The 144179-nt window shown below is 35.3% G+C and overlaps 4 protein-coding genes across 7 annotated transcripts; 3 read left to right on the forward strand and 1 right to left on the reverse strand.

Moving 5' to 3' along the window:
• Nucleotides 1–27847: 27847 nt before the first annotated feature.
• LOC149575029 (RNA polymerase II C-terminal domain phosphatase-like 1) lies at nt 27848–91185 on the reverse strand. 4 transcript variants are annotated; one of them, XR_016360120.1, is made up of 18 exons: nt 89641–91156; nt 88371–88847; nt 87619–87829; nt 87228–87385; nt 40939–41009; nt 40718–40823; nt 40520–40600; nt 39478–40080; nt 39301–39364; nt 38505–38626; nt 38355–38408; nt 38065–38161; nt 31416–31663; nt 31189–31266; nt 30832–30897; nt 30471–30544; nt 28131–28294; nt 27848–27936 (listed from the first exon to the last, which is right to left on the reverse strand). XR_016360120.1 is itself a non-coding variant. In XM_089814890.1 (17 exons), the coding sequence occupies exons 1-17, from the start codon at nt 89923–89925 to the stop codon at nt 28183–28185; spliced, it is 2907 nt and encodes a 968-aa protein (XP_089671016.1). In that variant the 5' UTR covers nt 89926–91185; the 3' UTR covers nt 27848–28182. The 4 variants fall into 4 exon arrangements, 2 of the variants coding, with proteins under 2 accessions (XP_089671016.1, XP_089671015.1); XR_016360119.1 differs by having other exon boundaries at nt 39301–39367; XM_089814890.1 differs by having other exon boundaries at nt 27848–28294; nt 89641–91185.
• LOC149575030 (uncharacterized) lies at nt 71238–71883 on the forward strand. The gene is made up of 2 exons (XM_089814892.1): nt 71238–71370; nt 71493–71883. The coding sequence occupies exons 1-2, from the start codon at nt 71282–71284 to the stop codon at nt 71731–71733; spliced, it is 330 nt and encodes a 109-aa protein (XP_089671018.1). The 5' UTR covers nt 71238–71281; the 3' UTR covers nt 71734–71883.
• LOC149575031 (uncharacterized) lies at nt 72164–72798 on the forward strand. Its single transcript, XM_089814891.1, has 2 exons — nt 72164–72476; nt 72581–72798. The coding sequence occupies exons 1-2, from the start codon at nt 72246–72248 to the stop codon at nt 72752–72754; spliced, it is 405 nt and encodes a 134-aa protein (XP_089671017.1). The 5' UTR covers nt 72164–72245; the 3' UTR covers nt 72755–72798.
• LOC149575032 (uncharacterized) lies at nt 79170–80077 on the forward strand. The gene is made up of 2 exons (XM_089814893.1): nt 79170–79271; nt 79659–80077. The coding sequence occupies exon 2, from the start codon at nt 79668–79670 to the stop codon at nt 79971–79973; it is 306 nt and encodes a 101-aa protein (XP_089671019.1). The 5' UTR covers nt 79170–79271; nt 79659–79667; the 3' UTR covers nt 79974–80077.
• Nucleotides 91186–144179: the final 52994 nt, after the last annotated feature.

The following is a 144179-nucleotide window of genomic DNA, read 5'->3' on the forward strand; positions in this document are numbered from 1 at the left end:
GGTACAATTACAAAACCCATTGATGCTACAGTACTAGTTGATTGGAAAATTAAAGACAATCAAGCTTTAGGAATCATACAAAGTTGTGTTCATAAAGATCTCTTCTTCCACATTTCTAGCTTTAAGGAAGCCAAGCCTTCTTGGGACAAACTTGAAGGGTTGTATGGTAAGGTGGATGAGGAAAAGGGATACCAAATTGAGGATGATCTACTTCTCTTGGATCCAAATAATTTTGACACAATTCAAGATTATATCAACAAAGCCAATGAATTGAGAGCACTACTTAAAGATTGTGGTAATCCCATGAAGGATGATTGATTGATTCATCACATTTTGAAGAGGCTACCTTCAGAGTATGCATCTTTTGTGTCAAGTTACAACACTCATAGGTTGACCATGGGAAGCGCTTTCAATAAGCCTACATTTGATGCATTTGCAGAGATGTTGATTTTGGAACAATCCAAGTTGATAGATATGGGAATTCTCAAGTCATCAAAGATCATGGCATTGGTGGCTACTAATGAGAACCAATCAAATCAAAGTGGAAAAAGTTCTACCAACAGCAAGAAGAAGTAGTGGAAGCAAAAATCACAATCTGAGACACAGCAATCTTCCTCCTCACAGCAAGGCAATTCAACAATGACAAGAAGGAAAAATTGTTTTGTGCATATTGCAAGAAATCAAATCATGATGAGCATCATTTCAAGACCAAGAGAATCGATGAGTTAGAAAACCTACTCAAGAAGAACAAGATCAGTGTGCCAAATGCTTCTAAGGATTCAAATCCATCGACTTCAAAGGGAAAAGGGAAAGCACTTATGGTAGGTTCAAGTTCTTTAGGGGAATAGATTCTTGACTCAGGTGCCTCATATCACATGGGTTCTTCAAAAGGAGACTTTTCTTCATTGAAGCAGTCTCAAGTACCGCACATCTTTGTAGATGATTAAAAAATGGAAGTTGAAGGGAAAGGACAAGTTGAAAATGAAAATGGGGAGTTTAAAGAAGTTCTCTATGTTCCCAACCTTAGATTGAATATCCTCTCAATCTACCAAATTACTCACTATGGAGATGGCAATAAAGTTGAGTTCCTTCTTGATTTAGTAAAGGTGCACAATCTTAAAGATGATTCATTGGTTGCAGTGGGTAAAATCAATCATCACAAAAGGCTTTATTATTTTTCCCACTTTGTGCCTAATTCTCCTTTACATGTCTCATTGACTCAATCTCATTCACAAAGCAAATTATGGCATGAGTGGTACGGACATCTTGCCTTCCGCTATCTTCATCAACTTTTCTCAAACAATATAGTCAAAGGTCTACCTACAATCAACTTTTCTAAGGGTGAATGTTCAACATGTTCAGTAGATATGCATCTAGAGGAGAAGTTTGATAAAGGAAAGTCTTCAAGAGCATTAGTTGTTCTTGAGTTGGTTCATATAGTTCTAGCAGATCCTTTTGCAATAACATTAGTTAGCAAGGGTCACTAAATTCTCACTTTCATTGATGACTTTTCATGCTACACATGGGTCTACTTTCTTGATCACAAGAATGAAGTGTTTGATAAGTTTCTAGCCTTCAAGAGTCATGTTGAAAAGCAATCAAGGAAAGCCATCAAGGTTCTACGTATGGACAATAAAAGCAGATATGTGAACTCAAGACTTAAAGACTTTTGTAAACTTGAGGATATTGATCTTCAGAATCCAGTAGAATTCAGTCTGCAAAAGACAAGTGTTGCAGAAATGAGGACTAGAACTCTTATGTCTATGGAAAGTTGCATGATTTAACCTAAGTCTCTTGATCCATCACTTGAAGTCGAAGCTATCAGCAGTTCCAATTACATACTTAATAGATCTCCTCATAATGTCTTAGATGGAAAGACTCCTTTTGAGGCATGGTGTGAAAGAGAACTAGTTGTGAAACACTTCAGAGTCTTTGGTTGTCTAGAATTGGAAAACATATCTTCAAAGGAATGCAAGGCACCACCACCAAGGCCTTGTACTTTCATCAGATATGAAGATAGTGTTAAGGCATATAGACTTATGGATCCTGAGACTCATGAGATCTTTATAGAGAGGAATGTTCACTTTGAGGAAAGTTCACCCATCTTATCCTCTAATCCTCTCCGCACTTCATACATAGTGGAAATTGATAGTGATAGCAGTGATAGTGATTCAACAAATTCATATATGTGGGATCCTATTGATAATTACAGCACGAGGTCACAACATCAGTACATTCCACATGCATACATTTCTATAGTGGTAGGTCCATCAGTACATTCCACATGCATACATTGCTATAGTGGTAGGTCCATGCAATTCAATACAGTTGGGTACACCTTGTCTTCCAGCTCCAGCATCAGGGGATGACTACATAGTAGATATTTCAAATTTTTTTGTGGAGTCATGCATAGTAGATTTGGGAGACATCATTGATGATATACATCTTCTCTTTGATGAAGAAGATCCTTCTTCGATTTTTGCGAGGGCTCACTCTAACCCTCCTGTCCATTCTCTACATGATCAATCTTCACAGGTTGATATGATTGTGGATCCTTATGTACAGTAGTTGTAGGAGGTCTCTTTATCATTTAAGGAGACACATGGTTCTTTGGAATATGTTCTACATACATCCTTTTTAGATCTGACATTGTTCTTTTCAGCAGTATTGGAAGGGGCGACAGTCAATATTGACATAGGGATAGTTAAGCAGGTTTCAAAGATACCATTCATCTTTAGGATTCTTTCTACACATTATGGAAGCATCTCATTTGTATCTATGATATTGTTTCTTCGAAAGGGGGGGAACATTATTCAGCGGTCATGGATCAAGTTCTACATTGGAGCAGCTATCACTGATCAGCATTCTACATTTGGGGGGGCGGGGGAGGGGGGGAGGAGACTACCTTGTCTCCTTTCTTCTTCTTCTCTCTTTTGGGGGGGACTTTTCCTCTTTTTGTATTGTGTTCTTCACATACTTCTCTTTTGTATATGCTTGATGTATGTCGTAATGGGGGGGGTCTTGATTACTCCATCCATCCATGCATCTTGATTTTTCATCTCTCTTTTTGGGGGAGGGTTTTTCCCATGGGTTTTGCCTCTTTCTCCACTTTATGAGAGATTGCATTGCATTTTGTACATGGGTACCTAACATGACCTAGTAGTCGGGACCCATCCATCTTGCATTTTTCATCCTAGCTTTTGTAAGATTAAGTGCATTCCCCTAAGTTGCACTTAAGGGGGGGTGTTGGTGTAAATATGTATTTACTTATTACACTTTACTTAAGTTTACTTAGGTCAATGCATTATTTTATTATTTATTAGTTTGACACCTTGGAGTTTGTGTACTCTTATGAGTTGTCTTGTTGACAATACTAGAGTAAGCAACTCTAATTCAGCACATCGTGTCTACAACACTAGAGTTTGCATAATTAACTGAGTTTTCATGTTGACAAAATAGTTATACACACTCTTAATTTAGCACATGGTGTCTACAACATAATTTTATGTGCTACACCTTTTTAGACTTATCCTCTCATCATCGCACTTACTCTTATGTTTAATGGAGGATAATCCACTCCTGGTAGACATGTGCTTGGTTGTAAGACTAATCAATGTGTTCACTCCTAGATATTCTAGAAGCATTCTAGAGGCATTTATATATAGGCAGTCCTAGTGTACTTGTACATGAAATATCATCAATTCATTTTGATATTGTTATTCTGATCATACTTCTAATCATACTCTTTTGGTCGATTCTTGTGCTTGTGCTTGAGTTCCTTGATCTTGGGTGATTTTTCCCTAAGGAAAATTCTTACAGTTTGAAGTGAATGGGTTTTCATACAACCTTTGTAGGGTTTGCATCAAATCTTCTGTCATCTTCACTTTTGTAATATTAAATGCCACTGATTATGCTAGGCATAAATGAATACTTCCAAGTGTCTTTCTATACAAAGTATTCTAGTCCTTGTCTATCATAGAAGTCAGTTTCAAGGTTTTTCCTTCTAATGGTTGCCATAAATCCTTCTGATAAAGATAGTCCTCCAGGATCCATTTGCATTTTTCATAACTAAATTTTTTTCCCATTAAACTTCTCAAACTTCAGCATACCCTCATCTATCATCACTCTTACTCAACTGTGAGACTCTCACTCAACCATGAGACTTTCTTGCGAAGAATAACTGAAACAACTAGGCTCTGTTACCACTTGTTAGGATTAGCAAGATAGAAATAACAATTACATGCAAATATAACAAATATCAAAAAACCATAATGCACACAGAAGAGAACACAAGACACAAAGATTTAACATGGTTAACTCAATCCCTGGGTTAAGCCCACCAATAATGAGTCCAATAGTTTATTATCCAGTGATTACAACCTTATTACAATCTGTAATCCCTTATAGCTCAATACCACCACAAGAAGAAACTATCGCATCACACTATGAAAACCCCTAACCCTACGGCATTTTATACAAGTATTTTTGTCGTTTGAGGATTAAAATTAGTCACCACAAACTAATAGTTTGAGAAGATCATGATAGATTATATCTTGCATGATGGATTGATTTCCTTAAATGTAATATGAATATAATATTCATATGGTAAGTACTATTGAGAATGCGTGTGTACATACCTTATGGTTATTTTGAGTATTTGGTGAATGTCATGCAACTTGATGTTCAAGAGGCCACTACTCTTGGCACTTGGTGAATATCATGATACTTGATATTCAAGAGGCCATTACTTAGAGTATTTGATGAATATCATGCATGTTAATGTTCAAGAGGCCATTACTCATAATAGTTGGTTAATATCATGTGAATTTGCATCTAGGAAACAATTACTCTTGATATTATGAGATGATATCTAAATGATGGATATCTTCGGATCAAAGATATCCTTAAAACTTGTCATTCTTGATTTTACATTGAGATAATATTATATCGTGTGTTTATCCTCCCTAGCTAAGAGGGAGCGTTAATGTTTTGTAGCTTCAGTCAGATAAATTCTATATTGAAGATATATATATTATATTTAATATGTGAGATATATATATATATATATATATATATATATATATATATATATATATATATATATATATATATAATGAGGAATTCATTTGATGTTATTAATGTTGAGACCCAACTAGATATTGTGCATGGAGAGACACCTTGTCATGAGACATACCCATGAACAGACATGTCTGCTCATGGATATGTCTATTCATATTCCTTATAATGCATATTTGATCGCAAGGAAAGACAAAAATCAATATATTTTTTGCATTTGGATTTAAATGACTACAAATATTAGATTCAGAAATACAAATTAATATTCAATATTTATCAATATTGAAATGAGATTTCAAACATTTATATCAATCCTACTTTGTCAACAATCTCAACTACTCCACATTTCACGTCAGGTTCACCAAAATGTATGGGGGAAACTCAATCTGCTACCCTATGCAAAGATGAAGGGTGAAAATAAAAATTCACCTCCTAATGTAGGCCCAATTAACACAACATAAAGTGTCAATTCAAAACCTATGCAAAAGGGTGATTTTCTTAGATAGACTTCTCTCCCATCTCCATAAAGAGAAGGTTCTATGTGAATAGTTTTACAATGTGAAATCTAAATTTAAAGGAGTGGAAATATGTATTGAAATAGAAAAGAGGAGAAAACTCGCCTTGAGGTTACAAACCTTTAAATGCACTATCAAATGGTGTCTGAAACCGTTGAAATGCAAATTCTAGACATGAAACTATGAGATCTACAAACTAGGTCCAAGTCAACCTACAAGGGCAGTGTCAATCCAAGACAAGTCAATCTACAAGATCAGAGATGTAGTGCATCCTTGACCTTCTATGTCTGATCATAAAATTGATTTTGGATTTACAATTTTTTGTGAAAAGGGTATTTGAATATGTGCTTTAATATGCTTTTCAAGATCTATAACCTACAAGAAAAATGGTTTTGTTTTGTTGATGGGGGTTTGCGTTGGTCAAACCACAATTTAGGAATTAGCGTTGAAATTGAAATTGAAGTAGAGAATGCTAAAAAATAGTAGAAGTAGATCTAACATGAAGCAATTATTTGCAACATAAAAATGTAGTGCATTCCACTCTCGAAAAACTATATAAAAAATAAATAGAATTTTACAAACAATGTATAATTACTTAACTACTGTGGCATACAACCTTAATTTATAGTTGATGTGTATTGAAGAATAAAATTTAATCAAGTACTATATATATATATATATATATATATATATATATATATATATATATATATATATATATATATATATATATATATATATATATGATCTAATTAATATCCATGAACATCTTATAATTACCTCATTTTCCTCTATCTATCTCTCCATATCATGTACTCAGCTTTGAAATTACTAATGCATTGAGATCCCTAATGTGATCTACATATATTTTTGTTGCAAACTTAGAAAAATATTCAATAATGTACATTATAATCTAGTATACCATACATCCCTCCACCATAGAACCTTTATAAATATATATCAAACCAAAGCCTTCAAAATTTTCAAGTGGCTCACAACCATCCATATTGATCTTATGTGTACAAGTCCACAAAATTCAATCTCCTCAACTTGGTGAATGAGGCAATTATCTTGTGCATTGAAAAATGTCAAAAGTAGACACTTTTGCATTTCACATGTTAGACAAGAAATGTTTCTCCTTCTATAATTTATATCTTCTTTACGGATTTCTTTAGATGACAATTATCTACAAGTGATTCAAGATGCGGATATATCAATGATATTTAATAAAATAATATACATTATACTACATAACAAGTAAAAAAAATGAAAAATATAATATTTATACAAAAAAATTGAACAAATGTTGCTACTTACCTCATGTATTTTCCAAGATCATATATAACTTATTTGACATTGTTGTCAAAGTGGTCTGGAAGAGATAAAGATCCTAAATGTACTACAATAATTATAAAATGATATTTTCATTATTTTTTTAAAACTAGAAAAATATAATACAATAAAAAGTGCATACAATATACAAATATATAGTAAATATACAAGAGCGTGAATTACCTTAATAAAGGTATGTCAATTATGTATTTTCATCCCTGGCCCAAATTTAAATTTTTTTTTTGATATTGTTTATGCTCTCAGCAAATCTTGTGGCAAATCAAATTTTTTATATGACTTCTTCTATAGCATTGCTTTGTTTCTTCCTTAATAACCAAGGTGCTTATATTAATTTGGTATTCATTTCTATTAATTGAATGACATTTTTCATTACATGATTGGATTCCTAAATGTCACTATATACTTTGGTCGGTACATATTTTGGCAATGTTTCATGTCATGTCTTTCATACAATATTTTTCACAATGCCTATATTATATTCTTACGATATGCATAGTATAAAACTAATGCACTAATTGTAGTTTCTCATAGTAGGGAAACCTACTAAATTATCTAGATAAATTTTTAGTCCCTTTGGAAGATTGTCAGTAATGCTTTGACAATCTTCATGAAGCATATAAGCTTTAGAAATTAATGATAATAATTGTCAATTACAACATGAGTAAAAAAACACAATATATGTGTTGTGTTTCTCTACGTTTTGAAATCTTGTGCTCCTGCTCGACGTGTTTGTTCCATCCAGTGCTCTATGCTCAGTCCATGGCCCCTCTCGGCAGCTCCTCAAGGGTTTCACTTTGGTTGGCTTCTAGAGTTTGTCCTGCTAGGGGAAAATCCTCTATAGATGTGGTTGTGTTCGAAGCTGTCATCCATGGTTTAGGGGTTCCTGCTTTGGAGCATCCAATCTTGTCCTTGGTGGTGAATCTTGTCGTGGTCAGCTATCCGATTCGATTAGTTCTAGATGATTAAATTGCCGATGAAATCTCTCTCATAGCTATGGACTTCTCTCGGCGAGCCGCTATCTTCAGATTCTGGGGATTTTGGCCTTCACTTCTGGCTCTTCATGCTTGGATTTCCAAGCACTAGGAACCTTTGATTTCAAAATTTCTTCATATTTTCCCTACAGCCATGGGTTTCTTCATTGTTAAATTTGATGATGTTGAGGACAAGAGGACTATTTTATGCAGCCACTTCAATTGAGAGGATTGTTACCCTTTGTTGGCCAAACCCTAGTACAAGGGTTTCGATCCTGCAACAAAATTTTTTGCTCATATGCCTCTTTGGGTTAGACTTCCTAATCTCCTCCTTCACCTATGGCTAGATTCAATTCTTGAAGATATGGCAGATGCCATTGGTGACTTCCAAATGGTGGACTCCAAATCTTCTGATATACTGCATTCTACTTATGCTTGCATCCTTGTGGTGACGAATACATCGTAGGGATTACCTGAGAAGATCAAACTTGAGGTCCCTAATGGTTCTTGGATTCAAACTCTAGACTATGAAGGAATTCCTTTCATTGTAGGGTCTACTCTGGGACTATTCATGTTGCTATGTGCTACCTTGCTGAAGTTAGGAAATCAAAGAAAGAACCCTCTAGGTGGTCTCAGGCTTTGGTTCAACATTACTCAGTCCTTAAAGATGTTTCCCTTAAGGATGTCCCCCAGTTTGTGGGTGCTAAGGGCGATAGTTGGCCAACTTCAGTTGGTCAAGATCTTGATTAATTGGAGGATTTGGAGGCAGCAGGTGACAGCTACCCTACTTCGGCTGATGTAGATCTTGATTCATTTATGGCAGTAGCAAGCTCCCCTTCCTCCATAGTTTGGGTTTAGTTTGTCAATAGTTCAGATGAGATCTTACCTAATTCTTTGGTAGGGTTAGTTGGTGAGGCTTTGGTTTGGGAGAAGGAGGCTTCTCGAGTGGAGGAAGGTTGAACAAAGGTTAAAGGCAAAAAATACAAACATTCTCAACTTTTTTCAGACCGTCTTCTTAGATCCCACTCTTTTGGGGGTAGGGGGTCTTAATTGTGATGAGTTGTTATTGGTAGCAGAAATGCACTATGTTATCTGTAGGGCTTCCTTGGTCCCCCTTTGTTGGTTGGGGACCTGTTTCTTCTTTTGTTGTAGTCTCTTTGTTAGGGCTCCATTGAAAATCTTTTGTGTAAAGGGTTTTAGGCACCCTTCAAAACCTGTTTTCCTTAATCAAAAACAAAACACAATATAAAAATAGAAATTTTAAACATATCATATCTAATAGATAAACAACTTGATTGAATGAAACTACCTTGACAATTTATTATATTATATTTCAACTTTCATAAATGAGGTGCCATTCTTTGTGGTTTTGATGTAGTCTCTTCTTACCTATTAAAAAGTTATTTTTTAGTAATTTGATACCTATGATTTATGTGGAGGACGTTCTTATACTCATCAAACACTTATTTTCCTAAACTTGTTGAATGATGAGATTTCATATTTGGATGACAACCTTAAAATGCAAATTTTTCCTTTATTTGAAGATCTGCAAGATTATGTATAATTAGATTACATATATATATATATATATATATATATATATAAGGGCACAACCCAAGACAAAATGAACACAATAGGAAAAGGGGAATATTATTATCAGAAGTGATATGCTATTACATTCATTAGAATGAAAATAGACTCAGTGATGTGCCCTGGGGGCTCACAATGTAGTTTGATTCTGGAGAAAAACACTCCTCATAGTAACTTCTCCCAAACTCCACCAAAATTGTGTTTACAATGCCAAAAATGACCTTAAGTAACCCCAATTAGATTTAGGGTTAAGAATACATTTTAGAATATGCCATTTTGCATCCACCGCCAAAAAAAAAGGTCCTAGAAAACACATTAGAAGTTAGTGCAAAATTAGAAGAATCCAGAAATGGTAGTCCAACTTCCAAGAGGCATAACTTTTGATCTGGGACTCCAATTGACAAACTGTTTACATTTTCAGAAAGCTCTCCAAGTGCTCTATGGCCCTATAGACAAATTTTCTTTTCCTCCATTTTTCAGGCCCATACGAGGCCATTTAGTGCCTCAAATTTGACTTTGAAGTGCTCTTAGGGGGCCTCCAAGCAACTTAAAACTGCAATAACTTTCAAACCGTAAAGCCTTTTGACCTAATTCTTTTTATAGAGTACTTTAAATTGCAAGTATAATCATCCCTCCAACTTAAACCCTCTAACTCATCATAATTATGGCTCAATTACAAAATAACCTATTTTCTACATTGGCACATCTGCCAAGGTGCTAAAAAACACCAACCTAGAAAACCAATAGTGGAACTATGAGAATTGGAATCTCTATTTGACCCAAATGGGTATCTAGAAATGAGAACACATTAAACAGAAACTAAAACTAAGCATATTTTTGGGTGATACATAATTTCCCTTACACCACTAGGTGCTCTTGCATTGGACACCCAGGGTAAATTAAAAAGTGACCCTATCACATTATTGGCAATAGAGGAAAACCCAAATGGGCAACCTCTGCCATGGATATCCAAGTTGAATCTTCTGCTGGTCGTCCTTTCCATTTCACCAGGTATTCTTCTAACTGCATATTTCTAGTACTCCGGCCAACACAACTATCCAGAATTTCTTCAATCTCTTCCTCCTCAAAAGTAGGAATTGGACATGGCTCTGACATCAACTCCTCCTCTGCACCATCATCATGATATTTTGTTAAGTTTGCAATATTGAAAATAGGAGAAATGTGAATCCCATCTAGCAACTCCACCTCATATGCATTTCTCGAATCATGTTTCTTCAAAATTTTGCAGGGACCAAATTTCTTCAGCTTCAACTTGTTGTAGGTACCCACTAGAAATCGTTCCTTCCTCAAGTATACCATAACCAAATCCCCAACTTGGAACTCCTTATGTCTCCTCTTTTGATCTACTCTATCCTTATACTACATGGTCATCTTGACAATATCTGCATGTACCTCCTCATGTAGATTCTTGACATGTTTAGCAAAGTCTTCTACCTCAACACTTGTCCTCTATCCTTGTTCCATCTTCCTCAACTCTAGTGTAGTCCTTGGACTACTCCCATACACAATTTGGAATGGTGATCTACCAGTACTCTTATTCACAAAATTGTTGAAAGCAAATTTTTCTTGTGGTAGAATCAAATCCCATCCCTTGGGCTTATCTCCTACTAAACACCTCAGCAAATTGCCTAGACTTATATTCACTACTTTTGTTTGTCCATTAGTCTATGGATGATGTGCATAACTGAATTTCAATTCTATCTTCAGCTTATTCCACAAAGTGCTCCAAAAATACCCAACAAATTTAGTATCTCTGTCAAAAAAAATACTTTTTGGGAGACCATGTAACCTCACCACCTCTCTGAAAAAAAATTTTGCAATATGCACTGTATCATGAGTCTTGTGGCATGGACTGAAATGTGTCATCTTGGAGAACCTATCAACCATCACAAATACAGTCATTAACCCTTTGTGTCCTTGGAAATCCAAGAAAAAAATCCATACTTATGTCCTCCCAAGGCTTCGATGGAATAGGCAATGGTTGATAAAGTCCAGTATTTTGACTAAATCCTTTTGTTGTTTGGCATACTCGAAAACTTTGCACAAACTTCTTCACATCCTGTGACAATTGAGGCCAAATATAATGTTTACTAATAATGGCAATGGTCTTATCTTGACCAAAGTGTCATGCCATCCCTCTACTATGTTTCTCCTTGATCAAGTTCTCCCTCATGGAACTCCTTGGAATACACAATTGACTGCCCTTGAACAACATACCATCCTGAATCAAGTAATCTAGCCACCTGGTACTATCTAGAGTAACAGGTTCTTTACAAGCCTTTTAAGCCTCTACAAAGTCAGGCTCCTCAGGCTACGAATTCTTGAGTTCATCAAACGCAACCACTTCAACCTGCATTATTGTCAACAACAATTATCTCCTAGTTAATGCATCTACAAATGTATTAGATCTTCTGCTTCTATGTTTCAATACAAATGTATAGAATTGCATGAACTCTAACCATTTCAAATGTCTCTGATTCAATTTACCTTGGCTATTTAGATACTACAATGCCTTATGATCAGTATACAAGACAAATTCTTTTGGCAACAAATAATGCATCCATTTCTTTAAGGCCTGAACTATTGCATGGAACTCCTAATCATAAACAAAATACTTCTTCTTTGTATTATTTAATTTTTCACTAAAATAGGCAATAGGCTTACCTTCTTGGCTCAATGCAGCCCCAATAGCACTACCACTAGCATCGCAATCCACTTGGAACATTTTGTTGAAATTAGGAAGTGCCAACATAGGTTGCTATGTCGCCTTCTTCTTTAGCAATTCAAAACTCCTTGCAGCTCTTGTAGTCCACTTGAACTCTTTTCTATCCTCCCTCATTGTTTCAGTTAGGGGTGCACATACACTACTGAAATTCCTAACGAACTTCCTGTAAAAACTAGCTAGACCATGGAATGATCTCACCTTAGTGGCAAACCTTGGAGTGGGCCATTCCAAGATGACCTTCACCTTCTTTGGGTCTATTTTGAGACCTTTAGCTGATACAACAAACTCCAAATAGACTAACTCCCTTTTGACAAAGCTACACTTCTTCAAATTAATCAACAATTTCTCTTCCCTCAACCTTTCAAGGACACTATGACTATGTAATAAATGTTCAACCAAAGACTTACTCAAAATCAAAATATCATCCAAATAGACAATAACAATTTTTTCCAAAAAAATCCTTAGTACCTCATTCATAAGTTGCATGAAGGTGCTTGGTGCATTGGTTAGTCTAAAGGGTATGACTAACCACTCATATAGACCCTCCTTGGTCTTGAATGTAGTCTTCCACTCATCTCGCTCTCATATCCATATCTGGTGATAGCCACTCTTGAGATCTATCTTTGTGAGGTATTGAGCTCCACTCAAGAAATCCATAAGATCATCCATCCTTGGCAAAGAAAACCCATACTTGATGGTTATTTTATCTATAGCCCGAGAGTTTGTACCCGTTCTCCACTCTCCATCCTTCTTTGGTGCTAGCATTGCAAGTACTACACATGGACTCAGGGTCTCTCAAATTAAACTTTTCCTCAATAGCTCCTGAACTTGTTAGTTTAGCTCCTCAATCTCAGTAGGAGTCATCCTATGAGTAGCCTCGTTAGGAAAACTAGCTCCAGGGACTAAATCTATTTGATGACTAATTTGCCTTATTAGCGGCAACCCTTCTGGAACATTATCAAAGATGACATCTCCATATTCACTTAATAGACCTCAAACTTCAAGTGGAACTTCACTACCACCTCCCTTATTCTTTCTAGGAATTAAAGTATAACATGTGCTAATGTTTCATGCCATCCAAAAATTTTATTCCATCAACAAGACATACCCTAGCACTACTGCATACCTTTTCACTCTCCTTTATCAAGGGCTTCAAAGTGAACTCCATCCTTTGTCAGAGAGTATGTATTTGCATGACCATCATGTATAGCATACCTATCAAACTACCATGGTCTTCCCAACAATAAATGGCAGACATCCATTGAGATGATGTCATAGAGAGCCTCATCATGGTAACTCCCAATCTTGAACTTTACCAAACATTGCTCGCTAACTAGGACCTTATGATCATCCAAAACCAAAACAATCTGATAGGGATGGGAGTGTTTCTTCCTCTTGAGCTTTAGCTTTGAGACCATCTCCTTTGACACCAAATTGTTAGTGCTCTCACCATCAACAATCACATCACAAAATTTACCCTCACACTTGCACCTAGTACGAAACAAACTCCCGCTTTGTCCAAGTTCAGTCTCACCGCTCAGCAAGACCATTTCATTAACCAGAACCTCTCCTCTTTTTGCATCCTTTGAATGCGATGATTGTGCATCATCATCCACATGAGCAACCCTTACTTAACCATCAACTCTCCTATCTATCCTTCCTTGGCATTAAGGGCATGTGTAGGCATGATGACCTTCTTCATTGCAATGAAAACAGGTACTGCAGAAGCCTCCTCTTCCTGAACCTTGTCCACATCCTCTACCTCTTCCTCTCTAATCTTCAAAGTTTTGATAACAGGAGTGGTTGAAACCCTCGTTCCTCTAGTTTTGACTAGTACCCACATCTTCATTTTTCTTATGGTTCTCATTTTGGCCTCCAAATGACCTGCCACCGCCCCTTCCTCCTTGATTGTGCCCTTTTTGCCTTCCATCAAACTTTTTGTTTAACTTCTCCTCAACTTGCAAGGCAAATTGTTATGCTTCTTCAATGCTAGTCATTCTAACCAAACTTAACTCCTAAATGCTAGGTCTTAACCCATTAAGGCAATGGGAAACCTTCTCATTGTTTGCTTCTGAATGCCCTACCCTAATAAGGACTCGATAAAACTCCTTTGTGTATTCCTGGACAGATTTTTCCACTTGCTTTAACCCTTGCATCTTCTTGAACAAATCAAGCTCGTAGTCAATAGGAATGAATTGTTTCTTTAGTTTCTCCACCATGCGATCCCATCTTGTGATTTTCTCCTTTCCTCTTCTATTTCTTTCCAACTGAATCTCTTGCCATCAAATTTTGGCATGGCCTTTCATTTTGGCCTTCCCAAACTTAACCCTATCAGGGTCCCCGATATCCTCATACTCCAAATATTCCTCTAGGGCCCGTTTGGTTGCTGGAATATAAATTAAGCATTGGCATTCAAAATGCTAGCTTTGGGATTTTGGAATTTGGAATCCAGATTATGATTAGGGAATCCAATTTGGGACTGTTTGGTTGACCAAGAATTCATTGTGAGAATACAAATTTTCTTCGTTTGGTTGCACATTGTGAAATTGGAATACTAACCAAAATAACATGTAAAATATTATCATCTAGCCGTAACATTATCATCATGCACAAAAATTTAGTACTTATTTGGTTTGTTGAAGTCCAAACATTTATAACAAGTATAAAAAGATTAAGTCATGTTGAAAGTAACCATTATCATAACAGATGAGGATGAGATTGTACTAATGGATACTAAAACTTTTATGACTCTTGTTCTATAAAAAAAATACCATTGATTATAATTCACATAATTACTGATATGAAATATGTATATTGTTCAAGCCTAATTGAATGAATCCGAATCACAAGAATTGATGAAATAAGAGTTAGAAACATCCCATTAAAAATATATATATTTGTAGAGATCCAATAAAAAAATTGATCATCACAACATTCAAACTCACAGGTCCAAAGTCTAAATGTTTATATTAAAATTTTACAAAATCTTACCTGGAAACACTTTTACGCCAGAAAAAATTCAATAGAGTAGATTTTTTTTTGTCCTGCATACGATTCATTTAACTGAGAAACAATGTATGTGAAAAAGTTATTTCACCAAACTTTTTTGCAATAACTACCGAGACGGATCAAGTGGAAAAACCCTGATAAATTACTCAACAGTGGCAAATATATGAGCAATTAATAGCAAAAAATTTTCCCCCAATTTAAAAAATTTTAATTTCAAAAATTAGTGGAAAAAAATGTGTCCCCAAATGGGCATCCAGATGTCAAACCCAATTAAATTTTACTTTAGTTGAAATCTTCATTTTCAAAAAATGGGATTTAAAATGAGAATTAAAACAGGAATTCCAAATAACAAGTATTTTGAAAGAATTTGGAATCCTTGTTTTGGAGGTCAAATGGGGATACCGGATTCCACTTTTTCCCAATTCCAATTCCAATTGTGCTGACCCAAACAATGGATTAGAATTTTTTTAGAATTCCAAATGCCAATTCCATTTTAATTCTAGCTACTAAACGGGCCCCTAGCTCATTGATCCAATCGATCAACTCAACCAGGTTTAGATTTCCCGAAAACATGTCCACATCAATTTTAGGTCTTTTCCCAGCTTGGCAATGGCCCTAAAAAGCTTCTCCTCCACCTGGTTTAGGACTTCTTCATTTCCTTCCCCTTCCTACACAATATCTCCTTCTTCATTTTACTTTTCACTTTCATCGCTTATGGCGATATTCATTCCTCTATGGATCTCCTCTTACAATGCCTGAACTTGTATCTAGAGGGCTCTAACCTCATGGGGAACAACTTTGGCCCGCCGACCATGCTCCCTTCATGGAGGCATCTTCTCACTATATCAAAACCCACAACCACACAATCCTAATGCAAACTGGCTCACAATCGGTGCTCTGTCTACACACTCAAGCAAGCCTGCTCCGATACTACTTGATGAGGACACAACCCAAGATAAAATGAACACAATAGGAAAAGAGGAATATTACTATCAGAAGTGATATGCTATTACATTCAGTACAATGAAAACAGACTCAATGACATGCCTTAGGGGCTTACAATGTAGTCTAATTCTAGAGAAAAACACTCCTCACAGTACTTTCTCCCAAACTCCACCAAAATTGTGTTTACAATGTCAGAAATGACCTTAAGTAACCCCAATTAGGTTTAGGGTTAGGAATACATTTTAGAAAATAGCATTTGGCATCCACTGCCAAAACAAAAGGTCCTAGAAAACACATCAGAAGTCGGTGCAAAATTAGAAGAATCCAAAAATGGTAGTCCAACTTCTGGGAGGCATAACTTTTGATCTAGGACTCTGATTGATGAACTATTTACATTTTCGGAAAGCTCTCCAAGTGCCCTTTAGCCTTATGGACCAGATTTACTCGTCCCCCATTTTTTGGGCCCATACAAGGCCGTTTAGTGCTTCAAATTTATGATTTTGAAGCGCTCTGAGGGAGCCTCCAAGCAACTTAAAACTACAATAACTTTCAAACCGTAAAGCCTTTTGACCTGATTCTTTTTCTGAAGTGTCTTAAATTACAAGTATAATCATCCCTCTAACTCATCATAATTATGGCTCAATTACAAAATGACCTATTTTCTGCATTGGCACGTATCCCAAGGTGCTCAAAAACACTAACTCAAAAAACCAATAGTGGAACTATGAGAGTTGGAATCTCTATTTGACCCAAATGGATATCCATAAATGAAAACACATTAAACAAAAACAAACACTAAGCATTTTTTGGGTGATACAGGATTGCCCTTACACCACTGGATGTTCCTGCATCGAAACAAAGAACGGCAAAAGTGCTACCACCTAGGAAATGCATGTAGCCTTTAGGACCTACTTCAATCTCAACTCCCAACCAGTAGGGAAAGTGTCATGAATCATAACCTTGAGGTTTCTGATCACTGCCCATTTACCCTCCTATCTGGCAGCCACAACAAGAGCCCGAGCCTTCTTAAGTTCTGCCACTTGTGATCTTTTGAGATCCTCATCAAGATAAATCTTGATGGGGAGAGAGAAGAGTTTCCTTTTTTCCCTAAGAGACCAAAGGTAGTCAACAAGAGAAACGAGCCTAATAAACAGGGTATTGTCATGCCCAAACCAGGCACAATCAAGTGAGATGTCAATGATATCCAGCTGGTCTTTAAGGAAGGAGTAGCCTGCTACAAGAGGTTTGGGGCAAGGAAGAGGGAGACCGCGGACTCTAAGTTTAGCTCACGGGCACGCCTAACCCTTTCATCTGCTATCTTACTTTGGACTAGCTTCTCTACGCGGGAGAGAGTAGCAGAAGGAGGAGGGGAGGAAGAAATGTGGTTGTTGCAAATAGATGCCCATGACTTCAGTTGTTGTTCTATTTTAGTCTGTAGGGAACATTATTTTTTATTTTGTTTCTCTTACTTCATCTTCAAATTATGGATATCCATCATTTGTGTTGTGCACCGAATGTTATCTTGAATTTTATCTAGGTTAGTGACCTGGTTCTATTATAGGTAGCAGTCAATTTTCTCCTCCAAATTCATTAGTATACCTGTGAGAGAGTTGTCAATGTGTTGTTTCAAATTGTTAACTATCTCGCATAGGGACTGCACAGTATCACGAAGAGTTTGATTCTCAGATTCAACCTCTTTCAACTGATTATAAAGCTTAAGGGAGAGCGAGGATGCCGCAACAACAATGTCTTTCAGGGCTGCATTGTCAGTCTTAACTTTTGTCATGAGGTCAAGTAGCTGTTGGAATGTGATTGAGTCGAGTTGAGGGTTCATAGTGTACGAACAATGTTCTGAGATTCTGTCAAACGGTTTGTAGGCAACCTGTAGACATAAAAGCAAAGCCTGGTTGGATGATGTTCAGAATGGCTTTCAAATGCGAGGTAATCCCCCTCTGGATATAAGCCACTGCCAAAATGCCAACCACCAGTCACCACAAAAACTAAGAAGGAAGATCTCGACCTGAGAAATCCATGGCACAATATTTTGGCCACTACATGATTATTAAATGAAAAGATACTTGAAGCAATCATTGTCAACATTGTGTGCTCCTTTATTGACATTCACGGAGGAATGTTACTATTGATAACAAAAATAAGTCACACCAAGCAAATAGATCTCAACTCTCCAAATGGATTGAGGTTGTATGTTGCCAAGGGAAGTCTGAGATTATGAGGTTTTTCTTTAAAGTGTAGCTATTGTTCGTTTGTCCCTAAATACATATTCATTTGTAGGCATTCGACGAATGTCATCTTGAGTTCTACTATTTGCAAGGTAGTTCATAAATTGCACTAAGCTTTCGCACCTAATTAATCATCACATACATGGAATAATGAGAATATAACGAAGACACTTGCAAGACACTCTTTTTTGTTGGTCCATATATTTGATATCTCTTGATATGTCATTCTGAATATTCTATTGCAAATTCATATTGTTTATGATATATAATATGATCATTAAGAAATACATCTTTTACTTGATACTCCATTTAGTATATTTCATAATGGCATTCTCTATATGAGGAGGTAGAATATTTGACAGTAACAAAATTCACCTATAACTCTACAATAGCAAAAATTATTTGCTAATATGAAGAATATTAATTGTACATATTTCACCCTTTATTTATTAGTGATAAAATAACAACAAAAAATAGATAATGAAAAATGATGACATATATGACATACCTTTACATACATGAGATTTTTATGTTGGATAAACCATTCATAACCTTCAAGTTGACCAGCAAAAATACAACAAAGAGAAGAGTTGTTTAGGAGTCTTCATAAAGGGGTGTGTATGCCTTCTCAAGTATAGGTAAATCGTTACCATCATCAAAGTCATTTTGATCATTATGATCAACTATGCCAATACTAAATGTGGTATGGATCAATGCATTTGTACCATCATCAATTGTGTTTCCTGACACATAATCATCTTCTTCCATAGGCCCATTATCTTCATCTTTAGTCATATTCCTCTACTTGACAAACCACATTCTCGAGGTTGTGGTAGTCCATATCATGTGCCCTAGGTTACCCCACCTAAATAATAATAATCAACACAAATAAACCATGATAAGATAAGATAAGATAAAATAAGATAAGATAAATTTATCAATGTCCAACAAGACAGCACAAGGGTCTATGAAACTAAAAAGTGTACAAGATACAAGATCCCTAGCTACAAGAGCACAAAACGGTGCCAAGGAAAGAAAGCAAATAGGAAAAATAAGAGAAATAAGAAGAAACAAGGAGCACAAGAATGAGGCAAGGACTAAGGGTCCTTCCTCGGTAAAAAGAAGTCAAGCACCGAAGGGTACGGACTAGGGTGAGCAGGTGCCCTAAATCACTACCGAGAAAAGTTGGGAGGGTGTTGCTGACAAGTATAACTACTATGAGGTCTCACAAATCTAGAGTGGCTGACAATGGTGGCACTAGAAGGCCGCTTTGTCCCACGTGTTAGAGACAATGGAGAGAAGAAAGCAGTGATAAGCTGAACTGCGGTCACTCTCTGGGGGAATAAGAGCTGTAAGGTGTGGTCACGGAGTTGCATAGTCTCTCTAAGGTACAGTGCAAGGCATCTCTGGTCCCTATAGCTGAAGAAGGTTGCGAGGGAGCTGCACTCCCTAAATAGGCAATAGAATCTCCCACAAATCTTAGAATCTTCCACAAATCTTGTAGTAGGCGGAACAATGAAAAATGAAATGGATCTCCGTCTCGATCGTGCCCAAGGTACACAAGTGACAAGTTTGGTCATCTCTGTCCATGTGGTGATTTGTCTAAATTTGGAGACGATGGAAGCCAACCCTAAAGGAGCCCAAAGAGGTGCATAAGGCATGACACCAACATCGAGACAAGAAGCTAGGGGGCACAATAACATTGTCTCTGATAACCATAAAGTGATCATAATCTCATTATCATGTGATTTTTTGTGCATATAAAATGTTAAAACGGTATAAGATAAAATAAGATAAGATAAATTTATTAATGTCCAACAAAAGACCACAACATGGGTCTATGGGACTGGAAACTTATAGCAAGAAGAAAGCAGACAAACGGAGCACCAAACGGTGTCTTAAAAAAAGAACAAGTACAACAGAAGAAGAAGAAAGCAGAAGACATCACAAAAAAGAATAGGTATCTGTCCTCACAGAGAAAAGGTCCAACAATGACTTATCTGTGCAGCTACCAAAGTCCCTATGATGAAGCTTAGTGCTACGAGAGGAGTGTCGCTAGTGAGGAGATCCCCTGCAAGGTCACACAGTTTCAGTAGCCTTTTAGGACCTACTTCGATCTCAACTCCCAACTAGCAGAGAAAGTGTCACGAATCACAGCCTTGAGGTTTTTGATCACTGCCCATTTACCCTCTTGTCTAGCAGCCACAATGAGAGCCCGAACCTCCTTAAGTTCTGCCACCTACGATCTTGTGAGATCCTCATCAAGATAAATCTTGATGGGGAGAGAGAAGAGTTTCCTCTTTGTCCTAAGTGCCCGAAGGCGGTCAGCAAGTGAAAGGAACCTGATAAACAGGGTATTGTCATGTCCAACCCAAGCACAATCCAGTGAGATGTCAATGATATCCAGTTGGTCTTTAAGGAAGTCGTAGCCTGTTGCAAGAGGCTCAGGGCAAGGAATAGGGAGACCGCGGACCCTCAAGTTTAGCTCATGGGCACACCTGACCCTTTCATCTGTTATCTTAGTCTAGACTAGCTTCTCAATGCCAGAGAGAGTAGCAGAAGGAGGGGAGGAAGAAATGGGGTTGCTGCAAATAGATGCCCATGATTTTAGCTGTTGTTCTATTTCGGTTTGTAGAGAGCATTGTTTTTTATCGAGTTCCTCTTGTTTCATCTTCAAATCATGAATAGCCATCATTTGCGTTGTGCGCTCGAGTGTATCTTGAATTTTATCGAGGTCAGTGACAGGGTTCTGTTGTAGTCAATAGTCAATTTGGTCTTTCAAATCCGTCTGTATACCTGTGAGAGAGTTGTCTACATGTTTAAATCATTAACTGTCTCACATAGGGACTACACGATATCATGAAGAGTTTGATTCTCAGATTCAGCCTCTTTCAACTAATTACAAAGCTTAAGAGAGAGCGGGGATGCCGCAACAGCAATGTCTTTCGGGGCTGCACTGTCAGTCTCAACTTTTGTCATGCGGTCAAATAGTTGCTGGAATGTGATTGGATCCAAACAAAGCTCTGATATTCTGTCAAATGGTTTGCAGGCAATCTCGTAGACACAAAAGCAAGTAAACCCTGGTTGGATGATGTTCAGAATCTACTAGGGCATCACCACGATGGCATCACAACATCAGGGTATCACGGCATTTGGTATGGAGATAGTCATGGAATCTGCTAGAAGAAGTCAAAAATGGCGCTGAAAATGAGTGCTTTCGCACTTTTCTTTATACACGACGAAGGTAAGCACGGTCGCAGACTGCGGGAGCACACAACGACGGACAGAGAAAATGGAAGAAACCCTAGGTGGAGCCAAACATGATCAGGACGATGGCTAGGGAATCGCGGCAGACGGCTCACGGCTCAAAACCCATCAAATCAAGGTCACAGGTCACAGCATTGCAGCAGACGGCAAACCAATATATAAATTGAATAGACAATACTCACAGAATACAACCAACATAAATGCATATAATGATAACTTACTAATAGACAATGCTCATGTTCCTTAACCTATGATTTTTCTCAGCTATCGTGATTAGAAGTCTTCTCGTCATTAAGCCCTTGCAATTATTGTAGTTTGAATAACATGTTTCATCACCTTTTCTTTTCAACCCAGACCACAATCTAGCAATTGTCACCTTATTTAGTTTTTAGCTAATATTATTTCACATGATTTTTCTTCGTAGGCTAATAATTTGGTTTATAACCTTCACAAACCTAGCAAATATTGTCGCAAGTCCATAAAACTTGTCTGTGCAAGTACAATAGACGTCATGTGCCAAGCTGAGCAGAAACAAAGATTATACATCGGCTAGAGTGTATAGACCCCAACTGAATGGAACACAAGAAAAATGCACCATCCCACGAGAGAAAATAAACCAAACATGCATTTAAGTGGAACAAAAGAAAAAAATCATTGCCTTGCAAGAATGGGAGAAATACCATCAAAAAATAAAGGGCCACTAAGCTTCCGGCTTCCTTAGCAAGCACTACACCTCAAGCCCTCCCACACAACCAGCCCCAAGCAGTCCAAATGCTTGCCTCGGAGCCAATAAACATAGATTCCATCCTCCATAAAAGATGCATAGGTAAAACAGGAATTATGGAGCAAAACTCCTCTTGGCAGTTTGCTCAACAAATCTGTTGCACTGCCATTGAGCTAAAACTTGGCCGGCACAAAAGCGAGAGGAAACTTACATAGTAACTCATCATGCTCTCTTGTGTAAATGCTTCCAAATGGACCTTGGTAAGTGCAAACTTCAAAATGTGTCAAATCATATTCAATCTTTCTTAAAGATATCAAGGCTTCCTCGGGCTCTAACCATGACTGGAAGGTTGATATAGTTGTCCATGTGCATTGTCCATTGCTCTAGTTAGTTAGTAAACCCCATCTCTATCATTGATACATGGCCTTCCAATTAGAATGTCATATAATTCCAATGTGGCAACATCACAAGTGCATACATCATGCACATGCCTTTAACTAAAAAATTCCAAGTACTTCATATAATAACTCTTTCACAAGTATGGCAGTGTTTTTGCGGAGACACTCTTAGGCTCTTAAATATATCCTACAAAATGATGCTCAATGTAATCACTTACGAAGTGGGCAAGTTGAATAGGCAATTCAACTTGATATGTTGGGGTTTCAAGGGTTTATTTAGTTTTACCTAGAAATACAAGGAACAATAATGTAACTAAACAAACCCCCAAAACCCAATAATATTAAGGAATTGTCGCTCTCAAATGCAAATGCAAATTCAAATCACCCACTTCATGTTTATCTTCATATTGATGGTGTGCTCATATATATTTTGTACGAGGCATGAGACAACAAATATAGCAAAATGATACAATTATAAGAACTAGTTCCAACAATTTACAAGGGATTTAATTTAGTACTGTTGATTTCCTTGCTTCATACTATATCATTGGTTTCCTCTATTTGGTGTAACTATTTTGGGCTGTTGGCTTCGGATGAACACAATAATTTATTTCCTATCTCTACGTAAGGTTTCTCGATAACTTGGAATACAGCTCTCAGACTAACATGACCTTTCATATGTGCATGTGAAATCCTTGGAATTGCCTATAAAGATGTTATAATAAAATTCTACTTTGAAACATTGATTTAACTTATTTCTTGGGTAATGAATGCATATTGATGTATGATGTAGCAAAACATAAATTTATGGTAAGGTCCAGATAACCTAAAGAAATATGCATCACTCATGACTTCCAAATTTAGACAAACGATGAGGGGTTTTGTAAGAAAAATTTCAGGCACGCTCCAACAAAGTGTCAGAGACCATTTTTACCCACTCAACCAGGCCTAAATACTCTACTCTAGCTTCTTGAATCATGTTGCTGTTAACAAAGTGTATGATTTTGATGCACAATAACAAGCAACTGAAATTTGATACAAACGAGAAACTTTTACAAGGTCACCCATGCGGAAGCTCTAGCACTATAGAATCCCAAAAAGGAGGTAAAACAATGTTTATTTCTCAAGCTCCCTCATGGTGTTGGATGAAAATCCTTTGTAGATGAAATTTCATAAGGATTAAATAATGAGTGGTACAAGAGGTGTTTTTGATTTAAAGCCTGCCAAACATCATAATAGTGCCTTACATTCTTGCACTTGTAGCCCTCATGTATAAGATTTCGTGTCCAGACTAATTGTCCCTCTTCTCCATTTTAGTTGAAAAACTTGTTCATTTTTGAAGAGGAGAGAAATTCATCAAAGTCACATAACAACTGAATGTGAGCATGTTTCTTTGCTATGGAAACCATCTCTGACTCAAACAATTAACCCCTGAGGTTTTAAAAGGGCCCCAAAAACTTGTGCATACAAAAAGCAACTACATAAATAAAGACCCACAAAGAAACTTTCCTTGAGACAAACTAAAAGTCCAGCAAATTAACACAAGAGAACCAACAAAAACAATGGCATAACAAATAGACAACCAATACAATGGAGTAGATTTGAAATCAACACCATACAAAGAGCTTTGAAGCAAAGTCTAACCCAATTGGATCATCTTATAATTCTGTTAAGAACCAATCTCAGACAGATGCAAAGCATTTGATTTACTTTATCTTTAATGGGGGATCACCTCAAGTACCCAACAGAATTCACAGCTTGCAGATCCAAGTCCTTTTGAAATTTTAAAAAGGACACAAGAACCAACGGGTTTGCTTGTTCATATGGGAAGACCCCTTAGTTTTCCCTATGAAGCTTGCAACTATAAAGCCCAAATCATTTCCTTCAAAACTAGCCTCCAAGATCCTATGATCAAAAAGGAGGAAAGATCCTTTTTAGTTGAACATGCAACTTGCCCTTATATCTTTACATGAAATGTGATTTGCACTACTCTACGGCAAGGAAAGCAAACCATTGAATACATCGCACAATAGATTTCTCTCTCTCCCAAACATCCAACATGGAGTGTAATGTAATAGTTCAGTAACAGTCTATTGGTATCAAAACAAAAACACAAGTTTGTGTTTTGTTGCCTTCATGACCTTGCCAATAGCTGAAAAAGAATCCAAATCATTAGCTATACCTCTTAGTATCTCTTCGTCCCAATATTCCAGAAACAAAGTCCTAGAAGACTCACCCAAAAAGAGACCCAGTCAGAATGGTCCTTGGGAGCGTCACACAAATGGTGTGCATGTTGAATTCCTCCCCTTAGGACCAATTTTAATAGCATGTAATGCGTTATTGATGTGAATAATTGCTCACATTTGAATGATCATTACTGGTGCATTTTTGGAATCAAATATTATTTTTGCAATTGAGATCTAGCTAGCTAATTTGTGAAAGCTAACTCAAAGATAAAAGATCATTCCAAACAGTTTGCTAAACAGAGAAACTAATTATAAATGGGCAACTGGTAGATATTTAATTTGATTACATCTGGAACAGCATACCAGTTTTGATGTCGGAAAGAACTCTACATAAAATCAAAAGCTTTGCACTCCAAACATCTCAAACAAGAATTGCCTGGATGCAGTAGCATTGTTTCTATAAAATTTGAAATAGCTTGCTATGGGTAGTACCTTAATTATAAAAGAAGTGGATGCTCATATTTTAGTTCAACGCTTCCGAGACATCATACTGGTTAATGCCAACTAGAAAATAACTATACATAAAATCAAAATGTCTGCAAAACAAACATCTCGTATTGGATTCATTTGAGTGGTTTTCCATGAACTATCATACCAGTATGACTGACTTGATCTGCAATCTAAAAATGCATGAATTTTCATCATCCTACCAAAGTGACCAACCTGATTTCATTTTGTTGACTGGTTGCCTTAACATCTCTATCAAAACCCCACAATGTGCAATCTCCAATATAACATCAAGCAGTAGTCACATAACCATTGCAGTTGCAGACAGTCCATTATGATTTCAAACAATCGCACAAAGAAACAATTGTTATATAAATACATTAATTCAGACATACCAAGATTATCGAAACATTTAAGATTACAAATAATTGTGACTTAGTTTCTTTAATTGCTTACAATATACCATGGACACTGTTGAATCCGTCACCCTCAAAAAACTTTTGCAAGGCAGAACAAATGAAAAATAATATTGTATCTGAATCTATATGATAGAGAATCCGAAAAACAATAGACTAATTCAAAACTTAAATATCGCAATTACAATTGTTTAACATACAAAACTCACAATCGTAAACTCTCTGTACAAGGCAATGAATTCCTCCTGTATATATTGTGCACTGTTTTTTGCTGTTAACTTTTTACCGCTGTAGATGGTCTTAGCTTTTAGCTAATGAGAATATTTTCTAGCATAACACAAGCCCATTTATTGAAATATTCAAAACTTAAATTAACTAGTATTTTGTCACCAGATCTATCAACATGTTGGATCAAATGTTGGTAATTACTATCAATCCATAAAATTTAAAAGCAATCCTATAACCCATAGAATTTAAAGATATTATCCTTAAATTCTGGTTCTTGACAAAGCCACAGGTTCCATCCACTGCACGCATGAAAGATAATTTATAATACGGTGCAAAATGTTGTCTTAAGCATTAATATTAAATGTCAAACTGCTGTAATCTTCAAGCATCCCTACTTTTCCAAGTGGTACACAAACCATGACACTTCTCGAAAGATATTACCTGGGGATATCAACATAATCTTTGTGTCTCCTTCCATGTTCATTTTAATCTATTTGGCTGAGGATGTAATCCTTCTGTCTCCTTCACGTTTATTGTACTCTATTTGATTTTGGATGTAATGGAAACTGGGAACAGAACTAGTATAGCAAAAGAGAGCTAACAGTGTTGGCATTATTTCTTCCAAATTTGATACAACTTGCTGAACACAAGCTAAACAATGAGTGATGGAAAACAGCAACAACTCAAACCAGAATTTTCTAAATAGTTAAGAAATAAATACCCTTCAACATCTCACTGATATGCCAGCAGACACACTATTCACTGCCTAAAAATTCCTGTTATAATTCTCATTTCACATGGCTGACTTCAAGCAAGCTCAAAAGAATCTGTTGTAATCAAGTTCCCTGAACTTGTTCAATCCAGTCTCAAGGCCACCCAGTTAATTTATTTAAGCAGTTGGCAGGTGACAGCTTTATGCGATGCAAGATACAGAAGATACCATGCATACTTTGAAGGCTGAAATCACACGGCTCAATTCACAAACCATGCTTAAATAGTTGGAGCATTAATGAGTGCTTCCTTTTGCCTGGTGCATGTGGGCTGCTCTTCCCATGACCCTCTAGTGTAAGTCATAAGTTGCATCAGTTAGACCCTTTTCAGTCCATTGATAAGTATCTCTAGAAGCAAGCACAAAAATCACCGCTCAATATGCACCAACTTACAATTGATGTGGCTGAATATCAAGACCTACCTAAAGGCTAAAACTAGCTATTGCTAGAAGTTTTCCTTTTTAGGTTTGGAAAGATTAAAATCTAAACTTAAGATGCATATGAAGTGTTCAACCTCACATGCTAATACACATGGACAATGCGTAAAAGTCGATCAAGATTCCCTCACACAACAAAATTTAGTGTAGTAAATATAAATATCTGTAACTGCATTATTTGGCTATAGATAACCGTGGATCTTAATCAGATGAACAAAATTTCACAGTATCAAATTTTATTCTGCAGACCACTAAGATAACACAGTTTAGAATAAAAGTGGGCTTCTATCCTATCAATGCACCACGTACATAATCAGGCACTTTGTAGGTACAATCCAAAAACCCCACCGCCTGAAATATCAACATAAAGAAAAAGGTAATGCAACAATCTAATATTAACATTGTTACCAATAAACTTTTACATTACAATAATGAGAAGGGGTTAGCAAGTATATCATCAGTCTCTACCTTCCAGAACAAAATCTCCATTCATAAAACTGGCAAGTATACAAAACGATTTATCTCGTCATTTAGTGAGCCCCTCCTTTGACTCTATCCCTTCATAAATCAAAGTAATGGATCAGCTCCATTTGAGCCAACAGACTTTACAACTTTCTTTAAAATATGCACAAAGGAAGGTGCTTCACTGAAAGAATAACAACAAAATCATGAAAGGAAGTGTCCATTGACATTTTAACATCAAAATTGCCTTGGAAGAAGCTCCTTTGGCACTACTATACAGGAAAATTTACCAGAAAGATTTCATCTTCCTTGGCTTCTTATCAAGGAATAGGCAGTCCATCTTTAGGGAGGCGGTCCATTCTTTGGGTATCTTCGAGGAGAAGGTGGAATACGTGATGCATTCCGTGACATGTCTGTAGATTTAATTCTTTTGTTGGGTTGAACCGGCAGTGACCTGTAGAAATGGAAATTCAGTTAAACTATGACTAGAAAAAAAAATTATATTCCGGCAAAACATATTAAGATTATTCTTCTAATTGATTTTCTAGCAAACATACAGTAGTAGTTTGACCACCACAAAATGTCATGTCCCCATTTTGGAGGCAATTTGATTTAATTAATTTAATTAATTAGGTTGTCCAAAATAATGAATATTTTATGAGGATGACTAATTAATTATTTTAATTAAATAAATAAGTGGTATTAAGTTAATTATTTATAAAGTTATCAAATAAATAAATATTAAAAGGTAACTTTATATTTAATTAATTTAATAAAGTGACTTGAATTATAAAATATTTTATAAAGTCACTTAATAGATAAAATAAAATAATGTTCTAGAAGCTTCTGGAGAAAGTGGAGGAAAAAGAATAAATAGGCACCCCGGGCTTCATTCTAATCATCCAGATTTGTTGTTGTTGATGTTGATGTTTGTTGATGTGCATTGTGGAGCCTAGGGTTTCTACAATAGTCACAACTGGCCATTGAGAACGAAAACTCTCAATTGGTACGCAATTTTGAGGGTGTGAAATATCACTTGAATTATTGCAGCTGGGAGGAAGATACTTCAGTCTTCTATTTGTGCTACATTGAGAAAAAATATTTGAGTACAAAAAGCAGGCCGAAAAAGCAGTTCGAAAAAAGCAAGCCGAAAAAGCAGGCCGAAAAAAGCAAGCCGAAAAAGCAGGCCGAAAAAAGCAAGCTGAAAAAGCAGGCCGAAAAAGCAGTTCGAAAAAAGCATGCCGAAAAAGCAGTCCGAAAAAAACATGCCGAAAAAGCAGAACCGAAAAAGCAGGCCGAAAAAACAGGTCCGGAAAAGCAATCCGAAAAAGCAAATTCAAAAAAGCAAAGAAAATTATTACAGCCATCTACAATCAGGGGCGGCAGCTAGAGAGGCACGACTTGGGTATTTGAGGAGGTTATTTTCTGTTCAGTGGTATTGCAATACATCTATTCTCTAAGGCGACTTCATATGCCAGGTCTGATGTGTATTTTCATAGTTGCCTTTCACTATAGAGTGCTGTTGTAATTGTCATTTCGTATCAGATCTATCATTCATTAATAGATACATCATTCATTTTTACATTCCTCACAATGGTATCAGCAATCCATGGCTTTAGTTGTATTTAATCATGCATGTGATTAGCGTACTGCTGTAGGGGAGTATTGAAGTTAGATATTTAGTGTTGCATTAGTTTTCATTGGCAGCTGTAGGTGCATATTACTTTACCAGCAATCATCATATTTTGATATCATTGTAAATGCCAAGAATTTTAGCTAACTTAGTATGAATATTGTATTGGATACTCATTCTCAATCAAGGAGACACAATTGCTGGTCATTAATAGTTGTCTTTGAGCATTAATATATCATTTTTTATCAGTCAGTTAGCTTGCATACCAACTGTTTGTTAAAATACCAGTTGGCTGTAGGTGATCATTTTCATGATTAGAACTCATATATGCATTCACTATTGTCAAAATTAGTTGCATATTTATGTTAGGTCATTGTTTAGACAATTTGGAATCTTTTGTAAGCATTCTCTTTGAGGCAAATCCAAACAAGAATCATTGCAGCAATCTGAAAAGTTATATCAGTCAGATGACCCTTGCTTGCAAAGTGTTTGACGAAATGTCAAACAACTAAAGTATAAAGATTTTTTTGGTGTTTGAAGAAGTTATAACCTATTGGGGTTATTACAAAAAACCAAGTGGAATGTTCGTGTAGTAACAATCAAATGCCATTTCTAAAAAGGCTATCTGTTTCTGGCATTTTAGTAAAAGAGAAATGCTCTGGTACAATTCTGAATTTAGATAATGTTCCCAAATGGGATACAATTTCAGTAGCACTTCCAAAAAGTCATACCTATGGTTCAAAACTGAAATGCATATACAAAAGCAGCGCACCATAAATTTCAGGGCACCAACTCATCTGACATGTTTTATTGATAGAGAAAATCATATTACAAATATAATAATATTATATTATTACCTATAATATGTAGAAACCATATTATAGATTATGACCTTGGAGAAAATATGTGAGCCAATAAAATTAGCATAATTACAAAATATATAATCCAAGAAGCAAATATTTCATAAGGTTACATCTAAATAGAAAGAGTTTTTTACCTAGGAGAGTTTAAACGCTTTTGTGTAGGTTGAGAAAATGCAGATTTAAAATTACGAAGGGCCTCCTCTGTAGCCTGCAATTTAATTGATATTAGATTGAAACTAATTTCATATAATACTAACTTTTCACAGAGAAATAAATAAGAAACAAACAACTTGTCATAAAATGCATGAAAAAATAATTTCAAGCACAAGCATGTGATGGGCACAAGCAAAATGATATTGTAACAAAAGCCCGCGCTATATATAGTTGAAACCTCTGAATGTACCTAAGCCGTATAAATTCCAAAAGAGAACAGAATTGACAATAGAAACTTATCTAAATTGCCTTAAAACCCATGAAAAGTGACAAGAAAAATACCTGCAACTTAGCCACCTCCCAAGTTGGACCACTACCTTTCCCTAGGATCCGTCCACCCACTTCAACCTAGCACAATAAATAATGTAAAAATTAAATAATTTGTCCATCTTAATGCATAAAAGGTATTAAACTATCCACAACTTAATGCACCAACGGTATTGAATTATGCATGTCTTAATGCACAAAGGTATTAGAATATGAACTCCAATCACATTGCTACATTAGTTGTATCATCTCCATACACAACAAGACATGTTACAAGTTTCCAAATCAAAAGACTATTAGCTAAATCTAAGTAATGTAAGTGCAGAATTTGGCAATAAACAAAAGAAAGTTTTGCAGTCACTAAAGACATACTTGTGCGCATGCCTCCCTCCTATTTAAAACCAAAGCTGTTGGATCTTTAAAATTAAGGGTACGACCTTCCATGGTGCACTACAAACATGAAAAAAATGAGATCATAGAAATTTGAAGAAGACAGATTGTAGTACCAGAAATGCAAAATTTCATTCTAAAATAAATTTCAAAAGATGAGAAAACAAAAAGACTGATTAAAGGATAGCAAACTAGATGAGAATTTTTACCATATCTTTTAGGGCGTCAATAGCATTATATGATTTTTTCAAGTCTTCAGTGCCTCTCTGATCCCCACATTTTGACTGCCCTGATGTACTTGCAACAGCAACATCATCTTCTTTAGGCATAACAACAAACCCTATAGAGCTGCAAGATTCTCTTAAGCCCTCATCCTCACCCCATTGGTGAAAACCAGAATCGGCCTGCCCACGTCCAACTCCAGTTCCAACCACTACAGGTTGTGTCATATATTGATCTAAACAAAGAAATAAAATCTAATCAGAAAATCCCATAGTGCATCATAAAAATATTTGAACCACCAAGAGAAAATGAATAAGCAATTTGCCATAGGAATAAGAGGTACTAAAATCACCATTTATTCTTTAGAGGAAATAAAAAAATGTCATAATTGCCAGGCGACTTGGATGATACTTGGCTACCATTAGATCCTTTGCTTAGCTCTCTATGACTAATTTTTCAAGTACCATATGTATTTGCACCATTCTCCTAATGCTCCCAAGTATCATCTTGCTGTCAAGACTCAGGGACACACAGAAATCCAAAGTCCATGGAACACGCAGAATTTTATTATTTTAATCCAAAACCCATCTTGCTGTCGAGACTCGGGGACACGCAGAAATCCCTACAATGATGGGGATGAAGGGAACACGCTACGGGATGAACAGTTCCAGGGATGAGGACTCTTCCTAGACGGATTATCAGGCCTCCCCTCACTACATTTTGACATGTTGTGCTTGTTTTGATATCACATTATCATGCTACTCATTGTAATCATCTTTATGATACAAATATTTCTGATGCAAGAGAAATCTTCTATTCACTGTTTTGACAATTTTATAATTTTAGTATTCTAATTTCTAATTTCTAGTTTGATATGCAATGTTCAATTGTTCATTGTTCAAGAGTGTAGTATTTGGCATTTGCAAATTCGCTATTTTACTTCTTATATTTTATAATTTTAAATCAGAATCTTCAATCTTATATTTCATGATAATTTGAATGTTTAAATTTGTTATTTTTAATAGTAATTCGTAATTTGATATTCAATGTTCAAACTGAAAACTTCAATTTTCAATGTTTAAGTATATTGTATTTTGTAGTGGGCATGTTGCAATTTTGCTATATTCAAGTATTTGGTACCATAATTTATTAATTCGTAAACTATTATTACCTAATTTCATAACTAGCATTTCAAGTACTATATGTATAGTATATTACAGCAGGCAAAGCAGTATACTTGATTGTTTTATACAATTCTCATAGTTCGAGTACTTCAAGAAACTCAGCAGGCAAAGCATTAGTATACTTGCTTGTTTTATACAATTCTCATAGTTCAAGTACCTCAAGAAACAGTGCATCCCTTTACGTTTGGAGCCTTTAGATCTATTGATTTCCAAACTGATGGCTTCGATGCTGGAAATCTTGTTGTCGTAGTCTCTTCCTGTTCCCTAACGGTACCTTCATTTCTTACAATCCCTGCTCATTAATTTGTACTGGTGAGCATCATTTCCTCATTCTACCTAGTTGTACCAACAACACTTCTAGTTCTTATTTTTGTGGCAGCTTTGCAATCTTTTCAGTTTGCACAGCTAGTGCATGATGTTCTAGTACATTGCACTCAACCTATCTTGTATTGTTGAGCACCATGGCAAGAGAGAACAGACGCATGTAGGTTGTCTGTACTTGTATAGATATCTTAAATAAAGCTGTCTAAATAGCAAAGATATATTAGTCTCAGGTTATTTATTTATTAAGAGCTATTCTACTTTATTCATTTCATACATACATGGAAACATAATTTTTAGTTTGAGTTATTCTATTTTGTTTACTTTAATTTTTGGTCCTTGTATTTAAAGATAAATGCCACATCTAAATTGCTTTTCTTCCACAATTACACCATAAGATGCTTCTGCCACTGTAAATAACAACTCCCAGCACAATTATATGCCACCTCCAAATTTCAAAATATTGTTTATGTTCATCGTCTACCTAGTACCTGGACTCATCTATCTTGACAACCAAAAATTTGACCACTTTCATAGGAAGGTGTACCCTGAGCATGTTTTGAATCACAGTGCAGCATTGTTCTTTCAGACCCAACCAAACAAGTCCTTGCTTTGCCAAAAGGATTGATATTTTGGCAATAATAAAGTCTGTCCAATCTATGGGAAATCAAATACTTTATTAATAGAATAGAACATGGCAAGAGTGAAGAGGGATCAGGTTCACTGTGCACTGCTTATGTTATGTTTCCAGTACATTGCACTTGGCTTATTCTATTGTATCTACATTGCTTACTTTATTTTGAGGTCTTTACATTTAAAAATAAATATTGGCTCTAAATAGTTATTTTTCTTCTTTTTCTAGGTCATGACATCAGATGCTTCTCCCCCTGTTGCCGCTGCAAGTTACACCTCTCGACATAATTATATGTTGTCTCCAAATATTGTCAGTGTTCATCATCTACCTGCAAAGTTATCGGTTATCTGCTCAGAGACTCCAAGTCTCCGTCCAGTTTAAACCCTTTTAGGGGTATGGGTAAGGTCCGCTGTGCGTCCCAATAGGGCCCCACCCACAGACTATGGGTCTGGCTTGGACACACCTGAGTGAACCTGGAGAGAATTTTTTTTCCAAAGATCATGCCGAGGCTTAATCTAAATATGAAGAGCCCATGATACCCTCCACATTTTCTCCGATTTGCAACTAGCTCGGCTCTACTTAGAAATCTTTAAAAAATAGCAATAACTTTTCTTTGACAAATATCACAAGCTCAAACCTATTTGGTAAGGAACTTGCATATTTTTGCTACAGCATGGAGAAAATGTTTTATAATTGTATCTTCTTTCTCAGCTTGGTATACAAAGTTGTCGTTGCACAGCAACTTCAGCTGTATAAGCCACTACACATACATATTGAAGAAGATGTTGTCAAATAGAATTCCACATTTCAATCTAGTTTGCACCATAGTTGGAAAACTCGCCAAAGTCAAAGAAAAATAAATTTAGGAAAAACTCAACCAGTTTCCAACAAAAACTCCGCAACTTCAAAAATTGCTTAAATTTAATTAGAAATGCATTTTTTTTGCAAAATTCAATGAGAAGATACATCCAGTTAGTATAATAAGTGAGATCACAAAACAAACAAGCTTAGTCTAGATATTTTTAAATACAAAGAGGGTACAAAATCGCATTCTCCTGAGGAAAACTCTTGGCTAGAAGCAAAATAGTAAATAATTTATGTAAAACTAAAAGTAAATACATCATTCCATTACATCTTCCTCTTCTCAGTTCTAATAAAAAATAAGGGAGAGGTAGACCTAGAGTGTCTAATCTTAGAAGTCTACACTAACCATGATTGCCTTCTTGCACAGTATGTCCAACTCAGTTTGTGGCTTGCCCTCAATCCTAGATATAGCTCTACCTCTAGCTTCTCCTGGCACCAGCAGTGACTACTCATTCAACTCAATGTCATCCAGCATGAAACCAAATCCACGCCTTCCTCCATAGCTTGCCTCTTCAAATCATTGATGTCATCCTCTTCAAAAACTCCACTCCAAACCCGCTGCAAATGTGCTTCAAACCCGCCTCAAGTCCACTTCAAATCGATTGAAATCAGTTTGCAAGTGTTTGGAAGATTTTTCCCCTCTCAGCAAAATACAAGTGAAGAAATAAGAAATGAAACTAATTTGGGCCATATTTTGCCTTTAACTGCTGTTATAAAAACTACGAGCCAAGTTTTTGGCACCAGTAAAAGTCATAAAAACTCACCAAGCTAGAAAACTCGGCCAGTTTTTGCAGCTCGAAGAGTACTCTAACATTAGTCCATCTATGGTTTGTACCAATGTGTTTTTGATACCCATACCAACATATTAGAGTAAAGTCCACTAAGATCTTCACAAAGGCTCATTGGCAACTGCCAAATCAAACTAATCAGGATTTACGCAACATTTTCAATCTACATCTACTGATTCCTAATAGATCATGAAAGTTAATTCTGTTCAGCTAACTAAGCTGCTCTCACTTCACTAGCTCAATTGTTAAAAATGCAACTGCAAGGCTACCATGAGCTCTTTGAGTTCAAGCTGCAAATGTCTGTGTGTGTGTATGTATTTGCAGCCTGCTTCCTACCAAAGTGGTCAAAGAGCTGGCAGTCAAGATAGGTGAGTCCAAGAACCCCCGCCCCCGCCCCCCCCCCCCCCCAACACCTGCATGCATGCGCACGCATACAGATATACTCACCTATCTCGACTGCCAGCTCTTTGACCACTTTGGTAGATCTGTGTGTGCACGTGTGCATGCGAGGTGGGGAGGTGTTCACATGGTGCTTGGACTCACTTATCTTGACTGCCACAGCTCTTTGACCACTTTGGTAGGAAGCAGGGCTGCCAAGAACAGTTTTTGAATCACTGTGTCATTGTTCCTTCAGAGCCAACCAAGCAAGTCATTGATTTGACAAAAGGATGGGTATTTTGGCCAATTTATGCACATGCATCATATGGAAATTCCCATACATGATTGATAGATACAACGTTTTGCGCACTCGCCAAGAGGGGAGGAGAATAAAATTTTACCACATCAGGCGGATGAGGAGTGAATGACAACAAGCCCTCAATCAACAACAGGATCCTTGAAATTTGTCCACTCACTGCCCCTTTGCCATATGATAATGCTATTTTAAAAATCTAAACAGCTAGAAGGCAAGATTTCCAAATTAAACAAAACGAAGACACTGCAAATGCTTTAACATATAGTTGGCAAGGCAGTTGTTTTCAAAAATAATTTTAGACCAATTTGTTCAAGAAACATCAAATCTTGAAACAGGTTCACTACCATAGCAAGTGCCGACCTAAATCCTTTGCTTGATGCCACTATACATTGATACTTCAGCTCATAATGTAGGGGCAGTTTTAGTAACATTGTTTGCATTAACTACTTGGGAACAATCATGAACCATGATTAATGGTCAACAGAAGACTCATCAAGTATGATTGATCAAACCTTGCCCTTCAACAAGCAAGCCTAAACTTCCTTGTAAGCTTGAACTGATTGTACACTATTTATTCTTGACAAACTCAGTAAAAGGCGACTTAATACGCTTATGACAAAACTTAAGCTGTGAGCACTCTCAAAAGAATGAGCAAGACAAAATTTGACAAACGAAACAGAACTGCAATTGTAAGTGAACAAAGCAAAAATGAGGTTTAGTACGAATTTTACTCAAGATCCACCTATAAACCGCTATAAAAACAATTGAGGCTTTGAAATCAAAAGCAAAAACTAAAATTACATCAAATAAAAATATTAATAAAGTTGCTGATGGTACAGTGTGGTTCTATCAAAATATATGAAACACAGAGAGACGACATGGTAAAAAGAAAGAACCACAGAATAAAAAAGTGTATGTCTTGTCACAAGTCATACAAAAGAATTTTCACTTTTACGAGGAAAACTTCATTTATTATGGTTTTTCCTTGTACTATTGTCCTCTGACCAGTTAGTCAAAACAATAGAATTCTAAGGTTGCTTCAAGTCTGTAAGAGAATTCGACATATTTTTTTAGTTGATTTAAATCCATGTCAAAAGCTTCACCACACAGATATTGACCAGAAAGAGAGAACAGAACATTTTGCTGGAAAGATCATAGCACTGTCTCAAACAATAGAATTCTAAGGTTGCTTCAAGTCTGTAAGAGAATTCAACATATTTTTTAAGTTGATTTAAATCCATGTCAAAAGCTCACCACACAAATATTGACCAGAAAGAGAGAACAGAACATTTTACTTGAAAGACACTGATCGAACCTGATAAATACAACTATATCACTTTGTGAAAGGGCTTCAAGCACCAATACCAGGAAACTGACCACCAAAGAATAATATACAACTAAATTTAAATTTAATTCTATGTAGCCAAGTTGAGAGCCTTGAGTAACCTCCTGCACAAAAAAAATGAAAACTGACCCATGATCAAAATATAAATTGCTTCTCTAGACAAGAATACTATTTTATCCTTATTTATTTAACAAATCTAGAATGAGATAATAAGGCTATTCCTTTTCCTGGAAAAGCTTCAACTAGATGTGAAAACTGAAACATGATCAAGATATGGATTGCATTTCAGATAAGAATACTATTTTAAATTTTAAAAGTTATAAGGTATGAATTTTTTAACCAAAAAATAGAATATGTTAAGGCCTGCAGCTTGACAATTGCAACAGATCCTTGTTTATTTACCAAATCTAAAATGAAATATGTGGCTATTCCTTATTATTAGGAAAGGTTGCACTCGATCTGAAAACTGATCCTTGATCAGGATATAGATTACTTGTAGATAACAGTACTATTTTTTTTGAAATATTATTACATAAGGTATATAAATTTAGCAACATCATAGGAGACAATCACCTTGCAATTTTGACAGCTGCTTGCTAAATTACCAAATCTAAAATAAAATAATGTGGCTATCCCTTATTCTTCAGAAGCTTGGACTTAGTTTACAAGAACCATTCAGCACATGCTATGACTATTGTAAATATATAGAGAAAAGATTTCCAGAATTTCCAAACTACATTGACTTGCATCTCCAGATGTTCAGTGTGTGCTTCTTTCTTCAGATGCTTTGAAACTTTGCTACTTACTTGCCATATATCTAAGAGCCTCCTCAGATGCTCGGTGTTGTGCTTCCTTCTTTGTTCTACCTATACCTGCTCCTACTTTTTCTCCACTAAACAAGACCTGAACTCGATAAGAATTGTTGTAACAAATATAAATAATGTCAGCACTAATTTAATCAATTTGCAGTATTGAACACATTATCTTTAAATTAAACTTAATATAACTTCCATGGGGATGTAATTAGAACCAATTCATTTATTATGCAGTATGCACTATTTTCCTTCTATAAAGGCCAGCAACCTAGCAAACTAACCTCCACAGTAAATTGGAGCTCCATTGTCTTATCCAAAAGAGAATTAAATTCCACCTGAGAAACAGATAATCAGAAATCTAGCAGCTGACAAGATACAAAGACAATCATGATACAAAGCAAATGATAGTGTGACAAATCCCAGCTGAATACCTTTGTTCCACATTTCATTGCAATTTCTTGTAAAACTCCCACAGCATTCGAAGCATTGAGTATGTTACCTCCTCCTGGATTGCTATTAGTTGGCACTTTGTTCATGGAAGATTCTTCATCTTCTGATTAGCTCAATCAAAATAAGACCTTTAGTTTAAAAAATCCACCAGCATTTCCATATACAAGTCAGAAATAGAATTTGCATTATAATTGCATATACATTAACTTAAGCTTGTCAAATCTCTCTCTGAAAATAACAGATAAATTTTGCAAAACTCGCAATTCCACTGAATTTTCGCTTCACATTTCATCTGACATTTTTTCTATTTCTGACACCTAATTTATGTCAAGCTTGGCACCAATTGATTTTCTGTACGTGAAACACCAATTTGGGGGAGAGACCCCCTCTGCAGGAGTCCACAAGGGGATATTTCATTTATCTATTGTTCACCATGTTGTACAACCTTAACCCAATCCAGACTCAAACCAGAGATCTCTAGTAAAGAGGGCGTGCATATTCCTGCACTGTTTGATCAACATAGATATTTTTCTTCTTAAGAGCAGTTATGTTACCAAGCTCTCAAAAATATTAATTTAAAGGTTGAGCCAAGTTATTAGAGGATATCAAAATTAGCCACATGCTTCACATCCAATATACATGCATGGATACATGGGAATAAAAATATAAATGTAAAGAATAAAGTTACTAAATAATAGCAATCAAAATGATAGTTATTAGAAGAAGAATTTTTCTATATTTGGGCAAATATTAAAATCTTTCCTAACAAATAAATACCTGAATGGGAAAACGAATCTGGAACCATATGATTACTTTTTACTCTCTCATCTCCAAAAATTCCCTGCTGGAAAGGAAATTTTAATAAGCAAGTCCCTTACAAACAAATTCACTTTCAGATAAATTGCAAATACATACTAGTCAATACATGAATGTAGCAACAATTAAAATGCCCACCTCCTCAGAAAGTCGCCTTTTAGCCTCGCCTAGACACCTATCAATTGCAGGAGAATTCTCCACACCATGATTGAAAGAAGGCTGTTGAACTTGTTTTTCTAAAGAAAGAGAATCAGACTGAACAATTAGTCCTTGAGTTGGCCTTGTAAGTTGCCTGGGACTCATCTCTTCTTCTGCTCCAAGCCATCCACCAGGCACTTGATTTGGAGGTACTGAAATTTGCAATGGTCTAATAGGTATAGGAGGATCAGCTGAATTATGTTTCCCAGTATCCTGGCCATGTTGCAGTATCAAAAGTCGCCTTCTTGTATCGGGATCCAGTTCTGATTCAGGAACTTCACCTTCTTCTCGAATTGGGGAACCTTGAATATTAGATTCTATGCTATTAAGGGTTTGAGGTACAAACTGTTTAACTGCTGGAATCCCATGGGAATATTCTTGAAAATGTTCGATTGGGGTATCTGTACGAGATGGTCGCACGGGAATAACAAATGGAGGTGCAATAGCAGGTTGTGTTTGATCAGGAAGGTGAGCCATCATTTTAAAACCTTGATGGTCTGCCCCGTTAGAGGTAATCTCTGATTGCAAAGGAGAATTAGATTCCTGCAAATACAATAGCAGTAGTCAATGTAGTATAAGTCTTTCCATTTTTTCTGTGATTTAACAGACACCATCACAAGATTATATAATAACAATAACTTATCCCTGACAGTCACAATGTAGGGTTTAGAGAATTGGATAAGAAAAATCATTTTAATATTTAAATATAAGCACATCATAGTACTTCAGTTCTACTTAACTTTGTTACATCTTGACTATCAAACCAGAAAACAGGCACATGGGACAAGAATGGACAGGTTACTACACAAAATATTATGCAAGGTTTTAATAAATCTATCATCATAAATATAATCAACAATGCAAATCATTATTGGGTACCTTCTTTTCACACTCAGAAATATTAGTTTAACAGACAATTAAGATTTCATTAGAATACAAAGTAAAATGTACAAGAAGAATGTTAAAGTGTACAGATATATACTTGTGGATTAAGTCGCCTTTCTACCTCAGAATCAGCCATGCCCTCTGGCAATGGTAGATCCCTATTCAAATTTGGATCATCCTGATGCATATCACCACAATATCTTATTTGATGTTTAATAAGTGATTACAACAAAACAATATTATCAAAGAACTTTGTAATTCAGTAAAAGTTAAGCCAGGTTATAAGATTATTTACATCTGACATCAAATAATTGCTGACATCAGGTGCAGCAGGAAGATTCTTTGTATCAGCTTCATAAAAAACTTCATTAATTTTTTGCAGAAGGCCATCATCAAAGTCTCTGCCATATATGAGCTTTAAGGTTAAATGATATCAAGTAATTACTTGCAAAACATACAAACAAACAAATAATTGTTAAGAAACTGTAATGCAAGCAACAAGTCCGCGCAACTCACTTGAAAAATCCCCCCCGTACATTACAAGCAACATTTCTTGCAACACATAATACTGGTACAGCTGAACTAGTCTGCAAAGCCAAAAAGATAAATTAGTAAAATTATTAAAAATAGTGCTCAAAAATGAGGTATGTGTGTGCCTTTTTTTTCTCTTAACAAAATCTTACCAAATTGACAACTTTCTTTACATTTCCCCTATCATTTATAAGCTAGACATATCATTTCAGTGGTATTCTGATAACGAGTTTTAGCTCATCTCAGAAATAAAGACAGTAGTATAATTATGAACCTCTGCATATTCCTCCCAAGACTTATTCTAAAAACCTTTCAGTGGCCAAATATTAAGATTTAGTCTTTAGTTTTTAATTTCACTTATAACCCCTCAGATTGGCATTGAATTCTTACTCAAAGTCACAACATAGCAAGCTAATTGAACATTTTGGTCGTTTTAATTATAAATGCAGAACTGTTCAGATCTTCAGCTATGCAATACAAAACTATTTATTTTTTCTACAGGTATTTCTCCTTTCAGTACAGAGCTATTTCATAGGTATCTATCTTTGGATCTTACTCTCTGCAAATCAATGCATGTGTGTTTAACACATTCCACATTCTATGATATATTTCAGCAACACAAATGCTGAATTCCGGCAAAGAAATAAATCCTCTCATACCTTTTCAATATATCAATGCTTCATTTACATGCCTATATCATTTATGAATTAAAGTATAACATTCCTTTATCCAATGGAGAAGAGTGACTGAGATTTTTCTTCGAATTTTTATTAGTTTATTCTCGTCCAGTATACCACTTCAGGTCAGCAAAGATTGAAAACATCTCAAAGCTACAAGTTGCAACATGGATAACTATGAAAATAATTTACTTCATTATTTAAAATACTACTGCCAGAAATTTAAACATGCAGTATCCAATATGATTCAAATGTATTTGTGTGTTTGCATCCAAGCTACTTGCTTGATTATCGCAACCACGACAACAAAGGAATCTTTGATTATCCCCTGTAGAACTGAACCCTTCTTCAATGTCAATATAAGGAAACTAGTGACCATTCCCCTTCTTGAAGACCAACAAAATTATTATTGCTTGGCCATATAAAATTATCAGAAATCTTAATCTCAATTATTGTAGAGATCTGAAATCATCTCCCCTTGCTCTAGCAACCGACCCTCTTAATGCAAGGAAAAATAAAATATTTTTGTAGGAAGAACTGTGTTTGTGAGATAAAGAAAATATATACTATGACAAAATCCTAATAACATGGAAGCCATCTCCTTTTTTCTTCTTTATTTCAAATGAACAATTAGACAAAAATTCCAGAAACATATTTTATTACTTTAGTTTTTGAAGATTTTTAGATGACAAGAGGGGGGGTGAATCAGCAATCACAAAAACTTAATTGTTCTTATCTTTAATCCTTCAAATCATATCCAAACCAATTAAGTTGAAATCAGTTGAGTTGGCCAAAGACCAACACAGACAACAATCTCACACTCAAAACAGCATATCTTCACTTGCAGAGTAAACCAACATAAGATATCTTAACTGGAACACTGCACAGACATTAGAAATATGTCCATGAAAACGCACAATCTGAAATGTTAATTCAAGGCATTCTCCCAACCTGTCCTAATTGTTCCTTACCATCAACAAATAACAAAACAAAACTTATTCTTCTGAACTTTTATGGACCACAAAATATGATAGTACGACATATGCAGACCATACATTACAACACTAAAACTGCAAGCCATCCAAATTTTATGTAGCGAGATGCAAAACACCTTCTTCCATAAGGACTTCAAATACTCTTTCCTACATATTCTACTCCCATCTTTCAAATACATTGCATACTGACATCGGTTTGGTCTGATCAACATATTGGGTTGGATTGATCCAGCATTGGTTGATCAGCATATTGAGGCCCCAATTCAGAGGGGATAGAAGACCCTCATGAAGCAGCCCGACACAGCATTATGCCATTTGCACACTGGCCAAGCAGATTAAACAGAGAGGCGCACAAATCAGGAATGTGGTGGCATGGGCAAACTTGAAGCAGGCTCTGCAAGCAGAGTATGAACAAATTCTCTGAAGGCTGAATGAGAATGCTCAAAGGTAGGAGCCAAGGCATGGACGCATACAAAAGGCCAGACACAAACACGGAAGGAGGAACATGTCACTCCGTGCAAGGTAACCTGGTGGAAAATTGAAGAAAATTCTGTGCCCCTTTGAGTTCTGTCTTCGGTAAAATTTGAAGAACCCTTGCTCAGGGTATATGAAAGTTGTAAATGGGTGGGTATAGGTTATGTCTTTATATTTTATATGGTGAAAAATAAATTGCCGCTCAATGTATTGTGGTGGGATGTTTATGTAAAGGAAAATCTGTAACGGCAAGCCGGTGATAGCACTATGTAAGGATGATTTTTGGGTTTGGTTTGCGCTCCAAAAGTGATTTATCGTGTTGTATGATGATCTCTAAAATTACTATTTAAAAATGGTGTACTTACTTTTTAAATATTAATAAAAATACTTAAAATTACCAATCAAAATTATTTATTATTTTATAAATATCATTGTCATAATATTATTTTAAGATTATTCCTACCAATGTTGTTCTTATGTACTCCATAATATTCTTATTATTATATTGTATCTATTTATTCAAGATAAATAGAGCTGGCCAGTGCCAGCTCCCATTATATTCCCCTTTTAAATGAAGTTCTCTTCTCCCTTTTTATAAATGCCTTTTGACCCTTCTTTAACTTACTAAATTTGATTATGTTATAATTGTTATGGAGAAATTGGGTAGCTAGGAAGTTTGGTGTAACCGAGGGAAGTTATACAGGTGTGATGGTTCACCTTGCACCCCCTCAAGTACTCTATGTATGAATCCTCTTCATCTGAAAGGGCATGTTGTGCATTGCAAATGTAACCTTGTGTCAATGAGTAGTGAATATAAAGTTATACAGGTGTGACGGTTCACCTTGAACCCCTCAGGTACTCTACGTATGAATCCTCTTCATCTGAAAGGGCATGTTGTGCATTGCGAATGTAACCTTGTGTCAATGAGTAATAAATATATAAGTTGCTTCTAAGTTCTCCACATTTCTTGTATTCTAAATTTATGCATTAGTTCTTGTTACTCTGGGAGGGTAAACATTTGGTGTCGTTGCCAAGGAACAAACCCAAGTCTCTCGCGTGATAGGCGGGAATACTCACCACTATACTACAACGGCTACCTGTTACCCCCGAAGGGTAAACAATAATTTTATTTATTATTTTAAATTTTAAATTTTAATTATTATTTTTCTTTTATATTTCGAATTTTTATTATTATTAATTATTAAAATCTATTTCAAAAAAGGGACATCACATTATTAGTCTTAGTAATGTAATATTACTAGTAATTATATTACTTTATCAATATCATGGAAATTTTAATATTTTTATCGATAAATGGCTAAGGCCTCGATTAATTATTATTATGTGTTGAAATTAATTATTAAGTTCGAGTAGACTAGAGCCCAAGACCTTCCACATGAGAGGCTCACAAGTTAATGTTGTCTTGTAGGCTCTTGCCTTGTCAATATCATTCTTATTATAATATTATTTTAAAATTATTCCCATCAATGTTGTTATTATTGTACTCATATATTCTTAGTGTTGTATTATTTCTTCACAAGATAAATAGCTGGCTAGGGCCAGCTCCCATTATATATTACTGTTGTATTAGTATTAATTAAATTTATACTCAAATTGTAATGCTTCCAAATGTTGATATAGCTGACTGCGAAGCTGATATCAGACCTAGCAATAGAGAGGTAGATGAGGTTGCCTACTAGTTGTGTAATGACCCTTACTATAAAGGCCACTGAAACCCTCAAACTGGACTTAGGAATTTTGTCAAACAGTTGGCATGTAACCGAATAAGGCTGCAATATTACTAATTGTTGTACAACGAAACCTCAATATATGATGCCAATAATGTATGAACAACAATTCCAGATTATAACACTACCAATCTAAGAGATAGATGACAATATGAAACTCAAATATGAAGTCCAATGCAATTCTGATTTTATGACAGCAAATAGAACTGATTACAATGACAGACTGCACTTCTAATACATCAAGCTCTTGACAATGCAATGTTATGACATGAACAATAACCCAGTTCAGATTTGGAATGCAAATGACGAAACTTTTACAAATCACTGGAAATAACTATTTATGCAATGACAGTGCTGACTGTTCTAATCCATAACATGCAATATTTTGGCAATCAAAACTTCAGTTTGTGCAACTGGAATAGCTCCAATTTTGCCGGATATGAATGCTGAATTAATGCCACACGAAGACCTCACAATCTGCCCCAAACCGACTCACAAATTGCTGCTGCTGCCCAACTGACAGGGCCGTACAGGTACGGCCTGGTACGGCTGCTAGATAAAAATATTGCAGCATTTTTTTGTCACTCCAAAAGCAATAAATCTGGGCGCCTAGGGTTGCTGAATAACCCCCTAAAATATGAAATTCATCCGTCAAGCCAATTAGGAGTTATGAGCAAAAACGTGGGTCCAAACCTTGGACTGGCAGTCTGAAAATAATGCACAACTGTGTCTTCAAACCCTGTTAATCAATCCACAAATGCTAGGGCACAACTGAAACCCTTATTCCAACCAAAGTAAACCCTTATAACTGAATCTCAATGAAGTCCAAATGAGATGGCTGAATTACCAACTCCTCAATTGCAACAATTCAAGTGATATTTCACACCCTCAAAGTCGCCAATCCAAGGGAGTGATTCGTTCCCAAAGATCAAATAATAATTTGCAGACCCAAGAGACTACAAATTTGCTCCACAATGGAAGAAGTAGAAGAAATCTCAAATCCAAGCATGTCCAAAATGAGAGGCCCAGCCCTCTATTTATTCACTTTTCTAAGAAGTTGCTAGAACTTCTAGAAACATCCTTTATAAAATCTCATTATAATGCACTTTTTCTAGAACTTCTAGAAACATCCTTTATAAAATCTCATTATAATGCACTTTTTATAATAAAGTAATTTTATAAAATAAAAAGTGCAACTCAACTTAAAATTATAACATGTAGGCCCCAATAACACATAATAATAAAATATAACCTCTTAACACTTCTTCAAGAGCAAGATATGACCATCTGATCCGCAGAATTGACTCTCTCTCCACATCATTTGCCTACGAGAGTCTGGAATAGGCAAAATCCATGATCAATGTCATGTCGAACTAAAGAGGGGACATTACAAGTTGCTTGTATGTAGCATCATCAATGGAAGGAGAATCAGACTTTGCTGATAACTTGAGACCTTTCTCCATAGGTGTAGATGCAAGTTTGCAATCCTGCATATGGAATTTGTCTAACAGGGCCCTGGCACATTTGGACTGAGAGATGAATATACCAGAAGATTGTTGCCAAACTTCAACACCTAGGCAATAATGCATGAGCCCAAGGTCACTCATATCAAAAGACTGGCATAAATTAGGTTTGATTCCCTAAATCAAAGATGCCAAACTGCCAATGATGATCAGATCATCCACATAAATACCCAGAAGGATGATGTCACTGTCAGTAGTCTTGATGCACAAATTTGAATCTAAAGAACTGCTCTTAAAGCCTTGATCACTGAGGTAATTATTAATTTTTATGTACCATGCCCGAGGGGCCTGCTTCAAGCCATAGAGAGCTTTTACCAATCTGAGAACCTAATGGTCTTTACTAGCAACCTTGAAACCAGGAGGCTACGTCATGTAGACCTCTTCATGGAGATCACCATTCAAAAAAGCACTCTTGACGTCCATCTGATGGACCTTCAAGCCAAATTGAGCTGCCATGGCTAGGACTAATCTGATGGTGCTCATCTTTGCAATAGGAGCAAAGGTCTGCTCATAATCAATGCTCTAACGCTAAGAAAAGCCCTTCACCACTAAACAAGCTTTTTACTTATCCAAAGTACCATCCGATTTGTATTTGATTTTGTAGACCCATTAGCAGCCAATGGGTTTCTTCCCTGGTGGAAGATCAGAAAGGACTCAAGTATTGTTCTTCAACAGTCTCTAGTGTTCAGATGTCATGGCATGTTCCCACTCTAGAATTCCTTTAGCCTCAGAATATGTTTGAGGTTCAAACACACTGTGAATGTTGGCCATGAGAGCAAAGTTAACAGAATCTATAGTTTTGCTCTTTTTTTCCGAGCAAATTTCCCATCAATGAGCTCATCATTACGAAGATTAGCACCACTTAGGCCGAACAAGAGAATGACCAACATTAGTACCAGGAGATGCTTGATCAGTAGAATCTATATCAGAAGAATCTAGATCAAACTCAAGTGAAGCATCTACAAAACGAGGTGATCCTACAAGAGAAGCCGAAGGTGTCTGTATAGGTATCACTGGTATAACTGGAGCTACAGGAGTTACTGGAGCCCTCCCATTAGGTGGACCGCAAATCATGAGCCTGCATAGGCTAGTTTGTTGGATTAGGAATAGGAGAAACAGGCATGAAAGGTCCTCGCTGCTCATCAAAGACTACATCACGATTGTAGATGAGACGAGATGTCTAAACATCGACCAAGTGGTAGGCTTTGTGAAGAATGCTATATCCGGCAAGCATGAGTTTCTGACTCCTGGCATCGAACTTGGTGGATGAAGCATCAGGGATCCAAACAAAAGCAAGGGAGCCAAAAACCTTCAGGTGACTGATTATGGGCTTGCAACCTTACCAGGCCTCTTCCGGAGTTTTACCTTTGACCGCCACTTTGGGTGACTGGTTCAACAGATAAATTGCAATGTTAACCGCTTCGAAACATGTCTATGTTCGAGCATGGATCGAGCCATCTCGGTGATTGTCTTGTTGCTACATTCAACTACATTGTTCTATTGTGGCATGTGGGGTGTGGTTAATTGGCATTTGATGCCATGTGTATCCAAGAAGCTAGAGAAATCATTAGAACAAAACTCCCCCCATTGTCTGATCTAAGAGCAATAATAGATTTCCCAAACTCTTTTTCAACTTAAGGTTTAAACTTCTGAAATACAGAAAATGCATCTGATTTCTTTTTAAGGAAATACACCCACATTTTTCTACTGAAATCATCAACAAACAACAAAAAATACCTGGACCCAATAATAAGAGTGGCCATAGAGCCGCAAATATCAACATGAACAAGCTAAAGTGCCTGAGAAGCTCTCCATGAATTGCCACTGGTGAAAGGTGTGCGATGTTGCTTCCCAGCCTGGCATGTGTCACAAACTCCAAGCTATTGAGTCTGAATCTCTGGCAATCCAAGAACAAGCCCATCCCAAGCAAGCTGTGAGAGATAATGCACATTTAAGTGCCCATATTGTTGATGCCAAAGTGTGCTAACAGACGACCGTCGAGCAGCCATAGCTAAGTCATGATAATCACCAGAATCAGTAAGTCTAAAAAGACCATGATCCTCAAGACCCACTGCAATAGTAGACTTAGTTGCCCGATCAATGATGGTGCACTAATGTGAACTAAAGGTGACTGGCAAGTGTAGAGAATGTCACAGCAACTAACTGACTAAGAGTAGATTTAGTTCCATCCCTAGAACGTAGTACACATCAAGAAATATGAGATTACTCCCAACAAACGAAATCTGAATAGTCTTTACCAACAACCGTGTACTCTTCTCCGCCACCAAAAATAATAGTTTGAATAAGGTTGGTAGTTAGTAAACCAATCTCTGCGGTGAGTGAAATGACGAGAGCCACCTGAATCAATGTACCAGGCAGATGACTTCACATGATCTGCAAGTCTTTTAAACATGAAGGCATAAAAGGCAAATTCCGCCTGCTCAATGTGCTTTGCATTGTTCGCTTTGGGTTGCGAACCTAATTGCTTAGACTGTGCAGCTAAGCATTTCCGACATTCAACCTTCATGTGTCTAAACTTGTGGCAGTAGTTGCATTGAATGTTCTTCTTTCGAGAACTATTTGATGCTGGAGCAAAAGACTTCTGCTGAGATGGCTGCTAAAACTTGTTTTTATCCTTTTGAAAGGATTTTGCAGCAAAGGCTTACTCTGGGGAGGTGGAACTGGAGCTGCTATCGAACTGTTGTTTCCACCGATCTTGCTGAAGCAGCAGTGTGCAGAGATTAGTGAAATTCAAATCAACACCAGAAGATGTGATGTTGAGAGTCTCGATAAAATGCTCATAAGATTTTGGTAAACTACGAAGAGTGATAACCACAATATCCTCTTCCTCCATCTTGCGATCGATGGCAAGTAACTGATCACGAAATTCCTGAATCCGATTCAAGTGTGCCTGGAGCAAGGTGCGTTCATCCATGACAATAGAAAATAGAGTGTGAATGCTCTACTTTTGTCAGAAGTCTCATAAAGACCTTTGAGATGTGTCCAGATCTTGGTAGCTATCTTGTCGGATGGAATCTGAGAAAGTTGATCATCAGCCACGGATAATTTGAGAAGCATCACTGCCTCTCGATTATTCAGATCCCATGTATCTTGATTAGGACCCAGAGAAGTCGGACGCTTCGTAACACCCAGAACAAGTTAATCAGTGTTTCGATATTCAAAAATTGCGATGATCCATTGCTTCCAGGTGCCATAATTTCAAACATTGAATTTGGAGTTATGCTCAAGTAGAATGTTTGTTAGAGATGCCATGGCACATTTTCCAATGAAAACTGTGAAAATCTATGAAGGCACATTCTTCGAAGCAAAAAAAGGGAAGACCCAAAAAAATAGAGGGACCCAGAAGAGAGCTCCAAAAACCCAGAAAGAATATGCTTTCGTTTTTTGGATCTGCTGGCTCGAAAATCGAGGCACCCATAAAAACGGACAACCCAATTGGGCTCTCGAAAAACCCACCAAGAATCTGAAATCAAAATATTTTTTCAAGCTCAAAAATTAGGGTGTCGAGCTAAAAAACAGGTCGGTAGCCATGGAGGTTAAAAATAGCAGAGAAACGGTGGTTGCAAGCAGAAGAACTATCTGATTTTGTTCAGAATAGAGGTGTTTTTGTCTGAGATAGCATAGGTAATGAAATTTTGGCAAAGCAAACTATGATTTCACCCTCAAAAATGCTTTGTTTGGCAAACCTGTGACCTCAGGAAAAACACGAGTTGTAGGGCAAAAACGCGAGCTTTTCCAAGGTTTGAATGTCGCGATTCACAGAGAAGTGTGATGTGCAAAGAAATGCCCAAGGAAAAAACGATCTAAACTTGTATGAGTTGCAAGAGAACAATCCAAAAAAACTGCAATTTTGGAGACTGACGTGAATGTTGCGATTTGAGAGAAATGTATGGAGAAAAATCGAGAATTTTAGACCTAGCCAAGATTGGAGTGTGCATAGATGATTTCCTCAAAAAAAAACCCCTAAACGGGATTCAAAAATAATTTCTCAAGGTAGAAACCCTAGGCAGGTTGTAGAGAAAAATATTCGGAAATAATTTTTAAATTTTAGAGTAGATAATTTCGAAAGAAATTATAAAATTTTCGAAAAGATTTGAAGTATTGGCTCTGATACCATATTACAAGGAATTGGTAAATATTTTCTTGTTATTAACAAAGATTGAAAGGTCTATATATACAAAAGAATAAAACGATGTTTCCTTAGGAAACGATCGTAAAGAATAGAAACATTATATTCTAGAAAGCAAAAAACGAAAGCAAACTAAAGCTAACCAGATATTTACAATAGATAGCCATTAACTAATAATAGAGGACTTATCTATTATTGTAATAGTAATTATAATATTATTAATTATAATATTATTGTACTCAGAGAGCCCATTTGCAGTTTAGTGGTGAACTTGGGTGACCTCTATACAGGTCTTAAGTTCCACTCTCACCTACTAATATATGTGGCTTGGCCCACTAATATTAATATATATATTATTATACAATGTGTTGTTATATGACTGAAATGTTAGATTTAGTTGTAAAGCCACCCAAGATCAACGCAATTAGAGGAAAATGAGACAAGAATCAATACATAAACAAAATTCAGCACTCCCTTAGCACTCAACTGGCACTCATGAACAGATGGACTACTGAAGTTAGCAAAGGAGAGATAAGGGTTGTTTATATAGAAAAATAGAGGCAAGTAAATCCAATAGGAATTAAAACTCCCAACAGCCCAAAATAGGACAAAGCTTTACCTATTTGGTAAATGTCAAATACATAGTTATGCCAACTCGAGTGAAGACAAGAAAATGATTATGAGAAGTGGCAAATAAGTCCAAAAGAGGGTGAGACCATAATTATAGGAATTTGTGAGTCCTAAGCCAACTCTAGGCTCCAAAGCTTTTTTTTTTTCTCTAGACTCGAACTTGACCAAGTCCTGCTAGGACTCGCTTGACTCTACAAGACCCACAGGCAGGACTCTCTTGAGGCCAACAAATATATGAAGTTAAAAATAAACATTGTTTTTTGCTTTTACTCACCTTTTGGTTTATTTCCCTTGTCTAATGCCTAAAAAAGCCATTCCATTACTTGCAAACACAAAGAAGAGAGAAAAGGGCTTGAGAGAAAAATATTGGTGCTTTACAAAATAGATTAGCAAATCGATTAGCTTTCATATATTGATTGATGATTGTTTGTGCAAGTTGGTAGCTTGCGTTCACACACTGAGAGGAGCTAAAAGAAGCTTTGGAGGAGGCCACTACAAATTTGAGTTGTATTTCAATTTTTTGAGTAATTTAATTTCAGTTGTATCTCTATTTTTTGAGTAATTTAATTTGAGTTGTATTTCCAATTTTCGAGTAATTTAATTTGAGTTGTATTTTCATTTTTTTAACAATTGTAAAGAGGTAAGTTGAGTTTTTTTTTGTTGCTGTCCGGAATTTTTTTATTCATGATCATATTTCAGTTCTCATTTTGTTTAAATTTGTTTTTGTCTTTAGATTTGTTCCATTTTATGTTGATGAAAAACTTCAAAAGTAAGAAGCCCTAGTGTTTGATTTTCTTTAATGTAGATTTTTTTTTTGTTTTATTTATGATATATTGCAGCAGCAGAATAATGTCTATTTGACGGTAGGTCAATTAGGCATCCATTTAACCCAGATGCAGACCCTATTAGCATAGCAAGGGTTAATTAAGGCTTGGTGTTGATTTTAAAAGGATCACTGCAAATGCATTGGCGTTGCCTGTGTGGTATGGGTTTTTCAAATGCAACAATCTATCTTGCATTTATATTGAGAATGAGGTAAGGAGAGAGACATGCCCCTTCATGGGACATGTCAATTCATTATTGTGAGACAAATATAATAATAATTGACTATCTATATAAATATATATATATATCGTCAATAGTCTCATAGGATTATCCGACAAAAGCTACACAACATCAATAGTTTCTCTTAGCTAGGGAGGATTAAAAACAAGATTACCTTAATGTAAAAATCAAGAATGGCAAGTTTTAAGGATATCTTTGATCAAAAGATATCCACCATTTTAGATATAATCTCTTGATACAAGAATAGTGGCCTCTTGAATGTCAAGTTACATGACATTCACCAAGTACTTTGAGTAATGAGTAATGGCCTCCTGAATGTCAACTTGCAAGATATTCACCAAGTACTTTAAGTGATGCAATGCAAGGTAGGAGAATCCCCAAAGGAGATGTCCTAGCCCCCAGCAAATAACCACACAGTGGAAACACAACAACGACGTAAGATCTAATACCAAATCACAACTCTTTATTCATAAAACGATTGTTTACATGCAGTATGCCTCACTGTAAGGCCTTCCAGGTTACGGCCAAAATACATCAACAATTACAATAAAAGTTCAGCAAGATCTCGCAAGATCCAAACCACTAGCTAGCCCAGATTTGCAACCTAACAGAGTAACTCCAAGAAGAGTTTAAACTTGTGCTCGCAAGCCACCAAGCAGCCGTCTTGTTTCCCAAGCCACACTTAGCTTCTAGCTCCGTTCAAACTTCACTCCTCTTCTACTCATCTTCTCCTTGCTGGATGATATCTCCCAAATCTTGATGCCTACAACACTACCCAACCCTTCATTAAATATTTACTCTCGAGCCACCAGTCGGCTTGCAACAAACATTAAATGCCACGAGACGGCTTGCACAAACATTAAATGCATGACAAAATTAAATACTTACGATAGGCCCCCAAGTTCACAAAGCATAACTAACTCATAAGACCACATAAGAATAAGCGCACTTATACTTAGGATAGGCCAAACTAACACATTAGACCACATAAGAATACACGCACTTAGACATAGGTCCACTTGCTATCGCTCTATCCAAATCCAAGAGCGCACACACCAACTCCCTTGGATCGAAGCTCACGAATACAAACTCCAAGGTCTGCCAGTAAATAGGAACACATTACCAGCAACCACAAAAATGGTTCTAACTCCAAGACAATGACCCCAATCATCATGAGCACTTAAGGAAAGGTTCCCCAACATGCCTCAACCAGATCCCCAACTGCACAAATCATAACTCCACAAACTCGAGCACAAAGCCCTTGCATACAAGATTGTTGACTTCCCTAGGATGCTCCTACATCAAACACCCAAGGTGACAAGAAAAGATGTTCTTAATAGCTGGAAGAACATCTTTTAGGGTTCAATACATAAACTTTGAACTAGTTCTTCACATACATGTCCTCCACCGCATCAACTTGTACACTCTTGCCTTTGTTCTCCTTCTGCAACTATCATCTTCGCATTTGTCTTCAGTGTATAATAGGTTTTCTTTCCACGCTGATCTCCAACCTTCTCAAAATCCTTCAACTCAACTCGGCTCCCAATACTCAAGTTCTTCCTACCAAGTTCTTCATTCTGCAAAGGAATCAAGGAATGCTTCCTATCACCTTTCTCAATAGTAATCACATTCTTGACACAATCATGCACAACCCTCCAATCATACTGCTAAGGTCTACTGAGTAATATGTGACAACCACTCATGTCCACAATATGACACAACACTTGATCCTTATACTGCCCAATTTGGAAATCAACAAGACATTGCTCCCTCACCTCCAAAGCATGTTCGTCTTGTAACCAGCCAATCCTATAAGGACATGGATGTCTTACCCTCTACAAACCAAGTTTCGAAATCTTCAACAACTAGGTTATCAGTACTACCGCCATCCACAATCGCATTACAAATTTTACCTCTAGATCTACAATGATTCTTGAACAAATTCCTTCTCTGACAAGGTTCCAATGTCCTCTTTCCAAGCAACACTCTTCGAATCAGCAAGTTATCCCCATCCTGCTCAGGTTCATTCACCAAGTTTCCGACCTCTTGCACCACAATGGTTCTTTTGTCACCAGCCTTAGAACATTCAAAAGATCTGTGACCTTCTTCACCACATCTATAGCAAGTACCCTTAAATGCACCTTTGTCTGTCCTCTTCCTCTGTTCAACAAGTTTTGGTTCATCTTCAACAATTTGTATGTTCTTCACCAAGTGATCCTACTTCTCCTTCCCTTGAGGATTACCTTGATGTCTCCTCTTTAGCTTCTCTTCTGCTCTCAAAGCATATTGATGAGCATCCTCAACCGAAGCAATATTCAGCATACCAATCTCATCCTGAATATTGAATCTCAAACCATTAATATATCTAGCCACCTTCTCCTTAGACAATTCTCTATGTCTAGACCGAATAGTCAGCTTGTAGAACTCCTAGTATAATCCTTTACAAACATATCCTTCTACTTTAGATTCTGCAACCTCTTAAACAACTCAAGGCCATAATCAACAAGAATAAACTTAGCCTTCAATTTAGTCACCATCAATCTCCATCTAGTGATCTTCATTTCACCTTCCTCTTCTCTATCTCGTTGCAATTCCTTCCACCATAAAGCAGCATGTCCTTTCAACTTAGTATGTGCCAACCTCACTCTGAGTGGATATTCAATATCCTCTAACTCAAAGTAGTCATCGAATTCGCCAATCCAATCAATCAAGTCTTCAAGATTCAAAGTACCTAAAAAATTAGAAACCTTCATCTTATGCTTCAGCTTCAACTGAGATCCAGATCTATCAAACCGACCAGCCCTATTTCCCATAGGTCTCTCAACTCGACCAGTTCTATCTTCACCACTTGATCTAGCAACCTCAAAGTCTTCAGCAACTTCCTCATAACCATCTTTGGTACCCATATGCCGAGGTACACCACCTATAGCACTTATGATCTCCACGATCATATCACTCTTCATCAACATCATCTTAGATATGAATTTTGCTTTAATCTTCTCTGAGATCCTTGCTTCCACAGCATCAAAGAGATCTTCAATCGCCCTAGGGTACAATTGTCACAGAGGCATCTTCCAAGATCTTCGCAAACCCTCTGCAACAAATCTGCAAATCAACCAGATCCAACCTCTGCTCTGATACACTTGACGCAGTGCAAGGTAGGAGAATCCCCAAAGGAGATGTCCTAGCCCCCAACAAATAACCACACAACAGAAACACAACAAAAAGTAAGATCTGATACCAAATCACAACTCTTTACTCATAAAACAATTGTTTATGCAATGTGCCCGACTGTAAGGCCTTCCGAGTTACGGCCAAAATACATCAACAATTACAATAAAAGTTCAACAAGATCTCGCAAGATCCAAAACCACCAGCTAGCCCAGATCCGCAACCTGGTAAAGAACTCCAAGAAGAGTCTAAACTCATGCTCGTAAGCCACCAAGAAACCTTCTCGTTTCTCAAGCCACACTTAGCTTCTAGCTCTACTCAAACTTCACTCCTCTTCTACTCATCTTCTCCTTGCTAGATGATCTCCCAAATCCTGATGCCTACAACACTACCCAAGCCCTCCTTAAATACTTGCACGGCCATAGGGCGACATGTTGCAATTACATTAATTAAATACAACTTCATTAAATATTAACCCTCGTGACACCAGTCGGCTTACAACAAACATTAAATGCATGACAAAAAATCAAATACTTAGGATTGGCCCCATGTTTACAAAGCATAACTAACTCATAAGAACACAATGCGTGCACTTAGACATAAGTCCATGTGTCATCCCACTATCCAAATCCAAGAATGCGCACACCAACTCCCTTGGATCGAAGCTCGCGAATACAAACTCCAAGGTCTGCTAGTAAATAGCAACACATTACCAACAACCACAAAAATGGTTCTTACTCCAAAACGATGACTCCAATCATCATGCACACTTAAGGAAAGGTTACCCAACATGCCTCAACTAGATCCCCAACTGCACGAATCATATCTCCACAAACTTGACCACAGAGTCCCTACATACAGGATTGTTGATTTCCCTAGGATGCTCTTGCATCATTAAGTAATGGAAACTTAAACATCAAGTCACATGATATTCACCAAGTACTCTAAGTAATGGCCTCTTGAACATCAAGTTGCATAACATTCACCTAGAACTCAAAAATGTTCATAAAGTATGTGCACATATATCCTCAATGATACCTACCATAGGAACATTCATGGTCTGTTTAAGGAACTTAATCCGCCATGTAAGGTATAATCTATTATGATCTATTTCAGACATCATAAAATGTCTATCACAATAGAAGGTTGTGCTCTACTTAAGTTACTTAATCCACCATGCAAGTTATAAACTATTATGATCTTTTTTAGACAGCAATAAATGTCTATCACAATACAAGATTTAGTTATTGAAAGATCACCTTTCAATAACTTCTACAAATACAAGTAATAATCATTTGGAAGTTGTCACTTCCTCATGATGTACACAGGAGGTAGGTCCATCAAAATCATGCAATCACACGCATGAATTTTTAAACTTCCTTTGAATATCAATCTTCTGACCTCCTCATCCAATGTTGCCTTTGACCAAAAATCAGACTCCCTCTAAATCTGATGGTAGTCTTCGTTTTCCTACAAGAACATCCTTGAGACTACAATAAGAAGATAAATGAAATATTTAAGAATAATAAATGTCCAGTGATAAAATGGACGCAGGTTGACCTGGGTCGACCTAGTCCAGACCATGTCGACCTGGGTCGACCTAGTCCCAAAGGACAAGTCAAACAGGCCACAAAAGGTGCTAGGAGAGGGTAGGAAGATAACAAATTGTTGTGGTCAAAAGGGTAGTAAAATAACACCTAGAAGACCATGTTGGAAGGAGAGAGATGACAAAGAAGAGTGAAATGGAAGAGGGGAAGAGAAAAAGAGACATTGAGCACAAGCCCATCCATGGTGCAAGAGAGAAATTATGGAAAAGGGTGCAAAAAGGTCTTAAAATGCAAATGTGTCCATTTTAAGACGGTATAATAAATACTTATCAGTACAAGTTGCTCCAATGAAAGTATTCCACTTAAATACTTTACCTAATGTATTCATTCATTGTTATCTCTAATATGTGTTCAACATCTGACGAGGATTGTGCATTTAACAATTATCACCAATAATGAAGAAGTTGGACACGCGGTCATCTATTAAATTGCTCTCTTTGATCTGGCATAGATGTCTTATATCTCTTCAAGGATTCTTTTGAAGTGACTCTTATTTTCTAATATAAGTGATCTTATGTAAAGATATTTGCTTTGTTAATTAAGCAAATATTTGTCATTTATTTGTTTAAACTTGTTAAGGTATTATGACCAGGGCCCGATATGTACGGGGCTTATATTTGGTAAGATTATATTGTATGCTAGTCAGGTGTCCTGATATGTACAAGAAATGACTCTCCCTTCTAGTTGATTGAGAACTAATCCATGTCACAATAATCTTTCTCAAGTTTTGGCGATCAGTCCTGCGTGGAATGGCCCCACAATCAAGGTAAGCAAGTTTGTTTATTTATTTTCACCTTCGACCCACGTGATACAGTACTTTGCCTTATGCCTGTTTAGAGGCTTCATCGATAATTTGATCACTTAGTTACCTAATGAAGATTAAAAACATTCAGACCGCTGGTCGAAAACTATGAAAGGAGAGGCTCTTAACCTAAGGAAGAAAGCATGGATGAAGCAAAACATTAAATGGTTAGCTAAATGGAACATCAAGTTACAGGAGTGCCCGAACACAAATGCGGACATAAGAAAGTTTGTTAGAGGGAAGTTCCACAGTGCCATGTGGAATAATGAAATGGGTAGAAAAAACGCTTATTATATTAAAGAATTTAACCCAACCGAGGAACTTGGCAAAAAAGCATACCTTGGTGATGTTATTATAAAGGAAAGGCAAGGTTATTAGTGGTACAGTTGAGGATGGGATCTCATCACCTCAGGTGCAAGATGGGAAGATGGAAGAGACCTAAAGAGGCTTGGGAGGAGAGAACTTGCATATTTTGTAGGTGAGGAGCGGTTGAAGCGGAATGGCATTTTCTCTCAAAATGCACAGCATACGGCAACATCTAATCTCTCTATGATGTCATATTGGAGAAGGCCAACATGCATAGCTTATTTGAAGTGGACAACATGCATATTTTGTAGGTCAAGAGCGGTTGAATGCATATTTTGTAGGTCAGGAGCGGTTGAAGCGGAATGGCATTTTCTCTCAGAATGCACGGCATACGACAACATCTGATCTCTCTATGATGTCATCTTGGAGTCGGACAACATGCATAGCTTATTTGAAGTGGACAAGATAAAGCATAGTACTAGTTTTTTAGTTAAGATCCATATCAAAAAATTAGAAATCGAAAGGAATTTGGAAATTCTTTAGCGTGGTTGTTCGCTAGTCCCTTAGACTACTTTGGTCTCGTAGACATCATTAAAAGTGTTCACTTCATTTCATTTTCTCCCATTTTTCTATTTGTCCAAGAGATGGTCAATCCACGATCAAGGCAAGACTTTCTTTATTTTCATACAAGGCATGTGATTATTTTGTCAGACTTTGTTTTCATGTTACTCATCCACCGTGTCATCCTTTTAAATGCTTTGAATGAGAGTCTTCCACTTTTTGTACGAAGTTCTTATTAGACCAACGACGTAGCAGACTTCAATCTTATGGGTGGGGGATTTATTTTGGCTTAGTCTTTCAATCCATATTTACAATCTACAATGAGACTTGTTGTCCTTCCTCGTAGTCGCTACACTAAGTATTAGCAAGCTTAATCACCTGCACTTTGTACTTTGCCTTTAGTGCTTTGACCTTTCAAGCTTTTGTGCACTAGTGTAAATGGTTATTAATCACGCAATGAGAAAATTAGGTTTCAATAATGAATCAAACAAATCAATATTTGAGCCTTTCCATAGTCAGGCAAAACATATTCTGTATATGTTTCCTTATCATGTTGTTCACTCCTCAATAATTTGATCCTTGATCACTCTGAGCTGATTGGCTATTAATTATTGTGTTGATGCAAGTAGCACTAGAATCCATATGGAATCTCTTAGAATTGGCCAATATCGCATCTCTATACTATAGCTTCTTGGTAGTTCAAACTTAGTCACATCTGTCGCATCATAGAGATAATATGGACTGGCAACATAGTCTCTAAGTGACTACCATCATAGTCGACTAGACCTAGTCCACTTAAAATTCATCAACTAAATTGTCTTTCATTTCTTTCGTTGCCAAGATTGCTGTCATCTTTCCTTTTGTCTGCATTTGCAGCCTTGCTCTAATACCATGCTGATTTTATAAAGACACTACCTATGTGGTATGTGTTTTTCAAATGCAGCAACCTATCTTGCATTTATTTTGAGAATGAGATAAGGAGAGAGGGTCATGGGAGATGTCTGCTCATTATTGTGAGATTAATATAACAACAATTGATTATGTAAACTATATATATTCTCTTAATAGAATTTAGATATATATCTATATATATACTATATCTCACATAGGATATATACCTTCAATAGTCTCATAGCATTTATCCGACAGAAGCTACCAAACATCAACACTTGGAAACATGGCACCTCTGGCCCAAAAACGTAGTAATATGTTGGCATTGTAGTGTTAAATATAGTGGGGCAGATATTAACAGCTTGAAATATCACCTTGCACATATATCAAGGTATGATGCTAAAACATGCAAAGCTTGAATATCACCTTACACATATATCAAGGCATGATGCTAAAACATGCAAAGCAGCTCCCCAGGATGTTATACGTGAAATGCAAGCTCATTTAGAGGAATATGAAGAGAAAACATAAATTAAAAAGAAGCAACATGAAGAAATAGCAAACTTAGGTGGAAAGACCTCTTCAAGTCTCCGTTCTCCATTATTACCTCAATTCAATACTACTATTGCAAGTGTGATCATTAGACACCGGATTTGTAAGAAAAAATCCACATTAGATTCCATTTTTGTTCCACACACGACTCCAAGTGCCCAACCATCACTTGACAGCATGAGTTGGAATAAGGAAAAGCATGATGTTGTGAAAATCACACTTGGAGATTTTTGGTTCTACAATATTTCATTTAATGCAGCATTGTACTTTTATTATTTTAGTTTTTGTCTTTTTTTTTTTGCTTTCAAGACTAAGAGTATGCCACATTGATTAGATTAATTTTTAAGTTAAAAGTAAAACTTAATTGTATACTTATTTTGTTTAATTTAATTTGTTTTAGATCTCCTTATTGGCAAATTGCACTAAATGTTGTTACTATTTGTGATGCGGGATTTAAAGCCCCTAACAATGAGGACCTAAAAAGGCCATATTTTGACCCAAAAGATGGCTGAACTAAAAGTTGCAATTGATGAGCACCATGAGGTATGGAAGAGGAAGGATTGCATCATCATAACTGATGGTTGGACCGACAAAAGACATAGAACACTACTGAATTTTCTGTCTCCACATCAGGTAATTGTAGAACTTGTACTAACAAGTAGTAAACTATTAATTTAGTGATTAAGCTTTTAAGCTAAGATTGTACTAAATCATTTTTTTCCTCAGGTGCCATAGCGTTTTGAAATCAATTGACACTTTCAGGAAAAACAAAAAAAGGGTGAGTATCTTTGTGAGGTATGGGAGGAAGTGTTGAAGGAGGTGGGTGAGGAGAATGTGGTACACATACTCACAAATAATGGAACAAATTATGTTGTTGCAGGTAAACTGTTTATGGTGAGGCACTGCCTCTTCTTTTGGACCCCTTGTGTTGTTACAATTTGTAGTTACGATAGAGATCTTTATCTCTCGAAATCTGGACGTTATTACCGTTATTGTCATCTTCAGCTGAAAAGGACACTTAAGTTTAATTTGTAATAATAAATGTAAATGACATGTGTTATTCACATGCATTGAGGCATGAATATTGGAAGTCATAATTAATTACAGGAGTTATGAGAAACTCAAGAGACCTTCGATTATTATATGAAAAGTCTTTCCTATTGTTATATATTTGCATCAAGCGATAGCTTGTACACTTGAACTTTTATCATCAATGAAATGATCTTTTGTTGTAAGGCTGGGTTTTTCCCTTCATTTTAGAAGGGTTTTCCCCGGATATTTCTGGTGTTCCTTGTTTCAGTTTTGTCTTCTTTTATTGCTAGTTATCTTTATGGATTTTTGGACTGTAGATTTAACATAGTATCAGAGCCTAGTTTAGATGGTAGCGATAAAGAAGTTTGTTTTGCCCTATATCTTGTGTATCCTTTTGATTGGCAATATGAAGTGTTAAAATATTTGAAGTTTGTCTGCTGGTGGGAATCCATGCTCTTTCATCTTCTCAATTTCGTCCATGGTGAAGAATGTAATGATCCCATCTTTTAGCTCTCACGCTCTCCAAAATCTAAGTGGAGGATAAGAAAAATTAAAGTCATTCACTTAAAAATTAAAAGGTGACTTTGTATTAAAAGCTTCTAGGGTATGAATTAATTATTGGAAGGACGGAAGCCTCTTGTGATTTAATTAATTATTGCCAAGGAGGAATTTCTAGGGTACACATTAATTATTGGAAGAAGGAAGCTTCTAGCTCTTGCAATTAATTAATGTTTTAGTTCCTTTCAGAAGGATGAAGAAAAGGATAAATAGGGCTGAAAATCTCATTGCTGATCATCGGATTATTGTATCGGATGATTATAACTTGCATTTGATAAGAGCTTGGATGTGTGAATCACACTCTTTTTTGGCAATAGGGGACGTTCATTCTCTGTTGTAACATTCTAGACGTCATTCCCTTAGGGTTTGGCCTTTGGAATACATCTCTTTGTACTTGATTGCAGCATTTTTAGAATTAATATAATTTCAATAGTTGGTTCAGCTTTTGAGCATTCCTGGGTGTCCATTACAGTGGTATCAGAGCTTGTTTGCAAAGTGTTTCACGAAGTTATAACCAGTAGGTGCCCATTACAGTGGTATCAGAGATATTTCTAGGGTAGCCATTACAGTGGTATCAGAGCTATAAGTCCTGCCATCCTGTGGAGATCATATTGATAGCTGGAGAAAGATGTATATTAGTCCAGATCAAGATGTGATGTTCAGACAGTTATTGGTACATTAGAGAAGGGGCAACATATGCAACAGGAGCATAATAGGATGCAACAGGAGCAAAATAGGCGAATGGATATGATGTTGCAGCTTATGGCTAGACAGATGGGCATCAACATTGACAATTTGTATGTTGCTCCAGAGCAGAAGGTAGTCGATTTCTCAGGTGGGATCGAGACACGTATAGAGCCAGCCAGCTATGATGTTGGTGATGTGGGCATTTCGGCAAAGTCAATAGAGACATGCGTGCAAAGTCAGGAGACCACATATGAAGCCTTGTCAGGGGATGATGACGTAGCAATAGTGGAATTAGGAGAATGCAAGGGAACTGTCATATCAACAACCACTTCTATGTCAGTTGAACCATCCAACGAGGAGTTTGGCAATAAGCATGCGGTTGTAGATGTGTGCTCTGATGATAGTACACTTGTTATTGCTAATGAGGTGAGCAATATAGTGACAGAGTCATATTATACTATCGATCAACAAAGTGTTAATGTTCACTCTTGGGATAGTACTATGTTCAACATGGATGCAACATTGTCTTATGACAATCTGATGTTTGAGGCTGATGTTGATCATTCACCTGAGTGGAGTTGGGCTCAGTTTTCACCATCTACAAAGATTCAGTTTTATGTTTCAGCAGTTGGGAGGAAGAGGTTTCATAGATCTTCTATGCAGCCGCCTTCTGGTGACATCCAGACTTATACTTCATTAGCACAAGTTTTGGGAGCTAACTTGCAAGACATGTGGTTGGTCTTAATGATGTTCGTTTGCAGTTTGTTTAATGTCTATATGGATATCACATATTACTTCAATTGGGATCCAGGTGGAGGTTGGAGTTCATTATGTTACTAAATTGCTTGAGGACAAGCAATTTCAAGGAGGGCGGATTTGTAATGATCCCATCTTTTAGCTCTCACACTCTCCAAAATCTAAGTGGAGGATAAGAAAAATTAAAGTCATTCAATTAAAAATTAAAAGGTGACTTTGTATTAAAAGCTTCTAGGGTATGAATTAATTATTGGAAGGACGGAAGCCTCTCGTGATTTAATTAATTATTGCCAAGGAGAAATTTCTAGGGTACGCATTAATTATTGGAAGGAGGAAGCTTCTAGCTCTTGCAATTAATTAATTTTTTAGTTCCTTCCAGAAGGATGAAGAAAAGGATAAATAGGGTTGAAAGTCTCATTGCTGATCATCGGATTATTGTATCGGATGATTATAACTTGCATTTGATAAGAGCTTGGATGTGTGAATCACACTCTTTTTTGGCAATAAGGGACGTTCATTCTCTGTTGTAACATTCTAGACGTCATTCCCTTAGGGTTTGGCCTTTGGAATACATCTCTTTGTACTTGATTGCAGCATTTTTAGAATTAATATAATTTCAATAGTTGGTTCAGCTTTTGGGCATTCCTGGGTGTCCATTACAAAGAATTAATCGGATGTTATGTTGTTCTGATAAGAGGATCTTCTCCTCATCAGTGGATTACAATTCAATGCTTTGAATGTCATAGATGATGTAGAGCTATGATGCTGCTATCACCACCACCTCTTCCTTTATTGTCGGGCGTTGAGCTAGTGGGATGTAGTTTTATTATTATTTTTGCGTGCCTTCATAATAGATTTTTATTATAATCATTAACATATGATTGTTTTGTGTAGAATCTGGTGAAGCATATTCATATCGAGATCAAAGTAATACAAGTCGATGACAATAATCTGTAGCATCACTAGTTCATGCCACTAGCTCGTAAATTATTGTAGATTAGCAGTAACTGAATTTATACGGGATCAAAGGAAGGAGAAGAAATTGGTGCACAATGCCTATGATTCATTTCAAGTAGTGAAGGGATGTCCTGCCAAAATTGAAAGCGTTGGGGTATGGGGGTGTCGAGTATTGGTTGGATGTATTGACAGTTCCCTCAGAATATATGCTCCCAAATCATTATCGATCAGCAGCAATAGTAGAAGAGAGATCCCCTCTGATGGCGGCAGCAACATCATGGAAGCGGAACCATACGTGCTGGCAAAGAATCGTGGTTTCTTTTGCTTCCGTTACCTCTTTATGAAAATTTGTATCTCTTCGTAACGATCTTTCGTGGTTGTAAGGCATCTTGATTATGTTCACGCATTTTAATTAAAATCTTTCACAATTTTCTGCAAGTGGATTTTACTCCTTCGTCATAATCATTATTTTTTGGTTCACATTTTAAAGTATCTTTATGACCATCGGTTCATTTGATATTACCTTGTGTTTTGCATTTGTCTTGTACTGTATGAAGGAGTAGCGAAAGGAGTTTAAAATCTAGTCGCACAGTGTGATTATAACGTTAAAAACTTTAGTATGCAATCTGGATTCTTGAAGAGCATTCCCAGTTCGTTATTTTTAGTGGACCGATGAATATTACAAAGAAATTATGTCGTGGAGTGTCAGGTTGTTGGATTACATGTATTCTATTTTGATCGTTTTCTTCTCCATAGTCAAGTTTCTTTGCATATGGACAAGGATCATCAAATATTTCTTTGAAGTGTATGTTGAGCCTCAATCATAGGTGACAGAATTTCAAGAAGTCTAAAATATATGTTGTGTAGAGGATATCACGAAATTCGACCAAAACACGGTTTTATTCCATTTGGGACTCAGGTCATTAGCATGGATCAATTCTGTTGGAAATGGGTCATGCACGATGAGACCAACTTTGCTACAGAGGGAGCTTATGATTCTTTTTTAGGGAAGTTTCTTTAGCTATCTTCTTATGATACTCAAAAGTTTTTTTTTTTTTTTTGGATTGAATGAATTTTATTAATAAGGTTCTTTATTTGTGATAAGTTATTGGTATTGTAGAATTTGAGATTCTTACTGGAAAAGAACTTTAGTTGTGATTGCATTCTTCAGCTACAAAGTGGGACTTTGTTGTGAAATAGTATTGCATGAGGTTGCGGAGATAAGTATTGCATGGAATTAAAGAGATAAGTATTATTGTTATGTTGATATTATATTCTTCTAATTATATTAATGCTATGAGATTTACAGGCATTATTCTGAATCTCTTTGTTTGTGTGCTTATTGAGATTAGACCACAAAAAGATGAGTATTTATGTTTATATAGCTTGAAAGAGATTATTTTTAGCATTGATGGTTGATTTTAGCTTCAGAGGGAGGCTTCATAATTAAGAGGGAGTGTTTAAGAAATCCCCTTCGTTCTCATTTATGATTGTGATGCTTGTGGTATCTAATTTGAGACTTAAATGGAACCAAGTCTTGCTTTTATTATGTCTATTCTTGTGTGAATAAATAAGATTGTAAGATCAGCTATGATAACTCTTTCACTATGTGATAGTGAACATCATGTTGAGAGTGTCCATAATGTCATCACGTTGAGAGATTTCGTGATGGGAGTTGGATGTCATATTGAGAGATTCCATGACAATTCACGTTGAGAGAGTCCATGAATAAAGGCTTAGCTATGAGTCTTGCAAATCTTTTCATGTTGAGTGATTCCATGAATATGATTGATTGTTACAAGGTTTCATGTTGAGCGATTCCATGAATATGATTGATTGTTACAGGTCTTTCATATTGGGTGATTCCATGAATATGATTGATTGTTATAGAGTTTCATGTTTATGATTCATTGTTACAGGTGTTAATGTTGAGAAATCCCATGAATTATGTTTTGAATTCGTATGATCAGAATTTATCATTGACATTTTTTTGCAACTTTGTGTGACTGTTCAGCTAAAGATATCTCTCTTGCTAAGAGGGAGTGTTAAAGTTTGTAGCTGCGATACAGATCTTTATCTCTCGAAATCTGGACGTTATTACCATTATTGTCATCTTCAGCTGAAAAGGACACTTAAGTTTAATTTGTAATAATAAATGTAAGTGACATGTGTCATTCACATGCATTGAGGCATGAATATTGGAAGAGTCATAATTAATTATAGGAGTTATGAGAAACTCAAGAGACCTTCGGTTATTATATGATTAGTCTTTCCTATTGTTATATATTCACATCAAGCGATAGCTTGTACACTTGAACTTTTATCATCAATGAAATGATCTTTTGCTGTGTAGCTGGGTTTTTCCCTTCATTCTAGAAGGGTTTTCCCAAGATATTTCTGGTGTTCCTTGTTTCAGTTTTGTCTTCTTTTATTGCTGGTTATCTTTATGGATTTCTAGATTGTAGATTTAACATGTGTTGCTCATTACACTGACCTCGTGTTGGAGGATCTTGGTAAACTTCCCTAGATAAAAACATGTGTAAAGTACAAAAGGAGTACCTATAAATTAATATATAGTCATACTTAAGTCCTCAAACTTATGAGAAAGTTCAAACATAAAAAAGAGTTGCCTCATCCAAGGGTCACCCAATTTGCAACAAACTTTATCGCATTGCAATCCTTGCTTCAATCTGAGGCCAGTTTGAAACGTGTGTTTGTGAGTGGACCACGTCATTAGATGTGAAGACAACCAACGCAACTAGTGAGACGATTGATCGTGTTTTTTTATGAGAATGGCTTTTACAAAGATTGTGCAAGCAATTTTCATTTTTGTCCTTATTTCCATTTCATTTCATCATTTTTTTTCACATTTATTTATGTTCATTGTTCATTTTTAAAACTAAAACTTAAAGCTTAATGTTTCAACCTTTACCATGATTATAACTCATAGAGTCTCTTATGAAGGCAAGACAAGGTGAAAGAGGCCATTAGATCTTTTTATGTAGGGAATCAAGATAAATATGGCCTCATACAGATGTCATTGATCGACAATGGCACAATCTACTTCACAACCCTTTACATGTAGTTGCCCACTACCTTAGTATGGGATACCAATTGAGCTCAAGTTTCAAGGTCCATGATGAAATATCGCGTGGGCTTTATGATGATGTAGAGAGTGTAATGTCCCCTATTTGAGTTGATCAGGATTTAAACTTATTAATCAATGTAATGTTCATAACAATCATTTCAAATATCACATGATATTATTATTTGAATTCGCGGCCCGAAGGATATAGATGTTATCTAAGTTGCCTAAACTTCAAGTCCATTTAAAAAAGATTTATAGAACGCTGACCTTTTCCCTCTATTGGGATAAAATCCATTCGATTGGATTTATAAAGGCGAGGACACTATCCACTTCCTACCAACAGTCAAATAATGAACATAATAATAGGTCTTTTCCTGATATTAAGGAAATTAATTCTAATTCTAATTCTAGGAGTAATAATCTTATTACATTTATTTACCTCTATTCTTATTTATACTGCTATTTACATCTCATAATAACATTAGGATTCATGAATTCAACATATTTGTTTATTAGATCAATATACAAATTATGTTTTTCTAACTATACTAAGACTATACATTAATTTCATTCTTAGTATGCAAGTATTATGTATATACTCTTATAACTTTCCAAGGTAATGGTTGACGTCACTGTGCATAAATCCGTGAGCTAGGTTGAATGGAGTCAACGTGCTAATCCTTGGTTCTAGAGTCCTATGTAAGTTTCATACATGGAACCCAATATGATGCACATATCATCTAAAACAATTCCCATAGTGCCGCTTTATATCTTTTGTTTCGAGGGTATCCACATGGGATAGTAGGGGTAGAGTGAGTTGGATGATTCTTTAATTCTTTTCTATTTGTCTATTTCATACTTTATCCCTCTGTGGTATCCACATAGTGCAAGGTGCTTTGTTCGCCACCTTTTATATGATGATGTCATCTTTATAACATGTGTCAAATATCATTTCATTGATGCATGATGAGCCTGACCAATAAGAAGTCGTCCTTTCAAATATCATTGTTTATATATACTCTTTGGTCCTTATATCTCCTCTGGGCTATATTTTTGTCCATAAAATTATTATTTGTTTCCTGTCATCATTATATAATTTCCTTCATCTTTTTATCTCTGTGTCTTTTTGCTTTTCGTGTTTCAAATTGTAATACATGTTGAAGGGGCCCACTTGAGAGCTGACGTCCCCTCATGAGAGGTGGCGCTCACCCACCTTTATTACTCATGAGAGGTGGTGTTCTACCACCTTTATTAACCCTTAATATGTCATATCATTAATGCTAATATAGATATGTAGATATATTATATAAATTATGAACTATGGAATATGAATGTTGATATAAATTGATAATGAAAATAAATTATTAATATATTTGAAAATATGAATTATTAATAATAATATTTGATTAACATTATTAATAATAATGTCTATATCTATTATTAATTATTATATAATAATAAATTATATCATGTCTCGTTTTAATATCTTGATCGTTTATAATTGTGGGTCTCTATTTGAGGAGGGTTCGTGACAGAGTGTCACCAACTGCAACAGTTCAAGCAAATGTAGTTTGTGAGAGAGAAACGAAGAGTAATTCACAAATAGACTTCTGCAAGAAAAATCAGTCAATGCTAATGCCAAAACAAATCTATGATTCCAATTTCTAATTCTATTACCATTTTACATTGACAAAGTTAAACTTATAGAATCGATTTTTTAATTTTCTTGTTTCAAATGCATGATAGGAGAAGTTTGGTACTTCAATGTTAAATCAACGGTGGATCACAATTTATACCTTGATCTAGTCATGCAGTACTTCAGGATCTGAACAGATTTAGACTCTAGAGTATGTTTGAGCATATACACTCGAAGAAGGGCAAAAGTGTGGCAGTAAAAAGGTTAAATGATCTTGTGTTTGTCATTACAACCTTCGCCTTTGTCACAAACAAATATTGAGCACTAACACATCTCCTATCAAAGTAGAGGAGGATGATCCACAAGCAAAGCAGAAGACTGAGATTGTTGCTCTTGTCTTCAATGATGACTTGGAATCGGTTGATTAAGTAGATTAAGTCACATGCATAGTGATGGACAGAAGGAGGCTAGAGTGCGAGGAGACCCAACAGAGGACCCTAAGGTTGAAGGTGAGGGATCCAATGATGACAAAGATGATGAGGATGATGAGAATGCCGCTGAGACTAAGCCTCACACACAAGGTGAGAAGATAATTGTTGAATCTTTCATGACCTATCCTAGGTGTACTCATACGAAGATAGAGGCTACTCTGAGCCTTTTATTTTGATATATGATTTGAACTTTTCACTCCATGGATTTCATAATCCATGATAAATTGATAATCGTAGACATTTGACAATGACACTATTTATATTTCTAATGTGTTAATTAGTTTAACTTATTTCCTTCAGAAATTGTCTATTATACTTGTGTAATCTATGTAAACTTGTGTATGTGTGCCAAGTAGCTTCTATTTTTCTCAATTATTGTGTATTTGATATTACCTAACTAAATAATGCATGAAAAAAACCTTAAATTCTTAAAAATCTTCGAATTTCTTCGGTTTTGCAATTTGTCAAATTTGAGTCAGAAGTCAGCTAACCGAATTCGAGGAGAGCCCGAGTATTGTAACCATGGGTGAGACATTCAACTACCCAAAGGGGGGTAAGAATGGCACTTGTAATTGTGGAATTATGCCATGTGTCCTCCTAACCATTCTAATAAAACCTAAGCAAGCTTAATATAAGGAAAATAATTTTTTGCTACTAACATAAGGAAAACAAAATCCTACACTAACACACCCCTTAAGTATAGCTTAGTGGGCATAGTAACGAGAATCGCCCAAAAATCGCCTGAATCGGCGATTCCGCGACCAGATTCATGCTGGGCGATTTTTTTTGCATCGTGTATCGGTATCGCCAATTTCTGGGCCATGAATCCCCTGAATTGCCAATTCAGGCAATTCATGTAAAAATTGCCAAAATCGCCTGTAAAAATCGGGTATGAATCGCCCACGGCATGTAAAAAAGGAAGTTGAAATTTTAAAAAAAATCACTTGTTTTTTTCACTTTGTTTTTGACCTATTCTCTTTGTTATAACCCTAAAGGGCCTTCTATTTGTTAAGCATGAGTAGAAGAGAGGAAAAGTGAGAGAGAAGAAGAGAAAAGAAAAGCCATAGGTTTCCAACCGGCAAGAAGGAAGAGCACCAAAGAGATCAGCAGGCCATTTGGGGAGCCCATCAATTGCTTTGGGAGCATTAAGGAGCCAATATCAACACTCCTCAACTCATTTGCAAGAGGTAAGTGCTTATTTTTTTCTTGCATGTTGGTGTATTATGCATTTTTTGTTAAATTTTTAGTGTATTATGCGTTTTTTGTTAAATTTCTATAGTTTTCAAGAATTTTAGTGTAAATCTTGAATGTTCTTTATTTTTACTAAGTTGCAAGCTAGGGTTTGTTGTTTTCTAATTTTTATTAGCTTCAAACTTTGATATTTTACATAAAAAAAATTATTGCAGCAGCCTTTGCTCTCGTTTTTCGCAAATTCCAATGAGTAAAAAAGATGAATGTTGGAAATATAATGAAGAGTTTCCTGGAAGAACCAAACATCAAACAAAATGCATGTTTTGTAAAGAAAAAATAACTTCCGGGGGTATTTATAGATTGAAATTCCACATTGCTGCTATACCTGGACACGATGTTACAGTTTGCACTCACCAAACTCTTGAGGCAAAATGCACTTGCTTAATGGCATTAGAAAAAATTGAAAAAGACAAAGCAAATAGGAAAATGCAAGTTGAAGGGTTAAGGGGTATTGGCTCCCATGTTCCCGCATCCGCAGCCGCATCCACATCTGCATTTGTATCAGCTTCCGCATCCGTAGATTGTGTTGGGGAGGGTTCTTCTAGGCCTCCTTTTTATCCTAGTTCTTCTGCTCGTGCTAATGCTAGTGCTAGTGCTAGTCGGTCACATACTGAGACAGAGTCCCACACCAACCTATTGTAGCCTAGAGTGCGAAAAAAAAGAATGGATAGTTACTTTGTGCCCTACACTACTCCTGGTTCCCAACCCACGCTTGAGGGCATGGGTTTGAACAAGGAGATTCACGATGTTGCTAGAAAGGAGATATGCAAATTTTGGTACTTTTGCAACATTCCATTTATTGCAGCCAGGTAATTGATTCTTTTTTCTTTGTTTTCTTTAAAGTTAAAATTAAAAGTAAAAGTAAAACTTTAATTATATTTACTTGTTTTATAATTTGAGTCTTTGACATCTAAACTTTTATTTGTGATAGGGCTCCTTATTGGCAGAATATGATAGATGCGGTTGCTATTTGTGGTCCGGGGTTTAAAGCCCCAACTGAGGCTGAGTTGAGCGGATACCTCCTGCATGAGATGGTAGAGGACATGAGGGTTGACCTCGAGGAGAACCAAAAGGAATGGATTGCAAAGGGTTGCACCATCATAACTGATGGTTGGACCGATAGGAGGAATAGAACACTCCTCAATTTTCTTGTATCCTGTGGAGGTGATTGATCATTCTACTTTCCTACATACATAATTGTAAATTTTGATTTGTTGAATGCTAATTCGTTAATGATCCATTTAATATTATAATTCGTTGTTTTGTTACTTGTAGGATATACCATGTTCATAAAATCCATTGATGCTTCCGCACATGTGAAAAATGCCACATATTTATGTGAGGCTATTGAGGAAGTTATAGCAGAGATGGGGGGAACAAAATGTGATACAGGTGGTGACGGATAATGCAGCAAATTATGTTGTAGCAGGTAAACTTTTAACTTTTCAAGTTTTGAAAATAAACTTATTTGAATTTTGAAATTTGAGTTTCTAATTGACTTAAAATTGTTGTAGGTAAACTTTTGATGGAGAGGCACCCCACCATATTTTGGTCCCCTTGTGCGGCACACTACATTGACCTCATATTGGAGGAAATTGGCAAACTTGAGTTTGTCAAGTCATGTGTGGAAAGGGCAAAAAACATATGCAAATTCATTTATAATCATGCATTTGTCCTTAGCACAATGAGGAAGTACACAAAAGGCAAGGAGTTAGCTCACCCAGGTATCACAAGGTTTGCCTCGAATTTCATCACCTTGCAGTCCTTGTTGACATCAAGGGATGGATTGAGGAGCATGTTTGTTGGGCAGGAGTGGATTTGCTCTTCCTATGCTACGACCACTGTAGGGTTAGATGTGGCGGATTGCATATTTGATGAGGATGGTTTTTGGAAACCCGCTAGAGAAATCCTTAAGGTAAATTTATTGCAATTTAACATTTAGTATTTTGCTTTTACTTTAAGTTATATTATTTTATATTTAAGTTTTGACTCAAATTTTTTGTTTTACTTTATATGTAGGTCACTGAGCCCCTTGTAGCTTTGCTACGAACTGCTGATGGGGAGAAGCCCTCTATGGGCTACATTTATGAGGGCATGGATAGGGCCAAGGAGGCCATCAGAGCCCAATATGCAGGAGTGCAGGAAAGGTATGGCCCTATTTGGGACATCATCGATAGGAGATGGCAGAATTAGCTCCATCGACCCATCCACGCAGCAGCTTACTATCTGAATCCGGCATTTCGTTTCCATCTTGAGTTCAAGGCGGATGCAGAGGTTCTCATTGGCTTATACACAGTGATTCAGAGATTGAGTAGTGATGAAAATAGCGCTGCTGTGATTGTTGAGCTAGACCAGTTCAACAATAAGGAGGGGCCACTTTTCTCTAGCAGGATGGCCATAAATGCTCAGACAACACTACAGCCAGATAAAAATTAAATAATATATTCAATGTTCATGAATCTAGATTCTAAACTTAAAGTTGATTATATAATGCATTAATTTTAGAGTTGTAATTTGTAAATGAGACTAACTGTTTTTGTTTTTTCCTTATTTCGGATAGATGGTGGCAAATGTTTGGGGCCACAACCCCAAACCTTCAAAAAATTGCCATCCGCATTCTGAGTCAGCCGAGCAACGCTTCTGGATGTGAGCGCAGTTGGTCCATGTTCGAGCACATCCACTCGAAGAGGAGAAACAGGTTGATAGTGCAAAAGTTGAATGATCTCGTCTTTGTTCATTACAACCTTCATCTTAGGATCAGACAGATTTTGGGCGCTAAATCCTCTCCGATCATTCTAGAGGAGATTGATCCAGAATCAGAGTGGATCACAGAGACCGTGGACCCAGTCTTCACTGAGGAAGACCGCGCGTGGGTTGACCAGGTGGATGTAGAGGCTGAGGCTATGGCCAGGGCAGAGGAGGCAACTAGAGCACGTTTAGGCATTAGTAGACGCACACGCGCACGCACAGACGCAGGCCCTAGCGATGTTATTCGTGAGCACATTGCCCATGTAGGGGACATGGCTCGGCGGTCCTCTAGGACCTACCTTACACGCCTTTCTCATAGGCAAACTGGATACTCAAAGGCTGAGGTTGAGGCTACAGCAGAGCTAGAGGATGATGATGAGGATGATGAGGCTTGAGCTGGAGCCTTGTTTTTATATTTTGTTTACACTGTATAGATATTGATAGTGCTACTAAATCACTGATAGACATATGTTTCAAAGCTTCATGGATCTTCATCTTAGATTTATACATACATTTATGATTTTGTCTTATAGATCTTCATGATTTCATCTTACTGATTCTATGATTTGAATCATTATGATCATTTGATTTTTATTTACTTCAGCTAGCATACAATTTACATTTTAGTACATAATGATAACATAGTTACGTATGTGATGGATTTTATGTTTCATGTTTATGTATGTTAGATTCTATTTGATGATGTTATAGTGTTTTTAAGTTATATTCAATAAAGGCTGTATGAAATAAGTCTTAAATTGTTAAAATCTTTACATTTAAAGGGTTTTTATAAATTTGCCGATTCACCGGCGATTCACCCCCGATTCACGATTCGATTCGGCCGTGTCGATTCCGATACGATTCCGATTCACGTTACTATGTTAGTGGGTGATGCACACAAATATGAGTCTTGGCTACAAGGCCACGTTAAGTACCCATGTACAAAATAATCTCTCAAAAACATAGAAAAGGAGAAAAGCTAGTGGTACAAAATTCCTCCTCAAAAGAGAAAAGAAAACAAGTTTCCCAACACAAAAGAATCTTGTGCAAGGAAGAAATCCCTCCAAAATAGAGAGGATAATGAGCCCTTCCATAAGTAGTCAATCATACCAATGGTTATTGCTCAAAATAGGATGTTGAAGGCACAAACATCAAACAACATTCCTGCCTCGAGAAAAAAACAAAACCAAAGGTGTATGAAGACTATCTTCCCATTAACTAAAGGAATATGAAGGAAGGAAGTACAAAATATATTAAGTCCCTAAATGTTGCTCATGTGTTTCTATGGTGATGCTGAAAGTTGTCGCATTCAAATTAGAAGTTCTCAGCCATACCAATGAAGATGACAATTCACAATCTAGTAGAGATGTATGTAAAACAAGCTCCCATGTATCTCCTTCAAAAAAAGATTCCTCCTCCAAATATTAGTCAAGAGTATCCACAATCATATCAAACTATGATAAATGGTCATGTGAAGAATGAACAAGAGGATCCAAGGGTTCTTCTCAACAACTAAAGACAAATCAACTTCATCATACTATAATGAATACTTTCTCCCTCCAAGTCTAAATTATGCAGTGTTACTCAGAAACATGTTTCCACCCCTAACGGCCAAGTTTTGGAATTGGTTTTGGGGATGAGGGGACAATGGGAAATGTTTCCAAGCCATCCCTAATTAAGCACAATTTTAGAAAGTTGTATTGGAAAAACCAAAATTGGTCAAGGAGTTTTTTACCTATGTTGGTCGTCCCTAGGATGGTTGGGGACAGAATGTCATTTTTTATGGCAAAATGGAATAAAAAGCATTTTATTAATATTCGCAAGTTTTCTTTGGCACACTTGAACCCCACATGTCAGCCAACTCTAAAAACTATTGAAATATTAAAATTTAATATTTTATAATGGTTAAATTATAATCTTATAAAATCACATATTTCTTGTGTTTACAAAATTCATATCATATAAGTTATACACTCATAAAGTATATAGTATATACTATACTATGTAACACATTTCTTTCCTTCTAGATAAAAAACAATAAACAACAAAGAAATGATAGAGCATGTGTGCAAAGAACAAAACTATGAACATGATTGTGAGTGTGGGCAGAGAAGAAAAAGGTTATGACACTATATGATACATTGACTTTGAAGTTTCATACTTTGAGTCTTTTAACATTATATGATAAACTAACATGGCTAATTGAGAATCGATATATGGTATGAGGTTTTAACTCTTTAAGTCTTTAACTTTTCATTTTGTTGAGAGTGAAACTTGCAGCCTACTCACATTTGATAAATAATATTATTCTATGATAGTTTTCATTGTTTCAATGAATTATAATTTATATCTATGAATATATGAAATTGAAATTTGAATTCTCATTTGAATAATTCGATGTCATCATATATTCATATGCAGTGATGATTCATTTGATTCATTTGATGCTATGTTCAATGATGGTTTGATGTTGATCAATGATTTTGTTATTATGTCACTATGATAAATGTTACAATTTTTTTGTTCTGATATTCACGAAAATATATATAGTCATCCCTTGGAGTCCTTGCTCCAGCAAAAATTAGTCCCAAAAACCTATTTCCCCGTCCCCCGGTCCCAGAAGCTCAAAGTAACATAGGAAATATGAGACTCCACAAATAAACTTGTAATGCTTGTTGTTAGAAATAATAACGTTGAAATGAACTAAAATAAAAGAATTAACAATTAATCCAAGAGAGTTTGTGAAAATAGTTACCATAAACTCAGATCCAAGAGAGAGTGAAAGAATGAACAACCACCAATGAATCAACAAGAGGAGACAAAGATTTGAAAGGGGAAAGCAAAGAAAACCCCTTGTGAATAATATGAATGAGGCAAATGCCTAAAGAATGAAAGAAGGAGAGAGAAGAGAGAAAATGGAGCCACTGGCTCATTACAAGAACTACATAGTGATTGTGTGTTGTGAATGAGAGAGAAGCATCTCTTATAAAGAGATGAGAAGAGGAGTTATTTGTAACTCCCAAGTGAATGATTGCCACATTCATAAGTGTGTGCATAACAAGTGTCATAATCCTCTTAAGGAGGACTAACTATTTTCCTTAATGAAGGAATTACAAAATAGACTTGTCCTCACATGTGGACTAGAGGACAATCAACATAAGGGATACCTTGGTTTATCCCATTTAATAAATACAACCAAGGAAAGATTACCAATTCTAACACCCCCCTTTAATCTTTACTTGGGGAAATTACATCAAAGGGTATTAAACCCAAATTTTTACAATGAAATTATAAATAGAAGCAATCTTGATCTTCAATGATGCAAAAGGTCTCTTGTGAGTGTATGTAGATCTTCGTAGAGCCAAGAGAGAAGTGGATAGGTACACCAAATCTTGTATGTGCTGGATGGATTACCTGAAAAACATAGAGACAAGAAACAAGACAACTATCCACAGGAAGCAGTTCATCTTATATTCAAATTAGAAATCCTTTTGAATAAGGATAAGAAAATTTTCATAGAGAAATAGAGGAAAATAAAACATGTCACCACAAAACAATGGAGATAACCTGCTATCAAGTTAAATTATATGCTCAAAAAATTGTCAACAAGGACAAATTGAGTAAAAAGCTTGATCAATGCTCTCATGAAAAGTATATTATACTAATGCACAAATGACCATAGACAAGGCCAACTAATGATACTTGCATCAATATTGCATCAATCATGTGGATATAGACAGTCCACTTAATGAATCATCCCACTGCAAGTTAATGGGTGATCAATCCATAACATGCATGACTCATGATCTAAGCAATAAAGTATGCAGATCATTATCACATTAATATATGAAAATAAAGTAAAGAGAGAGACATGCTGATCAAATTAGTATTATCATGATTTGTTAGGATACTCAAACGAATGGATTATGAGGGTGTAACAACATATTGCCTTCAAATTGGAAATCCATCATGGACAAGCAACTTCATTGCCACGAGAAAAAAAAATCATCATGGGTCAAAACAACTTTCTCAAATAGAGTCTCCAATATTGGAGTGCTCCAAGATATGGTAGCCTCGTCACCTATACACTCAAAAATGAGTAAAGTGTAGGAAGTCATACCATGACTAAATCAAAACTAGGAGCATACACCAAGGAGATAAAGAGATTGAAATGGGAAATCTCCATAAAATATCATCCTCGTATTGAGGAACAAAATGGAACAATCATGGAGAGAAACTCCATAAATATCAACCTTTCAAAATAGAGCAAATAGAATCAAATGGAGGGAAACTCCATATAAATATTAATCTTTCAAAGTGGAATCAATAGAACCAAATGGAGGGAAACTCCATATAAAATGAGTGCACACCAATATAGGATGGAGGTATACTCCATGGGCCAGATAAGGAAACTATGTATCAGTTATACTGAGGGAACCTACATAGTTATCCTTGAAAAAAATTGGCTCCCTATGCAACTCAAAACAAATATCATATAAATCATGTATATCAATGGTATAACACCATAAAGTGCCAACATGGGCATAAAATATCACAATAAAGTCGAAGGCAAATGTGTAAGATAACTCATAATCCAATCAAAATAAATTAAACTTTATTTTCAAAATGCAGAGATCCAAGGATGATCAAAAATAAACAAAATATGTATATCAGGTATAAAACTCCATTGAGGGTAAACATGAATACTTAATTCATTTTGTGAAGGTATAAATCAAATTCTGAATTATTATAGTCATAAAATTATATATTTATCTGGGTATATATGTGTGCACCCATATATACTTAAATAAATATATGATAAGTCACAATATTGAGAGGATCCTTCTAAAAAATATATCTAGAATGAACATTTTGAATAAAGACAAAATCTTCTTAAATAGTACTTTTAGATAACAGAATCTAATCACAATTATTAGGAATGATTGCCAAAATAGAGTGCTTTTTTGTAAAAAAAATTGAATTTTTAGAATGATAAAAGCCGAAAAAGCATCTTACATGAACAGATAACGTGGTTAATTAGCAACAACCCTTTTTTTAGCAATGATTTCTCTTTATCATGTAATGCTACAAATGGAAGACTTAGAATAATATTCTAAAAATAATAATCAAGAGTTATAAAAAGTTGTCAGAGAATATCTTAGAATAGATGTTGTAACAGGCGAATAATAATGCAATCCTGCAAGAAAACGTTAGAGGAATAATAATCCTGCAACATGCAGAACCGTTACTAAGGAATCTTAAAATAGAAGGCTAAAAATAGATTTTTCAGATGTATCTAACTAATACAAATTTTAATTATTAAAGTCAAACGTACAAGTTATAAATGAATTTCACAACGTAATAATTTATAACTTAAAAAAAATTTAACTACATTAGATAACCAAACTTATAAATTAGAACTTTAAATGTGATCAAAAGCCGTATAGAGGTTATAAATTAGTTTTATAACCTACAATATGACCATTTGAAAATTTTAATAAAAGAAAATAAAATATACTATTAATACTACAACTTGATTAATAAAAGAATTGCTCAAGGTTTATTAAGAAAACCTTTCTTAGAGTAATGATAAACTTTTTTAAAATCGCTATTTTGAACCTTACATGCACATAAAAACTATATTAAAGAACAATTATTAAAAATTAAACTTGAAACTTTAATCAAAAAAAAATGGAGTATGATCTCAAATATAGAAAGAAGGCCGCAAGCTGAATTTTGTTTCAATTTTAAAAGACTTGGGCTTGATGGGTTTTGGTATGGAGAAGAAGACTATTGGAGAGAAAAGCCCTGCCGAGAAGAAGCCCAAGGAGAAGGCTCCTCAAAAGGGCGGCAGGTTGAAGAGAAGAACTTTCTCAGATTTTCTCGCTGGAGGTCAGTTCGATTACACAATCGGTCATCTTCGCCACTTGTTGGAGCTTTTGCCTGAAATTTGTTTGCAAAGGTCCGTATGGTATGATTTCTATGTTTAGGGTTTACCCACATGGGGTTTTCTTTGTTTGAGCTAGACTCCTTTTGATTTCATGATTTTCTTCTTTACGGAGGTGAACTTGGTGTGCATTGCGCCAAAGGAGGCCACCTTTTTATCACGAAAACTTTTTAATATGCCATGAATTACTGTAGAGCTAGAGTCTCTTTTCTATACGGGGGATCCAACTATGTTAGCAGAGACCTTTTCATTGGCAGTGATCCTTAAATAGGGCTTCTAAAATTTATTGCCCTCTGGCGCACATTGGGGCGCTTATTGTCAGAAAATGGCGTACATATATAAATGAAGAATCATAACATTAACAAGTTTGCACAGTGCAAAGAAGCACTCAAATCCTCTTAGCTATCATAAATGTCAGGAAAAGCTCTTCGGGATCACAATGCATCACCTTTGTTGGACAGAAAAGCTGGCAATTCTAGTAAAGGAAGTATTGGAAAGAGTTTAACTGGGAACAATATTGAGAATATTGACATGCAAAGCTCAAAGAATTTGAATCAGGATCCTGTTGCTGCTAAAACTTCTTCTGGAGCAGCTAAACTGATGGAAGAGATTTGCATTAACAAGACGAACTATTCTAAAGCACAAGCAGCCAAAAAAAAAATCAAGACCAGCAAGAACCGACCAGTATCACATGCAAAGAATAATGCAGAGCAGTAAAAAGGAAACAAGAGAGAAAAAAAAATGTATCAAAAAAAATAATGAAGGAAAGAGTAATAGGATTAAAATAGGTGAGGAAAAATCAAAGACAGAGGGAGTAAAAAGGAAACCACTAAAAAGAGACTTATGATATGAAAATAAAAGGTAAGTTCTAAAAGAACAGTAAGAGTAATAAGGAAACTTTCAAATAGGAATGTCCAGACTTTTTTTTTTTTTTAAATTAGGATTAAATATTATCATTTAAATAAAGAATATTTTCAAAGATAGAATGAAAGAAAAATAAGAATTTTAATCATAAATAAATTTTTAAAAAAGAGAATTTCTAATATATATATGAAAGGAAAATATATATTTTTTAAAAATTCTAAATGAGAGAAAATTATTTCAAATATTTTATGAATGACTATAATATAAGATATAAATAACATTATTTATTATTACTTAAGTAATCCCTTCAATAAAATGTTAGGGAAATAAAAAAAATTATATATATAAAACTAAAAAATAATAAATACTATTAAACTCAAATTAATAAATGCTACTTGTTAAAACAAGAGCAAAAAAAAAAATTTAATAATTTTTTAATAGAGATACCAAGGTAGAGATTATTCAATTTGATGCGCTTCCAATAAATGATAACCTTCATCACATTAAAACTCAAAACAAGGATTAAATTCTCTGATACCATGTTAGAAATAATAACGTTGAAATGAACTAAAATAAAAGAATTAACAATTAATCCAAGAGAGTTTGTGAAAATAGTTACCATAAACTCAGATCCAAGAGAGAGTGAAAGAATGAACAACCACCAATGAATCAACAAGAGGAGACAAAGATTTGAAAGGTGAAAGCAAAGAAAACCCCTTGTGAATAATATGAATGAGGCAAATGCCTAAAGAATGAAAGAAGGAGAGAGAAGAGAGAAAATGGAGCCACTGGCTCATTACAAGAACTACATAGTGATTGTGTGTTGTGAATGAGAGAGAAGCATCTCTTATAAAGAGATGAGAAGAGGAGTTATTTGTAACTCCCAAGTGAATGATTGCCACATTCATAAGTGTGTGCATAACAAGTGTCATAATCCTCTTAAGGAGGACTAACTATTTTCCTTAATAAAGGAATTACAAAATAGACTTGTCCTCACATGTGGACTAGAGGACAAACAACATAAGGGATACCTTGGTTTATCCCATTTAATAAATACAACCAAGGAAAGATTACCAATTCTAACACTTGTCAAGAAGTCATCCCAATGAATTGGATCTAGAAGACGATGTGTTTCCTACTACATCGCATCACAAGTAAACATGAATGTAGTAACACAAATATCCTCACAATCAAGATGGATGAGCTACAGAAGAAGGGACTGGGTGACTCTAGTTGAGTAAATGTTGGTTATGGGTTCGGTTGAGCCACACATGCAATCTCATCCCCTTAACACTAAATGAATAGTAATGGTGGGTTACTAATTTTCTTTACACCACTCACTAGGCTTTGCTATTCTCTATAAACAAGGTCAACCACTTCTAGGTTAGCTCTAGAGTTATGATTTGCTTTGTTGCAGAATACAGCCCCAAAATAGATGGAGAAGATAAAATGCAAGGCTCAAGAATTGGATCTAATGCAAGAATACCCAAGTTCAACTAACCAAAGTTCTCCTCAATATCAAGATTCATATTAGGAGTGTGATCAATAACCAAAGGATTGAATCCATCGCCAAGTACAAAGTCAAAAAAGATATATAACCAAGATGCATTATCAACCATCCCAATATTAATTATCTTTCTACTTTCCAAGTCTCAAACTATAACTGAATCAAGTGTAAATTCCACAATCTACCCTATTTCACCATGGGTGATTTGATAGATGGAATGAAGATTGTTTGACAAAACATCTATGAAGGTGACATCCAATATCAATAAAACCTTTGTCAATCACTCTCATGTAAGTATTGTTGCCCGTCAGAATAGGTGGCATAAAAAAAGGTTCAAAAGAGGAGACTATAGACTAGTAAAATCCATATGATGAGAAGTTCCAAAATTTAGGACGCATCTCCCTGATCCAAAACTTGTAGAGCACAAAGAGCTTTACCTTTACCTTTATTTGATTCAGACACAAGTCCTAAATAACCTTTTACCTTTGTAGATTTTAACAACTTTGAATGTGAAGAAGATCAATGTTGTTTCTCTTAAAATGTATGGTATATGATTTCTGGGAAAGATTGTGTAAGAGTTTTTTCTTTCATCAACGTTTCGGATCATATTACATGATCCATCATCAGGATGCCAAAAGTCCATTTTTCTCTTAAAATGTTTCAACTCATCAATATCCTTCTTGTAACAAGAATGTTCCTCATGTCCACTCCTTTTACAATATGCACAAGTATACTTCTCATTCTAATAGATAATCATCTTTTGAAAATGCTTTTAATTGTGCTTGATTTGTAGGTGGTTTTTCCTTCAAATTCTTTTGTTTCTTGTCAAATTGTCCTGACTTTTTGTCCCTTAAGTTGCCTAGCCAAATAGGGTTGATTCTTTGATGGCTTAACGAGACCCATAGAAAGAAGCTTTTGTTGTGCATGAATCAACATCTCAAAAAAGGATGCAAATGAAGGATTAACATGTGTCAATCCCATAGTTATCCTATAAGTATGAAAGCTAAAAACAAAAAGAGGCATATTTAAGACCAAGTTTGTTCAATACATTATAGACCAACTGAATGTTCTTTTTGTCAATACCACATTCTTTACATTATGCTCTAAAATCATTAACCTCACTTAAAAAATCCCAAATGTTGTCAAAGTTCTTTGGACTAAGAATCATCAAATCATTATCAACTTGATTGTCTCTAACTTTGTTAGTTGTACCATACAATGCTTTTCACTTCCCAAGCTCACATGAATTTTTACATTCTTCAATCTAAAACATAAGATCAAAAAGAAACAAAACGATAAAGACATCCAAGAGCTTTTTGTTCAACATTTGAGTTAAGCTTTCTCCTTATCATATGTGGGTTCAACTACTTTTTCTTCAACATAAGGCGTATAACCAAGCTGCACTGGTACATTCCATGCATGTTGATGCCAAGTTGCATAATTCAATAGTGTAAGCAACAGATCCTTCAAATGACCCCTCTGTGCAAGAAAAGAAGAGCACACAATAAAACAAATCAGAAACAGAGACACCGAGAGAAACACTCCCTCCCCAAAAAAAAAAATGATTGTGGCACTTCATAGATCGATGTGTTTACAATGTTGGAGTAATATTCTAGAGTTTTACAATGTCCATATGTGGACTCAAATACTAAAAGTAAGAATAAACCTCATAATGAGAACCTGAATCTAGCACCAATGCATACTGCTAAAAAGAATATCAACTTTCAAAATAAGAATCACCTCGACTCAAGGTTGTGTGTAAAGTTGCATGTGAAAGTTGAAAGGAAAAATGGAATGTTAGTATGCATGAATGTCCGGATAATAATGATGGACTAGAAAAGTTCGCAAAAGAAAAATTCAGGAGTCTCATATGGTCAAAACAAAATGGGTGCAATAAAGACTTGTACCAAAGAAGTTAATTCAGTGAGAGACCATGAAGAGAAAACATACATAGGAGTAAATATTAAATGGCGAGCTAAAATGCTCATAGCACAGCTTAGGACAAGTTCTGATCATTTGAGGTGTGAAACAGGAAGATGGATGATACCAAAGGAAGAATGGGAGGACAGAATATGTTTATTTTGAATCACACAAGTGGTGGATACAAAGCAACATTGTATCATGGAATGCCCAGCATACAATGACATCCGCTCCAGCTATGGGGATATTCTAGAAGCAGGCAATTTAGGTACTCTTTTTGAGGAAATGCAGCTAGACAGGAAAGCAAACTTATTGATCAACATTCATTGTCAAAGAGCAGACTTAAAAAGAAGCAGTTTTAAAAGGCCTTAAGTCTTTAGATCCTGATTCCTATTTCTAGGGTGTATATTTTTTCTACGTGGCCCCATAGGCTGATCTGGCCTCGCGGATGTTGTTAAAATCTTGCATTCAATCGTTCATTAACTTAAAACCGCCAAAATGAGAATTGACCTTCAAATCTGATGAAAATTGAATTTCCAGAAAATCAGGTTCACTTGAGCAAAAAGAAATCACTCGACTACAAAGAGTGTGAAATTCTTCCCCCCAATCAAAAAATTCGCTGGAAAAGAACTTTGTATGCCCAAGATATCGTGCTATGAATTTAAGGTGCAAAATTGAAAACTGCAATAGTGAGGGATGAATAAATTTCATAAAAAATCACTTCCACCAAATTTAGTACAGCTCTGTTCAATCTGAAGGTTTGCCAATTGTGGAACAATTCTAGACAAATTCAAAATGCTCCACTATTACTAGAGTTGCCACACATTTCGGATAGAAGCAAGTCAGTTCTCCACCAAAAATAAATTTAGTACAAAGCCAAACTTGCCTACCGACCAAATATATTGCTGGATAGACTAGTGGTGCCACTATTCTCGCACACCGAGAAGGTACTTGTGTGCAGTTATCACAAATATTATGGCACAAACTCCAAACATTCATGTACAAGCCTTTACTGGAAGCAGTCACAACTCTAAACCTAACAAAGAGAGTGCAGCACCCACCACCACTCGAGGACAAGCATAAAAGCTATGATCTCAAGTTTGTTTGAAGGTACAAGAATTGCTTGTGGTGGCACTTATATGTGGGGTCAACAGTGTACAAATTATGTGTTTCAAGGCAAACCATAGAGCAAGACTTGTGGCACGGGTTTTGATATAATGTGCACAAGTTTCTACAGCTATAGGCACCAATTTCTATGTGCAATCTTCAATGCAAAAGACACTTGGCATGGGCTCATGTCTAAATCTACAAATGTGTGCATTCCAAGTGCTTCCTCAAGGAAGAGATTTTTAAAGCTTTTGAAATATTTTAATAAGTATTGAGGTCTAAAACCCTATACAAGTGGTTGTGTGGGCTCTAAAGCCATGCAAGGCCTGTGAGGGTATTGTGTACCCTGCAGGTACTCCAAACAGTGCAAGGGTCTGTGCAAACTGCAAGTACTCTCAGTACCTTAAGAAGGCTTTTTTATTTTTTATTGTACTGCTTTTTTAAAACTTAAATAATTAAAGCTTTCAAAATGTAAAAACGGCTTTATATTTATTTTTAAAATAGTTATTTTTTCCCTAAAAGTGGGAAAAATAATAGTAAAGAAATGTCAATTTTTTACCGTACAGTTAGATGGCCCCTTGGATTCACCTTGCTCCAAAATTAACATATTAACAGTCAATTTTAGTATTATTGGGCCTCTTAGATGCAATGACATTATCCATTTGACTTCAAAATGTTTTGAGAGATCAATAACACTCCAAATCTAGAAATGAAAGCTCTTCACTAAACCTTCACCAGTTTCACATTCAGTGTCCAATCATTGGATGCAAGAAAAACCATATTATACTTTAAGAATGAAATGATTCTAGAACCTCAATATATCTGACAGCCAACAACTCACAACTAGCTCTAATACCATGTTAGATATATTTGTGACACCACCATTGGATGCAAGAGAAACCATAATATGCTTTAAGAATGAAATGATTCTAGAATCTCAATAAATCTGATAACCAACAACTCGCAACTAGCTCTAATACCATGTAAGATTTATTTGTGACACCACCCAAGATCAATGTGACTGAAGGAAAGCAAGTCAAGAATCAAAAGATAAACCAAATTTAGCACTCCCTTAGCAGTGAACTAGCACTCATGAATAGATGAGCTCATGAACTTAGCATAGGGAGGGGTGAGGGTTGTTTATATAGCAAAATAGAGGCAGGTGCATTCAAGAGGAATAATAACTACCAACAGACCAAAATAGAAGGGAGTTCTGCGTACTTCAAAAATGCCACATACATAGTTATGCCAACTCGGGTAAAGACAAGAAAAGGATAAGTGGGAGGTGGCAAATAACTTAAATAAGTCCAAAAGAGGGCGAGATGTTCAACTACCCAAAGGTGGGTGTGAATGACACTTGTAATTAGAGAGGCGAAGGTTGTTTATATAGCAAAATAGAGGAAAGTAAATCCAAGAGGAATAGTAACTCCCAACAGCCCAAAATGGGAGGGAGTTTTACGTACTTAATAAATGCCAAATACATACTTATGCCAACTCAGGTAAAGACAAGAAAATGATTAATGGGAAGTGGGAAATAACTTAATAAGTTCAAAAGAGGGTGAAATGTTCAACTACCCAAAGGTGGGTGTGAATGACACTTGTAACTACAGGAACTATGGGATTATGCCTTGTGTCCTAACCATTCTAATATAACCTAATCTAGCTTAATATATATGTAAGAAAATAAAGTAACAATGAATCAAGGTTAAAAATTTAAAGTTATATAGACGTCTATTGACAAAGTGGTCTTATCTTGTAAGAAGCTTTGTATAGCAATATTGTCTTTTGTTGGTAGGTTAAGCCACTTTTGCCATTCTTTTTAGTCACAGTCCTTGATTTTCATTTGTATGGGTCAACCTGTTTCTGCAGTATCATTTTTTAACTCCACTATTCTTTCAATTTGTCTACCAAAAATTAGTGTATTGTTGCAAACTCCAAAATCATATCATTGTCATTGGCTTCATGAGACTACTTTACTTGTTTATTTCTAGAAGGAAGAAGAAAGTTATGCTGTTTAGCGGATGACTATCACTGTTCAGACTGAACTGACTTCCCAAGCATACCGCCATTTCTCAGCTCTTTTACAGAGGTTCGCCGAACCTTTTTTGAACCCCATTATTTTCGGTCTGGCCCAAGTGTGAAGATGGCTTTCAGCCTGAAGGAGTCTAATGATATCCATCCAAGCATGCAGTCTTTACTTAACTTGTCCAAAATATTGATCTTTTCAGCACATGATCTTAATTGCATAAGTATATGTATTGTGATAAACAAATTTATGTATTAAACATCTTGAGCATATAAGAAATCAAATAGTAACTATAGGAGGGCATGACACAAAACATTTACTCGTTACAGATATTGCAGTAGATCATTGTACAAATCATTTTGAAGTATCAAAAAAGGCATTCAGGAGCTATTTTCTGGTTGAATACTCTTTTTTAAAGGCCTTCAATAAAATACAGTGATTACCCAAAAGAAGGATATTATTCTCATTTATTCAATCATACTAACATACATACAAATCAAAACAACACTCTGTGCTAGCATGCTTCAAAAGGAAAAAATACTCTTACCTCTGCCTGCGGAGCATAGTATGGTGCAAAAGCTGGAACAACATGAACCCGAGGTTGATCTTTGTCCTCCCAAACCTTCAGTCGGTCATCAATAACCATTGCCATCTTAGGATGGCAGATACCATCATGAAAGACGTTAATCAAGGACTTTCTTAACCCTATTTCATAAAAACAAGAAGGGAACCATATATAAATGACAACAACAAAACAATGTTTAAAACTGCAACACTAAAAAAGAGGCCATAAGTTTAATGTAAATCCATAAAACCTACTGTTGATTCCAAATTTTGACATTAAGTAAAGCACGAATACCAAACTGCCAAATATCCATAAACTTTACAAAGGCTTACAAAAAAATTTCAAAATATATCTAAATACAAGACCTATATACCTGGCTTCACACAAAGTACACGATCAAGAAGCTCTGCAGGATTGATTAAACGTGCCTCACCATCAAGGAGCCTCCACATCTCTAAAGCATAATCCCTTTCTGACATGGTGCAAATGTAAACTTCAAAACGTTTGCGTCCTTTGAAAGTCAAATAGGTCCTAAGATCATCCCAAGCTGGTCGTAACCTAACAAGAACACTAGTATCTCGAACCTGAAAATGAGAAAAAAATCATTATCAATCACCTAAAAAAATGCCCGACCTCATGGAACCGTACTTTTCACACTGCTTGACGCAGTGACAGAAAATTATGGTACAGTAAGTAATCAAGTAGAGCAACTAATCGTAGTAAGGTTTAAATTGCACATCCGCTATTTAACATTTATTTAAAGCAAGATGGGATAAATTTGGGTAGTTATACTGTTATATATCAAATAATTGAATAAAACTGGTTGTATTAATGAACAAAGCAACCCCAGACTTCAAGGCAAGAGAAACAAGAACAACACATTTCAGATGTCTTATTTCACCACTCAGCAAATTGTGCACCATGTTGTTATCATCGAGAAAGTTGTTCTGGACATTGTTTACAAATGTTTAAGAATAATCAACTTTTAAATCATAGTCAGATATTATTACGGGTAAATACTCAAAAAGTAGGGAAATCAAAGGACACTTCGGTATAAAGTTCACCAGCATTAAAATCACTTGATAACCTGTTTAATAATGCCAACAGATTGATAAAAATACTTACATTAGGATTAATACGTGTCAAGATCATATTTTTTTCCGGCAATCTAATAAGGGGTCGAACAATAGGATGACCTTTGTCCGATTGTGGTGGTACCACCTCAGCTTCAGCTTTGACCATCTTCCCATTATCAAAAACTTGATCAGTATCAGCATATTGTTTCAAAATCACCTTGTCTTCCTGGTATCGCTTTAACTCACTCATCATTCCATAGGCTCGCTGAGGATCCATCTCAACTGCAACCTTACGCTGGAGAGCATCAATGCGGTCCTCAAAAGATCGCAATGTATTTGCCACAATAAGTGTCTCATCCAAATCAAAGACAATTGCCAAGCACCTAAGATTTAGCATCCCAAGACACGAATTGTACATTGCTGAGGGCACATGATATCCCCAAAAACAAGGCAACTGATCACGCCTAGTTTTTGACAGCATGGCCACTAAATGCAGCTCCCTCCCTCCGATTGGTACAATAGCAGTCTGCAGATTGACATGAAACATTCAACAAAGGAAAATCAATAACCATCAAGCTCATGTAGAAAGTAGTTCAACTATTTCTAGGCAATTATGATTTGAATGCAAATTTATAGTCAAATGAGAACTGCGTTACGAGAATGCCATTGAGACTCGTATAAATAATAAAGAACATCCTGCAATTAAAATAAATCTAGAATTTTAATAATATTCTAGCATAAAGGAATGCTTCGCAATTCACAGCCTCCAGACAAGGTATAGCATTAAGAACACCAACACTCAATATTCATCAACCTATTCATTTTAAAACTCGCAATGCCTGCTTAATATTCTTTTGAAGGTCTGCTCAGTATTAGTACAAGGCACTCCGTATGCATCACGTCTTGTCATTTTAAAACTTGCAATGTCAGATCAATATATTCACAAAGAAAAAGAAGGAGGTGATGTTCAATGTATCTTTTTTCCCCGAGTTTGTTTTCAAATTCACTCTTCTTCTAATTACTAACATTTGACTTCTGGGGTTTAGGAAATAAACGTGCCAAATATACCAGTCAGAAAAGGCATTCGTGATCAAAGTATAAAATACTAGAAAGCAAAGAAATTTTAATTTCAATCAAAAGTTGCTACTACCTGGCTTGCATAATTAAAATGCCAAACAAAATAAATAAGAAGCATGACAATCTAGAAAAAATTTACTTAATATGCTCATTCATAATCTAAATAAAGGCAAGAGATTGTTTATTGTCATTTGCATGAAAAACAAATGACAAGTTCGAGATGTTCCAAGTGTGAGGAGTACCTTTGCTTCTCTCAAGCATGTGGCGTAGAGTTGTTTTATAGGTGACTGGTCAAATTGAAGCTGCGGCTCCTTTACCTCTATCTTGATAGAAACCCCACAGGCTGTAATGGTGTGAAGTACAGCTAAAGGAGTGCATCTCTCGCTTCCTGGTGAAAGATGAGATATCCTAATCACCTCCTTCACTGATTCCAACAAATTCAAATCCTCATACTGAGGCCAAACATTAACTTCTCCCAAACAGGCATCTCCATGGTAAAGGATGGAGTTAAAAGACTCAATGGCCATTTTAACAGAAGCCCAAAGCCGCCCAACTATCCTCTCAGTTCACAGATCCGGAAATAAGTAAATTGACTGTACTCTAACCGATGTGGTGCACAAAACCAACAAGTACAATGTTAGTTCTACAGCTTTGGCAGTCCACTCGAACATTATGTTCTTCACTTTCACATTAGAACGGGCACCCAAACTTGTACATAGCATCTCCAAATGTGGTTAGCATAGCACAAAGCCTTAAAAATAAGTACACCTTATAATTGTCCATCCAAATCAAGCCTCCCAGCATCACACCTGATCAGTACAAATATCAGGGACTTTTGATTAAAGTGACAATGCTTTGCCTGACAGAAATCACCACCTTGCCCTAAAGGTAATGGGTAAAATTATTTGACCTATTTATTCTTCTTGGCTATATCACAAGTGTTGTCTGTTCAAGAAACAAGTTTGTTTCTTTCGTTGGTCAAATAGTATACTTTCCAGATAAGGAAATAACCAAAATATGGTCTACTCGAGAAGACCTAAATTCCTGCTAAAAGTAAGCCAGCTTGTGCCAGTGGTCACTCAGGTTAACGAAAACCCTTCTTGGTTTTTAATGTAAAATGCTGAAGTTCTTTAATTGACACCCTCTTACTCCTGGTACCCAATTTGCCCTCTGCTTTTTATACTGTTCACTCCCACTTAACAGAACCACATAATGTTTTACGGCCCAGGTTAACCCTAAGTAGAAGGTTTGCAGCGAATATGTTTCAAAAATGGAGACTCGACCTCTTGCAGTCAAATACGAGGTAACCCCTATGGCCAGAAAAGACTTTTGTTAAGGAATATAACAAGCCCCCCGTGTCAAAATATCATTATAAAGTTCATTGTTTCAGCAAAGTTATCTCTGGGATTTAATTCCTCCAATGCGCCCTAAAAACATTCAAGGGTTTGTAAGCCCACATCTAGGGTTTCCACTTCCCCCGACATTAGTAACCCTCTAACTCCAGATCAGGCCGTGGAACGAGGTTATCAAAATGCAACCAAATTATTTTGGGGAAGAATTGTGAAAGGGAGGCAGAGGATTCGCGATGCAGGCAATCCTTATTCCCTGGAGAAAATGGTATTTCTCAGTCTCTTCTTCATCTACATATATAGCAATGCATTTTTCGTTGTGTCTCCCCCACAATAAACAAATTGGGTATCTACCAGGCCGAAAGTTTATCTCTCCGCCTTTACCAATTTGAAAACCCTCGCCAAAAAACCCTCAAGTTATGTATGGCCTCCTGTCATGATAAATATATTGCCGTCTATTGTCGTGAATTTAGTGCCCATGTCATCTGATGGCTCCCGCTGGCTTCTAGTTGTTGACGTCAAGTGACGCCGCCGTGAAAATGTTTTGACCACTCGCAGCCCAACGTTGATCAAATAATTTAACGGTCTAGATCTCTAGGATGTATATTTTCCCCTATTTTTATCAGGGTGTTTATTTGAGGTTTTTTTATTTGAATATCTTTTTATTTAACTATAGATAGTTGCAGGTTTCTTGATCAAGATTTACATTAAAGTATTTAACATAGCAAAAATAATATTAGATGCATGAAATTTTTTAAGTTTGTCAGTAGTTAATTTGTGAATTCTGAATTTTAACTGTCAAACATTTTTTTCATAAACATAATCAGGATCAGAATGTGATTTGAAACATTGATACGAAAAAAGTGTTGCCCAGCCAAAATCTAAGAGCCACACTATCATAGAGTGTGGTCAAAAACCTTGATACTAAAAAGTGTTCGGAATCAAAATTTAGAAGCCACGCTCTTATTCTAAGGATATCATCAAAACTCATTGATTCAGTGGTACTCTTAATCCAGACATAATCTTAATTCTTGGATATCATTAATAATTTTTTATTATTTCATGGATAAACATACTCATTACAAAATCGGAACAAACAATCGTAAATATTATTTATCTTATCATTAAAATCAACTCAAAATTATTTATCTTGATCAATATTCACAAGAGAATAAAAATCGACAATATCAAGTCTAGCCCATGGTTTCAGAGCAAAATAACTCATATTAAAATGAACTTCAAAATTGGTGACAATAATACTTGAAAATTGTTAAAAGTGATACTTTTACTAGAACATTATTAAAACTCATTTGCTCTTACTCTAAAGTCATTAAAACACATATATTCTTACTCACAAGACAGTGGTTATCAAGGACAAACTCTTAGTCTCATAACATTATAAAAACTCATTTGCTAAATTTTACTAGAACATCATTAAAACTCATTTATTCTTACTCTTGAGGGCATCTTATTTGTTCAATTACCAAGAATTATATTATCAGTGAAGTTGTGCAGTTGTGTGTAAAGTTGTGAAGTCGGGTTGGAAGTGACAAAATCATCTTACGTATTATCTTATAATTATAATTAATATGATATTTTTTTTTTTTAATTATTATTATTTCATGGATAAACATAATCATCACCGCAATATGGTTTCTTAATAAGATTCAATCCACAATGGAAGGAAATTGAAGAATACTAGCAATGACACTCTTACTCCAAGACATCAATAAAACTCATTCATTCAATGATGTTATTGGTCTTGAATGTACTCTTAGTCTATAGACTTTGTTAAAATTCATATTAATATCATTGGTTTATAATTAAATGAAATTTATTTTTAATTATTATTATATTTTTTTAAAAATTATATAATTTAAGATCCTTTAAATCTATATGTATAATTATTTATTCAATGTCATTTTAGAAATTTGAGTGAATATCTAGAATAAAATTCTAATACTTTCATCCAATCAACTTAACTTTTTTAATAATAAATATAATATTAAAATATATAGTTATAACATATTTTATTTTTTAATGATATTTTATTGTATAATATATAAGTAATATAATATTTTAAAATTGATATGATAAAATATTTTAATATAAAATATAAAATTAAATTAAAATAAAGAAATAAAGAAAAATAAAGAGTGATGATGAATGGAACATATGAGGGCAAAAGGCTTAATGTGGATGGATCGAAGAATGTTTTTTTTATTATTATATCTTTTTGAGGTTTAATAGAAATACAATTTTTTAATGAACAAGTTTTATCAAAGATACATATTTTAAAGATCTTTTGTATCAAATATTTTAGTACTTACATCTATTAAAGGTATTCTCTTGAAAGATATACATAATATAAATATATATATTATGTCATATTTTATTTTTAAATTATATTATACATAAGATGTTTAAATATATGAATAGCATAGTACTTTAAATGGTCTAATAAGGAGTTCAAATGAAAGAGGGGTAGAGAGCAAGGATAGGTGTAACATTTGAGGGAAATTGACATGTGGGAGGGAGAAGAAAGGATAGTTGTGATGGATGCATGATGAAATTGAAATGTAGGTGATGGGGCTTGTGCTTTTTGGGCATTTTGACTAGTTTTGAAGTGGATTAGTTGTATCTCTGGAGATTTAATAGTAATGTTATACCCTATGAATAAATCTAATAAGTTGGTTGGCTCTTACGAGTTAAGTACTTCAAAGCTCATTTATAACTCTTAAGAGCCTTTCCTAAATTATTTTATCAAATTCATAATATTCTTTTATATTAAGAATAGTTCAAATAGCTGAATACACTGACTGGAAAAAGAGGCCCTTAGTGCAACATAATTAACTAGAGTAGAAACTATACTACTAGCCCTTTAAGGTTGTCAAAGTTTTAAAAAGAGATTATAAAAACTAGAGATGGCAATGTTACTGATATAACATGTATATGCTAGAATGGATCAACTAAAGTAAACTAAAACATCATTTAGTTCGAAAGACAAATGATTTATTACTAAATTTTGCCTTATTGATGTCCAATGTTCCAATAAGAGGATCAATCGCATGTGTAGTTTTTGTTGTTGTCTCCTAGCTAGGAGCATGTGGTTTATGGGCACCTCTGATAACTTCATTTTCTTTGTTGATTTCTATGCCTTTCTCTTGTACAACTTGCTTCAACATCTCCAACTCTCTCTGATCCAACACATCACCGTACTTGTTGAGGTAATGAGTTGATTGAATATTTATTTTGTATATGATCATGGTCTCCTCCTGGACAAGCTCAATAAACCCTATCTTTTGTATCTCTATAACTGCAGACAACTACATCATGATGAAATAATGGATGAGTTTTAGACTAAACTTAGTAAGTGATCTTGCCTTACCCTGAAAAATCTTATAAAAAATTTTCCAAGGGATCCAAAGCAATTTGGCTATAAGAACATACCAAAAATTATCAATTTAGCATCAAAATCATTAATAAAGCTTGCAAGAATCTTAATCCATGATAAACTAGGTTTAGTATTCCAAGTGACTGGAGACCAAAGAAACAAAGATCATGCAAGACCAACAAAATTACAGTTGAAAAAAATATGTTCAATAGATTTAATAACATTACAAATAGGAAAAAATATTGGGGGGGCGAGGGGTGCAAGACAAAACCCAACCTACAACAATATTTTTAAGCAAAATAAGCCATCTAATATAGGATTTATTAGGTTCTTTAGGTTGGTGGCATAGGATGTCTAAGGTAAAGTGGACCATTTGGAATTCAGCCAATTAAGGCCCTGTTTTCATTTAACCTACTTAGGATGTATGGATCTTCCTTGATTGTATTATAACTCTATTTTCATGACACATCCATCAAAACAGTGTCATCTTTCCATCTCATCTGATTAAACCAACAACATTGTGCATTGTCAATTAGCTTTATGGGAAAGAATAAACAAACAACCTTTGTGACCAATGTGTAAGTCTCTATTTGAGAACTTGGAATATCATATTTAACTTGTACCTCTTCTTGGGTGCTTATTCTATTGCTAGATAAGAGATTTATAATGTGGGAGATACCTCTAGCATTTCATTGTTTAGTAAAGTAGCTTTGGGTAAGAGCAAGAGGTTTATTGTTTAGGCTAATACCCTACCAAATGGATCTATCAAGGATTGAGATGAAAGGAGGAACACTAAAATGCCCTTTAGTACAGAGGAACACCCTTACTTGAACCCATGTTTTCCATAAAGAATAAAATACCTCGGAACCAAATTCTTTAATGTCGAAATTCCCCACTACAATATCATAAATAGACAATCCTCTCCAACATTTACCTTTCTTAACATAAGAGCTACAGAAGTTATTACTTATGAGCACTTTTCATAGGTCATCCCCTTACAAGGCCTTAAAAATCCATTTGGAGGCAAGTGTTATGCCATGAGCCTTTTAGTCTCAAAGTCCTAATCCTCCTAGACTTATAGGAACACAACAAAAGTCCTAGTTAATTGCATGTCTCTCTCTATTGCCTCTATGGTCAAACCTGTCATCTAATAAGTGGTGAGACAACCAAGTAGAAGAGAAGTATGTAGTGTGAGATGCCAATACATTCTGAACAATATACACTATACCAGCCAAATAAAGCATATTAGTTTTCCATTTAAAGTGTTTCTTACCCACCTTAGCATACACCCAAGCCCACATATTCTTAGGAGTAGGAGAGATAGAAAAAGGGATACCTAGATATTTAGTAACTTTAGATGAACCAACCCAATGACATCCTTTTGCTTCAAGCCACTAAGTAAGATTGTCCATCCAACCCAGTACAACAAACTTATGACAAAGAATCTTGATCCAAAGGCTAAACAATTTTTTTTTCCTCTCTAAAACATTATCAAAGCTAACAAATTCCACAAATAGGTTTGTATCATCTACAAAAGTGTATTAAAAAGAATTTTCTAATTAGGGAGATAGATTCCTCTCATGGGAGGGCCTAAGGTTTCAGTTCTAAGGATATAAAATAAGGCATCAACTGCTATCACAAAAAGGGCAAGTGTTATAGCACACCCTGGCCTAATAGTAAATAGGCTCTAATAGTTTCCCATTAATGTCAATAATTGTGTTAGAGTCTTGAAATAAGATACTGGTCCATCTACAAAATGAAGGGGTGAAGCTAAATGCCTTAAGAATCCCCAACACAAAAGGTCATTCAATCTTCTCATGAGCTTTTTCAAAGTTGAGAAACATTATAAAAGTCACTTGGTCATCCTTCTTAGCCCAATGTAGACCAAAGCTATTATCAAGTTATCCAAGATGTACCTTCCCTTAATAAAGCTTGCTTGCATCACTAAAATGATGTCCTTGCATAGACTAATTATACCTCATGGCGAGTAGTTTGGCTCAAATCTTATAGGATAGATTGAGAAGGGCAATAAGTCACAGTTTTTATCTGACTATTGTCCTTAGATTTGGGGATCAATTTCACAACACCCTTATTGATGAACTCACCTAGTGTTCCCTACTCAAAAGCTTATAAATAAAGATTCAACAAGTCATGGGAGATCCATTCAATATTTTGTTTGTATAACTTTGAAGGAAGACCATCACACCTAGGTGATTTGTTATTGGGCTTAATTCTTATGGAATCTTCAATTTCCTTGATCAAAATCTCCTTGTCTAACCCCTTATCAACCTCTCTAGAAATATTATTGAGCATCAACTTTAAGCATGATTCAAGAGCTTCTTGATTACATGATGAATGTTCGTTTGAGAATAACTTCTCATAAAATCTAAAGAAAGTTGATTTATAATATCTTTTGAATTCTTAATACAACCCTCTTCACCCTGAATCTCTTTAATAAATTATCTCCTTCGTTTTTACATGATCGGGTTGAAGAAGTACTTTGTTCCCATGTCCTCTTAATTCAGCTAACTTATTCTTACTCTAATATTCTACCCTTAAAACCTATAATTTTGAACTTTCCTAAGCTCAATTTTATATATCTTCAATTCTTCTACTAAGTGTCTACAACACCCCACTTCTTGCAAACTTTTTTCTACTAAATTTTAGATCAATGAGACAATTTCAACATATTTTAGTCTTTGGCATTCTCAACTCCAATGATCTAAAACATATTCTTTCACACATTGGTAAGAGGCTCCCATTAAAATTTCATGACCTAGACCTCTATTGCAGAATTTAGCTAGGCATGTTACTAGTTGGATATCTTCTAATGTATCTTGATTCTTAATAAGAGACACATTGATTTTAGAGGAGTTCTTGGAGAAATGTTTGATGAAATACATATCACCATCCTCTATCCCTATATAAGAATGTATAGGGGAATGATTAGATATAAAAGTTGGAGAGACTTTAATTAGGGATGATCCCTCATCACCCTTAAAGGAAAATAACATTGAATGAGCATGCATCCTATACAATCTATAATGCACTCTATTCCTACATGTTTAGTTATTAAACCATGTGAACCATATGTCAAAACACAAATCCTTATTCCTACCAAATGGGATCTCTAAGATTGAGCCCTTCTTTTAAGCTTATGCCTGGAAATAAAATCATTCCATCTACAAGAGTTCTTTATACCTCTACATCTTTCCTCTCTGTTCTTTCCCATGTTAAAGTCCCTACCCAAAATCCATAATGTCAAAGTCCCCTTCCCTTCCTTAGCATACACCCAAGCCCACGTATCTGTAGGAGAAGGAGAGATAGAAATTTAGGGACACCTAAGTATCTAGTAAATTTAGATGGGCTAGCACACTACCATCCTTTTGCATCAAGCCACTAAGGAGGATTGTCCATCCAACCCAATACAATATACTTACAAGGAGAAACATTGGCTTGAAAAGCCAAACAAAAAAAAAAGGTCTCTCTAAAACATTATCAAAGTTAATCTCTTCAAATTCCACAAAATAGAGATGTATCATCCACAAATGGTGTATTATAAGAATTTTATGATTAAAGAGATAGATTCCTCTCATGAGATGGCCTAAGGTTTCAGTCTTAGGATGTAAAACATGGCATCAACTTTTATCACAAAAAAGGAAAGCACTATAACACACCTTGACCCAATGGATCTATGCAAGTAAATAGGATCATAGAGTTCCCCATTAATGTCAATAATTGTGTCAAAGTCTTGAAATAGAATATTGATCCATCTACAAAATGAAGGGGGGAAACCGAATGCCTTAAGAATATCCAACAAAAAAGGCTGCTCAATCTTATAGTGGGTTTTTTTAAAGTTGAGAATTATCATAGAAGCCACTTGATCAACCTCCTTAGGCTAATGTAGACATTCCCAACCCATTATCAAGTTATCCAAGATGAACGTTCCCTTGATAAAGCTTATCTATGTCACTGAAATAATGTCCTTGAGCAAACCAACAATATGATTGCCATGCAGTTTGATCATAATCTTATAGGACAAATTGAGAAGGGTAGTAGGTTAGTAGTTTTTATCTTATTTTTTTCCTTAGATTTAGGATCAGTTTCACAATACCCTTATTGATGGAATCACCTAGTGTATCCTACTTAGTAGCTTGCAAATAAAGATTCAATAATTCATGGAAAATCCACCCAATATTTTGTTTGTAGAATTCTTCAGGAAGACAATCACACCTAGGTGATTTGTTATTGTGCATATCCCTTTTGGAATCTTCAATTTCCTCCAAGGAAATCTCCTTGTCTAACCCCTTAGCCACCTCTATGTAGATCCTATTAGGGATCAAATTTAAGCATGATTCGAGAGCTTCATATCTTTTGAATTCCTAATACATCCCTCTTCACCTTGAATCTCTTCAATATATTCTTTCCTTCGTTTATACTTGATCAGATTGAAGAAGTACTTTATTCCCTTCATTTATCCATTTCACTCTTACTTTAATATTTTGCCCTTAAAATCTATAGTTTTGAAATTTCATAGGCTCCATTTTATTTATGTTCAATTCTTCTTCTTACTATCTACAACACCCCACTTCTTGCAAACCTTTTTCTACTAAATATAATTTCAATTGAAGAGTTTCCCAACATATTTCAGTCTTTGACATTCTTGACTCCAATGATCTGAAACATATTCTTCCATAAATTGGTAAGTGACTCCTACTGAGTTTTGTGACCTAGACCTCTATTTCAAAATTTGGCTAGACACGTTGCTTTTTGGATAGTTCCTAATGTATCATAATCCTTAAGAAGAGATGCATTATGTATAAAGGAGTTCTTGGAAAAGTGTTAAGGAAATCCCTATCACCATCCTCTAGCCTTGTATACACATGTATAGGGGAATAGTTAGATATAGAAGCTGGAGAAACTTTAATTAGGGGTGATCCACCATCACCCTTTAAGGAAAAAAACATTGAATAAGAATACATCTTATCTAATCTATAGCACACTACATTCTCTAGTTGTTACACCATAGGAACCATATGATATAATACAAATCATTCTTCTTTTCAATAGGATCTCTAAGATTGAGTCTTCTTTTAAGCTTATGCTAGAAAAAAATGTTCATTCCCTCTACAAGAGCTCCTTATACCTCTGCACTTATCCTCTTCATGCTCTACCAAGTTAAAGTCCCCTCCCAAAATTTAGTGGGCTTTATGGAGTGGAGAAGACAACCAATTCCACAGGGTAGCCTTGTATCTATAATCGTTTGGCGCATATATATATCGCAAATACCAATCAACTTATCACTGAGTCTCATTGTAATTCATATTGATCTATTACATGGGCAAATACCATATTGTTCATACAATCAACTCATTTAGGACCTACAAGAATTTTCACTCCTCATTTATGCTTTTCATATTTAGAAACAAAGCAATTACCTTTATCCCAAATAAATTATAATATGGTAAAGACATGATACCTAATAACCTTGATTTCTTGCAAAAGCAACAAATTCTTATCCTTCATCTTATTACACTAGTTCTTGGCCACATATTTCATGCCAGTCATCTCCAATCCCCTAACATTCCAACTACAGATGCTCATCATCGTTGGTGGTTAGGGGTTGGTTTTTTATTCTTACATAACCCATCAAAGCAAGCATGTGCATATCTTGGATTTTTATCCTCTCTAAAATTAGATATTGAGTACATCTCCATAATTTTCCTTTTCTTTTTATAATTCCTACTATCTACCTCAATAAATTGGACAACCTACTATGAAGCGACGATAGCCTCCTAGTTAATAGGAACATTTTTCTTTTCACTCATTGCTTCACTCATGGACTCTATTAATTCCAGGGAGGGAATGTCCTATTTGAGATGGGTACTCTTAGTGATCCTAATATTCTCATCCACTTTTTTAATAGTAACAAGGGAAAGTTACTAAGCATTTCGTTTATTACAGTTCTCACTCGAGTTCTTAGCAACCTGGCAATAGAGATTAGGCACCGGGGGAGAGGAGTTGTCAACCTCCTTTCCTATATTATTAACTTTATCATTCTCATTGAAAACATAACCATCTTAAAATAGGGGTTTGTAATATAAATAAATTTATTCTCTTCTTGTTTATCCATTATTTCATGTCCAATAATAATACAGTTTGTGTTGGTTATACTAACAAAGTTTTCATTTCTGTCAACTAAACCTTTAGGATTAGTGGGTTTATCTTTATTAACCTAAAACTCTCCATTGTGCATATTTTTTAGAGAAGGGAAATCCTTATAATTATATCCATTTTTCTTGCAACAGAAGCAAGCATTAACATTACCTAGGAGAGCAAGATCCAAGGAGGATGTTTCATCTTCAATAATGAGAGAGATTTTTTCTAGTATTGATACCTATGGGTCCAAGGCTATCAAAACCCTAGGATTGAGATTTTGTACTATCTTAAATTAGAAGCACTTAAATTTAATAATGATTTAGCACCTATTTATTATGATATCATCATCTCCTTGCATCACTCCTTGCTTCTTCCCCTTTCCTCTCATTTCTCCTCAGTGGAATTGGGGTAAGACCTAATTGATCCTCTTTAATGCTCCTATTTTTATAACATAAAGCTTGAGGTAGTATTTAACTTTATAGGTCCTCCCTTTCCCTCATCTAATCACTTAGAAACTATTTTCCACACTATAGTGGTCATATCTAGCAAACTATACCTAATTTATAGGATCTGGGACCTATTTTGGGACCTTGAAGGAGTTCCTAGGGTTTTGGGCCTTGTTGGTAGGGACGTAGTACATCCCTGCCATATCAAAGATGTAGTGCATCCTTGATAGGCCCATTAAGGACATAATACATCCCTTTATGGGCCCTATCTTGGATCTTGAATCTAGGTTTACCTATAGTGCATAATTTGAAGTAAGTCAACTTGTAGGAGAAAGTTATCTCTAACCCCTTTATGAACCCATCTATTTACTCCATTTTGTATCCATAATTCACATTCTTACATGATATCTCATCTCATACTATTATCAAGCATTCAAACATACTAACATTCAAACATTCAGGTCTTCAAGCATTCTTCAAAAAAATTCCTCCATTGAAGATCAAGGATTCAAGCAATTGAAGGAGTTTATCTTCAAGATCTCCCTCGATCTATTCAAGGTTCTTTGTTGCATCTTCTAAATCTATTCGTGTGCATTGTTGATCCAATTCAATTGGTAAAGATATCTCATTGCATTTGTTTCTATATATCCTACTATTGTGAGGTGAAATCATACAAAAAAATTTACGTTTATGCAGTTCAATTATTTCAATTCAAGGTTAATTCCTAACCTGGCATTTTACCAAGGCAAACCCCCCATCGAGAAACAAAGATCATTTTTATTATAGGCTTTTTCAAACATATTGCATATTCAAATACCCTTTTTATCATTTGTTAGAACTAAGAAATCAAATTTGAGAGCAAGCATAGTTGAATAGGGACATAGCGTTGACATTAAGGTCAATTTGTCTATTAGTGTCTCACACTTAGTCAATATACAACTGTTACTAAGTTTCTTAGTTACTACCAAGCTTCAAAACCTATGTATAGTTCATGCCAAATGTAGTAGTGTCTACCGAGTTGTTCAATGCAAGTGATGGAAACTCTAGTGTTAACCGATCTCCACAGTGTCAATCAAGTTACGCAATGTTAACCAAGTTATTTAGTGTTAACCATGTTCTCCAGTGTCTACCAAGCTCACTATGTTAGCGATGTAAATCTAGTGTTGACTAAGCCATGGAGTGTCAGCCGAGTGATTTAGTATATGCTAAGTTTTACAGTGTTCACCGAGTCACATAGTGCTAACTGAGTTCAAGCTACTTGGGAAGTGATTAGTATGAACCGAGCCTCTTCATCAACCAATGCTAGACAATATTGAGTGTTGACAGTGGTTGCCAAGTATCAGAACATCACTAAAATTGTCTTCAAAACCTGAGTTACAATAGTTGGGCTGACTTTGTGGATTTTGGTGAAACTTGTATTGTACTTGACTTCAATAAATTATGACTTGGATTGGTATATATGTAATGTATTGTATCTAGTGCAAGAGCATCTAGCCATCATACAATTAAAAGATATCATAATTGATTCTTTACTTATTTATGTTCATTCATATATCTTTCGATGTCATTCTATGTAGAATCCAATTGAAAAGAAAAGTTGTAACAAAAATGTAATGTTGTCCACATTGTTGTAGTTAAGGTCCCAATTGGATTAGTATGTCAAAAGTGTTGGGATTGTTTTAGAATAATTGAGAGTTGGGGGGGGGGGGTGTGAATCAGTTATCCAAGGTATAAATGCCCTAATAATACTTTTTCACCAATTATAATGAGCCCATTAAACTATTCATGCATCCAAGCTTAAAACAACCATCTTAGCAAGTTACAACAAATCAACATGTAGGAATGAAACATGCAAGATCAACACATGACAGTGATTTATGTGGAAACCCAATTTGGGAAAAACCATCAGTAACATGCTACTCAATTTTCACTCTTTTGAAGTGATGCCCTATTAAAGACCTACCCCGTTAAAGGCTTACAACACACTGTTAAATGTGACCTTGTTAGAGGATTTCACCATACTGTTAGGAATGGGCCTGGTCAAAGGACTTTGGAACATTCACTTGGAATGTCACCCTATTAAGGGATTTACAACATGGCTATTAAACCAACCTAAGTCCATAGGATTTATACTAACTGTTACAATTTCTAGAGAGTAACAATAAGGGCTTTTGATCTGATACAACTCACAACATATCTTGCAGATTTCAAATCATACTTCAGTTCAATCCTTTGCTTGGCTTCAATCACTGTGGCTCTGACAGCTTGTCTTCCTCTCAAGCTTCATCTCCTTGAGTCTTCTTGCTCATCATACCAATGCAATCATCTCAATGGTCACCTATTGAAACAAAGTTTATGTGCTCTCTTCCTCCTTAGCACCTTCTTCAGCACTTCATGCTTTCATACTTGACCAATCTCTTAGCTTCGTGACCTTATGACTCCTTAAATAGAAATCTGGAATAATTTTCTTGCTCGATTCTCCCTCTCCAATTTTAGGGTTTCAATAGATTAGGTAGGATACAATGTATCTGTCCCATATCTTGTTTTTATCTAGAAACTATGTTTGGAATCCAATTGTATTTGCCAAAAAAATGTTTTACATAGTGTTCTGTGCCACTAGCTCATCATTCTTATCTTCTATCTAGTTCACAAAATTCTAGATAACAACCATGTCGGCTCAAATCTGGCGAAGCTTTGACTTTTCAAATAATGCAGCAGCTCGACACTTTTGACTTTCTGATGCTCGACACATGAACACAACTCGGCACTTGATCTTTACTCGGCACTTGATCTTCACTCGGCACTCGATCTTTACTCGGCACTTGATCTTCACTCGGCATTTGATCTTTAAGTATATTGTCAATACATCACTTTATCATCGTCTTAACTGATCTTTGCACTTCATTCCAAAATCATAACTCAACCTTTCCCTTAGGTACTTTTGTTACATCTTATTGATTCCTCATCAATAAACTAAGTGATAATGCTTGGATCTTATAAGCAATTTCCATTCTAGCAAATAGCAGGTTTGACATCAATGACAAAATAATGATTGAACATATTCCGTAGCAACAATATCTTTCATACAATGATCTGTGTCAATCAGATTACAACAAAAAGTTGTAAAACAACCTTTTTAGGGTGATAACCATGTAAAAGGTTACTAAATGCTCATTTCAATATATCTTTAATGTTTATGCAAAGTCATGGCATCACATTTGTCAAAAGTCTCAAAAGATTTCAAGAAGGTGAAGAGTTGCAAAAAATGCAACAATGTAAAATTGCATTAAAGTTCTAAAAGGAAGTCCAAAAGTCATAGGTGGTATTTTTAAGGTCTAAAATGGCTACAAAACTATAAATTCATTGTAAGGTCAAACTAAATCAAAATGGAAGGAATTAGTAACATTTGAAGGAAATTTAGAGTGATTCTAACTTGTTTTTATTGGCTTTCTAGTTCTCTAGTTGTTTTTAGGATTTGTACATCCATTTACAACCTAAAAATGATGTTTTATTGATATGGTAGAGTAGGAAAATGAATAATCCTTCCATTGCTTTTGGTTTGAATTTATTTCATACAGATTTGAGAAAGTTATGAGCATTTTACGAATGGTAGTTTTTTTTAGATTTTCAAATTATAGTCATATTTAAGCAATGTGTAAAAATATTTAATTGGGATGAAAATTATATTTTTGGAAAGAGGGATGAAGTATCTTTTTAATAAAATTGGTTTGGTACATTTTTCTTATGTTTTGTATAAGTTATGACCATTTTAGTGAAAACTATTTTTTAACTAGCTTCAATAGAGTCACAGAAAATGGGTCTCGGTGTAGAGGCCATAACTTTAGTTTCAAGAATGTTTCTATTTTTGGATATGTTGTTGGAAACCTAATTGATCCTAATGTGGATGTTTGGATTAAAGAAATAATATTCTTTTTAAAAGTTATGAATCTCTATATGTAGGACTATCTCAAATGGTAGAATTGAAATTTATGTTTTCAAGATTGATTTGTTATTCGATGATGAATGATTGTATTGGGAAATATGTATTGATGCCTCTAAAATGTCGAATAAATTATATTTGTAATGGAAATCCATGATTTATTTTGGGGTTTTGAAGTTTTTTTAATGACACTTGCATCAAATTGGTATCAGAGCTAGAAGCTCTTGAGAGTGTGAATGATTCACACCAGGACCTTATTGGAAAGAAGATGGATATTTGATTCTTGTTGTTGAGTTTTAGTTGTATGTGCATGTTTACTCACTGCAAAAAGGTGGACATGAAGGTCTACTTAAGGGACCATAGGAGATGGTCCAAGGGCCTTAGAAGAAGGTCCATTCGGTTGCCAAAAGACCTGGGGAGAGAGGCAAGAGAGGACTCCTGGGTGAGGCAAGTTGTTTGTGTGTGATGCAGCATGGAGGAGTGAACTTTCGATAGTTATAACACCTTGGAAGTGGCCACTTAAATTCCCTTGATGAGAATCATAGTTCTTGGATAGAAAGAACAACAAAGACATCAATGCTAGATGGAGGCAAAGAGGAAAATTTTCTTTTGCAGGTTATCACCACCACATTTCCATGGGACATGGAAAATTTTCAAGCTTGAGAGTATGGTACAAGAGCACCTAGCCATCATACCATTAAAATATAACATAATTGATTCTTTACTTATTTATGTCCATTCATATATGTTTCAATTAGATTTTATGTAATAAATAAGTAATCTAATTGAAACATATATGAATGAACATAAATAATTAAAGAATCAATTATGATCTCTTTTAATTGTATGATGGCTAGGTGCTCTTGCACCATACTATTGAGCTTGAAAAATTTCCATGTCCCATGGAAATGTGGTGGTGATAACTTGCAAAAGAGATTTTTCCTCTTTGCCTCCATCTAGCTTTGACGTCTTTGCTATTCTTTCTATCCAAAAACTATGATTCCCATCATTCTTTATTTATTTATGTATATTCATATATGTTTCAATTTCATTCTATGCAATAGAATCCAATTGAAAAGAAAAGTTGTAACAAAAATGTGATGTTGTCCACATTGTCATAGTTAAGGTCCCAATTGGATTAATATGTCAAAAGTTGTAAAATGACCTTTTAAAGGATAATAACCATGTAAAATTTTATTAAATGGTCATTTCAATATATCTTTAATGTTTATGCAAAGTCATGGCATCACATTTGTCAAGTCTCAAAAGCTTTCAAGGAGGTGAAGAGTTGCAAAAAATGCAACAATGTAAAATTGCATTAAAGTTCTAAAAGGAAGTCCACAGGTCATAGGTGGTATTTGTAAAGTCTAAAATGACCAAGAAACTATAAAATTCATTTTAAGGTCTGATCAAATCAGAATGGAAGGAATTAGTAACATTTGAAGGAAATTTAGAGTGATTATAACTTGTTGTTTTGATTGGCTTTCTAGTTCTCTTGTTGTTTTCAGGATTTGTAGATCCATGTAAAATCTTAAAATGATGTATCATTGATATGTTAGAGTAGGAAAATGAATAATCCTTCCATTTCTTTTTGTTTGAGTTTATTTCATGCATATTTGAGAAAGCTATGAGCATACTATGGATGACAATTTTTTTTCTTCAGATTTTCAAATTACAGTCATATTGAAGTAATGTGTATGAATACTTAATTGGTGTTTCAAGGGATGAAAATTATATTTTTGGAAAGAGGGATGAATTATCTTTCTAATCCAATTTGTTTGGTACATTTTTGTTATGTTTTGTATAAGTTATGACCGTTTTAGTGAAAATTGGTTTTCAACTAGCTTCAACGGAGTCACAAAAAATGGGTCTTGGTGTAGAGGCCATAATTTTAGTTTCAACCATTGGATGTTTTTGATTTTTGGATGTGTTGTTGGAAACCTAATTTTTCCTAATGTGGATGGTTTGATTGAATAAATAAGATTTATTTTAAAAGTTATGAATCTTTGTATGCAGGCCTATCTCGAATGACATAATTGAAATCTATGTTTGCAAGATTAATTTGTTATTTGATGATGAATGATTGTATTGGGAAATATGTTTTGATACTTCTAGAATGTTGATAAATTATAGTTATGATGGAACTCCATGATTTATTTTGAGGCTTTGAAGATTTTTATGATGACACTTGCATCAGTATCATATCCAAATGTGTATGTGAAGAGTATATGATGAGCATAAGTGCATATTAAGAAGGATACAAATAGTATAAGGGACAACAAATATTTATCTATCACAACAAGGTGATCATTAAAATTCAAGGAATCTCAACCAAAAAATCAGAGTTGCGGATCAGATATCAGCCATTGGTTCATCCTAACAAGTGTATCAGTAAAATCCTTTAACAAGGTAGAATTAATAGTTTTATGTAAATCTCTTTACCGAGTGCATAATTCATTGTATTTTTATAAATCCTTTCACAAGGTGGACCTCACAGTCCTTATTGCTCCTAGGGTAGATCATCAGAAGTGATCAATTGTAAGCCTTAACATGCCAACTTTATACTGTAGTACTAAAGCTTGTGGGTATCATCCCCACCCTAGTTTTACTTTCTATTTAGAAGGTTTCTGATTCACCATATCTTGTGTCAAATTGCTATGAATGTTTATTTTCTTTCATTCTTTCATGCATGCAATTAGATCAGAATATTATACGAATGATTAATTGGTGAAATAAGATTAAGTTTTATTGGTTCCTGATTCACCCCTCCCCACTCAGTAACCTTACCTACCTCATATTTCCAACAATTGGTATTAGAGCATTGTGGTTCTCATAGAAGAATTTTAACAAATTGAGAAAAGATTAGAGGCAATGAAGGCATATAGGCTAGATAAGGTTATTAAAAATGAAAAGTTGGATCTTGAATTGGCCATTGAGTAACTAAAGAAAGCAAAGGAGCAACTCTCTCAATCATTGAAAAGAATTAAACTATTTGAATACTTTAGAATAGTTTGAGGGAAGTGAATTAGTTATCCAAGGTCTAGATGTATAAATAAAACTTTTCATAGCTTAGTGAACCCATAAAACAATTATACTCATGCACACATCCATAAGATTGTGCAATCACTTAAAACTTGTAGGTTACTATCAAATCAACTTGCATAAATGTAAAGCATGAAACATGACAAATTCATCAACACATTTGACACAATGATTTATGTGGAAACCCAATTTGGGAAAAACCACTAGTAACATGCTACTCTTTTCACTCTTCTGAAGTGATGCCCTATGAAGGGCCAACCCTATTAAAGTTTACAATACACGCTATTAAATGTGACCCTATAAAAAGATTTCAATCACCTTGTTAGGAGTGAGCCTTGTTAGAGGACTTTATATCATTCACTTGGAATGTCACCCAGTTAAAGGATTTACAAATGAATGTTAGGTCAACTTTAATCCAAAGGATTTACCCTAGACTGATACAATTGTTAGAGACTAACAGTAAGGCTTTGACTTGATACTACTTACAACTTCACTTGCAAGTTACAAATCATTGTTCAGTCCTCAATTCTACTTGGCCTACATACTTTGTAGCTCTGATAGCTTGTTCACCTTTCAAGGATTCATCTCCTTAAGCCTTCTTGCTTAACATGCCATTCCAAACTCTTCTCTTAGGTCACTTGATGAAGCAAAACCCTTGACTCCTTATCTCCCTTAGGTTCTCGCACATGACAACCTTGCTTCATGACCAACCATTCATATAAATAGGAAATTAAGATATTTTTCCACTCATTCTCCATCTTTCAATTTAGGGTTTGAATGGATTAGGTATGATACAATGTACCTACCCCATATCTCATATCTCTTCTAGAAACTTCTCCTAGAATCCACTTTAAATTTTCTTTTAAATAGTTTACCTTGAATTTTGTGCCACCAGCTCATCAACCTTATCTTCCACCTGGTTCACACAATTTAAGAAAATAAACTTGTCAGCTCAGATTCATCAAATCCACAATCTTTTAAATAATTTAGCAGTTTGGCATTATCAAGTTTCTAATGCTTGACACATACTGTGTTGCTCGGCATCCACTGTAAAATTACTCAGCACAAACTAAAGTTTACTGGTGCTCGACATCAACTAAATTTTACTCGACATCCACTATTTTGCTTGACATACACTAGAATAAGCATTTACTCGGCTCCAACTAATTTTCTACTCGACTTGCTTTGTCTTTGCTCGACACATACTATCCATTCGGTCAAGCTTGGAAAACAAACTTTGTGTAACTTATTCTTCTAAACTTTCTTAGTGTAATCAACCTTTGTAACCTTAAGTAGATTACCAATACATCATGTCATAATTGTCTTAACTAATTCTTGTACTTCATTAAATAATCACAACTCAACCTTTTCTCTAGGTGCTATTGTTACATCTTTTGATCAAATCCTCTTCATCAATCAAATAAGTGATAGTACTTGAATCTTATCAGTAGCTGTCTTACCAACAAATAATAGGTTTGACATCAATGACAAAACAATGATTGAAACATAGTCTTCTTCAAGAATCTCCCTCTTTCAATCTAGTGTCAATAATCTCTCTCAACAATGATCTTTTCAATATATTTTCAACAATTTCCCTATCTGGCATTGATGGCAAACCAAACTGATAAACCAAATTAACCAAATGGTAAATACCTTTGTTCAATCAAACTGACTAGGTTAAAATAGTAAGACAATACCAAAAACAAAAAAATTCCTTGTATTGAAATCTCTCCCTCCATCAACAACTTCCATCTTCTGATTAGGTTATAAAATTCTTTCTTATAGCTCCCTCTTACTATATCTCCCTCTGACTAGATAAATATTAGGATTTCTCTTTCTGTGCTCTCCTAATCAACAGCTATCTCCTTTAGTAATTATCTTCGTCTAAGGATCAGTAAACTCTTCCTCTTTGACAACAATTTCTTGATATAATCTTTCTTCATTAGTAAAACTCTCCCTCGGCATTTATACTGGCTCGATTAATAAATTATCTCCCTCTTTGACAACAATGCCAAAGACTTGTCATCTTTAACATGATAGATATAAACTTTTCAGTTTCTTTAGTTTTCTCCCTCTTTTACCTTGCTTGCGACTAATTTGAAGATTTAGCTTTTTTATTACTTTGGGTAGCTCCTAAAGTAAGATCCTCCGCATCAATGTGTAACATATGAATATCATCTTGTTTGATGCAGGGCACTCCTCTTGTTACTTAGATAGCCTTTGATAGGGGTATCACCCCTAGTTTACCTCTTATATACTCATGAGCATCCTTAGGTAATGCTTTTGTGAAGATATCAACAATTTGTTCCTTTGTGTTGACATATTCCATCTTCACCTCTTTATCTTGAACTAACTCTCTCAAGTAATGATACTTGATTACAATGTGCTTTCTCTTTGTGTGCATCACTAGATTCTTTGATATATTAATAGCAATAGTATTATCACAATAAAGTATCATTGGTTCTGTGATCTCTTCCTTCATACCTTTGAGTATTTGTTTGATCCACACAATGTTTGTGCAATTTACAACAGCAACAACATATTCAGCTTCAGCAGTAGATTGTAAAGTGCAATTCTGTTTCTCGCTAGTCCATGTAACTAGTCTCTTTCTTAAGAAAAATGCTCCTCCACTGGTTCTCTTTCTGTCTTCAATGTTTCCAGCCCAATCAACATCAATGTAGTCTCTCAATTCAAATTTTTTATTCTTCTTATAGTATAGACCAAACTCTTCTGTTCCTTTCAAATATCTCATTATTCTCTTCACAACCATTAAATGATTCTCCCTTGGTTTTAAAGAGAATCTTGCAACTATCCCTACAGATAATGCAATATTAGGTCTACTATGTACTACATATTGCAATTTGCCAATCATAGACCTGTACAATGTTTGATTCACCTCAACTAAATAATCATTCTTTGACAACTTATGTCCTGTCAACATAGGTGTACTTACTGGTTTGAAATCCTCCAATCCAAAAGTTTTCAATATTTTATTGACATATTTTGATTGAGTGATGTGTATACCATATTTCATCTGATATACTTGCAAACCCACAAAAAATCTGATCTCTCCAAACATAGACATTTCAAATTCTTGATTCATCTGATTTGTGAAATCCTTACATAAAGCATCTTGACCTCCAAATATGATATCATCAACAAAAATTTTAGATAACAATATACCTTTGTCTTTTTCTATCTTCATGTACAGATTTTTGTTATCATTAGCCATTTCAAATCCAATCTTCACAAGATGATTATGAAGTCTCACATAGTATGCTCTTGGTGTTTGTTTCAAACCATATAGAGCCTTGTGTAGTCTACATACCATGTTCTTATTATTATCATCAACAAAACCTTCTAATTGTTCTATGTAAACTTCTTCCTCTAATATACCATTTAGAAATGTAGATTTAACATCCATTTGATAGACTTTGAAACCTTTGTATGTAGAATAAGCAAGCAAAGTTCTTACTCCTTCCAGTCTAGCAACAGGGGCAAATGTCTCTCCATAGTCAATTCCTTATTCTTGTGCATATCCCTTGCAAACTAGTCATGCTTTGTTCCTTGTGACTTCAACATTTTCATCTATCTTGTTTCTAAATACACACTTGGTACCAATCACATTTTTGTCTTCTAGTCTAGGAACTAGACTCCGTGTTTTGTTCTTCTCTATTTGTTCAATCTCTTCTTTCATGGCTTTACTCCAGTCATCATCTTCTAAGGCATCTCTCACTATTTTGGGTTCCTTCATGCTTAGCAAACATCTATCACTTCTTAATATGTTTCTTGTCATTGATCTAGCATCTTTATCTCCAATGATTTGAGCAGTAGGATGATGTCTTTTGACATACTTAGACAATCTTGGTTCAACTCTTGTTTCTTCATTTTGTCTTTCAACTTCAGAATCACTATGTGTATCTCTATCACATAGCTCAACATCTATTTCACATTCACTAATCTTAGAATCAGAATGTGCATCCACTTCATTTTGTAACTTGGCATCTAAATATAGCTCTGTTCTTGAATGCAACTCGACATTCATAGGGTGTGACTCGGCAGTCACTGAAACTTGTTGTTGATTTGTAGCTTGATTGCAACATCTTCTTCTATAGGCATACCTTCATAAAAGTATACAAACGATTTGTATTCGTCTAGTTCTTTCATAGGTTCAGCCTCATAAACTTTTGTATATTCTTCAAAGTTCACATTTGCACTTTCCACAATTTTGTTAGTGTCAGTTTTTAAATAGTTATAAGCTTTACTTCTTGTGTAGTATCCTAGGAATATAGGACACTTTTTGCATCAAGTTTACCATTCCTAACATCTTTAAGAATGTAACATTTACTTCCAAATACTTTAAAGTATTTTACTTTGGGTGAGTATCCATACAATACTTCAAAAGGTGTTGAATGAGTACCTTTCTTGATTTGCACACGGTTCAAGATATAGATAGTTGTACTTACAACTTCTCTCTAGTATTTCAGAGCAACATTCTTCTCCATCATGAGTTTTCTAGCACAATCCATTATAGATATGTTCCTCCTTTCAACTATTCCATTTTGTGGAGGTGTTACAGGGGCAGATGTTTGTCTTTTGATTCCTCTATCATTACAAAACATTTCAAACTCATTTGATGTGAATTCTCCTCCTTTGTTAGATCTCAAACACTTCAAAATTTTACCTATTTCCTTTTCAACTTTGCTAAGTACCACTTACACATTTGGAAAGCATCAGATTTTTGCTTTAGAATCATAACTATCATCATCCTATAATAGTCATCAACAAATAATATAATGTACTGATCTCCTTTGTAGCTTTGCACATCAATTGGTCCACACAAGTCAGTATGAACAATCTCTAGTATTCCTTTAGAGGTATAAGTTTTACTCTTAAAACTTGACTTTGTCATTTTTTTCTAACTGACATTGTTTGCACATTACATTATTAGGCTTCTTCAACTTAGGCAAAACTCTAACTTTCATCATGTTACTGATACTGACCAAGTTATCAAAGTTAACATAACATAACCTCTTATGTTATAGCCATACATCATCAAATTTTACAACATGACAAGTAGCATCCTCTATATCAAGATAGAATAGATTACTTCTAGTTTGATCACCCTTTCCAATCAGTTTCCCATTTCTGTCATATATCTTAGCAATCTTGTTTTCAAACTCAACCTTACATCCCAAATTATTCAGTTGTGACACACTCAACAAATTATAGTTAAGTCCTTCAACATAGTAAGCATTGTCACATAAAATCTTATCTGTGAGTTTGATTGAACCTTTTCCTTTTATCAAACATGGTGCATCATTACCAAATCTTACATTATTTCCATCATAACAATTTAGGGTAATGAACTTACTTTTGTCTCTAGTCATGTGATGTGAACATCCACTATCAATGATCCATCTATCATTCTTATTCACACAAGTCACAAGTGCAGTTACCTCATTTTCATCAGATTCGTCTTTCATTGCAACACACACCACCTCATCATCACGTTCATCAGATTCATCTTTTGTTTCCTCTTCAACAATGTAGCAAGACTTCTTGCCTTTGTCTTTGTAATCTTTGTTGTCTTCATCTCTTCTACCCTTTTACTTGTCACCACCTTTGTAGTTCTTCTCTAGACATCTAGCAACAATATGACCAACCTCATTGCAATTGAAACAAATGATGGGTAACTTACCTTTGAACTTTCCTTTACCTTTGTGGAATCTTCTTGTCAATAGTGCTTCAAGTTGTTCGACATCCTCCTCATCTGTATCATTGTCACCGGACACATACTTATTCTTTTTCTTCTACTTCTTCTCATTAGGTTCCTTTAATGATACCTTAGCTTTGAAAATAGATTCAATCTTTTCAGGTTTGTAATTATCAAAGTTAGATAGCTCAAAAGTAGTGAATCTACCTACCAGACCTTCAAGTGATAGCTTATTCCCTGGAATACATCTAAGTTCTTGAATTGCAAAATCTCTAATAGCATATATAGGCAATAATGTCCTTAAAATTTTGCATAGTACAATATCATTATCTATATTACCACTAGCTCCTCTTATTGCATTGACAACTTCTTTTATCCTTTCAACGTATTGAGAAATATTCTCACCTTCTTCCATTCTCATATCATCAAATTGACCTTTGATACTTTTGGCCTTGGCTTTTAGAACATTTGCATCTCCTCCATAGATAGTGGTTAGGGCATCCCACATTTTATTTGCACTATCAAGACCTTTGATATCATCAAATTTGGTATAACTTAGGGCAGAGACAATCTCCAACATTGCTTGGTTGTGTTCTTTCTTCTTCTTCATATCTTTAGTAGTTAGGGCACTAACAAGATCAACATGCTCCACATAAATGGTAGATTATGCATGATCTACAAGGTGTAGCTTCATCAAACTTTTCCATGCAGGAAATTGATCTCTATTGAGCTTGAGTACTTCTCCTTTTAACATCTTGATCTTTATGCATCTAGTACCTTTAAACTAGTACTCTTAAGCAGATGGCTTTGATACCAATTGTTGGAATACTTTAGAATAATTGGGGGGAGGGAATTAGTTATCCAAGGTCCAGATGTATAAATAAAACTTTTCACAACTTAGTGAACTCATAAAACATTTATACTCATGCATGCATCCATAAGATTATGCAATCACTTAAAACTTGTAGGTTACTATCATATCAACTTGCATAAATGTAAAGCATGAAACATGATAGATTCATCAACACATTTGATACAATGATTTATGTGGAAACCCAATTTGGGAAAAACCACCACTAACATGCTACTCTTTTCTCTCTTCTGAAGTGATGCCCTATGAAGGACCAACCCTATTAAAGGTTACAATACACACTGTTAAATATGATCCTGTTAAAGGATTTCAATCACCTTATCAGGAGTAAGCCTTGTTAGAGGACTTTAGACCATTCACTTGGAATGTCACCTAGCTAAATGATTTACAAATGACTATAAGATCAACCTTGATCCAAAGGATTTACACTAGACTAATACAATTGTTAGAGAGTAATTGTAGAGCTTTGATCTGATACAACTTACAACTCCATTTGCAAGTTACAGATCACTGTTCAGTCCTCAATTTTGCTTGGCTTTTATACTTTGCAACTCTGATAGCTTGTTCACCCTTCAAGCATTCATCTCCTTAAGCCTTCTTGCTTAACATGCCATTGCAAACTCTTCTCTTAGGTTACTTAATGAAGCAAAACCCTTGACTCCTTGTCTCCCTTAGGTTCTCGCACATGACAACCTTGCTTCATGACTAGCCATTCCTATAAATAGGAAATTAAGATACCTTTCCTCTCAATCACCATTGTCTAATTTAGGGTTTGGATGGATTAGACAGGATATAATGCATCCACCCCATATCTCACATCTCTTCTAGAAACTTCTCCTAAAATCCACTTTAAATTTTCCTAAAAATGGTTTACCTTGAATTTTGTGCCACCAGCTCATCAACCTTATCTTCCACTTGGTTCACACAATCCAAGAAAATAAACTTGTTGGCTCATATTCATTGATTCCATGATCTTTTAAATATTGTAGTAGCTCAACATTATCAAGCTTCTGATGCTCGACACATACTACATTGCTCGGCATCCACTATGAAATTACTTGGTACAAACTAAAGTTTATTGGTGCTTGGCATCAACTAAACTTTACTTAGCATCCAATGTTCTGCTTGCAATACACTAGAATAAGCATTTACTCAGCTCCAACTAATTTTTTTCTTGGCTTGCTTTGTCTTTGCTCGGCACCTACTATCCACTCGGTCAAGCTTGGTAGATAAACTTTGTGTAACTTGTTCTTCTAAACTTTCTTAGTGTAATCAACCTTTGTAACCTTAAGTAGTTTACCAATACATCATGTCATCACTATCTTAACTAATTCTTGTACTTCATTACATAATCATAACTCAACCTTGTCCTCTAGGTGCTCTTGTTACATCTTTTGATCAAATCCTCTTCATCAATCAAATAAATGATAATACTTGAATCTTATAAGCAGTTGTCTTACCAACAAATAGCATAGTATTCTTCAACAATATCCCTCTTTCAATCTAGTTTCAACAATGATCTTTTCAATCTATTTTCAACAGAAAGATCTTGTAGTACAAATGAATGACAATCTCTAAATTGAAGAAATAATTGAAGATATATATATATCTTGAAAGAAATTTAGATAAAGCTAATGAAGCAATCAAAGACCTATTAGAAAAAAAAAACCAATCTTCAAGAAGAAGTTAGAAAGCTGAAAAGAGAACAAGAAACCCAGTTAGTGAGATTACGTGAAGTCGTGGAAGAAAAAGACAAAGCCAAAGAAGATGTAGAATAAAAGAACAATTAAATTCAACATCTATCTCTTCAGCAAGCAGACTTCATTGATAAGCTCACTAATGAAAATGAAGAACACATGAATCTAAGTTCAAAAAATGAAAGACTACAGAATGATCTAAACATTGAAAAATAAACCAATGAAAGGATGATGAAATCTCCAAAAATCTTGAATCAATTGATTAAACAAAGTCAGTATAGACACAAAGGCAAAGTTGGAATAGGATACACAAAAGAAGGTGAATCATCCAAGCAAGGAGCTCAAAAGAATCAAAGGCCTACTTGCAATCATTGTGGTAAGATAGGTCATACATCAAACAAATGTTGGAGTAATGGTAAAGCAAAATTCAATTGAAAATGCTACAACTGAAATAAGCATGGGCATAGAGAAAGTAAATGCAAGGACAAATCTAAGTTTGAGAAAAAATACTATAGTTGTAATAAATAAGGACAAAAATCTTCTGAATGCGAAACCAAGAAATTAAATCCAACATAACAAATTCTAAAAGCAATATTTGGATGGGACTGCAACACATGGTGTAGATGCCACTACTGTGGTGAATTTGGGCACATTGGAGCAAATTATGTGAAACATCACATGAGGAAAAGAGATAATACTAAAAGATGTTTCATTTGTACAGAAATTGGACATCTTGCCAAGAACTGTATGAACATAAGAAGAATTGAATATGAAAAGAAAGCCAAGGTTGACAATATCAAAAAGCAGATAAAGTAGCAATGGATACCAATATCTCCTGAGAATGCAAGCCCAAGTCATGAAGTTAATGTTGCTCAAGGAGTTGGGTGACTAAAGCATTTCAACTTGAATCCCTATGCGAACAACTAGAACTAAGATTTTGAAGTAGACATCCCTCATTGGTTCTAGCCATCAAGAAAAAGAGATTCGTATCAACATTCAAGATGCACAAGGATCACCAAGTGGTTGCGAAAATTCAAGACCTTACTGAGCTATGTTGGGTCGCAAGACCCTGCCAAGCAAGGTTGAGATACACCAAAGTATTGTATGTGGACACCAAGTTGTTGGAGACTCTACTAAGCTATGAATGTCTGTTGAGCATTAAAGGCTAAACCAAGTGGAAAATAGCCTGTCATTGAGTGAGTAAATGTACCAAGCATTAATGGTGATTGTAAAGAGGAAATTCATTAAAAAGGAAGAAATTGAATACATTATTTCACCATGAATTTTAAGAGCTATTTTGTGAAGAACGATTTTAGAGCCTAAGAGCAATTTTAGTGTTTGTTGTTGAAGAAATTTTGAGTTTTTAGAAACCCTACCAAGTATGGCGTCTTTTAGCAGCAAAAACAAGAAATGGTCTGAAATGTTGGTTCAAGGTGTTGATTGCAAGGCACCAAACTTCAAGTTGAGTCTGACAATTATAGAAGTGCTTGACCTAGCTAGTGCTCAATCATAAATTTTGCCCAAGGTATTTCTCATAAATGATATCTGTTCATATTATCACTATTCTATTCAAGAGCTAGTCACTCATGAGATGAATAAAGCATTGAATGAGTTATGTGTGAATGGCATTCTAAAACCTGAGCATCAACATTTGGAAGCCAAGGGCTTGAAACACATATCACATGTGCCAAGAGACTTCCAGGTCAAATGGATAAGATATATTCTGAGCCGTGTGCATAATGGTCAATTATGGTTGGAGCAACCTATTCAAATATCAAAGAAAATGATTCATAGAATCACTAGTGTTCCGGTGTTGAACAAAGCCTAAGCAACCAAAACCCTAGGTCATGTTGAACTGGCGAAGATAACTCTTACCTAGTTGGATGGTAGAAGAATGAAGATAAGTGGAATCACAGACATGGAACTAAAGTTTGGAATTCATGTGATTTCTTATAAGATCTACAACTCTAGTCATCTCAACAGTGTGTTATGTGAGGTAGTTGATCTGGGTCTCAAAGTAGTGAAGAATAACATGGCATACGACCTTGCCAAGTTGTTACTGAATCAACTCAATAAGAAAATGGAGAGCACCAGAAGTTCCATCGCTCTTGACTTATTTATTCTTCTTTGTGCAAAAAAATTCCCTTCCAAAGGTATAGTAGTTTGGAGAAAAGATGTCCCTATTTTATATCAAATAAATGAGTATATCGCAAAAATAGGTGAAAACTTTGATAGCATCATGGATAACTACTTTGAATCATTCAAAGAGAAGATGCAAAATAAATATGGGATACCTAAGAAGGTTGTAGAAGACTACAAGGATGATATCTGTTTCATGGTGGATTATGAAAAAGTGTATATTTAGGCAGTCAGACCTAGAGTGGCATGGGTTAAGCCTCTGGAGTATTAGGTTAACATTGATGACACCAAAGATATCATTGAGGCACTATAGAATGAGCCTATGGATCCTACAACCCCTTATTTTGGGGTTTATGAAGAAGCTAAGGCAAGAATAGAACTTGAAACTAAGCTTCCTCAAATAGTTGACAAAGGAAGAAAGAGGATAGCAAAACTAAGACAAGCAAGTTCTACTCTCCTGCTGACAAACGAAAAAGGTGATGATGTGGAAGAAGATGATGCAGAGGATGAAGATGAGGAAACCAAATCTGAGGAAGAAGAACCTATAAGGCAGAAAGGTAAGGTTATCATAACTAGACCTACTAAGTCATCCATTGATGTATTCACAAGAAGGGCACCAAAGTCTAGAAAGAAATTGAAGCTAGGTGAAGAGGATGACAAGCAAATTATCTTAAAAAAGCATGCACCCACACTTCAAGAAATGTTAAAGAAATTGGAAGAAGGAACTAGCATGGCATGTTTCAAATTCCTCAAATATGAATCAAGGCATACAGATAAGAAAAGATAGATTGAAGATGCTATAATGACCAAATTGGGGAAATGGAAGTATTCTCTTGATGAGTTTACTCAAAAAATTCCTGATGACCTTATGCAAACAATCAAGCCTAGATTGGAGCATGCAAAGAAGACTGCAAAAGACATCTTTGAATAGACTTTGAGGAAACTCATGTCGAGTCTCAATGAAAAGGAGGTGAAAGAATCTTTGAAGGAGAATGAACAAAAGTTCACTCTCAAGATGAACACATGTATGATATTGATAAAACACATAGAATATGTAGTGAAGGCAACTACAAACACATGGAAGAATATCTACAAACTACATCAACATAGTGATTTTGTTGTTCATGTTAATGACAAAGATGATGATGATGATGAGGAGGAGAATATATAAATAAAAGATGATGAGATTGATGATGTAAATCTAGATGATGAGGAGGAAGAACAAGAAGCTACTGGAGGAAGTCTTCCAGAGATTCAAAGCATTGAGGAAATTGATGCAGAGAAAATTGTAGCAGTAGTAATGGCCTCATTTCCTCATTCTCTGAGCAAAGCCTTAGAGAAAGCTTCTACCGAGTTGGTTGTGGGTACCACTGCAACACCGAGCATCCAACCAAGCTCAGGACTTGTTCAGTTGAGTATTCCACTAATTGAAGTGACTGACACTTAATCTACCGAGCAGAAAGTGCCTCCATAATAAAATTTATTCTTGCAAAAACAAGGTATTTCTACTATTAGTGCCATATCTACATTTGTTGCTAGCTCCTCAATTTCTACTATTGTTTCTATTTTGCATGTATCCATAGCTAGTACAATGACAATTGAGAACAAGTCTCAACCAAGTACTGAAGTTTTAAATAAGGGTAAGGGTGAAGAAGAAGAAATTGATCTAGATGAGGATATAGCTATTCCAAACTGGGATATCTCTACCCTCACTCCTGACCAAATGAACACCATGGGTGAATTATTGCAAAAGAGAGCTAAGAAACATAAGCTTAGAGAAGAGAAGAGAAATAAATCCCAAGCGCTTGAAGATATAAAGGACATATTTGTAAATCATTGAGTATTGAGGTTGATAGTACTCAAGCTATTTTGAACTAGTTACTAGAAGTTGTCCAAAAATTCAATAAAGAGTTGAACGGACAGGATAAATTTCTACAAAGAGTAGAATGAAAGTTTGAGAACAAGGTATTGGAACAAGTGGCCCAAAAAATTGCAATAAACTAAGTAGCATATTCTACTATTCTTGTTTCATTGGAGACATCTATAAATAATGTCACTTCATTATTTGTTAAGTTGTGTGATACATCTACCTTCACATAAGGAATTAAAGATAAACTATCAAAAATAGATGAAGACATGAAGGCAAGTGCACACTAGTTTTCACTTGACCCAAGTTACAACTACGCTCATTATTCAAAGATCACATTTCTGACAAATTTGCAAGCAGACTTGTTAAAGGAAGAATCTAGGATCAAGATTACACTTGCATAAATCCTATGCACGATTATTCCAAACATGGATGCATTGCAGACACACATTGCACATGCTAAGACATTCATCCATGACAATAACTTCTCCATAGATGATCACATGATGGAGTTGTCAGCAAAAGTTCAGATTGCATTGCATGTAAGTAAGGTGTTACAAGAAAATTGGGACAAGACAATGACATTAATTTTGAAGGTACACTCTGAATTCTTGTCACATTTTGGTATTAAAATATAGTATACACCTTTGGCATTTATGTCAAAAAGGGGAAGAAGTATAGATGAATGTGTATATATGTATAAAGAGGACATGTAAAGAATATATGTATGGGGGAGCAGTACTCCAGCTATATAATGTTTATGCATGGGGGAATAGTATAGTATTATACAAGATACATGAACAGATAAGCAGAAAACATCTTTTACAGAAGCAATTTTGAAAAATCTAAAAAACAGAGTATGTTACTAAGTTGTAGACATGGAATGGTGATAAAATAATGTTTTAACTTGTAGTCTTGAGTATTCAATTTTTGGGTTGATAAGTGTTTTTGTCACTAATGTCAAAGGGGGATATTGTTGACATTAAGATCAATTTGTCTATTAGTGACTCACACACAGTCAATTTACAATTGCTATCAAGTTTCTTAGTTGCTATTGAGCTTTAGAGCCTATGTATAGTTCATGCGAATTGTAGTAGTGTCTACCAAGATGTTCAGTGCAAGTGATGAAAACTCTAGTGTTAACCGAGCTCTACAGTGTCAACTGAGTTATATAGTGTTAACCAAGTTATTCAATATTAACCATGTTCTCTAGTGTCTATTGAGCTTGTAGTGTTAGGGATGTGAATCTAGTGTTGACTGAGCCATGGAGTGTCAACCGAGTGATTTAGTATATGTTGAGTTTCATAGTGTTCACTGAGTTACACTGTGCTGACTGAGCTTCAAGCTACTTGGAAGTGATCAGTATGAACCAAGCCTCTTCATCAACTGAGTATCAGATGATGCGAAGTGTTGACAGTGGTTTTTGAGTATTAGAACATCACCGAGTTTATCTTTAGAACCCAAGTTATAGTAGTTGGATCGACTTTGTAGATTTTGGTGAAACTTGTATTGTAATCGACTTCAGTAAGTTGTGATTTGGATTGGTATATATGTAATGTATTTTATCATATCAAAATGTGTATGTGAAGAGTATACGATGATCAAAAGTGCAAATTAAGAAGGCTACAAGTAGTATAAGGGACATCAAATATTTATCTATCACAGCAAGGTGATCATTACAATTCAAGGAATCTCAATTAGCAAATCAGAATTGCATATCAGAGATCAACCACTGGTTCATCCTAACAGGTGTATCAGTTAAATCCTTTAACAAGGTAGACTTAAGAGTCTTATGTAAATCTCTTTACCGAGTACATACTTCATTGTATGTTTGTAAATCCTTTCACAAGGTGGATCTCATGGTCCTTATTGTTCCTAATAGGGTAGATCATCAAAAGTGATCAATTGTAAGCCTTAATAGGCCATCTTTATACTGTAGTACTAAAGCTTGTGGGTATCATCCCCACTCTAGTTTTACTTTCTATTTGGAAGGTTTTTGGGTCACCATATATCGTGTCAAATTGCTATGAATGTTTATTTTCTTTCATTCTTCCATGCATGCAATTAGATCAAAATATTATATGAAGGATTAATTGGTGAAATAAGATTAAGTTTTATTGGTTTTTGATTCACCCCTACCCTCTCAGTAACCTTACCTACCTCATATTTCCAACACATAGTGCTCCCATCATTTAGGAGAAAATTGAAATTGTGCAAAAGTTAACCTTTCCAAATCATCAAACAATTTCTAGGTTTTGTAGATTTGGTAGTTTTAGGCCCAAATCCAACATTGTTTGTCTATTTTGAGCAATATTTATCTCTTCTTTATATCTACATTTCATTTCCTACCTTCCATTATAACTAGGGTTTTCAAGGACTTTTGTATATTTTCCCTTATTCTATTCACTAGATCCTAGCTTTGCATTAGTGCTCCTTTATTATTTGGCTAACACTAATATTTCTAGATCTAGCTATTTAGAATAGGGATTGAAAGGATCAATTTCCTGGACTCCCTCTTTGAGTTGTGTAAATGTGATTGTGTGATGAACTTAGTTTTACTTTCCTTGATTCATATTTCCCACTTAACATCTTTGGTGAACCTGATGAGCGATATTTCCACTTTTGATTTGGCGTTAGATTCCTCTTTGCATTTTATTTAAGTTAGATTCCTTGCTTTGGTTTTAGAGCTAGATCATTGTATGCCATTGTGTTATCTCTTGTGATCTATTTTTGCATGCTTTATATCTTTCATTCAATTATATTGTGTACTTTGTGATTTAGTTCATATTATAAGGTTAGATTTATTTTGTGTCTTCTTGCCTTGTTTAGTGTACATGCATTATTACCTTAAGCCCTACCAATTGTGTTCCCATTAGGAGAAGTCATAGACTCGCAATTCACTTTTATTTGGATTCCTCTTCTCCTCTCTTTAGGAACCTTAGTGATCCTGATCCTTCTTTGAAGTATGACTCTTCTCCTTCATCTCATAATGAGGATGAGGCTTTAAGGGTTCCTCCTAAACAAGTTCATAAGCTTTCTATGATAAGATGCATAATTTTCTTCTTCAAGAGAATCATAATACTTATATTATTGTTGCTTTGGATGCTCTTAAGAAAAACATTTGTAATGATGAGCATGTTGTTGATATTGTATGTGGTCTTACTCACCATGTTCATTCTCATGTTAAGCCATTGGCTCAAGCCGTATTTGAAATAGGAATGGATCCACCTATCACTACTATTGAACCTACCTTGCCTACTTTTGCACCTATCTTTAGCATTCATACTTATCTTGCTCCTATTGGGACTACTTCTATCCAATTTTCTAATCCTCCTATTGGTAGTCTTCCCATTCCTTATTTTCATATGAGTGTCCCACCTACTTCATTGCCTACCTCATAGCCTTCATACAATAGTGTTCCTTACACTTATCCTAATCCTTGTATTATTGTTCCTAGTGTCCCACCCGCAACACCTTCTATTCTAGCTAATTCATACACCCTTCCTAATGTATCAAATGTGTTATTTCCACCTATTTCATCAAATGATTCCACTATCATCAGCCTTGATCAAGTCATTTCTTCCTCACAACAACAACTTTCTTCCCTTACTCAATCCAAGTTTAATATGCTTGCATGTGATATGGTAGTGCTTTGTCTTTTGACAATATCTATACTACTACTTCTCAACAAGTTGATGTGCCCTTTCTTGATACTTATAATGGAAAGGGTAACTAGGTGACTCATCTTAAAACTTTTCAAGTTCTATGTAGTAATTATGCTCATGGTCATATGATTTTAGCTAAGTTGTTTGTTCACACATTTTGTACAAATCTTGCAGTGGTATTGCTCTTTACCACCATATTCTATTGATTCTTTTCATAAAATTTCCAATGCTTTCATCCAAAAATAACATAATAATATTGGTCCTCAAGTGTTTTGACTCATTTGATGCATTGTAAACAAGGTCCTAGGGGGGAAATGACTAATTTTATTGGTAGATTTAAGCATTTGCATGCTCAAATTCCTTATCCTATGTCTGGTATTTATAGTCAACATATTTTTATTGTGAATTTACAAAAATACATGAGAGACAAGAATTTTCTTACCAAGTTTACTTCCCTTTCATAACTTTGTGCAATGCTCGAATGCAACAAAAAGTTGTCAATGACAACATTGACGATTTTTGAGCAATTTTTACATCTTTAAGTGTTTGACCCTCAGACTTGCTCCAAAGGTTACCAACTCTTATCAAAAGCCTTAAATTGATTGATGTAGGGAGGGATCAAATAACTAGGGCCAAATGCACACCCAGCTACTCAAACCACCTGCAAGAATAAACATAATGAAAAATAAACACCAAATAACAACAACTCAGGAGATATAGGAACAAATGCTTTTATATATTCATCAAGATAATCAGATACATGCCCAATTGTAAGGCCTTATAGGTTTCATCCACATTAAAATTCAAATTCAATGATCAAAATTCGCATCTCATCTTGCTTCTGCTCCTCCTATGATCCATCTCTCTATCTTTCATACCTAAGACTACCAAAGACCTCTTTTAAATACATGCACAACCACAAGTCGGCCTATTGCAATTAGAACAAAATAAACTCTCATATTAAATGCTAGAGTAAGCCACAAGTTGACTCTTAGCAAATATCTATTACTAAAATTAAATGCAAAGGTTGGCTTCAACTTGAAATTGCACATAGACAACTTGGCAAACAAAGAATCCAACAAATGTTGCAACTCGACAAACTCAACAAAACTCGACAACCAAAGGAAACTCAGCAGCACTTGGCAAACAAAGGAACTCGACAATTCTTAGTAACCAAAGGAACTCAAAAACGCTCGATAACCAAAGGAACTTGACAACACTTAGCAACCAAAGAACTTGGTAGCAATTGTGAACTCTACAAACATAGAAAACTTGACAATGCAAGACATTGCCACTTGATAGAAACTAAGTAACTTGGTAAACATACAGGATAGCCATGCAACCCAAGATGCTCTTACACCAGACAATTGAGGTTGAAAGAAATGATTCTCTTGAATCATTGAGATGTCACAATATGCGTTGAATACAAATTAGATTGGGAAATCCACGTAGCATCTTCCATTGGTTTGTTCTTCCATTTTACCAAATACTCATAGTAATCTTTTCCTCTTGTGCTCTTACCAACCTTCTGATCTATTATCTATTCAACCTCTTCAATCTACTTCTTAGGATAATCATCTGATACAACAACTTTATCATCTGACTCATGATATTTGTACAAATCAACAACATTGTATATAGGAGATATATCCACATCAATAGGCAACTTAACTTCATAAGCATTACCACTATCAAACTTCCTCAAGATCTTACAAGGTCCAAACTTCATCTTCAACTTACTGTATGTTCCAACAGGAAATATTCCTTTCTTAAAATGAACCATCACCTCATCACCAACTTCAAAAATATGATGTCTTCTAGATTTATCAACATTCTCCTTGTACTTTTAATTACTATGTCCCAACTTCAGCTTCACTTCCTTATGCAAAGACTCCATAAAATTAGCAAACTCTTCTCCTGCTTCATTTTTGTTCTCTTCACCAACAATATCCCTTAAATTTGATACACCTCTAGGCTAAATTCCAATAACAATATCAAAAGGTGTCTTCCTTGTACTCCTATTCACAAAATTATTATATGCAAACTTAGCTTGTGCTAATACCATCTCCCAATTATGTGATTCATTTCCAATTAAGCATGTCAACAAATTTCCCAAGCTTCTATTCACAACCTTTGCCTGTCCATCTCTTTGTGGATGGAAAGTAAAACTAAACTTCAACTTAGTACCCATCTTTTTCCACAAAGTCCTCCAAAAATAACCAACAAACTTACTGTCTTTGTCAATAATAATAATTTTTGGTAACCCATGCAATCTAACAATCTCTTTAAAGAAAATCTTAACAACATGCTCGGCATCTAATGTCTTCTTACAAGGTATAAAATGAGCCATCTTAGAAAATCTATCCACAACAACAAGTATAAGATCATACCCTTTCACTATTTTAGGCAATCCAAGAACAAAATCCATACTAATGTTACTCTAAGGTTTCTCAGGAATAGTAATAGGTGTATACAAACCAGTATTTTGACTTACTCCTTTTGTAACTTGACAAACTCCACAACTCTTTACAAACTTCTGAACATCCTTATACATCTGAGGCCAATAATACTTCTCTTTCAATAAACTTAGTGTCTTATCAATTTGAAAATGTCCACCCAATCCAACACTATGCTTTTCCTTAATCTAATTCAATCTCATAGAACTATTAGGAATATGCAACTGAATACCATAAAACAACATATATTCTTGAATAAAATACTCATCAAACTTACTTGGTTGTTTTGTCAAACCAGGTGCTCTGCACTCTCTCCATATCTCAAAAAAATCAAGATCAATATCATACAACTCCTCCATCTCATAAAAACCAAGAACTTCAACCTTCAACTTGGTCAATAAATAATGTCTTCTACTCAATGCATCAACAAATTGGTTCATGACTCTACTCTTATGCTTAATCACAAATGTAAAACTCTGTAAATACTCAATCCACTTCATATGTCTTTGATTCAACTTAGGTTGACTTCCCAAGTATTGTAAAGCTTTATGATCAATATACAAAACAAACGCCTTAGGAATCATATAATGTCTCCACTTCTTCAATGCTTGAACAACAGCATAAAACTCTTGATCATATATAGAATACTTCCTTTTAGCATATTCAACTTCTCACTAAAGAAAGCAACAAGTTTTCCTTCTTGACTTAATACAACTCCTATTGCACTACCACTTGCATCACATTCAACTTGAAATACATTATTGAAATTAGGTAAAGCTAATACAGGTAACTCAACAACCTTTTGTTTCAAAGTCTCAAAACTATTATTAGCTCCATGTGTGCACTTGAATTCCTTTTTGTCTCCTCTCATTGTCTCAGTCATAGCATTACAAACAGAACTGAAATTCCTTATAAACTTAATGTAAAAACTAGCCAAACCATGAAAAGATCTTACCTCACCCACATTATTAGGTGTAGGCCACTCTGTGATATCCCCATTTCAGTATATAAATTAATTATACATAAAGAGTATATAATATTAATAATCAATAATATTATAATTATATTAAGATATAATTTATAATATTATAATAATCATATATTATATAATTTATAATTATATATTATATAATTATAAGTATTAATTATACATATAAATCTATCTATGAGTTAGCTATTTATATGCCATAGATAATTAGTACATATCTGTATGACAAGAATATGTGATATTATATTTTTATTATATATTAAAGTAATATTTAATTATGATTCATATATAACATATAATCATATATAATACAATATATATAATATATAGTCATATATTATTATGGTAATATATAATTATATATTATTAATATTAATATATATTATTAATATTAACATATATTATTAATATATAATTATATATAACTATTATAATAATATAATAACTACCTTATTAAATATATTAATGAAAAGACACAACCCTATGAAGTGTTGATATATATATATATGTGTGTGTGTGTGTGTGTGTGTGTGTGTGTGTGTGTGTGTGTGTGTGTGTGTGTGTGTGAGAGAGAGAGAGAGAGAGAGAGAGAGAGAGAGAGAGAGAGAGAGAGAGAGAGAGAGAATTTCAATCGTTAAAGGGGAATCAAATATGAATGATCATGAGAGCTTTTGGGAATAAAGAAGCAAATCAGATGAAAATCTAATGGAATCTATACAAAATGGAGAAAAATTGAAAATGTCCAAAAAGGGGACATTACAAATGGTATCAAAGCAATGATCCTGCCAGCCTGTGTATAATAATGCAAATGAAGAGAAATGTATAATAATTTATATTAAGGGAAGGTTGAATAATCTGAGTGATAAAAAAAAAGCACACTATGATTAAATCTTCAAAAAATTGTTGCATCACAAAATAGTTCCTTCAGACAAACACAAGTGAAGCCTTTACATTCTCAAGCGCAAGGCAGGTTTATCATTGGGCTGTTGCATGACTTTTGTTGCTATCTGTTCTGCCATAGCCAGTGCTTCATTTGGGGTTTGCGCTTTTGGTACAAGGTTGCATTTGACTGTAAAAATACAGTCTAGATCTGCATGAACACAAAGCATATTTATCATTTTTAACTGCACATCCATAGTGCTATGTCAGCCATTACATTTATCTTAACACTTCACCAACTTTTAACCCTATTGGTGAGAGATAGTTCCAAGCATCCCAGAGATTACAACATCAGCTAGCAGATGAAATTTAAAACACAAAAATTCTTAGAAATCCTGTAAAGGTTAATTCTCATTAAAGTGTATGAAGATAACCATTACTTTAATAGGGAACTTATACAGGTTGAAGAAAACAATTTTAAAAGAGTTCAACTATGCTGTAGTTATTAAGGAGTAAGGACTATTGAAGGCAGTTTGAATACAGTTGGCAACTAGATTGAAAGCGTTAAAGACATAACGTTGCATGATAAAGAAAGAATAACTGAAAAGATAATAATGGTAACAAAATATTTTCAATTTGGCTAGTGTACATACAATCCTCAAAGCAATTTGATTGCTGTTCATGGTGAATATCTTCCTATCTTATGTAAATTTCATCTCTCAACAGCATCATTGATATTCTGAGTTGTGATGGAACTCAATAATGATGTTATGCAACTGCTTCAATCTTAGAGATACCAATGTGAATAGGGGTATTGGAAATAATAATAATAATAATAAAGATTTATTCTATTATTCAGAGAGATGATCAGATCAGAATTTGCATCAGTCTGCGAGTGTTCCTTGATAAGGAAGCCCTTGAAGCCGGTGATATAATCCCCGTGGGGATTGAAGAGGTGGGCTTAGTGCTTCTCTTCAAATTGCCATATTTTCACCAACGATATGATCCTTTAAATAAAAATTTAGCTGACATGGTTATGGGATGAAGAGTTAACATCATGTTGTACTGTGATTGAGAATTAACAATGAAAGTTAATGAAACTTGTTGGCATTAACCATGCGAAAATAACCTTAGCCTTAGTAAAGCTTGATATTCCGATTGCGAGTGTGAAATACAAAAACAATAAGTCAATACTAAGAAGTATATGAAGGATAAAGGATTGAGCACCCATCGACCCATAAGAGAGAGTTTGGCACTCCATTAGAGGCAGCATTGGATGAGGAGCTGAGATGATTTATATTCAAAGGAAGATTTTATTGATTGAATAATTTGTAATTGAACCTGTCTAACACGTGTTTGGGAGTGATTTGGGGAAGCTAATTTTGGTTGACAAGGAAAGCACATGAAAAGATTAAAGGAGATATTGTTAGAAGAAAATTCTTTGAATTAAGGCCTCCATATCGGCTTGGCTTTGCCATCATATAATGATCTTGAAGTTGGTATGATGGGACTCATCACCTACCAAGCAAGATTTAAACGAGGTAAAATATATGTTTCCTTCATATATTATTGTTAATGTGCTTGTTATTATTGACACATTTTGTTATTGTGATAGTTTAAATACTTACTATCAATGGTTCTAATCAAATAATTACAAGGAAATGACATTGATTTTTAGGTTGACAATAACCAAAGAATGTTGTTAAAAGGTCATCATCTTCCAAGATAAGGTAAGGCCTATGGTGGAATGGGCTGGGTGGCATCATGCAAGGTATCGAATAAAGCCTATGGGTATCGGGTAAGGCCTCGGTGACGGGATATCTTAGGGTACATCATACAAGGGCACTATCTTGGAGATGATGGTCAGAGAGAGATAATAATAATGAGGGAGAACGGTGAGGCCCACTGATTAGGTAACAGGGCACCCCATTATGGTTTCTCCTCCCATAATTGAATGATAAGTATCTGATATTTCAAAGATTATGCTTTAAAAGACTTCTTATTGGAAAATAGTTGATAAAATCACCTTAAGATCATGATTCTCCAAGTCGAGATAAGGCTTGCGGTGGAATGGACTGGGGGACATCACGCGAGGTATCGGATAAAGCCTAGTGCTACCGGGTAAGGCCTCGGTGATGGGACATCTAAGGGTACATCATACAAAGGCACCTTCTTGGAAATGATGATCGAAGGAAGGCAACAATAATGAGGGAGAATGGTGAGGCCCACTGGTTGGGTAACAGGGCACCTTATTATGGTTCCTCCTCCCATATTTAGGAAATGATGAGACTATAAACACCCTATGAGGAGATTGATTTATATATAATGTGTACTAATGATTTTTTTGGTTGCAGGTTCACAATTAAAAAAATGCATAATGTGTGTCTTATGTGTTTGCATCATGTTTGCTCTGTGTCTTCATCTATCTGCATTGTGTCTACTTCGTGTTTTCATGATCTGTCTACATCGTGTATGCTTCATATTTTCATTCAATGTATATCTCATAAATCTTTTTGGTATTTTAAATGCAAGTATGTTTTATGTCTATGACAAAGCTTGCGTATGAATGATTTGCTTGAGGACAAGCAAATTCGAGAGGGGATGGCTGTGATATCCCCATTTTAGTATATAAATTAATTATACATAAAGAGTATATAATATTAATAATCAATAATATTATAATTATATTAAGATATAATTTATAATATTATAATAATCATATATAATATAATTTATAATTATATATTATATAATTATAAGTATTAATTATACATATAAATCTATCTATGAGTTAGATATTTATATGCCATAGATAATTAGTACATATATGTGTGACAATAATATATGATATTATATTTTTATTATATATTAAAGTAATATTTAATTATGGTTCATATATAACATATAATCATATATAATACAATATATATAATTTATAGTCATATATTATTATGTTAATATATAATCATATATTATTAATATTAACATATATTATAACTATTATAATAATATAATAACTACCTTATTAAATATATTAATGAAAAGACACAACCCTTTGAAGTGTTGATCTATATATATATGTGTGTGTGTGTGTGTGTGTGAATTTCAATCGTTAAAGGGGAATCAGATATGAATGATCATGAAAGCTTTTGGGAATAAAGAAGCAAATCAGATGAAAATCTAATGGAATCTATACAAAATGGAGAAAAACTGAAAATGTCCAAAAAGGGGACATTACACGCTCCAAAATTGCTTTAACCTTCTTAGGATCCATCTTCAAACCATTAGCTAAAATCATAAATCCCAAATACAAAATCTCTTCTTGCATAAAAGAACACTTCTTTAGATTAATCATCAATTTTTCTTCTTTCAATCTCTATAACACTTGTCTAACATGCTCAAGATATTCTTCCTTAGTTTTACTGAATATGAAAATATCATCCAAATAAACAATCACAAACTTACCCAAGAATCTTTTTAGAGCTTCATTCATCAATCTCATGAAAGTACTAGGTGCATTAGTCAAACCAAAAGGCATTACCAACCATTCATACAAACCATCTTTTGTCTTAATTCTATGATTCTAATCTCATGATAGCCACTCTTCAAATCAATTTTGGTAAAATACTTTGCTCCACTCAAACAATCTATTATGTCATCCATCCTTGGCATAGGAAACCTATATTTCACTATGATCTTGTTAATAGCTTTGGAATCAGTACATATTCTCCATTCTCCATTCTCCTTAGATGATAATATGATATGTACAACACATGGACTCAAACTTTCTCTGATCAAACCTTTCTCCAATAGCTCATGCACTTGTCTATTAAGTTCTTCATTCTCAGTAGGTGTCAATTTATATGGTGCTTTACTCATCAAACTAACTCTAGGAATCAGATCCATACAATGACTTATACTTCTCATCAGATGTAAACCATCAGGTATATCCTCTACAACAATATCTTAATACTCATTCAATAATTTTGTAATTTCCATTGGCACTCAGTCACTACTACCAGTTTCTGTTGTCACTCAGTTACCACTAGCTTCTATTACTTGGTCATTACTGATTGACACTCGGTTAGCACTATTTTCTAATACTCAGTTGCTACTAGCACAACTTGGTCTCCTAGGGATTATAGAAAAATAGACTTGATTTTTCTTTATTTCCTTTTCAATTTGCTTTCCATTAACCATGCAAATTCTCATAGTAGTACACTTAACCTCATCTAGAATTTCAATCAAATGCAATAATATTTTCTTTTTCCCATTCACCCAAAGAGTATATTGATTCAATCTTTCATCATATGCAACATATCTATCATATTGCTAAGGTCTACCCAACAAAATATGACAACAATCCATAGGCATAATATCACATAGAACTTCATCAAAGTCATATCCAATCTTAAACTTCACAATGCATTGTTCACTTATCAATATCTTATGCTCATCTTTGATCCATGTTGAGGATGTCCAACCTTTGCAACTGAACTTTGTAACCAATTCTTCTAATGCTAGATTTGCAAAACTTCCACTATCAATGATCACCTTGCAACATTTTTGATCCATCTTACATCTAGTCTTGAAAAGACTCCTCCTTAGGATAGGTTCATCATCACTTCCCTTATTACATAAGGTCCTTCTCACCATCAAATTTTCTCCAGCCTCAGGTCCACTAGGTGAATCCTTAGTGTCCCCTTGTACCACAACATTTATGTTACCTTCCCCACTTTTAGAGGATCTACATTCAAAGAATATATGGCCTTCTTTACCATATCTAAAACAATTACCACGAAAACTACCTCTAGAATAAGAATTACCTCTTCTTCGATAAGAACTAGTACCTCCTTAATAGGAATCACCAACTTTCCACTCAGTCTTGCTTTTATCATCATTCTTCCATTTAGAGTTTCCCTTATCTTGCACAAAATTATCAGATCTGTCACCTTCTCCATAAGATCTACCTCTGCCTCTCTAGAATCTACCACCTCTACCTCTTTGTCTTTGTTCGTGCTTCTTTATCAATATTGTAAGGAAACTTGCAACAAAGAATATAATCGTTTCCACATAACCCATAATAGATCTTAAAAATATATGCAATTAAAATCCATATTCAAGAGAATAGACAACATACCCACAAAAATGTGACACAAGATATACCCTGGGAAACCCTCATTGAGGGGAAAACCCACCCTCCAAAAGCATCCATCATCATGTATTATTTAGCAAAAACACCATTGCAATACAACCATAGAAGCCTTCAAAGCCATAGCCACTACCAAATAATCTATGTGAACAAGCATGAATCACACACCCCATGCCATGCTTCCAACCTTCACAAATGCTCCCTTGGCTAACCTGTCAAGCCTTGTCCCACTTGACTCTTGCCTTTTTTCCCTTTTTCTTCTCACTTGTCTCTACAACTACCCTTGTGGATGCTTATATAGTAGCAAGTCCCAAAAAACCACCAAGTAGTATTACATAAACCATGTGCTACCTAACCCATTGATCCCACATTTAATATTGGAAATTTAATTCTTGTCCCCAATATTAAATAATTACATGAAATATTATCACAATGTTACAATACAACTCATCAAGTATATCCCACGAGAATCTTTAAATGTTGCATGTCCATCTAGGTGCTCTTAGATATAATATTACATAGTAAAATAAAATAATACAATATAACAATATTATGCAATGTGTGCAACACCCATTATCTCAACAAATATCTCCTCAGCTTTCAAGGCATATTGGTATGCTTCCTCCACACTTTCCAATTTCACAAAACTTGTCTCATCTTGAATTCCATATCTCAATCCATTTATGTACCTTGAAATTTTCTCAACATCATCATCCACATGTCTAGATCTAATTTCTAATCTATAGAATTCTTCAGTATAGTCCTTCACAGTCATGTCTCTTTGTCTCAAATTTTGCATCTTTCTCAACAAAGTACGAAGGAACTTGTTCTTTACCTTGTTTACCATATTTTCCCAAGTCCTAATCTTTTCCTTTCCTCTCCTTTGTCTATCAGTTTGTAAATGCTCCCACCATAGTGAAGCATATCCTTTTAACCTTGTAACTACAATCTTCATCATCCTATTATCAGGAGTGTTTTCATACTCAAAGAACTTCTCCATTTTAGAGATCCAATCCAACACAACATTGGTATCCAATTTCCATCATAAGGAACAACTTCAACAATAGGATTTGAATTTACCCTAGACAATACTCTCAACAACCTTGTCTCATCTTGATCTTCTTTAGGTTCTAGATTAGGGTTTGGTGTTGTTGCTTCATCATCACTCGCATCATCTAGACATGCTCCTCTTCTCTGAGCTATCTCTACAACATCTAATTTGGATACAATCTATCTCAATGTATCCAACATGGCATTGCCAACATTTCCTCTACCTTGAACCATCTTTACAATCAGGTTCCTGCAAGATCGCAACCTTCTGCAAGTTATAGGTTAGATATCAAATTTACCACCATACAATAAATCCAATAAGGTTCTCCATGATCCAATCCACAACAAAAAACTCTTCTCTAATACCACATGATGTAGGGAGGGATGAGATAACCAAGGCCAAATGCACACCCAACTACTCAAACCACCTACAAGAGTAAACACAATGAAAAAAACACCAAGTAACAACAACTTGGGAGATAGAGGAACAAATGCTTTTATATATTCATCAAGATAATCAAATACATGCCCAGCTATAAGGAATTATAGGTTTTAGCCACATTACAATTCAAATTCAATGATCAAATTTCACATCTCAGCTTTCTTCTGCTCCTCTTATGCTCTATCTCTCTAGCTTTTATATCAAAGGCTCTACCAAAGACTTGTTTTAAATACATGCATGAACACAAGTTGACTTGTTGCAATTAAAACAAAATAAACTCTTATATTAAATGCTAGAATAAGCCACAAGTTGGCTCTCAATGAATACCTATTACTAAAATTAAATGTAAAGGTCAGCTTCAACTAGAAACTGCACACAGACAACTCGACAAATGAAGAATCCAACAAATGCTAAAACTTAGCAAACTCAACAAAACTTGGCAACCAAAGGAAAATTGACAACACTCAACAACCAAAGGAACTCGACAATGCTTGATAACCAAAGGAACTTGGCAATGCTCAACAACCAAATGAACTCGGCAACACTTGACAACCAAAGAATTCAGTAGCAACTGTGAACTTGACAAACATAGAAAACTCAATAATGCAAGACATTGCCACTCGATAGAAACCAAGTAACTTAGTAAACATGTAGGATAGCCATGCAACCCAGAATGTTCCTACATCATTGATACACAACATGTAAAAAGGTTCTAAAAACACTTATTTGGCCATCCTACCCTTCAAAACACAAAGATGCTCTACTAGACATAATTAAGAAACTATGAGCAATTTAGTCCTTGTGAGGCTTGTTCACCTTACTCATGTCAACCTAGGACTAGGCTAGTCCTATTATTCACCTAGTGGTGTGGCTATTACTACTACAATAAAAAATATCCTAGGAGCCTTAGGTCTTTCACAAGCCTACTTAGGTGCCCTTGCACCATACTCCCCCATAAAAGAAAACTATGTCACTCCTATTGATAATAGGTCTTCAGGGATCCTTGCCTTGTTGAATTTTGCCTCAACAACCCAAGTTGCTTTTGAGTCTGGCTTGCCCTTCCATTTGATGCGGTGCTCCATGTACACCTTGTGCCCAGTGCCCTTCTTAACTCTAGAATCCAACACTTTTTCAACTTCCAACTTGCTTGATGAAGGCATTATTGTAGGTTCTAGATCAGAACTAACCCCTTGGCTACTCTGAGGTAGTGTACCTTTGAACTCAACCAAATCTTGCATATTGAATATATGAGAGATTTCTAAATTTGATGGAAAATTAATCTTATAGGCATTGGCTGCATATTTGGCTATGATTTTGCAAGGTCCCACTTGTTCCATTTGTAGATTAGTTGGCATACCCTTTTGTAATTTGGACTTGTTCAAATGCACCATAACATAGTCACCAATAGAAAAATGAATGTTTTTCCTTCTTTCATCTACCTTGGCTTTCAATTTTTGGGTATTATCTTCAATAGTTTTCTTGAATTGCTCTTAGATTTCTTTCATGGTTTGGGAAAAGTCTTCAACATGTCCACTTCTATGCTCCATTGTTCCAAGATCCCTCAATTCACATATACCCCTTGGATGCATTCCATACACAATTTCAAATGGACTTCTTCCTATGGTCCTATTCCTACTGTCATTGTAAGCACACTCTACTTGGGGAATGATGACATCTCATGTTTGCCCATACTCCTTAGTTAGGCACCTCAAGATATTACCTAGCACCCTATTAACCACCTTAGTTTGGCCATCAGTTTGAGGATGCTATGCTAAACTAAATGATAGGTTTGTACCAAGTCGACTCCATAGAGTTTTCCAAAAATGGCTCATGAACTTCACATCTCTATCTGAAACAATGCTTAATTGAAGTCAATAAATCCTTACAACCTCCTTAAAGAATAGGTTTGCAATGTGGCTAGCATCATTGGTAGTCTTACATGGAATGAAGTGCCCCATATTACTAAATCTATCAACAACTATATAGATAATATTAGAGCTTTATTTTGTCTTGGGAAGACCTACTATGAAGTCCATGCTCACACACTCCCATGGCTTATTTGGGATTGGTAAGGGTTGATAAAGTCCTGCATTACATATCATGCATTTCTCTACATACCTAGTCACATCTCTGACTAGTTTAGGCCAATAATAGAACCTTTGGACTACTTCTAGAGTTTTTCTCATCCCAAAGTGTCCACTTGCTTCTCCTATATTAGGTTCTCCCTTATTGATCCCCTTGGTACACACAACTGATTACCCTTAAATAGAAATCCATTTTGCAAGGTAAATTTAGAGAACTTACTATGGAAATGGTTCTCAAAATCAGAACATACCTTATATGCCTCTATAAAATCTTCATCCTCCTTATAAAGACTCTTGAAGCTCTCTATCTCAATGCTCTGCAACTAAACCTCTTGGACTATTAACAATCTCCTACTTAATGCATCTATCACTTTGTTCATTTGCCTTTTTTCATGCTTGATTGTGAAGGTGAAAGCTTGCAATTAATCCATCCACTTCAAGTGCCTATTACTCAACTTTTCTTGAGTGTTGATATAGCTAAGAACTTTATTGTTAGTGAACACAACAAATTCCTTGGGCAATAGGTATTGTCTCTGCTTCCTAAGAGACTAAACCAGGGCATAGAGTTCTTGGTCATAGGAAGAATACTTTTTTTTGCCTCATTAAGTTTTTCACTAAAGAAGGCTACTGACCTACCTTCTTGACTCAACACTCTGCCTACTACTAGGTCACTTGCATTACACTCTATGGTGAAAAGTTTCTCAAAACTAGGCAATTGCAAAATAGGTTGAACGGTAGCTACTTGCTTCTTAAGCATTTCAAAGGATTTCTCTGCTTCTAAGGTCCACTTAAACACAGACTTGACCGCACCCTTTATGGTATCTAGAAAATGTGCAGATATGCCACTAAAATTCCTAATGAATTTCCTATAAAACTGAGCTAGACCTTGAAAAATTCTTACCTCAATAGATGTAGTAGGTGGTGGCCAATTGAGGATAGCACGGATCCCTTAGACACCACAAAGCCCAAATACACAAGTTCTTGCTAGAAGAAGTCACACTTCTCAATGTTTATAACAAATTTCTCTGCATGAAGTCTCTACAATACTACTTCCACATGCTTGATGTGCTCCTCCTTAGTCTTGGTAAAGATTAGTATATCATCTAGATATACCACCACAAATCTCCCAGTGAAGTCTTTAAGCACTTCATTCATGAGCCTCATGAATGTGCTAGGAGCATTAGAGAGACCAAATGATATCACTAGCCATTCATATAGCCCATCTATTGTCTTGAATGTTGTCTTCCATTCATCTCCCTCCTTAATCCTAATTTGGTGGTATCCACTCTTGAAGTCCATCTTTGTGAAGTACATTGCTTGACAATCCATGAGATCTTCAATCCTAGGTAAGAGAAACCTATACCTTTTTGTGATCCTATTTATAGCCCTTGAGTCTATACATAGGCTCCATTTTCTCCCCTTCTTGGATGCTAGTACAGTAGGGACTGCACATGGGCTTATGCTCTTCTTGACCAATCCTTTATTCAAAAGTTCTTGTACTTGTCTTGCCACTTCCAAGTTTTGGTATGGAGTGAGCTTGTATGCTAGTTTGTTTGGAAAAGATACACCAGGTACAAAATCTATTTGATGGCTTATCACCCTTCTAGGATATAAAGTAGTAGGGGTTCCATCACTTACAGTGTCTTTATATTTCTCAAGAAATGCTTGCATCTCTACTAGCAGTGGCTTTTTTACTATCTTCTCCTCTCCTTTTGACTTCAACACAAGTACAAAACTTTGGCTCTTATCATCCCTGAGGTCTTTGAAAAATTCCTTCCCACTACATAGCAACACACTAGACACCTTGGATTGTAGTTCTTCTCCTTCCAACAAATATTTAATTTTAAAGGTTTTGCCTCATTTCTTGAATGATATGGAGTTTGCTTTCCCATCATACACTACCTCTCTGTCATATTGCTAGTGTCTACCTAATAGTAGATGGAAAGCATCCATGGGAAAAATGTCACACAATAACTTGTCCTTGTACCCCGCTATGGAGAAATCAACCCAAGTCTATTCGTTGACTAGTATAATTTGACCCTCATTGAGCCAGGTCATCCTATATGGATTCACATGGGGCATCTTAGTTAGTTTAAGCTTTTCAACTACCTCCAATGATATGATGTTATTAGTAGATCTTTAATCCACCACTGCCTTACAAACCTTTCCAAGGATCTTGCATCTGATCCAAACCAAAGCCCTCCTATGCTTAGGCTCATCAGGAGTAGATCTCTTTATCAACACCCTCCTAAACATAAGGTTGTCACCTTTTTCAAATTCTATGTGGTCCACTTCATTCTCCTTGCCACTAGAGTTATCCTCTTGTACATATGCCACTCTCTTGTCATGATTTGAAGAAGAGGGCTTTTCGAGGCATCTATATGTTGGATGACCTAGTTGACCACAATTGTAACACTTCATACTAGAAAAGTATGAGTTACTTTTTCTTGATCCTCTACCCCTACTGGAACCTCCTTGGTTACCTCTTCCTCTATTGTAACCTCCTCTAGGATTGCTTTAAGTGGCTTGCTCAGTGAGCTTGGTCTCACCTTGGTTCCTCTCCTCATTACCTCTGCCTTGGTATCCCCCTCTTTGTCCTCTCTAATTTCTACCCTTGCCTCTATCCTTTAAGTTTGTTTCCCCTTTCTTCCTAGTATTCTCTTCCACCTTTAGGGCTAGTTGATGACACCTTTAAACAATAGTATGTGTCCATAAGCTTAGATCCTCTTAGATATTCCATTTTAATCTACCCAAGTACCTAGCCACCTTTATTGGCTCTTCCTCTTTCTTCTTGTATCTAAGGCATTAGCTTTGAAACTCCTCTATATAAGAGTCCACATCCAAGTCTCTTTGTTTCAATCCTTGTGTCCTTTTGTGGAGTTGAGTCTCATAGTCCTCTGGTAGGAAATTCTCCCTTAGTTTGGTTACCATGGCATTCCAATTGGCTATAGGCTTCTTGCTTATCCCGACCTTCTTATCTTGGACATATTTCCACCAAGTCAATGTTGATCCTTTGAGTCTTGACTTGGCTACTTTGATCTTTTGTGCCTTTGACACCCCTTTACATTTAAAATGGTTCTTCATCCCATCTATCCAATCCATCATTGCATCTATGTCCATCTTCCCACTAAATAGTGACACACCTTCCAAGGCTTTTCTTCCTAGGGCTTTAATGGACTTCAAGAAAGTTTATTCATTCAAGATAGGGCCTGGCTTAGGGACAACATATTATTTTACTATCTCCTTACCCCTAACATTGCTCTCTTCTTCTTTCTTCTTAGCTACATCAACAACTGCATCCAACTTTACCTTTACCTCCACTAAGGCCTCTTCAAGGAGTTTATTCTTCTCCTTTTTCTCATCAACTTCCTTATCTAGCTTTGCATTTGTCACCATACTTGACTCACCCACTGATTATCCAATAGCTACAGACATACACTTCCTCCCCAAGTCCTCAATATGCTATGATACCACTCTAATATGACACCCAGTCTTGCTCCTACCCTAGCTTCCTCTAGGGTCACCTTAAGCTTTCTCTTGACCTAATAGGGTTACTAGTTACCCTATTCTCCTTAGGGTCCTAATAGCGAGGTCCTAGGCCATTCAACTAGTGCAAACTAATTAGTTAGAACAACAACTCTCCATCACCATTCCTTAAGCTTGATTCAACCCTTTCCACTTCTTCACACCAAAACTACAAACGAACCCAAAAAATCAACTGACACTCCAAATGGAGGAATGGTCATCTAGTAGTGCTTTTGGATTATGTTCAAGGTCCACAACCATAACCAAACTTGAAACCCTAATTGAGTTCCAAAATCATGCAAGATTACACAAAAATGCTTGTATAGGGCTACAAGAAATTAGCCCTCCTAATGAATAAAATCCCAAATAACTTGAAAAGGTCCTTAACAAGGGGAAAAATAAACAATTGATCTAGACACCTTTTTTAGGGAACTCAAGGATATTGGTGGTCTTGGTTTCCCAAGCAATTCATATATACAACCACAAATTAAGCCTAAAAATAATGGTTTTAAGGGTCTAGTAGGTTTTCTAACAAAAAGTATGTTTTACTCTCCTTAGAAATTCCTCCAATGCCTCCCATTGAGGATAGAGATTCTTAACACATTCTACCATCTTTCTTCAAGCTTGGATTGAAACAATCTGAGTATTCAATCCCTCTTATTAGCTCTGCACTTGACTGTGATCCCTAGCCATACATCTCTGGCTCACCTAGGGCATCACCACAAAAATTGTTCCCTTGCTTCCCAGGGCCCCTCCTTCACTATATAGTATGTACAAGTATTCATCTCCCAAATCTAAAGAGGTCCTACAGATCCTATGGTGGGAGAGGGAGTTATGACTCCATCTTGCTCAAACACTTGATTCTTAACAATAGCTAAACAAAATGCAAAATACTTTATTCAAGCAACTAAAACCTTAAAAAAAAAAAAAAACTAAAGTTGGAATAACCAATCAAACTCCTCTAACACTTATAAACACAACAAATCCAAATTCAATCCATTAAAATACCAAGATCCACAAAAGCATAGAAACTATAACTGATTAACTTGCTGACAGTCCGTACACCAAAATGTCTCAAATTTCCAACCCTTTCAAAAAGTAGAGGATGGACTTATAAAAATATTCCAACTCCTATCCCAATTGCTTTAGATAGTTACCAAGCTCCAACTAAAAAGTTGCTCGAATGCAACAAAAAATTGTTAATGTTGTAAATAACAACATTGACATTTTTTTAGACATTTTACATCTTTAAGTGTTTGATCCTTAAACTTGCTCGAAAGGTTACCAAACCTTACCAAAAGCATTAAATTGATACAAGACATGTAAAAAGGTTCTAAAAACACTTATTGGCCATCCTACCCTTCAAAACATAGAGATGCTCTATTAGACCTAATTAAGCAACTATGAGAAATTTAGGCCTTATGTGGCTTGTTCACCTTACTCACCTCAAACTAGGACTAGGTTAGTCCTATTATTAATCTAGCAGGGTGGCTAGCACCACTACAAGCCAAAATATCCTAGGAGCCCTAGGTATTTCACAAGCCTGCCTAGGTGCCCCAGCACCATGGATGATTATCACTTAAGACTCCACAAGCCCCCTACTTATACCCAACTAATCCAAAATTTGGCCTAGCAAGTTACAAATTAAATTAAGCCTTACATTAAATACATGTTGAGTCACAAGTCGACCTCCAATAGATATTTAATACCAAAATACCTTAAAAGGCTTACAACACTCATTAAATACATAGAACAAATAACCAAGACCCAAATAGGTCCACACAAAATTCCATGATTACTCCACATCATGATCTCACACAACATGTATTAAATGCTCCAACTTGATCACGAGAATCTACAAGAACTCCATCTCTCAATCCAAATTGCCGAGTGTCAACAAATTAACAAGCATTGTTGAGCTCCCACAAGCATTGCTGAGTTCCTCACATGCTGAGCAACAATGAAGATGTCGAGCAAGCCTTCAATGGCTGAGCCCCTTCAGTGACCAAGCTCCTCGCACAACATTATACCCAAGAACTACCTAGTAAAGACTGAGCACTAGTCCTTCCACGACTGAATTCTCCAACTCCAAGGCCAAAGCCACTTCACCCTGTAGTATTGCCAACTACCCTAGGATGATCTTACATTAGGAGGTTGGTTAGTGCTAATATTATTAAACTCCCTTCTATTATACCACTTCTTCCTTCTACTACATTAAGTTCACACTTTGATCCTAAAGCCTTTTGTCAATATCATGGTTAACCTGGCCATGATACTGAGATGTGTTGTACTCTAAAAATAATATTCAAGACTTGATTGATTCTAATATTTTATCTATGTTGGAATAGTCAGGATAGATAGGATGCTAGGGGGGTGGTGTGAATCAGTATCCTCTAAAACTTTTCACACTCAAATAAATTTAGTCCTTTCCATTTTCACCTAATGTAACTTGGTAATCACTGATCTTTCATTACATTACTTTACAAATGAAAATGACATAAATGATTTAAAATTCATAATTCAAAACATATAAGCTCATGAAAAATAACACATAATACAAATATTTGGTATCACAAAACCCTTGGTCAAAGGGAAAATTGTGGTGGGGATGGTACCCACAAATCCATCACTACTACAGTAAGAGGTTGCCTTGTTAGGGTTATAATGTTTGTCACTTTTGATGACTTACTTAGTTAGGAGTATGCAATATGACCTATTTAGATCTACCTTTTTAAAGGGTTTTACAACACTCTTCAAGTGTTTCCTCGGTTAAGAGTTTACATATAAGACTATTAAGTCCACCTTTTTAAATGATTTAGGAAACAACTACAATGGTCATAAAATAACAACAATGATATTTACAATAGCAACTTACTTTGTTGGATTGGACCCCTCTTCTATTATGTAATTATCACCTTATTATGATAGATCTGCAATTCATTCCAACTCTGTCCTTGTCTCTGATCTCTCTGACCTCTATACTTGACCTTGATCTCTTCCTCTCTTTAATATTTCCTTCAACAATACTTCTCCAACAAAATTTAGACCATCAACAACTTTAAAACTATTCTCATTGTCATTTTGCTTTACCTAATTAAGGTTTTAGAAATTTATGGAATAATTCTTTGATCGTGATCAATGGTTCTAAAAGTATCCATCTTTTCATTCCTTTACATCTTAAATTTCATTGGTCCTTCTAACCTTGTAATCATGCACAATCAATTCACATTCTTTAATAAAATATTTTCAAATCTTTACCTCAATTCATGTAAACCATTTTCCTTTCTCGATAGAATTATGTTGCATTAGAATGTGTGTCAATTCAAACTCTGATATCATCATTGTATCACTTAGTATATACATTGTTATTCCTTACTAAAACTCAGTAACAAATTTCTTGGCATCTTTGTGTAGCTTGGTAAACTCTATGCTTGTTCATCTCTGACTTCTCTACAACTTGGTATAATTTGAATTGCTTGGTGAATACTTGAGCTCAGGCATGCTTAACAATATTCACTTATCTCCTCCTTCATAGCTCATACAATATGATGGCTTGGTTGGTATACACATTTTGACTATAATAGGCAATATGATTCCTTGTAGAAATAACATTCTCCCCCTTTGACAATAGTGTCAAAAACATTATGTACATAGATAATTCAACCTTTATACAAAATTCTCCAACTCATAAACTCCCCTATACATATGCTTCCCCCCAGTATAGCTTTTTTTTTTGAAAATTCTTTTTCAAAATTCTTTTTGTTTTCAATATACATATAATATCTCCTTATAACTCTAAAACACATACAAACAAACATATATACCGAGAAGGATATATATCTCTTTTTTGACACTTATGTCAAAAGAATTATTAACATAGAAAAATACTTACATTGGGAATAAGCCAAAATGTTCCAAGA

The sequence above is a fragment of the Cupressus sempervirens genome, chromosome 2 (assembly GCF_028749045.1).
Source record: "Cupressus sempervirens isolate cs-2001-9-10 chromosome 2, ASM2874904v1, whole genome shotgun sequence".
In the NCBI taxonomy this organism is placed as follows: domain Eukaryota; kingdom Viridiplantae; phylum Streptophyta; class Pinopsida; order Cupressales; family Cupressaceae; genus Cupressus; species Cupressus sempervirens.

Bases quoted from the DNA above. Each gene is read 5' to 3' on its own strand.
- LOC149575030 (XM_089814892.1), top strand. From the start codon at position 71,282: ATGGGTTTGAACAAGGAGATTCACGATGTTGCTAGAAAGGAGATATGC. The intron at 71,371-71,492 runs GTAATTGATTCT...TATTTGTGATAG, and splicing joins ATTCCATTTATTGCAGCCAG to GGCTCCTTATTGGCAGAATA.
- LOC149575031 (XM_089814891.1), top strand. From the start codon at position 72,246: ATGAGGAAGTACACAAAAGGCAAGGAGTTAGCTCACCCAGGTATCACA. The intron at 72,477-72,580 runs GTAAATTTATTG...CTTTATATGTAG, and splicing joins CCGCTAGAGAAATCCTTAAG to GTCACTGAGCCCCTTGTAGC.
- LOC149575029 (XM_089814889.1), bottom strand. From the start codon at position 89,925: ATGGCCATTGAGTCTTTTAACTCCATCCTTTACCATGGAGATGCCTGT. The intron at 39,368-39,477 runs GTGGGCATTTTA...TTTCCTTTCCAG, and splicing joins AAAGGCGACTTTCTGAGGAG to CAGGGAATTTTTGGAGATGA. The intron at 30,898-31,188 runs GTATGTCTTTAG...TTATTGTGCTAG, and splicing joins GGAGGGAGGCATGCGCACAA to GTTGAAGTGGGTGGACGGAT.
- LOC149575032 (XM_089814893.1), top strand. From the start codon at position 79,668: ATGTCAGGAAAAGCTCTTCGGGATCACAATGCATCACCTTTGTTGGAC.